The sequence below is a fragment of the Urocitellus parryii genome, chromosome 8 (genome assembly GCF_045843805.1).
Source record: "Urocitellus parryii isolate mUroPar1 chromosome 8, mUroPar1.hap1, whole genome shotgun sequence".
NCBI lineage: Eukaryota > Metazoa > Chordata > Mammalia > Rodentia > Sciuridae > Urocitellus > Urocitellus parryii.
Window position 1 is genome coordinate 97444872 of NC_135538.1, and position 144179 is coordinate 97589050.

The following is a 144179-nucleotide window of genomic DNA, read 5'->3' on the forward strand; positions in this document are numbered from 1 at the left end:
ATTTATATTTATATTGAAGTATAGATTTATATTTATATAGAAGTATTGTGATAAAGTCTATGGAAATAAGAAATTGACCTGAGCATAAGGGACTACTATGAATGGAGTTGTCAAGGAAAACTCTCTGAGGAAGTAACCTTTTGCTCAGACCTAAATAAATTTAAAATTTAATTTAGCACTTGATCAAAATTAAAATTATTTTTGTAAAGAGAAGGTTTTGAAAAAACAAAGTACATAAATGAGAGTCATAAAATTCAAAGGAAATGAAAGTAATTTAAAAGACACATCAAATGAAGGTTCAGGGTGTATTTTTTTTAAAGCAGACTTCATTATATTGATAAGAAAGTATTCACTGGACATGACTGAAACCTCAAGTGAGTGCAAAGAACACTCTGTACACATTAAAATGATAGAAGGAAGATAAAAAGCAGGAGTTAAATTAAAGATCACCTATCTATATTTTTCCAAGGATGGCCCATATTTTCTCTTTCAATCACCTCTATAGGAAAATAAGATTTTTCATGCTGGATTACAATATTGTTCTGTTATTTGTGCAATCATTCCAGCAAGAATCAAATATTTTTTGCATCAGACAAAAGCAGAAGCTTTCAAAACAGGGCTGTCATATTTGTGCTTTCAACTGTAACCAAATAGAACTACATGCATCCATCATTGAGCTCCCATTTCAGATAGAAGATTTTTATTCAAGAACTATAAGACCTTTTATTTTATAGAGGTTTATATACAGCTGAATATGATCACATTTTCTAGCCTAATTCTTCCTCTAAAATCTTTCTTTTTTAAAATCCAACATCTGTATTCCAGTTGGCTATCTTGAAAGATAGAGGAGCTACAAAAGTAAAGAGTCAGTTCTAGACCTGCAGTTGAGGAAAGTGCTACATTCATCTTTTAGGCTATACTGTAGTTTTTTTTTTTTTTTCCCTGCCTCAAAGAAACTTCATGATGTTTGCTTTACCCTGTTTTACAAAAGATACATAATGTGATTTGGGGTACATGAAGCCACAGGAATGGTTCTGTTTTACTCAGCTTTTTCACTGCTGTGACTAAAACTTTTGACCAGAACAATTTTAAAGGAGGAAAAGTTTATTTGAGGGCTCATGGTTTCAGAGGTCTTAGTCCATAGAAGGCCAGTTCCATTTCTCAAGGCTCAAGGTGAGACAGGAGAGTGTGGCAGATCAAGTAGTGAGTGAGTCTCCACTTGCCAGATACACATATAAACTTCAAAGCCACACCCAATTCCCACCTCCTCCAGCCACAGCCTACCACTTCATTACCACTCAGTTAATTTTTATCAGGGGATTAATTCCCTGATTTGGTTAAAGTTATAACCAATAATTTCTTCTCTAAACCGTCTTGCATTATTTCACATGTGAGTTTCAGGGGGACACCTCACATTCAAACCATAACAGGTTCCATTGCCATTGTCTAGGACCCATTCTGGTCATAGTTCAGTAAGAGCCAGTATGTACCCTACTCATATTAAGATATGATTAATTATGGTTTTAATTCTTTACTGTATAGTTCAGGGATAACATATATCTCTACATTCAAATCATATTTGCTTTAATATTAATATTTTCTTGTATAATATAGCTGTTAAATAAATGGCAAGCCATCAAATATGTTTGTTTATATTTAATGAAAGAGTTTAGGCCAATGAAATTAATTAGGATAACAGATATACTTGGGTTTGTTATACTAAATTATTTTTTATTATTTCTGAAGTGTATATACTTTAGCATTTTCTTTAGTGTGGATATGCAATAACATACTAACTTTTATTTCTCTAAAGTGTCTTTAACTCCATTTAAAAGTATTTTCCCCCTAGTTGTAGGACTCTAGCATTTGTAGGTTATAAGTTGTTTCTTCCACCATTGAAGTTTTTAGGCAACATTGTGTTTTTGTTTTCTGGGTTTTGTTGATGTTGTTGTTTTGTTTACTTATTTTTCATGTTTTGACTTAATGTGCATAGGGTGAAATATGTAGCTAATCGTGGAACTGTCAGATTGAAAGCCACATTGCAGGGAATTGGCAACTAAATATTTTGATATAGTAGAAACCATGAGTATAGATAATTTTTTTAAAAAAATTGATATAAACAAAAAGTGAGAAGAAAAAAAAGTAAATTGAAATGGACATGGGAACAATAAGTGTCACTACGTTTTAGAATGAAACATAGTTTAGCAAAATGAGTCTTTTTGCAAAGACAGCCTATTTTACACAGGTGAAATATTGGTCAGTGTTGTAACATTCAAATTATTAGTTTTAAAATGACAAACATTCTTCTAACAACAACTGTTATTTAATTGTTAAAATAATTTTATGGTGTGTTAATTTACATAATAAATATTTTTATATCAATTATGTGGGAGGACTATAAAAGAATCAAGGATGAATAGGACATTTGTTCTGTCTTCAAATAAGCTTATTATGAAAGAATATGGGATTTGGAAATATATATCAGGTGTCATAAAATAAGACAGGATAGGATTCAAGGTGATGCAAAGCAAAGGGGAAGGTTTCTTGTGAGCAATACTCAGGAAGGGCTTGCTGTGGGAAGCCTAGCCTAGTCTTGCAGGATAAGCAGATTTCACTAATAAAAATAGAAGGAAATCTGGTCAACGAAATTTTTAAAAAAGAAGAAGAAGATGACCTCACAAAGGTGAGAAAACACAAGGCATTTTTGAAAATAGCCAGCATACTATTGCCTGGACATATCTTCATAAATCTACTGTATTATATATCATGACAAAATTTTAATGTCATGTTTCTGGGCATGTCCACATAAAATGATTAAATAAATAATTTACCTTCAATGATTTTTTATAATAAGTTTTAGTAATTTAAATATCTTGACCCATATTTTTCTGTTAGGGAAATTAAATCCTTGTTTAAAAAAATCTAATTATAATTTTAGTTATAATGTTTTTTTCTAAAATATTATGTGGCTCACTATGGATGCTTCATGAATATTCAATCAGATGTGTCAAATCAGTATCTTTCCACTAGAGTCACATCCCTGACAGGCAAAGTATTCTCAAACCATGAAAGCTTTCGATTTCCTTATAAATGTGCTCAAATTAGAAGTATTTCAAAGAAAACAGCAATTTTCTCAAGGATAAATGAATATGAATTAAAATTTTATCCTCAAACTCCACAAACCAAATATTTATCTTGATTACCAAGAACCAACCACTGCAGCCAATTTTTATAGTAAAAATAAATATTCATATTATACTTTGATGCTAAAAGAAAATAAAACATCAGGAACCCAAAACTGAACATGAGCTGATTGAAATCTGAAGTCACTTTTTAATTCCTTCAGTATCCTCTGATGTTGTAAAGAACCTCTCTTCTTAGGACAAGGATGCAGCACTGGATCTCATCTGGGCCTGCCCCAGCTCTAGGTGCCTACTTTATTGTTAGATTTGTGAATCTGGGGCTCTCTCTGAAGACTCTATAGTCCCCACTCTATAGTCTGCCTTTTCTCTTTCTCAACAAGGAGAAACTTAATAATGAAAATTATTATTCAGCCACAGCTCTCTCAATAGGTCACTCATTCTAAATAAAAACACCATGGCATTTATTATTAAAAAGAAGAAATAAAACTAAATCACTTGATTTTGAGAAATCTATTGAACAGTAATCTAAGATTTTCCTCAGCTGCAATTTTCAGACTTTGTCCATTTTTCTAGTAATCTTTCAAACTTTATAATTATCCCTCATTTTTTCAGCTATATTCAAGTAATATGAGACATCTTTCCTTGAATAAAGTAAAGAAAAACAAATTGCATTATTTATTAGCAAAGCAAATGTTATCAAATCAATCCTATTGTAATCCAATCCATGGCATAACCATATATATTTTATTCTAAATTGTAAAGACAAGCTTGTTGTAGAGTTTATTGTAACTATAATTGTTCACCATTGGGAAAAAAAATGTATGGACAAATGATTCCAATGATTCATCTAATTGCCTTAAAATTATATCAGAGAAACATTGGAAGTTTCTTAGGACTTTTTAGTTTAAGAGGATTTAATTCTGTGAGTGAACTATGCTTTGATAATGTACTGACCAAAAGCCATCATTGTCTTTCAACATTCAATTTTAAATGGGACTCAGCCATTTTTCCTATTTCAGAGTTAGTGATTGCCAAAGTCATGGTGATTAGTACTTGTGGGCCTGATTGTGGTTTCTCTTGTCTACAGGGACTGCCTCCACTTTATCCTTTTGTGCTGAAGGTCTTATCAACTGTGTGGACCTTTTAGCTCCATATAAAGCCTGAGCCCTGTGAGAAATAGAGCTCCATCAAAGGGCAAACAGAATTGCATGCTGTTCTCCTTCCCCACATTTATGGGTAATCAATGTCCATTAAGTTTTGTTCTCTAATGGATAGTGTCTACCCAGTTACATAAAATGAAGAATATTTTTATGCATGTTAATAGCACTTATTGAACTGTTTCTGGTGTCTTAAAGTTAGAAAAGCAATTTTTAGGCAGGAAGAAATTTATAATTTCAAATGATGATAATCCATTTCATATCAAGAACACATAAAAAGCCTATATTCCTAAGTAAGTATAATTTAGGTGTACTGTGTTACCAAGAACTTTCTTTATTGGATTTTAAGTATAGAATATATGAGAGATGGGAAAGAAAGAGTATTTGGATAATAGATTAAAACCTCTGGAGGCAACAAGCTACTCCTTGTTAACAAGTATCTCAGTGGGGAGAAACTTCTGTGCATTTCTTTTGCCAACAGAAACAAGGTTGAATTTGGTTCTTTTCTAGCCCAATAGGTGTTGCTACATCCAATAAACATCTGGTGAAAGAGGAAGGATTCAAGAATACAGAGACCTGGAACAGGATTTGAGGGATCTACTATAAGGAATAGCAGAGGGAATTTGCCCAAGAACTAGACAGATGAGAAGGTGAGATGTACTATGGGCTCATATATCCTTTCAGATGTTCTGTTAAATATTTATGCCTTCATATTAACTGAAACATAGCGAATGGGAACAGGTGATATTACATTAACATGGGTAATCTTAGTGACCAGTAGAATTGTATCTGATAACATATATTTATGATGAAATATATCACAGTACAAGGTATGTCAGTAGATATGAACATTTTTATAAGAACAATGTAGTGGTTTTTGACAGAGTTCTTATCCACCCTATCCCTATAGGACCTAAAAAAGATGTACTTGAATATTTAGATGAGGTTCTTAGTGGCTAGGGAATGAGGAGAATTGATGAATTATGAAAAAGATTCACCTTCAAGTATTTGATCCTATAGTCTCCCCATGAATTTCAATAAATTGGCAAAAAATGTAGTCAAATCCTCCTAGATGCAAAAGCAAGAGGGTAGGTAGAGGCAGCCTGGGCAAAGATGAGCATAGATAAATAACTTGCCTGTTCTGGTAACTGTTCTTTGTGCCATGTTTTTCATTTGTTAGTTCCTCTTCGTTGCATTTCTGAGTGTAAAGAACTCCAACTTTTCAATCAATGTCTGTTTGCCTGTTCCCTCCATGGAGAGACTATTTTGATAAAACCTATGCTACCCTGAAAAATTAATGCTTCTTCCTTCATGGACAAAGAGAATTTTGTTCTGGACATTTATTTGTACAAAATTTGTGGTCAGCAGTGGTGTTTTGTCCATCTTCGCAATGAGTACTTAGCACAGTCATCAATAAATGGTTTTTGAATAGAATGAATAAAAAGCAATGAAAGGACTTGAGTCAGAGTACCGAAATTTTGATGAATTCCCCATTATCTTAATCACACACCTAAGCCTTTACCATTCTACTGGTATTAAGCTACATTTTCTTCACTTTTATCTTTTTCTTACTTCCGTTCTACAGTATCTTTCCTTTTCTTACCTTACCTCCTGTCATTTTCTTTTTTCTCTCTTTATTTAATGGAGATCTTAATTTTTAGAGACCTTAATTTTTAGGTATAATTTTAAAATTACTATTAATTCAACTTTATTTTTCATCTTTTTATTTATGTCACAGAGCTTTTCTTGTCCTTAAATTTTTAAGGAATGAATTTTTAAAAATTTCTTTCCATTTCCACTTTCCCTGATCCATCCAACATTCACAAGATTCATAATAGAGTATAACTGAAGTTACTTTAATTTGTTTATTTTTTTAAAGTATAGACAATTTTTTGATGCATCTATGAGGAAGTGACCATCAAAGGAAAATTGATTTCTCCTGCCTGGTGTGTGAGACTACTTATTGGGGTCTTGCTCTTGATTAATCCTGGGAGCTTCTCAGTCCTTAAAGATAAATTGTATCCATAAACAGGTAATGTCCCTGGAACCACATAAAAATAGGAAGATTTTAACTTTTTTTCTTTTTTTTGAGGAGTATTTTTTTAATTTGTTTTAATTAGTTGCACATGACAGTACAATGATCTTGACATATCATACATTTGAATCAAATGGAGTATAATTTCTCATTTTTTCTGAATGTACAGGTTGCAGAAGATTTTAATTCTTATGGCAGAAAAATAAATCAGCAAATAAAAGATTATCAATTATAATTTCTATTTTTTTTGTTTAAGAGGTCAAAACTGAAATTAACAGTAGAGGAATTTGTATGTATTCACCACAAGGAATGATCAAAGTTTATGGTTATGATATGATAATTTTCCTAGTTGATCACCACCACTACCCAACACGCACATGGATCAAAACATCACATTTTGCCCGCACAGTGCTGCTTGCTTTAAATCCCAGCAGCTCTGAGGCTGAGACAGGAAGATCTTGAGTTCAAAGCCAGCCTCAGTAAAAAAAAGCAAGGCGCCAAGAAACTCAGTGAGACCCTGTCTCTAAATAAATACAAAATAGGGCTGGGGATGTGGTTCAGTGGTCAAGTGCCCTGAGTTCAATCCCCAGTTCCCAGTACCACCGCAAAAAAAAAAAAAAAAAAAAAAAAAAAAAAAAAAAGTCACATTTTACCTCATATATACTTACAAATTTTATTTGTTAACCAAATATGTGTGTGTGTGTGTGTGTGTGTGTGTATTTTTTTTTAACTCCCTAGGCTTTTCTTTTTTGAGTTTTTGGTTTTCTCTTTTCCACATTGTTTTATTGGTACAGGGTTTTTTTTTTTTCCCTAATAACCTAAATGATCTTGTTCTAATCAATTCTTACATTCAAGTATATTTTCCAAATAATTTATATTTTTTATTGAGGTCAGATCATGTCCCTTCACCTTCAAAAATTATTTACATTTTAAAAGACAATATGGAATATTTGCCCTCAGTTTTCTAGCAATTCATTTCTTGTTTTAGTTTTGAAATAGAGACATTTGTTTTGTGGAAGATATTCTGCTCAAACACAAGGATAATTTATATTACTTTTTGATGCCAAATACTTTGAAAGCCAATTCTCATCAGAATGTCCCAATAGATAGAAAATAAATGAGTTATCATTCTTATTTTTATAGATGAGCACACTGAGTTCCAGTGAGTTTAAGTGACTCAACCAAAAGCATGAAGCAAGAATAAGATGGACATTTATAATTCCTAAACAAATATCTTATGAAATCTCATTTCTTTTTAACTTTCATGGTAATATTGAACCTATGCTATTATAATTATGGTTTATTTCCCCTTCTAGCATATTCTTTTGGATCCATATCTATGATAAAAATCAACATTAAAAGGTATCATACCAGTCCAACAGAAGAGGCAAATAAATACACAATATACAAGTCCTTGATAGAGCAGAGGTAAGTTCTTTAGAGTAGATTACATTGTAAAATACATGAATTACCTTGGCATCCCTGTTGATGTTCAGTTTTTAAGACCAATCCAATTAATCTCAACATACGCACTTACATAGCACTGGGGAAAATAAAAATCAATTATAATACAGTTAAATATGCAACCATCTGTCAGAATGTCTCACTTCTTCATATTGTTCTGACTTCTTAGTTTCTGTCAACAGTATACAACTTAGCTAGTTTAAGGTTCATGTAGAAAGGAATATATTAGTCCACATTGAAATCTCAGAGAATCACTGGACCTCAGACTCCAGTACTAGGAACAAATATCTCCTGCTACAGAACTGGATTGAGAAGATTCTTTATGACCCTTATAATTCCAGAAGAACTTTGGGCACCATACCATAATTGAGGGTCAGAATTTGAAATGCTGTCACATTTCAAACTGCCAGCTTGAGAAATTCCATACTGAACTGGCTCAATTAGGGATTTGTCACTGATATTCATTAAAAATCAAGTCTCAAGACAGTTTAAGTGCATTTTCCATGGTGGGCCTGTTCCATTATACAATGAAATTATAAATCAAAGTGTAGGAAGGTTGCGCCACATTGGAGGAAATTAAATCTTCTGTCTGATCTTAGTGAGAAGGGGCCTCCGTCTAGCATTCAATTAAGAGAGAATTCAAATACGGAGGCCTATCAAAATGTGGAGGAAATGTTCAAATTATTTGAAGCATATCTGAGTGATATGACATCATTACATCTGTGAAAAAATTATTTGTAAACATATATAGAAAATCTAGAAGAAAAAAATTAAATACTAATCATTCTCCAAGTTTTTGTTTGTTTTATTTTGTTTTTGTGCAAATGGCCCATAGCTCAATTATTCTCAGGTACTTCCCTAGAAAAAAGTTCTGAGGAAAGTTTATTTTTAAGTTGTAAAGTTTAAGTGTTCAAATATCTTAGTTGTAGTTGTTTGAGAGGTAATCAAAGCAGATTTCTAAACCTGTGATTTTAAAAGTTGAAGTATCATTGGGATTAGCTGAAGTGAATCTATCTGATGGTGAGATCATTAATGAGGTATACTGCTGTCTAGGCTTTCAAAACTCAATTTCCATGGATTTAAAATATAATACTAAACTTTATTTACCTTTAATATATACTTTTCAGCTTTCACTTTCTTTGTAAAACTTTATTGAATTCAATTAATTCTAGTAGCTTATTTTAGAAAATATTCTTCATCAATAAAGGCATACTATTTTACTGTTGCTAATTAATCCAGTCTGTGATCCATCTTCTTTTTCCTGCATAATTGTTTTTTTTTAATTTATCCATGTATTTTAAAGTTTCAAAAAAAGGAAATTTCATTTGATGGCAGCATCATTTAATAATTTAAATTTTACTTAAGAAATGTCCCATGAAAGTATATGGCATTATGGCCACATTTGATGCTGTAGGAAGAAAATATCCACACAACTTATATATAAAGATATTTTATTCCAAAGTAGTTTTTCAAATAGGTTTACCAATTTTACATGTCAAACTCTACAAAATATTCAGTAGTATAAAGTATTAGTTCACTGGTGATTGATGTCTTAAGAAATAGATACACATAATTATTTTGATTTACCATTAAAGTAATATTTAATTTCAACATATATTTTTTTCTCTGCTTCTCTATCTCAGTTTGGTTTTGAAGAGTTCATTAGCAGAGTTCAAATGGTAATAATGTAGGGACAGTAGTAGTATCTCACTTACTTATATACATTCCAGCACCCTATTTTGGAAGATGCCCATAATAAGGGGAGAATCTGTTATTTTTGGATATTTTCACTATCTGATTAACTAATTTTCAAGTGACTCCAATCACAGAAGTCTAGATTCATTTCCAGAAAGCAAGGTGGGAGGACATGGGAGAGTGGTGCAGAGAAGGGCAGAAGAATTTTGATGATCCTGCTAGTTAATTAACACAATAAGAATGCCTTCCTTGCATGAGTTCTCAATTCCCCCACAGAGCCAGAATCAAAGACTTTTCATCTTTTATTTTGCCCCCTTTTTAAGAATCTTTTCTTTACACTTCACTGAAAAGTCCTTCATTTCTCATTAATGCTTTAAGTACAAAGCTTGCTCTGGAGATGATATAATTTTTCCCAAGTCTAAATTAGATTTCATACAGAGCATTACAAAGTCAAAAGGCAGAGCTCATGCTGTTCTGCTATTTTACTTAGTGTGTATATAAACCAGGAAGCATGGCAGTTCAGAAGTTTATTTCCCCATTTCTTTTTTCAAAAAATCACACATTTGTAATTCATCATTTGTTAAACCCAAAATATCAAAAGTGTTCAGTTTTGATAGTACTCATCATTAGACATTTTATTCATGTCCAGATTTCAAAAGAATATATAGAGTGTCATCAACAAGAAGTATGTATGTAAGCCAGGAATGCGCTACCTAAATTTTTATTAAACAATCTCTATGTATTTGTATAGGGAACCATGGCCTGCGTCTCATTGTAGGGGGAGTTTCTTTCTGCCCAGGACGGTGTAAGCCACCTGAAGTCTAAAATAATTACTGAAGAACAAAAGACAAAGAGTCATATTTACAAAAAGCAGAGACCCTGATAGATCCATTTCACACAAGTGCTAGAACTAGACAAAGGAAAGATGGCTCTGGTGGTTTATTTAAGGGGGTACATTAAAGGCAGGGATAAGGTTTCAAGGGTGGAGTCTTGCTTCATGATCTCTTTCAGTCAGCAGGTTGATTGGCATCTTAGCAGGTTACACCCATCTCAGGTGCTGTGTGGGATGGGGCAGAGGGGCCTAGGAATTCATAATGTGTCAGGGTAGTTAACCAGAAGAGATGTCCACTGGTCATTCCCAGACACCAGATATTCCTATCCACTAGGCTCAATGTGTGGTGGCCCACGTGCAGCCCATGGATGGCTCACGACAAATTTTCATCATGTAAGGCTCTATAAAATTCCAGGAGCTATTAAAACTCAACTTTTATTTGTTTCCTTGGGATTAATCATGATTATCTCATTCTTCAGACATTACTTTTAAGGAAAAATTTTGACTAAATATTGGAATGCACACCAAAACTTTGCAACGGTTCATTTATATTATTTGAGCTTTAAAATATTGGATATTCATCAGAGAAACTATATTAAACATCTGCCTACAACAAAAACTACACTAAGAATTATTGAGGATATAAATCTCCTTTCTCAGGATTTCTATGAATAATGAAAGGAATATACATGGTAAACATAGTTTTTCTTTCTCTCTACTCTCTGTCTGCACATATATACATACATATGTGTGTGTGTGTGTATATATATATATATATATATATATATATATATATGCATTTGGCACTATGTTATGATGGAAGAAAGCTCTGTCATTAGTGGTGCTATAGTCTATGTGCTGATGAAACTATATCTTCTTCAGCTGCATGGAACACCTCCCAAATCAAGTGAGAAATTTTATGAACTGTATTTACCATGTCACTCAGTACATACCAAAAGCCAATAAATGTTAACACAATTAATGTATTAATTGAGTTGAACAATAAAATAAACAAGTCACAGAAGTTTAGTCACTTCCCTAAAATTCCAAAGCTACGTTTCCTGGTAATTAAATACACATAAGGAGTCTTATTGTATTTCACAGGTGCTTTTAACACTGGATTAGAATAGGAAAAATGCTAATCTTATTGCTTCACTCTGTCTACATCTAAATCATTCCATAATCCTTCTCAGCACTGTTCATATGCATGCAAATAAATGAAATATTCTGCCAAATAATCAAAATGTGGCCTGATCTACACATGGAGCTTCTCAAATCTAAACTAATATTTTTTCCAAAGAAATCTATCTCATGCCATGTTAAATCATGAACAAAAGCAAAAATTAGACAGAGTTCATTAAACACTAAAGAGATTGTAAATGGCAATTATATGCAATGATTGCAAAGTTAAGAATAAACTTACTTCCTTTGGCCAAATTTCCTTGTTCTGGAAACATAACTGAGAATTAACATAGCAAAATACTAAAATAGCTTCAAAAGAAATATAACATGCTGCAGAATCTGGAACAGTAAATGCCAAAGTCATTTACATTTCAGATGACTTTTTGCTATTCTTCTTCTTCTTTTGTCTCTGTGGGAACCTAGTTCGCTAAGGAAAAAAGTTTTTTAAAAAAGAAAAAAAAGACCTATATCTTACAGTTCTTAAAAAAGAGAACATTGGGACTGGGTTTGTAGCTCAAAGTAGAATGCCTGCCTGGCATGTATGAGGCACTGGGTTCAATTCTCAGCACTACATATAAACAAAAACAAACAAACAAACAAATAAATAAATAAATAAAGTCCATCAATAACTAATAAAAATAAAAGAGAGAGAGAACATTGTCACCTTAACTTCATAAACTACTATTCAACCATCTGGCCACAGATAGTGAACTACCCTTGGAAACATGGCTTTTCATGAGTAAACACATTCAAGAGCTATCCCACTGTGAATTTTCTAGTTTCAAATACATATCAGAGACTTAAATAAATAAAACAGGTTTCTTTCAGAGCAAAATACATCAATGAAGTTAAGTAATCAAATCACTGCTTTTTATGTTATTGAATTATTTTTACACTGTATTTGTAAACTTACTAAGAAGTATTATCTGAGGACTACATGAAATACATGGAGTTGTAGATCCAGGATGGTGGGCCAGAGGGAGGCTGCATTCTGTTGCTCCCTGACCTGGAATTTAAGTAGTGGGAATACTTTTTCTCTGAGAGTTATTAGAGGACCCCCAACAGCTGCTTCCACACAAGAATCCTAGCCACTGTGTCTGCGCAGGTCCCTAGATCTCAGCATCAGCGAAGGACCCCCAGCCACTCACCCTCACAGGCCCTCTGCCAAGCAGGACAACTGCCATCAGCTTGCACAGGATCCCTGGCTGCCCACACACACAGGAATCCTCGCCACTGCCCACTCACAGAACATCTGACCGCCACTCCTGTGTGCACCCTCATCTACCAATGTGGGGCTAGCACAATCGCCTCCATTTGGGGACACTGCAACCACTTCCATAGTCCCCTACATGCGGAAGCCTGTACCAGGAGACATCGGACAGGGTCTGGAGACAGCTTCCAGCCACAACATTGCACACCACAGAGCTGCATCTCTGAACATGCTGCCCAATGCCACCACCTGACCCCACCTGACCCAATACCCCATCTCTGAAAGCAGGAGCCTCCATCTTGGGACACCTTTGTCGCAATCTTTAGTTCAGACAAATCCCAGTTTAGGACACAGGCTGGGGCCTAGAAACAATATCAAAGTACCTATAGTCCCCAACTCTCCCCTCTCCCCTGCAGCCACTAACATGGCACAGTGTTTGCAGCCAGTCAATAGCTCTAAAAGCCTGGTCCTGAACTGCCCAATACAAAACAGCTCTCTGTGATAGGTTCACAGCCCCCAGAGCACAGTCCACAAGACTTCCAGAGAGAGAGGTTCCTGATTGGAAAGTAGAAAGGGATCGGGTGAGTGAGATACAGTTTAGAGACTGAATTAGAGACCAGGAATTGTGAGGTCTAGAGGCGATATAAGGAGATAAGACCAGGCACCCACGTCCTAAGAGCGGGACCCAAATGAGATCCTTGAGGTGCACTCTCCCTTTGGGACCTCTAGGAGCTCCGCCCCCAAGACCAACCTTCCCACTCTAATAACTTTCACCATCCTGAGGGTGGAGATACCAGCAAACAAATAAACCCACCTATTGGATGATAAGGGAAGCAGGGAAGATAATGAATTCCAACAACAACAACAACAAAAAAAAAAATCTTTGTATTTTTCTTTGAGATTTTTATTTTCCTCTCTCTCACTCACTTTTTTTTTCTTTTCTTTCTCTGAAGGGAAACACGAAACATACGAACTCCAACAAAAACAATCCTTGTATTTTCCTCCGAGATTTTCTTCTTTTCCCTCTCTCTATCTCTCTCTCTCTCTCTCTCTCTCTCTCTCTCTCTCTCTCTCTATCTATCTATCTCTATCTCTATCTCTTTCTTTTCTCTCTTTTTTCTCCTGCGGTCACATTCCCAACATTTGTGAAACAAAGTCCTTTTCATGGATTAGGCTACTGTAAACTGGGATGTCTGAATTTTATATTACAGTCGTACTGTGAATTCTTTTACCTCCTATTTTACATTTTTTATTTGTCCTAATTTTTATGTTTGTTTTTTGTACACTCTATTGTATTCCCACTTACTTGTCAGCCCCCAAACACTTTCTCTCTTTTTTCTTGCTACTAGCCAACTCCTTTAGATTTCTCTTTCACGTTTCCTAAGATCTAAAAACTCTATATCCTCACCTACTACCTCCTTAACATCTCATCCTACACCCCACCCCCAGTTTACTCCTTGTAACCACCATCAGACACTATAGACCCTTTTGCAAGTCTACTGTTTTTATTGTAGATAATAAGTGAAATCACCATTTCTGTATCTTGTGACAAAACCATAAACATCTTAATAGAAGCTTTTGGTTTAAGGCTGTATATTGTTTGTATTGGGATCTGTTAATATTGTTCTCGCCCTTAAAGGAGAGGCATTGGAACCCTGCAGAGACACTATGAGACTATAGGGCATAGACTCTAACACCTCAGATTTGCAGTACTAGAAGGGAAGACACATGAACAATATGAAAAAACAAGAGAAGAAAGTGCCCCAAACAAACAAGATACTACATTTTTAGAATCCATGGCCAGCACATGTCAGGGAAGAAATGTCAGGGAAGGAGTTCAGGATGTACATAATTAAAATGTTCTGTGAATTAAAGGATTATGTAAGAGAACAAATACAGGTAGCAAAAGATCATTTTGATAAAGAGCTACATAAGCAAATACAGGAAGCAAAGATTATTTCAATAAAGAAACGGAGGTTCTAAAAAAAAAAAAAACAAGACACAAATGGTGTGACTCTGTGTACAACTATATATATTCTGCTGTCATATATAACAAATAAGAATAAATAAATAAATTTTAAAAATTAAAATTAAAAAAAAAGAAATACATATAGTTGAATTGACACAACTTTTCTCCAGGTTTAATTGCTCAATTGTGCTTTTGAGAAAATTGACTAATTAAACTTTTAAACAGCCGAAAGATACAAAGATTATAGTGAAAAGTATCTTATACAGAGCACACTACATAAATGCCTAACTTAGAAAAAAAAGCTCAAGTTTAATGAATTGAGTCCAACTTAAGAAGCCAGGAATAAATTGTCAGAATAAGTGCAAAAAAAATTGAAAGAAAATAATCAAGATGGGAGCTGAAACAAAAGTCCATAAAGAGTATCAATAAAACCGTACCAATTTCTTTGAAAGAGAAAATGAATGGATAAGTATTTAATGAGCTTGTTCCAGAAAGTAACAAATATAGAGAGAATGCATAAAGAATAAATAATGTTAGAAGGAAAACTGAGAAATAAATTAAGAAAGATTGTACCAATATTAATAATACTATCTATACTAATACCATAGATAATAAGTGAATATATTTCTATATATGAATTACTTCAAAGTAATTCAGGAAAAATATAAATATACTCATTTAATGTTTACTTTTAGTACATATTGTACTATACTATTGACAAATAAATTATAATCTTATACCCTCTCTCCAAAATAATTGAACAAAAAAGGGGAAATTCTTCCAACTCAATGAAATCAGAATAGTCTTACTATTAAAATCTGTCAAGGATAGAATATAATAAAAAAAGAAATCTATAGGAGAATCTCATGCACTGAGATGTAGAAATCCTCAACACAATCAAAAAGGTGTTTTACAGATTTATAAAATTATATTCTATGTCCAAGTTGGCTTAATTCTGAAAAGGAAAGAGATTATCAACATAGAAAATGCAAGTATGATTTACCACATTAATAGAATAAAACAAAAATATGTAATTATCTCTTTCGATTTGAGAAAAGTTCACTTGATAAAAATTGGATCCCCATGAATGATCCAAAAACACATGAAGAAGAAAAAACTCCAGGCACATGATGACTGGTCTTAACACTTAACAATTAGTGCCATAAATATCTGGGGACTGAATTGGAGAAAACAGTGTTATATGCATTTATGAATATGTCAGAATGAACCCCAGGATTATTTGTAACTATAATATACTAAAATAGAAAAATAAAGGAAAGATCCCTCAAAGTGGTATGACTAATTTGATTGACTTCACTTCCCCAAACCTCCTCTTCATCAAATTATATTGCCTGAATGTATGAATATGAAACCCACTATTCTTTATATTTAGTATGTACCAATAAAGCTTTTAAAGTGATAAGACCATATAAATGAAATACATCATTATAGTTTGCATCAAAAATTGGCAAAGAAGCAGTCTTGAATATGTTGGGGATACATAAGGAAATTTAAACACAGACTGGGTATAAAAATTTATTGATATAGAAAGAGATTGATAAATGAAAATAGCAGATAACAAAACAGCATACATAGTAAGACCATCCAAAATAGTGCGCATTTTTTTCTCTCTCTCTTCCTACTACAAGCATAATGGTATATTATTTTATAGCTAAAATAATGGAAAACATTAGGAAATTGAAAATGCCATGTGTTGACAAGAATGAGGATTAATAGAAATTCATATATTGCTGGTAAGACTATGAATAAAGAGCAATCTGTCATTGTCTTACAAAGTTAACAATTAGATGTCTCAAACCTGATGGTTTTATAATATATACAATACCCACACACATACCCACCAAAGCAGTTATTCTCAAATATTAAAATGCATAAATGACCTGGCAGATTTATGAAAGTTTTCTGGACCACCCCCATCAAAGATTCTGATGCAGTAGTTTAGTGGGGGGACCTATGAATTTGCATTTTTATCAAGGGCATGGATGCTATTCCTCAATAAGTCCCAAGTTTTCAATTTTGCAAGCATAATAAATGTTCAAATGTCATTTCAAAGTTACCACAAGTGGTATATTGTTTATTTAATTTATATTTGTAAAGGTATTTCATATTTGGGATTATAGGATAAAATGTGTTAATTCTTCTGATCCCAGAACCATATTTTAGAACCACTGCACTCAAGAAATTAGTCACAAGCCACGAGCTATTATGATGATATTTTTCACTACAGCCAATAAATCTAGACTTATGCTAAATATTCACTGGCTTGGAACAGCATAATGAATTAATCACTGTTACACACAACAACATGGATAAATCTTGGAAGGCTGCAGAAAATTATATATAGTATGACTACAATTTTTAAAAAGTAAAAATCATACAATATTAGACAATATATTGTTTAAGTGTCATGAATATATAATAAAACTATCTAAACTGACAAACAAATCTCGGGATTGTGGTTCCCTCTGGGGCTGAAATAAGGCATTAAGAATAGTAAGTGGAGTGCCCAGGTAGATAAAATCATATTTTTAGTGTTTTTCTTTTATTTGTCAAACGTTCACTTTATTTTTATGTTTCAGTAGTTATGCACTTGTTGCAAATATTCTACTATATATCAAAAACATAATACATTTAGGAGACTGCTATAAAAGATAATATAAAATAATATTGGCTAATATGAAGTTTGCTAAGTTTAAAATGCTATAGGATTACTATACAATGGGTTTTTACAACTAAAGTGAATCTTTTCTTTTTGAAACTACTTTATTGAAGTATGATTCGAATACAAAACATTGTCTAACTTGATGAGTTTGGCAATAAGAATATCGGTCTCCCAACCATAAACCCATCTTTAAAAGTTTTCTCTGGCCTTCTCATTTCTAATACAAGGACATTGAGAAGCAATGAAAATGATTACTGTGGAACTGCAGCTGATATGCCCCTCCACAATGGCTCACTAAAACCTGGCAAGTCTAGGGTCTAAGATTTACAAAGAATAAATCCTTGAGGTAACTTATTTATATAAATGATTCCTGGGTCTAAATGGAAAATATTCTTTCACGAAACGAATACAGTTCTATCTGTAACCTTATACACCAGTGCATTGTCATAAGAAACTTTGTAGCAGCTCAGACCTAAGGTACTTTTATTTAAGGCTGTATTTTGATAGTGGCACCAAAGGTAATTTTTAGAAAATCATAAATGCTCCCTGCTATATTAAAACTCAGAGGTAAGAGTATTCCAGTGTCTCCCTAAATACTCATTAAGGAACTTTCTATTCTAACTGCATCTAGGCCAGTATCTCCCAAAATGTGTTTTAGAAAAGAGTAATTAGTGAGTAAGACTGGACAGGGACTGTCTTGGTAGTTGCCTGCTGTAGGCATAGCACCTGGCATGGTAGCTACCACACTGCAGAAATATTGTGAGGATAGCATGCTTAATGGAACTCTTCCACATAAAAGGGTCTGAGGTCATATGTGGAACTACTGTGTGTAACTGAACATATTGATCACCACAGAGTGCATGATTAAAGTGAGTGAGTGCAGAAAAACTGCGGGAGCTAAACTTTACTCCTGGATTCCTCAGCAGCCTAACTATGGAGTGTGGCTCTTTCCGGCAGATAAAGTATTAAAGGTATTATAGTCTCTACAACTTTTTCTTTAGAGTCTCAGAAGACAAGTCTTTCATGGACCACATCTTGGGAAAGATCGAACTAAACTGCTTACCTTAGAGGGTGTGGGAGATGGGGGCTGTAGACAGAGGGAATAATTATTGCTGTTCATTTCCTAACTAATGGGTCTTCTACTGGTGGTGAGAAATCCTACTTGGCTAAATTTACTTGTTAATGGATTTTTAAACATTTCCATTATATATTTTATTAAAATTGTGCACAATAATATTCACAGTTGAACATGTGAAGCTTTTCCCCATAATTTAATCACTCCATTCTTGATGGTGTTAGGCTGATTTCCCACACTTTCATTGACATATCTGGAGAGGATACTTCTGTAATCCTTTGTCAGTTCCCATTTTGGTACAATGGCACCTGAAAGAATGATGTTTTACTCTCCTGAAACATTTTATAAAATGGTTGCTATGACATTCTACTTTCTTTTTCTCCCTTTCATTATCTTTGGAAATGGAGCCAGGGATGGAATTGCACACCTGTAATCCCAGCTACCTGGGAGTCTGAGACAGGGAGGTCACAAGTACATGACTAGCCACAGTGACTGATCAAGACACTGTCCCCCAAATAAAAAAGGGTTGGAAATATAGCTCAGAGTAGAGCACTTGCCTACCATGAGGTAGGATGTAAACTCATCCCTAGTACCACAAAAGAAAAAAAAAATACAATCAACCTCCATCCAAAGAAAAATAAATGTCCTGAGATAGATGATCATAATCTTTCTGATAGGAAATGGTGGTAGACATCATATTAAGTCCTGTGAAACATTGGCAAAGAAAGTTGACTACAAAACTCTCCGTGTACAGATTATAATTTATTCCCCATATGTCAAGAGAATAAAATCGTGTAACAACAAGCATTACATTACTCAGGCATTACATTACTTAAGACACATGTATTAACTAAGGGACTGAATTCATAAACTGTCAACCACTGATAAGCTATTCCTTTATATAGCCTTAATTTCTAATATCTATATGAAATCAATCAACAGTTTGTTTTCCATGTTTACCCTGTGATTTATCTTGCCCTTGCTGTACTCTGTATCTGATAAAGTATGGGAGCCGACCCTGACTGCTTGGTTTCATAACCTCTTTTATGCTTGCCTTTCAATAGCTCAATGCAAGTTTTTGATGAGAGTTTAGAAAATGTGCAGTATGGAGAAGCCTCTATTTCTCCTCCATTTCTGTCTCAAGTGGCAAATTTGACAGCCCCATGTCATTCCATGGCTCCACCAGACCGAACTGTTCGGTCATGTTTACAGATACTGCTGTGAAAAACCCAGCCCACAGATTCCAGCAACTCACCTTTATCTTCATTTTGTCCTTCACTCTAGGAATGAAAGCAGCTTCCCACTGCTGCTCACCTCTGGGCTGATTGACCAACCCTGGTAACCAATTGCTTTCTCTATATTCCCTCTATTGGAAATACTGAGAAAAATTTCCTTTTTACTGGTTGTACCCCAACTAATGAACGTCATTCCAATTTATACATGATTAAAAGAATTTGTAAATGTGCATTTTAAAAACTGAAGAAACCTTTTTCATTGTTTAGAATCAAATGAGATAAGATGTAAATGCAGTGAAACCAGCATGCAGGATCCCCAACTTTAAGGTCTTTTCTATGTTTTCCTTTTGCATATTTCTTAGTGATTCCTGAAGAAAGAGTTATTATTTGTTCAGGGGAGTGGCTAATCATTAACTCAATGTCTTACAAGTGTAGTATTTCATCTTTCCCCAACAAAACCTTTATATAGTAACTAGTTTAAACTACACCCCATAAAAACATGTAACTGTCACATATTTCTGACTAAGCAGGAAGAAAACCAGGTCTTAATGTTCACAGTGTCATCCAATCTGAGACATGTTGTCCTGGATAATCAAATTATCTTTATGGATGGTGTTTCTCTCCAGTTCTCATGATGTGAAATGATAAAATCCCATTAATGTAAATTAAAGTAGAGACTGGAAATGACATACACCAAATGTATTGTTCCTTTCATTGCCTAGTCTAGACTGAAGTGAACAGGGACCACTTGCAGGCCCCCAAAGTCACAGCTCAGGAGAAGACCATATAGATATCTACCCATAGTTCTTTAGCTCCTAGGTTGGGTCAAGGAATATGCCAATGCCAACATCTGAAAGTTGTCTCAAGGTTCTTGCATGATAAATAGAACCAAACATGATCTTTAAAGTTACAAAAATTAAGCCATGTGGGGTGGTGTACACCTGTAATGTCAGCTATTCAGAAGGCTGAGGAGGGAGGATTTGAGGCAGTCTGGACAACATAGCAAGAAATACTTTTATAAAAGAGCTGGGTAGGGGCTGGGGATGTGGCTTAGTTGTAAAGTGCTTGCCTGGCATCTGTAAGGCTCTGGATTTTATCAGTACTTTAAAACAGAGAGAGAGAGACAGAGAGAAGGAGGGAGGGAGGGACAGATGGAGGGAAGAAGAGAGGAAGAAATAGAGAAAGAAAGAAAGTTGCAAAAATGAGAAGCGACATTATAGAAGGAAAGGCTCTGACTCAACAGACTTCAGGAATAACACTATTCTGATCCCACTGGTACACTCCTGGCCCAGTTAGTTTCAATATCTTTCAGTTCTTGTTCTGTAATTGCTGGATAAACACACGTCTGTGCTTTCCTATGAGGTTTACCATGGTGGAATTTGATTTATTTCTTTTTTCTTCTTTTTTGGGTACAGTTTTCTCCTTATTTGGAATCATTAGAAAGGTAGGGAATTTTAAAATGCATAATAAGGGCCCACAAGCCACAATGTAAAACTTGATTTTAATACCTTTATCCAGTTGAATAACAGACGGAAGTGGAGTCACTTAATCCCATAAGTGCTTTTAAAAGGAATGTTAGTCATCTGGTGATTTTGGTATTATAAATTTGTTACTTCCATGGTTTTCAACATCTGAAGAATATTTTTAAAGTGCTTTACTACCCATTCAAAGCCCTGCCTACTTGCCTCGCTTGTACTATTTCAGTGGACCTCAGTCTGACATTGTGCAAGGACCAGGACTTGCTTTTATTTGTTTGGTGTGTGTATGTGTGTGTGTGTGTGTGAGAGAGAGAGAGAGAGAGAGAGAGAGAGAGAGAGAGAGAGAGGAAGGAAGGAAGGAAGGAAGGAAGGAAGGAAGGAAGGAAGGAAGGAAGGAAGGAAGGAAGGAAGGGAGGGAGAGAGACTGGAATGTATTTTGCCATGCTTGAAAAGAGGAGAATTCATGAACCCCAGAACAGCCCTTTCCTTGGGTGGCATAGATCTATGAAATGTAATTAACAGTCCCCAGTGAGATCAGAATGAGTTGCCCAGGGTGGATTTTACCTGCGGATGCACCCTTTATCACTAACAATGACAGATAGTCACTCCCCACTGTCTTCTCTTCCAAACAAATTATTTGTACACAAAACCTATTTGTAGGGGCTGTTTCTACAGGAACCCAGACTGAGAAAAAACAAATTATTTCTCAGTCCTCTGGGGAATGTTGGCCAATGCTGACAAGGTGAATTGCCCTCCTGTAAGTTTTCTATGAGAGAACAGAGTGAATAGATACTTCTTCTGATAAAACTTCAATGATTAATGAAAAGAACAATTGCAACCATCACTTTTCTTCTCTGCTTCCTCCCATTTTCAGCATGTCTGGCTTATCTAATCAGGGTAACTTTGGACAAACAACATAAAAATCCCCACACTGAAAATTAAGATGATATAATGCTCAGAAATTCAGGTCTTGGTTGTACTGCCATTGACTACAAATGGCTGTGCTCACTTACAGACCAGCCTTACTTCTTTATTTACTAGTTTGCCATTTAGATGGCAGTGAATTATTAAGAGATTATATCCTTTCCTAACCATTATTATGTTTTTGTTTGTTGCTATTTTTGCTTGTCTAACTATAGAGAAATAAAATCACAATTAGATGCAAATTAGTGCCAATTTAGCTTACTTTTAAAAATCTCAAGCAGTGAACTGTGAAACACTTGTGATAAAAGTGTATTTATTTTTCTGAGTCATGGTATCATGTTGCTGTTTTCAGGGTAAATATGTTATCTTTCTAAATATAGTTTTACAGCTAATTTTAATAAGCTGCACAAAGTATACTTGCTTCCAAAAGTAAGGGTGTATGTGTGTCCACACTGTGCTTCTATTTCCTTACTCAATATCTTCTCTACCTTGGAGACCATTCCATAGGACTGAATAGTAGCTATTTTCTGTGCATGGTTGCTTTTCTCTTGTGACTAGATTGCACGTTTAGGTAAACGAAGAGAAACAAGATGTTAGCTTATTGAGAGAAACAAATAATAATCTATTTCCATTGCTTTCAGCAAAACATAATCAAGTTTGGATTAAGAAAGGCTTATTTAGTTGAAAAAAGGAAAGTCATAGATATGACATATTGATGAGTTTCCAATTTGCTTTTTGTTGTCTGAAATCTTCTTTGGTCCAGGAAAGCAGCCACATCGTCTTTGTAAATGAGTGCAATGACTTTTAAGATCTAGTCATCTTGCTTATAAAGACAAAGGGACATTATCATGAGAGAAGAACAAAGACAACGTAAGAACTTTAAAGGCAATTAGCCACGCTGCTGCCTTTATTAATGTTTTCATATACTCAGTAATATAAAGAAAGCAAAAGTATAGAGCCTGAGGTAAAGCAAGCAAACAGGCAAAATTATATATATATATATATATATATATATATATATATATATATATATATAGTGAAGACACAAAGTTCCACATTGTGAAACTTCAATTTAAGAAGTTACTTAAATGCATGGCCTTACGGAAATTTAATATGTTATGGTTCATCTGAACTTGTCAGTTGGCCCCAAGCTGCGATGATCAACTTTTCAATGTCAGATTCATTTACTCCACGAAGAATCCTAAAATAGCCATTCTCTCCCCATGACTTTCCCCAGGAATTGGCAGCAATCTAAAGAAAAACAAAAATTGAGAATGGTGAGTTTAATACCTTGGTTTCTTTAAATTCTATCTATAAAAACACAGGAAACTCATATGTATCTTTAACTGCCTTTGGCATTATAGATGATAATAGCTAAGAACCTAAATGTTGCCAAAATAATAATCAGTTTTATTACTTATGCTTTATCAATATGGGCATATGTGTGTAAGTTGACAGAATCTAGAGCTGGTGTGACTTAACACATGCTTGAGAGTTTGAAATGCTACATCAGAGGATGACACACAAACTACAGATACAGAAGTCTCCACAATCATGTTCTAGGCACTGGAAGACCAAAGAAATATGATTCTGTGTTCAGAGAGTTTATAATATAATAAAGGATGGGCAACATAAGGCTAGTGGTAAGGAAGAAATGAGCATTAAGTGCTATGGAAATCAGTGTAAATACATCTCAATTATTTAGATAGTTCAGAAAATCCTTGTGGAAGAATTGCCACGCAAGATGCACAGTAAAGCCTAAACATAAATTCACCAGACTGAAAAAGGAGAAAGGGAGGTTCTGGGGAAGGGAACCAATAAAAACACAAGTACAAAAGCATGAAGCAGCATGAAGTAGTGAATTGAGGTAATGAGCTTGTTATAATTAGATCCTAAGACGGAAGTCAGTTATGAGGCAGAAAGGGGAGGTAAGGACATTGATACTCAGAGACAGTGGTAAAGATGATGTGAAGTCATGAGTTCTCCCCAACAGAGGAGGAAGATGGGCAATTTATGTTTTTATTACATTGTCCTATATGATATGAGGTAGATGGATTTAAGAGAGAGACAGAGCAGGGAGACTAGCTTGCAAATGCCTATAATGCTTCAGATGGGTAAGCAAATTGGGGCAGGGAAAATAGAGAAGGTATTTGAGAAAACTTCAGAAGGTAAAATCAAAAGGAATTAGCATTTTTTTTCTTTTATTCTTTTTCTTTTTAAACTATGATGATGGTTAGAGAGTTGTTATAGGTCCAAAATATCTCGTGGATTTAAAGCTTGAGTGAATAAGTACATGTTGGAGCCAAGACATTATGGAGAATATCATGGAGGCCAAAGAAACGTACCAGAGGGAGTTAGCTGACCACAGCTTAATGAAACAGACAAGCCCAGTAAATCAGAGACTTTACAACAGCTGCCACACTGGCTCATATTCACTTTTCACTAGGCCTAAAATGGAATAATGGTCTAGGGCACAATCTACACTGATATTTTCAAGGCATATGCTGGTGCTTTGAGCTTTCTCTATTTCTTACCACACAAGAGAGGACAGATCCATTCAACTTCAAAAATTGTCATGACAACATTGCTTTAAGAAAGAGCAGATTACCATCAATATTTCTTTTTTAAGATTTGACTATTTGCCTCCTTAATCAGCCCTGACACCTTATGAAACACTTGCAAAGATGTGTCTAAAATTATGAATTCAATTTACCACTTCAAAGATGAAATGGACTTTGAATAGCTGGAAATGGGACAACATCAAAGTGTGTGAGAGCTTTAGCAACAATGAATTAAACTAAATTACAATTTCCATATTTTCTAGTCAGTACCAATATACATATTTCCAAAGGCCAGGAAGTAAAATAAAAATAGTCACAACCTAAGATAAAATTTTAAGAATATTAAGATTATTCAATTCTTGAAACTGGAGATTATTGACATCCAAAATTTATCATTACGTCTTTGGCGACTCTGGGAAGGGTATCAGAAGGTTTTTTTAAGCAATTTTGTGCTACTGAGAGCTAGCCATGGATTTGCAAAAAAAGTAAACATAATGATAAAGAATGTGACTTTGTAATTTAGCACTAATAAAAGGCATCTCAAGACATATATTTCATTTATTCATCTTATCCTTCATACTCTCATCTCTTCCCTTTACTTAACTGTTTTGTTCATTTCTTTCAAAAGCCTGAATTTGTATTTCATTATAAACACTTTTGCACTGAGTTGTAGTGTAGTCACATGTATGAAGTGCATTAATCTCGAGTGTACAGTTTAGTGAATTCATACCCATGTTCATGAAGTTTATGCCTGTGTAATCTCCACTCATGTCAAGATATAAATAGTTTATAGTGCCCAGGTCTACCATGTTACCTTCCTATCATCATCTACCCTCCTCCTTCCTATCACTTGTACCTCTCCTTGGTCTTTATAGTACTGAATAATGCAGTATGTACTCTTTCATGCCTCAAAAATGTCTCTGAGATTCATCCATATTTTGGAATGTCCACGCATTTCATTCATTTCATTGTTGTATATTTTCATTGTGTGACTGTATCACAGATTTCTTATCCTTTCTCCTGTTGATAAACAATAAATATAAATACACCATCTTCATATTCATCAATAGTATGTGAGTTCTTGTTATGCTCTACCCTCACACTTGTTATTATCAATCTTTTAAATTTTACCAATGTAGTGTTTGTATAGAGATATCTGTGTTTTTAATTGGCATTTCCCTGGTAATTAATAAAGTTGACCATCTTTTCATATGTTGGCCATTTGGATTTCCTCTTTTATAAAATTCCTGTTCAGAACTTTTGTCTAATTTCTATTTAATTCTTTTTGATCTTCCTACATACTTGTAAGAATTTCCATATATTCTATATATGAATTCTTGCTGCATATCTTTCTAGGTAGGTAGGTAAGTGGACATACAGATTTTCTCTTGTCTATGCTTACCTTTTCTATTTCAAAATTCTGTATTTGGAATAGGTGTTCTTATTTTGATAAAGTCTGATAACCCTTTTTTATAAAGTTAATTCATTTTGTGTCCAGTTTGTGAGAGGATTGTCTAATAAATACCATTAATGTATTTGCCTATGTTTCCTTTGAGAGACTTTATTAATTTTCAAAACCATTTAGGTAATATTATCCATCCCAAATTGTTTTTCAGTACATATTCTAAAGTAGGAAAACTGGTTAGTTTCTTTCACATATATAAAATTTCTGTAGAAAGGCATGGGTTAAGTTGGCTCATAGGTCAACCTGGCCAGTGGCCTGTTTCAGTATACCTCATGAGCTAAGAATAATTTTCATTTATTTATATTTTAAAGAGTTTATATATTTTTTAAAGTCAAATATGTGACAGAGACTATGTGTGACCTAAAAGCCTAATGTATTTACCAGCTGGCAAACTGTGTACCAACAAATATTTTGCAGATTCCTGTACCAGCATTATTTACTAAAAATTATCTCTTTTCTCATTTGAGATACAATGGTGTTTGTTGTTAAAGAAGTGACTATATTTTGTGCTTCAAATCTGCATTATTTATTTTATTACATCAGCCCGTTTCTCTACTATTGTATTGATAGAATGTCTTCTTAATTACTGAGGTTTTACATTAAACCTTGAATTCTGGTAGTCTAAATCTTCCAACTTTATTCATCTTCACTGAGGTCAACTTAGGTTAAGATTTCTTTAAATTTATAGATGACTTGGTGAAAAGGAACATGTTAATATAGAACTCTCAATTATGAACATGGTGTCTTCCTTCTATCTACCCTAGTCTTTTTTTAATTTCTCTCAACAGAGTAAAAATCTTAGACAAATTTCATTGGAGTATTTCCTAGAATTTTAAGTAGTTATGTAATTTTAGATAGTGTTTATTTTTTTTTTATTTTGATTTACAATTGTTTCTTGCTACTATAGAAAATTAAAATTTATTTTTATGTATTTACCTAATATCCAGAAACCTTTCTAAATATGCTTCTTATTCCCAATAATTCATTTCTATATTATTTTTGCATTTTTCACATATATAATCATATCATCTGCAAATAATGTCAGTTATATTTCTCATCAAACTTTTCCTTTATTTCTTTTCCTTGCTTAATTCCATTAGGTTGAAACTCCAGTGAAATACTGATGGAGGTGATAATAATGAATGTCCATACTTTACTTTGCAATGATAAAAGCATTTAGTGTTTTATAATTAATTGTGATATTAGTTTGTAGAGTTTTTATAGACTATAAGATAAAGGAAGTTCCATTCTATTTTCAATTGGCTAAAATTCTAAATGAATGGGTTCTGTAGTATACAGAATTTTAAGATGGGCCCCGAAATTCCTGTCCCTGGTGTAAATTACCAGTATGATCTCTTTCACTTTGGTGTGAACAGGATTTGTTTAATACAATGGAATGTACTTTTGTGATTATATTATGTTATTGCAAAGTTGAAGATATGATTCAAATGCCCCCCAAATTAACTGTGACTTAACCAAAAGGGAGATTATTCTGCACATGCCTAACCAAAATTTGGTAAGCCTTTGAAAAATCCAACTTGAAGTCAGAAACTACATTTTCCCTAATGTTCTAGAAGACTTAACCTGCTGCTTTGTGAGAGCACTTGTGAGAATATCTATAAAGGGACCACATGAAAGGAACTTCGATCATCCTCCAGGATCTGAGAGTAGTCTCAGCCAGCAAGTAAATGAGGTCTTGATCCCATTACCATAAGAACTGGATTCTACCTATAACGTGTAGCTTAGAAGTGGACCTCAAGCTCCAGATGGAAAAAGCCCCCAGTCAACACTCTGATTTTACCCTTGTAACACTCTGAGTACAGGACCCAGCTAAGTTGACTGGACTTCTGACCCATGGATCTCTGGGATGATAAATGCATGATATTGCAAGCTTCTATATCTGTGATCATTCTTTAAACAATAGAAAACTAATTAAAGTGCTGACTTTTATTATTAATTCATTGTATGCATCAATTATGATAAATATGTCTTTGCCCCTCTTTGTGATTATGTGGCAAAATATATAAATTTCAATATTTAAAGCTATCTTTGCATTCTAGAGATAAATCTCATTTGACAAAACATAGTATTCTTTTAATATTTTTCTCAGTGCAGTATTTTGTTTGCAATTCTGTGCTCCTAAGAAATATCAACTTGTAATTTTCCTCTTTTGTACTGTCCTTTTCAAGTTTGATATTGGTGTTATGCTGGTTCATAAAAAGAGTCAGGGACTCTTCCTTATTTTCTGTTGCTTTAGATATAAAATTGGTTTTATTTGTTTCCAGATGTATGGAAAAATTTGCCAGTAAAGTATGTTGAGTCTGAGTTTATTTACATGATTGTTAGATAGAATGGAGTCTTTTTTTACATCAACCCATAATTGTTAATGCTTTCTATTTTCATTTCGTAAAATTTTGATACGTTGTTTTCCAAAGAATTTAGTGAGCCATTTTATTTATATTTTCAAAGAGATCATCATAACTTTTTCATAATATCTTCTTATTATCTACTTACTATTTATGAGTATATAGTAGTACTTTTTTCCATCTCTGGGTTAATTTGATTTCTCTCTGTTTCTTTTTTAGTTTTCCTAAGAATTTAATCTTTTCAAAGAATCAACCCTATTTTGTTGATTTTCTGTATTACATGTCTGCTTTCTTTCTCATGAATGTCTATTCTTAACTTCATTATGTCTTTCATTCTATCTTGAATTTGTTTTAGCTTATAAAATCAATATTTAAATCTCTTTTTTTTAAATACACCAATGTGAATATTTCTTCTTTTCTAACACACACATATTTCTATTAAATTTCATAATGCTTTAGCTAAATAACAAAGTTTGACATGGCATGCTCTGTAAAATTTCAATATTTTAATTAATCAAACTTGCCTTATAGCCTAGCACATGGTCAATATTGGCAAATATTTCAAGTACACTTTAAGAGAAAAACTCTGTTGTGGTTTCTGGTTACATAAAATATCTAATTATTTTTCCAATCTTCTATATCTTTATTTAGATATTAGTTGCTTTTTCTATGAGAGACTGAGTGTGTTAAAATATTGTATCTATTTCACTTTTGTTCTGTAAGTTTTGATTTGTAATTTTTGAAACTGTTATTTCAGCTTTTGTTTCTAAATGTTTTAATTTTGATTTTATGTTGAAGAAAACTGTCACCAGATATAAAATTCTAGGAAGACAGGTATAACTTCATCATCATTATCATCATCATTGTCATTGATGTACTTCAGCCTGGTCATATTGGTTTTTTCTTTTTTTCCTGTTGAAATGTCCCTTATCAGTTCTAAGGTTTTGTTGTTGTTGTTGTTGTTGTTGTTGTTGTTGTTTAAGATTGAACTCAGGGCCATGGACCACTGAGCCACATCCTCAGCCCTATGTTGTATTTTATTTAGAGACAGGGTTTCACTGAGTCACTTAGGGCCTAGCTTTTGCTGAGGCTGGCTTTGAACTTGCAATCCTCCTGCTTCAGTTTCCCGAGCTGCTGGGATTACAGGCTAAGGTTGATTTTTGAAAGGTAAAGAATTATATTTTTTAAATTGGGATATTTTAAATTTTTACTCTTTATCTTTTATTTTGAAATATTTGAGACATTTTGGAGCCCAATTTTCTTTACTTCTTTGCTTGGAGTTTATGGAGCTTCTTGAATCCTTTGTGTGATATCTTTAGTTTTAAAAAAACTTTGCTAGTAGGGATTCAAATATTAATTCTGTCTCCTTTGTATTGTCCTATGCTATTTAACCCATACTATGGAACATGACATTCACAAATTCAAGAATTCATTTAAATTTAATTGATTAATTAATTAATTTTGGTACCAAGAATTGAACCCAGGAGTGCTTAACCTCTGAATCACAACCCCAGCCCTTTTTAACTTTTGAGACAGGATCACACTAAATTACTTAAGTCCTCCCTAATTGCTGAGGCTGGTTTTCAACTCGCAATCTTCCTACCTTAGCCCCCTGAGTCACTGTAGATTACTGTCATGCGCCACTGACAAAGAATTTATTTGATTTAATTTTTTAATATCATCTATTACTTTTGATAGTTTTTAATCTTCATTATTGGTCACATTTTTCTTCTTCATTTGTCTCATAATTTTAAAATTTATACTAGAATTTTTATGACAGCTTAAAGACTGCTTTAAAATTATTATTATTATTATTATTATTATTATTATTATTATTATTAATGAAAAGAAGGCTAGCACTTTCTTCCAGGTACATATTTCAAGGGATAAATCACCATATCTGTATCATCAGGAATTCAATGAGGTTAGGACAGGAGAGAAGCTTTTGTCCATAGTTGGTTTTAAATGTTTTATGAGTATGTTTTTTTCTAGGTTCTTCAGGTAAATCTGTTCCCAGGCTCTGTGATGCTGCAGGAGATTTCTCCCTGCCTTTCCATTCCTTCTCCTTAGCTCCTCACTCTATTCTCTCAGGAAATAGTCTATGGGAAGAAATGGCTGTGTGTTTGGGGTTCCTCTGGATTCCCATCCAGCTGGATTTTCTTTCTCTTAGAAGTTTTCTCAGCCTGTTACAAACCCAATTCTCAGCTTAAGCCCCGACCTACTAAACTCTCCCAAGACAGAAAAACTCCAGATTCATATCTCTCATTTCTTTTAAAACACAAGTTTGGAAAACTATGCTGTTATTATCTTCCTATTTAGTGGAATTTATAGCTTGTTGTTATTTATTATATTTTATTCAGCAATAGAAGCCATCCAATTATTGTATTATAATAAAAAGCCTATTTTGTAGGTCTATTTGTAAATATTTTGAAACATCTGTGTATAAGTGGGAAAATAAAACTTGCCTGAGTTTCTTAGTGCTCTTGCAAAAAGTCCTAGAATCATGACAAACAAAATGTATATAATATAAAAATAAGGAATGTTTGCTTTCACTTGTCTTAGAAATATTTACTCTCTGCATGCCAGGGGAATTAAATCTAGAGCCATTTGTCTAGTTAACTAATCTGATCTGAAGAGATATTGAAACTCCTTATCTCCTCTAGAGAGCTAAAGAGAGCACAAACAAGGTCCTAAATTAAGCCCCAAGGTGCCAGAAGTACTGGAACATTATCTCCCTCAGTATTTACATGTCAGAAGGGAGGAAACCCAGTATTTGCACACATTATCTGGAGTTTATCTAGCTCTCAGAAAGACATATTTATGTTTCTAAAGGTGAGGGTGAGAACACAGGATCCTTTCCATCACATCTTAATAGAATAAACGTTTTGTTCTTTTACTTTGGGAAAGGAGGAAACTATCTTTCTTCAGTATGCAACTGGAGATAATCCATTGTTCTCTGTCCCTCAGTTACAGGACACATACTGCTAGCTTCATATAGTACTTTCATCGGCTCTCATCACATCACTTACATGACTATTGTGTGGGTACCCACAGTGCAATGCTGTGATGCTCTTCTTCCTACTGATCTGGTTCTACTATCAATTACAAATGCTTTGCTTCTGATCCAGGTGTTCTGTGTGTGTGTGTGTGTGTGTGTGTGTGTGTGTACATGTGTAGGATAACATCTCAGACATTTTACAACTTTTTTATACAACAGTTCTATAAAACTTAAAGATTTCATATTTTCATTAAATCACTCTTAAGTTTTACAATAAATTAAGATTACGTTAATGAATGGACTAACTTTTCCCAAGTGCACAAAACTATTCACTCACTCAATGACTATTGTTCATATTCTCACTGTGTGTCACCCTAATTTTGCCCTTGGGACACATTGCTGAATTAGGCAAACATGCCCCTAATCCAAGAGGAGTATACATGCGTATACAGTGTAATAGAGGAAGAATCGAGCCAAAATGTGCGACGTAAAAACTTATTGCAAATTTCTGTCTGATTTTTATATTCCTGCAACTTACATTCAACAATTTATCCAAAAGAATCACACCAGAAAGAAATCCTGCTTTCACCCCATGAAGTAAAGTTTTCTTTGAAAAATGCTTGATAAATAGTACTTCAGAATTGATAGTAGCTACAAAAAAATGATTGAAAAGGGTGGTGTGTAGGTATGTAATAAATAAATCACAGTGAGCATGAGCACAGACGTGTAGTGGCGGGTGGGGTACATATACAACACCTATAGGCTCTGGTTAGAAATTGTCAGAAGATACATTAGTCAAATAATGTATCTTTTTTATAATCATTTATATTAACCATTAGACATTAATTGTTATCTACTAAAAGTTTTATTTTAGTGAGAAAAATATTTTTTAAAATCTCAGTTTTTGTTTAAAGATCTTTATACTTAAAACATAATAACTTTATATATCAACCAGACAATTGTAAGGTATGGTCACATACTTAAGGGATTAATTATAGGAATTACTTTATTATGAAATCTACCAAGTTATTCTGGTGAGTATGCATACTGATACCCAGTGTTTTGTAAGCTACAACACACTTTGTACTGTGTATTACAAGTTGTTAGAGAATTACACTTGCAGCTATTGACAGGTAACATTACTTAGACTTTATACTATTTCTGCAATGAAAGTAAATAAAGACTTGAGAAAATTGTCCAAATTCATAATTAAATGAATGCTTGCAGTATCACATTCCAATATTTTTCAAGTTACTTCTTACCTATATTTTATGCTATTTTTGAGGCTAGAGATTGGTTATTCCTTAATAAAAATCTAAGTGTGTGTTATAATTAGCAAAATATTTTTTTAACTTCTAGAAAATATATATGCATATATAGTACTATATACTATATATGATATAATATAAAAAGAAATCAAGTTGATTGGCATATGCACATGCATATATGAAAAAGCTTAAGCATTATTTTAACATATATTACAATGAACAAAGAATTGTCCTATTGATTTTCAATTTGAAAACAAAATATTGATTCTTCTTGTACGATTTGAAATAAGAAGACTTGAGGAAAACCCTCATTATAGTGTAGATGACTGCAGTGAACTTTGTGCTAGAGAAGACTCCAAAGTTATGAAAAACAGAACAGAGATTAGGATGTGACTATATAATACAAAGCAGAGAGCAGAGGGACCCAACAGTCTACACTTCACAGCAGAAATTCAATTAATAAAAGTTACATACCCAAAATTTTTCTTTCTTCTGTTGTGCTCCTCTCAGTATGCCCCATCTACAAATAATAATAATAGGCATTAGTGTTGTTATGAATGTTTTATTTGTATGCAGTTTATTGTCATTTAACTTTCATTTGCCCCACTCTGTTTTAAATGAAGATGTTATCATTGCCTTATGGAAAGTCTTTGTATAACTTTCCTCTTTATTCTAACATCATTTATGTGCACATAGAAGATTCATCTCTATCCAAATACTTTGAAATATAATTCATTGACCAAAAGAGAGATGTCCTAAGGCAATGGGGTACAGTGATTTTCAAGTACTTAAATATTGCCCCCTCTCTATCTAGCCCTCTGAAATGCTATCCTAAAAGAAATAAACAAAAAAATCTTCAACACTACTGATGAAAATCATAATGGAAATGTAGATAATTGTTGTAGATTAGGAACTTTATATAAAATATTTATATTCATGTATTCTTTAATTAACTGGTAATATGCCAAATTTATATATCCATCAGTATATATGTGTGACTATTGAAATTTATGTTTCCAGTATTAATTCATTTCCTTTTTGTTTTTTCCAGGTACTGGGAATTGAACTTGGGTGCTTTACCACTGATCCTTTTTATTTTGAAAAAGTGTTTTGCTAAGCTGGCTCAACTTGGGATCCTTCTGCATTAACTTCCCAAGTTACTGGGATGTACCTTCCCTTCATGCCTGACAGTACTGGTCCATTGTCAGTGTAGCATATAACAGTTCATAAGGAACCTAAACTTTTAATATTTAATTCTATTAACAGAGTTAATGGACATTTGTCCAAAATCACATAGTAGGAAATGTTGGGCCAGGAACCCAATGTTCTTGTTAACATATTATATTGCTCTTTTCCTTATATAATCTCCAACTGCAGTATGTCCTAAACAACACTGGTTTTAATAGAGAAAGCACATTGAGTACCACTTTCATGGAGTTTGAAGTATTGTGAGAATACAATTAATTCTGCCATTTGTCATCTCATTACCTATTCTTAATATCCCAAATCCCATCATCAGAGTTCCTTTGCACTAAACTATGACCCACCATTACACTACAACCATTCCTAGGGAAAATAAACAAGGAGAGAAATGAATTACAGTACATGGGGTAGAGAGAGAAGATGGGAGGGGAGGAGAGGGGGGATGGTAGAGGATAGGAAAGGTAGCAGAATACAACAGTTACTAATAGGGCATTATGTAAAAATGTGGATGTGTAACCGATGTGATTCTGCAATCTGTATTTGGGGTAAAATTTGGAGTTCATAACCAACTTGAATCTAATATATGAAATATGATATGTCAAGAGCTTTGTAATGTTTTGAACAACCAATAAAAAAAGAGATACACTGAAAAATGTATTTTTCAATATGTCAGTTTGCTGAAGTATGTCTTTGATGGAATTTGGAATAGAAAGATGGTATTATAGCAAAAAGTTACTTTCTAAAGATGACAAAAGGTCTTCTGAATCCTTTATCATAAAAGCAAAATAGACAAAAAAAGTGATAGGATGGGAAAACTCTAAAGACAAACTTTGCACAAATTTCTTTTGTCTTGTTTCTGATACAGAGTGGTAACTGTACTGATCACATTTCTTTTTGTGCTTTACTACACTGTTCAAAATGTTTGGGGCAGCTTGTGTAAGTCGGGTTTGGTTCAATTTTCAAAACCATTTCATAGTTTTATAAGTGATTTACATTTTTGCAACTTTTCTTTAAAAACTCATTACCACTGGAAAAAAATTGATCAATCATAATATAAGTGCCCCCAAATGTTCAAAGCCCATTGCCTATTTGAATTAATAGACCACATCTGAAATCTTCAATTACTTATTTTCTATTTATTTATAAAACAACTTTCAATATAATTTCCAAAATCTTTACTAGTCAAACTTTCTTTTCAGATGATCTGGATGATCTTTCCAGGTGATCTCATACAAAGCTATTTGCATAAAATATAAAATCCAAGGCTAAATCAGAACCATCTACAGAATCATTCAGTGCTGAGATTATACACACAGGGCAGAGACCTCATATTATCTGAGATTCCAACAAATAGGGTAAGAAGTTATGGAAAGTCCTGCTTAAACCACTACGAAGACTCCTACTAAGAAAGATCTCTCAATTAAGAAACAGCTATCCAAGCAAGACAAGCTTGGCCCAGTTATGAAGCCTTGGTCTAAAGGGAAGAATAGCAACTGAGACTCCAATTTCTTGTCTATCACTCAGAGCTGTCCAAGCTCAGCTCCCACATTGGACTTGACTAAGGTAGGACTTGGGAAGGGACTCAAAGACTTGTCATTAGAAACTAAAAGAGCTATTTCACTAAATACTGTATTTTGTGGAACACTTTTAATAACACTCAAATAAAGGATAAACCAAAAGTGATCAATGTTTCTTTCCCTCCTTGTAAGACTGTTCAAACTTCTTGAACTCTAGTGTACTGAGAGTGAAGTACAAGAGGACAAAATAGTATTTAATAGAGGAAAGAGGAAAAAAATGAACAAGAAAAATATACCATAGAATAAGTGCTGCATTTACAAATATAACCATTTGATATAATCCCAGGGACCCTAAAAAATATTGAGATAATAAGGGATGAAGAGTCACAATATCATATGGGCTTAAGATTCAGCAACATGAAAACCAGACATAATTCCTCTATCAACAAATTAAAGACACGGGAAACAAAACATTTCATCACAAAGGGGAAGAAGTATTTTGTAACATACTTGTGTAATTTTTTTTAATTTTAGGATTACTAAATAAATTCTATGTGAAATAAATTGTCTTAGTTCAGGGGCTTTTAAGAAATATGAACTTCTTTCCACATGCCAACATATTCATTATGTTTCCATATAATTCATTGTGATTATCTAAAAATATTTTTGATGATGTAAAATACTGCAATAATTCCTATCTTACAAATCTATCAACTCTTTTCCAGAAGCATGTTTATTATAACTTTAAAGTGCTTATAAAACTAATTTATTTTAAAAATAATTTTATTTTTAAAACTTTTTATTCATGCATATAATTCATGCAAAATAGTGAGTTTTGTTATGTCATATTTGTGCATGCCTATGACAATTTGGGCAATTCCATTCCCCAGTATTTCCCCCTTTCTCTCTCCTCCTGCCTCTCCAATTTTCTTGCTCTATTCTACTGGTTTTCCTTCTATTTTCACAAAATCCCTCCACATTTTTTTTCTCTCTAGCTTTCACCAACAAAAGAAAACATACAACACTTCTCTGAGTCTTGCTTATTTCCCTTAATATAATGCTCTCAAGTTCTGTCCATTTCCCTGAAAATCACATAATCTTGTTTTTTATGGCAGAATATTAATTCTTTTTTATACATACCACGTTTTCTTTAACCATTTAGCTGTTGATGAACACCTAGACTGGTTCCATAATTTGATTATTATAGATATTGGTGCTATAACATGGGAACGCATATATTTCAAAATAATTCTTCAGTTCTTTTGGATAGATTCTGAGGAGTGTATATCATACAGTACTTTCATTTTTTTTTTTTGGTTTTTAAAATAATCACCATACCACTTTCCATAGGAGCTGTAATAATTTACATCCCAATGACCATGTGGGTTCCCTTTTTCTTGTATTCTCACCAGCATTTATTGAACAATACACTCATTTTAAACTAAGAAAGAACATCAGGATTTAGATTATTATAAACCTTTTCAAAATGGACAACAAAATAAGTTAGTCAAGTATTCAAGTAGAAGTGAGAGAAGAAAAGGAAAGCAAGGCAGTTGAATGAATTTAATAGTTTTAGAGATTTGCTTGTAAAAGAAACATTTAAAAAAGAGTGTTAACCATTATGCAAAATTCAAATAGGAAAACATACCACAAACAGAAAAAAATATCACTATAGAAGACATTGTTCAGTTCACCTATGTTATAGTCTCTGGGTGAAATGACAAGCAAGATCCATTCATCACAGAGTTTAACATTTGCACTACGACCCTCGACTATCACTTCTGTTTCTCATCTTCTGAAGACAGTTCCCAAGATGGTAAGCAAGTATCTCAGAATTACATTGGGGTGTTGTAAAGAAATAAACCTGTGGATGGTTTTCTAAATATCCCATGCTCTGAAAGACTAGGAAAAGTCACTTTGTCCCAAATGATTTCCTTTTGGTATTATAGAAAAATTTATGTGGTTCAAACCTTTATTCAAATAAGGTTGACTAGTGCAAAACAAGATTGCTTATTCACTTTAGAAGAAAATTTATATTTTCTTAATCTGTGTAAAACATTTTTTCTCAATGTACTTATATATGTTTCTGAATTGTGGACTTTTACTGACATTTATACCATTGGGCTGAAAATTCTAGAAATACACATATATTTCCCCAATCTCCACTTTTAAATCAATGACTATCTTTGTGGACATAATGTTTTTTTGTTACATTTATATTCGATATAAAAAATAACTATTTCTTTTTATATATACCTACTAATTTTAAGAATTGTATACAAACGAGTTCAGATAGACTAGCACCTTATTTGGCTGAGATTATTTCCATAACCTTGCTAAATTGGTTCACCAGCTTGAGAGATCTTAACACTGACTTTTCTTGCCTGAAGGGAATCCAATTAATTTGAACTTTATACTATTTTTTTGAATGTTTTCTACCTCATCAAGTTCAATGTTTTCAACTATTCAAGATTTATTAATACATCCTTTCTCTCAAAATTGAGGAACGCTTTGGGAAATGCTGGTTTTGAAAAAATCTGGGCAGGTCTTAGCCCATGTACCACATTCCAGGAGTGTCTTCTGGCCCTCTTTTCCCCTTGCACTAAGATGCAGGTACATCACCTCAGTGCCTGTGTCCATCAGGTTTTATCTTGCTCCTCACTTTTGAATACCTAAAAAACAGAATTCTATTTTATAATATGAAAAGCCTTTAAGTTCCTCAAGTAAAGCCTTACAGTACCTAAAAAGAATGATATAAGATTTTGTATTTCTAAGGTTATTGATGTCTTTATGCCCATTCCCTTTAAAAGAGATAACAACATTAAGTGATACTAAACTTCTTAAAATCCCATTTTAAGCTATGTCTAGATAGTAAAATGATCAGAACAGAATAATTAATTGGGGTGAGATTTTAAAAGATAGATTTTTCTCCCCTTTGGTTTTTGTAGATTTTACCATCGAGGCCCATATACCCGGTGATAGTAAGATTAAACATAAGAGATAGCTGAAGATAAAATTTTATTGAAATAATATTTACATTCCCATACATATCCCTTAGAAGGGAACACAGAATGTCTTATGAATTTTATCCATTAATTTCTGCCTTTATTCAACAAAGTATAATTTATTCCAGAAAAGATACATATTTTGCCTTCAAGAAGCAGAGTATCTCATGAGAGTGATGCTGGGAAATAGAAAATAAACACAAGTACAAATAATTAGAATTCACACAAGCATGTTTTATAAATGTCCACAGGTGTAGATGAATACACAACTGTGCTGATGGCAAAGATAACTTCCTTCACAGATCTGAGTAGAAGCTTTTTGGATTGAAATGGGAGTGTAGAATTTGAGGAATGATAGGTGCAAAGTCATAAGAGAGGCATGCAAAACCCCATCTCAGAATGTTTTAGGAGCAGCACTTGGTCCTGTGTGGAGCAACAATGGCAGAAGCAGGAAGTGAAGTGAGAAGAGCTGTGTAACTCAACTGGAAAGAACATCCAGGGCCACCAAGCTCAGAGCTTACAATCTTGTGAGTAAGAGTCACCCAGCTATGGGATGGAACACAATCCAGAAGTGCTTTGAGAAGGGCAACTCTGGTATTAGTGTGAAGCATGGATTTGGGGAAGGGGAGAATAGAAGCAAAGGAGGAATATGTAGTTCAAGCAAAAAGTAAAGAAGTTCTGCTTAAGACTATAAAAGCCTTATAGCAAATATTGTTTATTCTTTTGACAGCTTTATTCCCAACACTAGAATAGTGACTCTCAACATTTGACTCTAAATAGATATTGAACTGGTAAATTAAAGTATGTTGGCAATGTGAATGAAGAAAAAGCCAAACATTTAAGAAATACTTAGGAAATAAAAGTGATGGAATTTGTTGATTAGTTTACATGGGCAAGAAAGGAGAAGAAAGCATCAAGGGCTACCCAAAGTTTCAAGGTGAAATTAGTAGGTCTGTCTAATGTGCAGTAGTTGAGGTGAACTTCGCCTTGCACAGAGACATGTTCCTGACAATCAGGATGTCTTAACATTGCCAAAGACTGAAATTAAAAATTTGCTTCACCTTCTGTTGGGTTCTTTCTAGTGGTGGTGGTTTTGCATATTAACCTTTAAATGAAGGCATTTCAGGATCACTGACAAGGAATTCAGCTAAGGGAATTCATCAAAGAACCAAGGAAAGTTGACTGTTAAAAGAAATTCAGAAAGAGCCATTCTGCACAGTGAAAAATTCTTTTGTAATGAGAATAATTATTTTTCCAACTTATGTATCAAAATCACATTGCTTAAGTATTGAGATCCTTACAGTAAATCTCACATCCAAGAATCTGAAGTTGTAAGAATAAGGAAAAAAAAGTTTTATTTTATTTCTACAGTAGGTATATCACTTTGTAGCAGAATCACCCAGACAAAACTGTTGCAATGTCTCTGAAAATATGCTATTTCTGGGGTCCTAGCACATGCCCAACAGACTTGAAAACAAGAATTTCAATTTATGTTTTCTTTGTAGGCCAATTCTGTATTAGAAAATATAGATCCAAACAGATAAACACAAAGTCTATAGATAATGTACACATAAAGAAAATCTATGTAGTAGAGTCTAACTGAACAGGAAATTTTGGAGTAAATAGGGAAGAAATACACCAGAGAGCTTGATGTGAAACTGCAACGCTTTTTATTAAGGAAATTAATGTTACATAGGAAATAAGTATAAAGAGACCACCAGACAGGCTTTGGGTCAATAACAATAATATAATACTCTGGATATAACATTTTGCTTTCAGAGGTAAGACTGAAGATAGAATCTCAGCTCCCTGTGCATAAAGATTTTAAAGATAACTGCAGTAAGAATGAGGCAGAGATATTCAGGCTTTTATTTCCTTATGAATATTCTACCAGAGATGCTTAGAAACTTCATTTTAAAAGCTGTTCATGCCTAGTGAGTGTGGCAGTGTTGAAAATGATAAGGAGCTATCAAAAAGTGCTAATTAATGCTAGATCAAAGATGAATGGAAATAGACTTCACAGGAAAGAAAAGAGAAATGAGAGCATTCCTTGCACCCCAAAATTTATTTTCTACTTAAGTAAAACATAAATCAAACCAAAGTTCACTAACTCTAAGATTGAGTTTAGTTATTGGTATGTTCTGCCAAGAAAATACAAATTCTATCATAGATTTGAGAAGCAGATGTAGATTTTGGAAAGATTGTTTTTGCATAAAATATTGCAAGTTATTATGTATATCTAATATTAATTAATCATCCAACCAACACTCTGGAGTGCCTACATATTAAATGTCCTGCCATATCTAATACATCAAGAAGCAAAAACCTCACGTTTCATATCATCTGTAATTTGTCCTATCAAAAGAAATATAGAGAAAATTGATGAAAGGTGATACCCAGTTTATAACCTGGCCAGAATGATTTGTTGTATGACAGAGATAACTATCCTTCTGCATTTAATATATTGACTGATGTGTGTCAAAAATGTGTCCAATTGAGGCTGCTCAGTGGTAGAGTGCTTACCTATCATTTTCTAGGCTTTGGGTTCAAACCCCCGTACTGAGAAAAAAACAAGAAAGAAAAAGAGGGGAAAAAAAAGTAAAAGATTATGTAAAATGTACAGGGTAAAAGAGAGAGAAAAACAAAACAAAACCATCCATTACTGTCCATGACAAGTAACTAAGTGGTACCTTATCAAGAGAATCATTAAAGAAGCACTTCAGCCTTTTGATGTTAGGAATATTAATTACGTTTTTTATATTCTTATAGAATTGTAGCACTGGAAGGAGACTCAGAGATCATGGTATACTCCAGGAAATGTTTAATAGAATAAATCACAATTAATGGTAATTAACTAGGGTATTGTCTTCTGAAGAGCTTCTGTAATGCAGAACTTTAGCCCGTTTATATTAGGACTAGACATGGATCAAAGAATCTTAGCACTAGAAGGAGGCTCAGAGGTTATAGTGTACTCTGTGATTTGGCTAACTATGGCTTACAGCCTATATCTGGCGCAATGTCTAGTTTCCTAAATAATATTTTATGGAATCTATCCTCATTCATTTAAAATATTATGTCTGATGATGGCATAATTGAATACAGTAAGACCATATAACCCACACAATTAATCTGACTGTAATCTAATATCTTTATTTCACAGAAGAGGGAATGAGGCCCCAAAAGAGTAGTACCATTCCAAGACTGTGTGGTCAAATGGCTAAATTCTCACAGGTGTCTGAGAAGCAAGTAATAGCACAGCAATCAAAAGTAGGAACTGAGGAAGGAAGGAAAGAGTGAAAACATTTCTGGCTATAATAAGGAAGAAAAGTACAATGGGTTTTCAATAATTTGTAGAAAATGACTCTGAGAAATGAGGACACATCTAATATGAGCATGAAATAGTGTAAGGAGTTGGCCTCATGAACTCATAGAGAAGTGATAAGAGTTTGGAAGGAAGAGGGTTGCAGTTGGTCATAGGAAGATAAAGCTGGTGATGTGGTGAGAGGCTGGGGCTACAAATAGAATCACATTATCTAAGATCATGAAAGAGACAGGTGTTGTGGCTCAGTGGTAGAGCACTTGCCTAGCATATGTGAGACACTGGGTTCAATCCTCAGCACCACATAAAAGTAAATAAATAAAATAAAGTTATATAAAAAAGATCATGAGAAATTACATCGAATTTCCCAAAGAAATAATTTCCTCCTATAGTCACATTTTTCTTTTCATTATTGTCCTTACCTATCTACCTACATTCTCATAGTAAGCTAGACAATAAATACATAAATAAATGATAAATTGAAAAAAATGTGTAAGAATATCATATCATAGATAAGTCCTCATTAATACAATAATTAAAATCACTTCTATTTTGTACTTTTTAAAATAATCTTGAATGAAAATAGGTTAGAAGTACTAAAGAAAAAACATGGAGAAAGCATGAATTCAAATTTTTTTAAGTGTATAATGAGCAGCCTATGATGTGACGGATTCACTATCCCATCTAATTCTCACCACAAGGCAGTGAGGAAAGCATTATGATACCAATGGAACTGCTGAGAAAACTGAGATGTAGAGAGTAAGTAACCTCCCAGGGATCACCCAGAGAGGACACAACTACATTTAAATCTGAGCTTGACTCCAGTTCCCTCCTATTTTCTGCTGTATAGCATTTCTTCACAATCAAGATTAGTCAGCTCTTAACCTGGAGCAAAAAGATCTCTCTCTCTCTCTCTCTCTCTCTCTCTCTCTCTCTCTCTCTCTCTCTCTCTCTCTCTCTCTCACACACACACACACAGACACAGTTTTGTAAACCATATTTTTCTAAGAATGACTTTTATAACACTCCTACCATACCTTTCCCTAAATTAAAATAAACCTTTTTCCTTTTGCAATGGTTGCTTTTTTGTTTAGTTGTGTTGTACTGTGTCAAAGACAGTTCATAGTAATAGGGGTGACAGAGTAGAACACAGCTGGTCCTTGTTAGAGATAACAAATCAGTGAAAGAACAAAGTCAAACAAGAGAAAACAAGTGGAACATAAACTGTCCTGTCAATTTGATTCAGTACTGACAGACAAGGGAGGATTCAATCAGCACTCAAATACAACAAAAATAAAACCCTATTTATCAGTTCAATGTCCCACTCCACATCTACTTTCATGTCAGTACCTTCACGTCAAAAGATCCCAGCAGCCCTAGGGGACCTCCCAATGACTTCTCTAGGTGACTGATTGATAGCTGCATCAAGTCAATGGGTCATAGTTTATTTTCTTTTATATTATTTATTAAGGCTCTTCATATTATTCACCTCTGTATTTCTAGCACCTAACAATACCTAACATCATTGCTCAATAAAATTTATTAAAAGTTTGAGTTGAAAATCAATGTGAGAAGTATCTACGTGAATTAAATGATCACATCTTTTTCACCCTCCACGAAGGTTCAAATATTTTTGGAAGCCATTCAACATAATAGCCAAAAAATTTTCTTAGCCTTTATATAATTATAACAATAGTTTTTTTTTCCTTCCCCTTCCATCAAGTAAGTTCAATACACACAATATGGAAATATGTGAGTGTCAAAAAAAAACATATAAAAATTGAATTTTTCAGGATTTAATGTATAAATAAAGTAATTTTCATATACAGTCATAACAACACATACAAATTCAAAGGTTTAGTAAGAAGAGCTGTCATTTTTCTTTATTTTTCTGCAGACTTCCATGTCAGCAGGCTCAAAGAACATTTTCCAGTTCCTTTTTTACTTGGCTTCTCAGTATGATTACACACTACTAACCGTTCCTACTTTTTCAGAACACTTTTTCTCCCAGGAGTGAGTAACATAAAATCATCTGGTTTTCTTCTTTCCCTGACTGGCCATTTCTCCTCAGTTCGCTTTGTCAGCTACATACACTTTCTTCACTTGACCTCTAGATGTAGGGTTTCTTCAAGCTTTGGTCCTGAACTCTCCCTTTATATTTCCATGTTCTTTCCCACTTCCACAACTTTACTGCCATTGAAATGCTGACCATTTTTCAACGGTTTGGCTTTGGTTGCTAAAAGTTCAAAGTTTTTTACTCCAAAGAATATACATAGTTGTTTACCTGATATTTTCATTTGAATACCTCCCCAAATCTCAAACTCAATATATCTAAATTAAACTCTTGGTTCTCCTTCTATATTTATGATCTCCATATCAATAAATGACACATCTGTTGTGCAACTTGCTGTGCATGAAGGATACTTGAGAAAAACAGAATTACATGCATACTTCTTGATTACTGTAAAGACAATCTATCTTGAATCAAGAATGAACACACAGTTGAGGATTAAACCTTGGAAACATCCAACTTAAAGGGGAAAAGAACAATTACTCTTCTATTCCAATTGGTGAGTTCTAGAAGTTTTGGGCAATTTAATAAGCCTAAAGAAAAGATTATTTTTAATGTTTTAACATGTACAATAGCATATTTCTGTACATAACAGTACTCAAATTTATTTTTCTTTTCTCAATTTACTCTCAATATGGTCTTTTGATTAGCTAAAACTAAAGGCTTTAAATTTTTCTTCTGTGAATCACTGCATGTGGGAAGATAAATAACCAAGCAAATGAAGAGAAATTGTGTTAGGTGACCTGCTTACAACCTGTTTGCCAACCCAAGAACTCATGATTCACATCTGAATCTTAGTAATATTGTATATTGCAAAAGTTCTTGAATTTATGGGACATCTTGTAAATTATGAAAATAAGAACTTTAAATTCAATAAAGTCAAAGATCGACTTTGTTACTTTTTTACATCAAACAATAATAATCATTATTTTAAATATATATATATATAATTTATATTTCATTTAATATACTATTTTATATAGGTTTCAAATGCATGATGCAAAAATACAAAACTTCAAATAAAACAAATATATTTCAAACCAGTTTTCTCTCATGAATGTTTAGTAAGGGAGCTTAATTAGCTATGCATACCTCCCATTAGGAAGAAAAGTGTAGGAAAGTACCAAGTATATGCAGTTGAAAGACACCATAGTACTCAAATTAAATGTTTTGCATTGTCTATACTAATCATCACACATTCATTTGCATTTGCTAAATAAGCATAGTAAAAGTGTTCATTCAGCTGTCTTAGACTTCCTTGTGCATCATAAACATCTAATTAAAACATCTGCTCAAAATTTACCGATTTGCCAGGGGTTAAACATAGCATAGCAAGGAAATGCAGGCTTAGTATTAAGTTATTATTCAAAAAGACAGAGGGGGAAAATGATGAATGGGGAAGAACAAGTGTTGGCCCTAATAAACTGTGTCAGATAATTGTGTAATCGCCCTTATTAATGCCTTCTGCTCCCTGAATCCTTGAGATTTATGTCTGTAGAAAATGTGGGGAAATACATCAGAACTTCAGTTATATAGTATTAGTTTGATGCTATTTTAGGGGGCAAGTATTTTTATAGATAGATACATGGATGATGACAGATGGATGATGAAGATAGATATGATCGATCAATCAATCAAAGGTTTATGGTAACAAAGTAGTATGACAACATGATTAGGAACCTAATGTAGACTATCATGGCTTTCAGTCACGCAATAAGGCCCTCTCCTTATCCTGTAAAATATTACTTACTTATTATTGCCTGATTATTTTTCTCATAAATATTTTTAAAACAACACCAATAAGAAAAGGATATTAAAGAATTATAAAATCAACAAGACTAGAATTACTACAGCCTCTAGCCCAATTATTTTTCTATTTTCTCTAAATCCCTAAATCCTCTCCTTTTATACCTTATTAAGCTTTCTGTCATTTTAGTAGCACATCAGCTTCTGTGTCCTAGCCACTTTTTTTTTTTTTCTGACTCTTTAAGGCAGCCAGCTAGAAAACCATCAGTATTGGATGAACTCAACTCCCTGTCTTTTCATGTCCAGCTGCACAGTTGGCCCCACTGCAGAAAGCACACACCAGAGGGCAGAGTGGCACTGCTGCCACTGCATGGCAGGCCTTGGGGTTCCTCTGGTCTCCTCTCTCTCCTGAACATCTAGATGGCCACTGAAAATCCTCTTTATCTTTCAGCAAAATTCTGACAAAGCATTCCTCTCACCACCACCTCTTCCTTCTACAGGTAACCTCAGTTTTTACTTCCTGGAGAGATAAATGACACAATGTGATAGGAATTTTCATCAATATACCTCATCCTAAATGCTAAGACTTTGTCATCTAACCTCACCTTCTATCCCAGTACAGAAGAGTCACCACATAGTCCCTTACAGGGTCCATTTCTACACATACTCTTTGAATTCCAACCCTTACAGCCTTGCAGATTTCAAAGAAATCTCACACTGACTACTTTTCTTTCTATTATTCTTTTCTGTTAACTTTCCTGGCCTCTGCTACTCTGTCTTCTGCACACATCATTTTGTGGTCCATCATTAAATACTGGATTTTCTCATGACTTGATCTCAACTATGATTCTGTTTAATCTCATCCATCTTTAAACATTATATCCCCTGGCCTTGAGATCAAATGTATCTATCTGCTTGTTCTGTCATTCACTTGTGTTTGGAATGGGGGTGCTGGGAATCTAAACCAAGACTTCATGCGTGCTAGGTAGGAGCTTTACCACTGAACTACATCCCCAGTACTCATCTCGTGTCTCAAAGTAATCCTCAAGTCATCAGGCCCAATAGTGCACTCCTTCCCTATCACCTTGTATGACACCACTCCTCAACCAATTTATGAAACTATGATTCTAAGAGTGAATCATCTTGGACTCTTCCCTTATCATGCTCCATTATAGCCCCACATGATGTCCACTAGCTTTTCTTCTTAACTATTTCGTGCTCTACCCTTATGTCCCAAACTTTTTCACCATTTTACTCAGCCCAAAATATTATTAGTTATTTAGGGTATCAAAAGTTGCCTCTTTTTATTACACTCTTTATAGTCGGAGTAATATTTTTTAAATGCAATAAAGTTCAAGCCACCTTCCTACTTAAAAAGTTTAATAACTTCCTGTTATTCCTTAGATTATTAATCAAATACTTAATATCCTTCGCTGAAATCTTTATAATGGCCTCCAAATTTTTGCCTCCTGAGATTCAGCAAACACAACCTTCTTGTTCACAAAATGTCTACATTGTAGTCTCAGGGCCTTGAAACAATCTGTTCCCTTTGTTTTTATGCAATTCATAAAATCTCAACTCAAACTTTATTTCTTTTTTTCTTTCCTTTATAAAAGGTCTCATAATTTCACATTTTTATGTCTTTTTATTTAATGTCTAGTACTCAGCATTGTACCAGGAACACTGTGGATTAGCTTTTAATATTTGTTGGGCATACAAAAAAGAATAACTTAGAAATCATTCTATTATGCCCAATTTGAAGTCATATAATGGATTTATATCAAAGTTTACATAAATTTCTGATTCACATTTTGATGATTCACTTAAACCAGATTTCTTCACAGTAATTATTGGAAACATAACCAATTTATATCATTTTGCAACAGTATTTTTTAATGTATTTTCTGGGGGTATTTGATTCAAATTTTTTTAAAACTGTAATCATTATCCAAATTATACTTGGAAATATTTCTTTGTTATTCTTAAATCTGTCATTCTTTGGCTATTCTAACATTTGTTTACCTTCTGGCCTACACTTCACAATAGTTGGTCTCCTTTCTCCTTGAGTAACTATTCAGTATTCATATGTAAAATAGATGAACATCAAAAAAAGTTAATATTTTAGAAATACACATAAATTTCAGTATAAGGACTTTGGCCATTATAAAATAACATAGTTTTCAAGTTACACATCTCGGAAAATTGGGAATGGAATCACCATTTGACCCAGGTATCTCTCTCCTCAGTTTATACGCAAAGGACTAAAAAACAGCATGCTACAGGGACACAGCCACATCAATGTTTATAGCAGCATAATTCACAACAGCTAAACTGTGGAACCAATCTAGATGCCCTTCAATAGATGAATAAATTTAAAAAATGTGGCATATATACACAGTGGAATATTACTCAGCAATAAAAGAGAATAAAATCATGGCATTTTCAGATAAATGAATGGAGTTAGAGAAGATAATGCTAAGTGAAGTTAGCCAATCCAAAAAAAAAAAAATGCCAAATGTTTTCTTTGATATAAGGAAGCTGATTCATAGTGGGATACAGAGCAGGAACATGGGAGGAATAGAGGAACTCTAGATAGGGCAGAGGAGTGGGAGGGGATCGGAGGGGGTATAAGGTTAGAAATGATGGTGGAATGTGATGATCATTATTACCCAAAGTACAGGTATGAAGACATTAATTGGTGTGAATATACTTTGTATACAACCAGAGATATGAAAAATTGTGGTCTACATGTGTAATAAGAATTGTAATGCATTTTGCTGACATCTACATGTGTAATAAGAATTGTAATGCATTTTGCTGTCATGTATAAATTTTTTAAAAATCAAAAAAATACACATCAATCAGTAGCATATAAATTTGATTACGACCAGGATGTTTGTCTATCTTATTCATGGACTTACTCCGGTCCCTAAAACAATACCTGACACACACATACATACTCAATACTTACTAAATAAAACATTATTTAACATGATGAAAATAGTCTTTAAATTATTTTATTTTTCTTTCTTAGTGACATGTGGAGTAATTTTCAATACAACTCTATTCCATGAGCAGGGATGACAATATAAAGAAAAGTCAATGGTTATCCCAATTACATCCCTTAATATTCTAAAATTTTGACCTGCTGAATTTACTCATTTGAATTCCAGCAGGGATTCTTGAGAATCATATGCAAAACAAAAGGAACTTATGCAATACTTTACCAACTTCAGACTTGGTGGTTAAGTAAAACTCAGAATGTTGGATGGACAGGAACACAGAATAGATTGTGATGGGCATAAAGATGTAGGATATGATCATAATATAGGGAATAGCAGTTTTGATGAGCTTTTCAAATGTTGATTATAAAACAAATTTTTTTCATGTCTTACAATTAAAACAGTTTAATAAATAATATTTTCTTCATATTAGTGTATAAAGTATAATGACAAGTCTCAAAATATGTGGGTTTTTATTCAATTAAATGCTTCTATAAATATAGCATCTATAATTAGGATGGAGAGAGGTTTTGGAGAAAAGAGAAAGGATGGCAATAAGGAGTAAAGCCAGGAATTACAAGTTTGCATCCTGTGCAATTTACCCCCATCCTGTGCTTTACATATGTGGGAATATATACACAGAGCATAAAGCTGTATCATCTTATGGTGGAATCAGTTGTGGATGTATCTGCCTCATTCTCTAAACTCCTTAAGATTAAGGCTAAATATTAATCCTCCTTGTGTTCCCCAGTGCTGGGCACTTGATAAAAGCTTAAATTCATTTCCTTTTTTCTTCCCAAGTTTAAACCTAATAGCTTTGTCTTCTACAGAAAGGGCAGAAAACAATTTGTTGAGATAAATTTGTCAGGCACTTCATAGGAGTATATTAAGTTCTTTGATAAGGAACATTAACCTCCTTGAGCTATTTGATTATGCTCTAATTCACTGATGCATTAATTTCCTGAATGTAGTAATTACCAAATAAGGAATTGTTAATGGGAAAATGAATGAAAATCTACTGCTCTGGAGCACCTAACAGTGCCCAGGTGACAAAAGAAATTTTGAAAAAAACTAGATATATCCCCCCCAAAGCAATTTCCCTACTGACAAGGATAGCCTCATTAATTGTCATGTTGTGAGGCAAATTTATAAAGATCCCAATTTTCTAGGAGTTTTTGAAAGTAAATGTAAAAAACACTACTACAACTGATACACTGGATATGAGGAATATAGAAACAATGGCAGAGAGATTAAATGCAAACAGATTTATATCATTTTCAAACTCAGCATTAATGAATATAAGAGTAGAATGAAGAAAATATGACTAGCATGACTACATAGGTGGTAGAGATGACCAAGGATCGGTTTGAATAAACCAAGAGAGGCTCCATGTCAGTGTTGTAATTTAGAGAATTCGTGGAATGATAGGAAAAATTATATCCATCACCTAATGTTTAGTGGAAATTATTTTCTAGATTAAGAACATTACTGAGAAAACAAAAATTAATTATGAAACATATATCAGGAGTTTGGAAAAATGCAACTTTCAGACTAATAAAAAATGAAATCAAAGTAGAGTTGAATTTTCAGGTACCAGTCACAGTATGAAGAAGTTTCATTCCATTTATCTTCCTGAAAAGTCACTGATCAATTAAGAGCCAAAAAATGAAGCAAGTTTCAAATCCTCAGTATCTTTTTTTCTATCTTTAATGAATCATGCAGCAGACATAATCATAAAACCTAACTTTGAGAAATAATAGAAAAACTCATTTTGTACTGTACCAAAAAATAAGAATTGGTGGTGAGAGATGGCACTCACCACTATCCTCTCCCTCTACCTCTGGACCTAAAGAGAAAAAAATTATCCCATTAAAATATGTAAGTCATTCCAGAAATTCTTTTCAAGCTATTCTCAAGGACCATTTTCAGGCTATGACAATGAGATGCCATAACCCATTTGCACTACCCATGTTAGCTAATTGAGAAAGAAATCACAGGGAAGCTGGTTGCACCAACAGAGTCCCAACCAGCCTTCCAGAGGTAATAACTGAAAGAGGGCACAGGGTGAAGTGAAAAGGAAGGCAAAGAATAGCACATGGCAGCATATTCCTGCAGGAGGGTTATTATAAGTCCCACCAAGCCTTCTGAGTTATAATGAAGGACCAAATATTTCCAGAACAAAAGCAAGGGTCAATCTGTTGAGTTTGGGTTCAACATATATAAACTTGAATCAAAGCTGAGGAGTTCATCAGCTCTTTCCAACTACTACCTACTCTACTTTTGAAGAAATAGTTACCCTACTTAAAGATGAATAAAAACAAAGGAGAACTATCACAAAATACAAGCTAAAAAATTAATTTGTTGAATAGAAAAAGCGTTAAGTATATTATGGTTTCCCCCATGCATTAGGTGATTTGGCAACATCTGTAAGTAAAAACATCTGCTCTTTGGAGCTTCATTCTAGTACTAGAGATAGATGGTAAATGATCAACGTTAAAAGATAATTAAATTATACACTGTGTTAGAAAGTGATGACTATGTGACCATTTAGAAAAATAGTGCAGGTGAGGGAGTTCAGGATTGCTGGAGCAGAGAACAAGTAGCAGATTAAATAGGAAATTCAGAGAGAGGGCTATACTGAGAAGTGAGATCTGAGCAGAGGTGAGATGGAGGCAGAGAAACTAAGGAATTGAATATATGGTAGGAGAGCATTTTAAGTAAGATCCCGAGTGAGGTGGGTGTTGCTGACAAGGTACAGAACTACTAAAGTAGGCAGAACAAGTTACAGGGGAGTAGAAGCTGAGATCATAAAGTTGATGCGGGTGGGAGTAGGTTCTCAGATCATGTAGACCATGGTAAAAATCTTGACTTTTACACTGAAGGAAATGGGAAATCATGTAGTGTTCTGAGCAAAGGAGTGACAAGACCTGAGTAAAGTTTTAACAGGAAAATCATTGTTTCTATGTCGAAAATAGACTGCCAGAGGGAAGAGGTAAATGAAAAAAGACCTGCTAGAAGTGACTTCAGAAATCCAGGTACAAAATATTGACTAATGGTGACTCAGGCACCGCAGTGGAGGTTCAGAGGGAAAAAATGGTTGGCTTCTGGAATCAAAAGTTAAAAGTTAGTTGTGAGGAAAAGAATAAAGGACAACTCCAGGGTTTCTCACCAGAGCATAGGGAAAGATGGAGTTGTCATCGACTAAAATGGAAAAAAATGATGCTATTTCACAAGGATAAAGGGAAAATTGGGAGTTCTGTTTTAGAAGTGCTAAGTTTGAAGCATCTCTTTCCCTAATAATGTGCATGCAGGTTTGAGATATTAAATAGACCTGGGAACATGCAAATTTGGAATTCAGGAGACAAGTCCTGGCTAGAAATATAATTCAGTTGGTGCTAGCTTCTATATGGTGCTTAAAGCCAGGATGAGTTTGGAACTGATAAATTCACCAGATTATATGAGTAAGGATAGAAAGGAGGGAAGGACAAAGACCCAAGACCAGGGCATCCTAGCACTGTGAAGCACAGATATATAGGAAAAGAAAGAAAAAATATTGCATTAGCAAAAGACACTGAGAAGTTGTAGACAACAAGGAAAAACCACATGGGGGAATGGGCAACTCTGGAACCTGTTAAAATCTGGATTTTTAACAAGGTGTAGGCCATTGAGAACCTTGAAATAATTGTTTGAGAAGAGGAAAATAAGGGATAGTGAGAAAGTAATTGGGAGGTTTAACAAAGAATTGGAGAAGTGTTAAAGAAAGTGAGTACAGGCAAATCTTGCAAGGTGTTTGCTGTAAGAAGAGAATAACTGAAGTACGGAAAAGGTGAAGTCAGAAGAAAAGGAGCTTTTTCTTCTTCTAATCTAAGAAACACCAGCACGTAATAACATAAATAAAACTGATTACAGAGAAGAAACAGGAGAAATTGTCTCTGCATAGCTGAGAGGGACTAGGGTACAATATGCAAAGAAAAATTCAGACTGGAGTGAGGATGGATCAATTATGTAAAAGGTAGAAGAATGATTATGAGGGAGTATGTTCTGGTAGTGGCACTTATGTTTCCAGGAAGTGTTTTCTGATTGCTTCAGTCTTTTCAAGGAAATAGAACACGAGGTTATCATGAAGAACAAGAGGCGGGGAGGTGTTGGGAGATTCAAGGAAAAAGAACAAGTTGTGAGATAATCACCTAAAGAGTAGGAGAATAAACAAAATAGTCATTCAGAACATGATTAACCGATAGTATTAGACATCTACTTGAAATGTGTCATTATAAATTAAAGTGAATCAACATAGTTGCAAGTTTTATCAAATATGATCAGATGCAGGTACAAAACAGATTGATTCAAATTGAATCCAGAATTGAAGTCTGGAAGCTAATTTATGTCAAACAAGGGACAAGAGTCCAGGGCATGTGTGGAAGGGGAGAGTGAAGATTCACTGTGGGATTTTAACCAAGTAAGGAAGACTATGTGGGCATGAAGGAGAAGAGAAACAAATAGCGCTGAAGGTAAATGGAATAATAACACATTGCAAGCATATGAAGAAATGTTGGGGTCACAGGAGAAGAGTGTTATGTGTAGAAAAATAGGAAGTGCTAGAGAATGATATGCACATATTTGTGATTAAATTTCTATAAAGAATGTAAGAGGGGATCCAACATGGCGGCCGGCGAGCAGGCAGCATTTTCTATACCTCCGCAGTAACGGGATCAGAGAGACACATAAATACACTTGCATGGGACATGCTGAGGAACTTCTAACAATTTTCCACTGAAAGGAGACCTGCCGATAACTAGTAAGTCTGTGGGAGGGGTCAATTGGTCCCAGGTGAGTGAATCTCCGCAACGCGGATCAGGGTCACAATCCCGCCGGCCGCCGCTGAACTGCAGCGAACATAGGAACCTACTGGGCCCCGCAGGCCTGAGTCCCTGAACTGACTCTAGCGGCTTGGTGCTAGGATCCACACTCCTAACACCCCACCCCACCCCCAGCCAGTTCGGAGCAAAGCGGACCAGGGACACAACCCCGCGGGCTGGCCACGGGCGGCGGCCAGACTGGGCCCCGCAGGCTTGAGTCTGTGAACGGCCTCTGGCGGTCCAGCGATAGGATCCACATTCCTACCACCCCACCCCCAGCCGGCTCGGTGCATCGCAGATCAGGGACACAATCCCGCCGGCCGCCGCTGAACTGCAGCGAACATAGGAACCTACTGGGCCCCGCAGGCCTGAGTCTGTGAACTGACTCTAGCGGCTTGGTGCTAGGATCCACACTCCTAACACCCCACCCCACCCCCAGCCAGTTCGGAGCAAAGCGGACCAGGGACACAACCCCGCGGGCTGGCCATGGGCGGCGGCCAGACTGGGCCCCGCAGGCTTGAGTCTGTGAAGGGCCTCTGGCGGTCCAGCGATAGGATCCACATTCCTACCACCCCACCCCCAGCCGGCTCGGTGCATCGCAGATCAGGGACACAATCCCGCCGGCCGCCGCTGAACTGCAGCGAACATAGGAACCTACTGGGCCCCGCAGGCCTGAATCTGTGAACTGACTCTAGTGGCTTGGTGCTAGGATCCACACTCCTAACACCCCACCCCACCCCCAGCCAGTTCGGAGCAAAGCGGACCAGGGACACAACCCCGCCGGCCGGCCACGGGCGGCGGCCAGACTGGGCCCCGCAGGCTTGAGTCTGTGAAGGGCCTCTGGCGGTCCAGTGATAGGATCCACATTCCTACCACCCCACCCCCAGCCGGCTCGGTGCAACGCAGATCAGGGACACAATCCCGCCGGCCGCCGCTGAACTGCAGCGAACATAGGAACCTACTGGGCCCCGCAGGCCTGAGTCTGTGAACTGACTCTAGCGGCTTGGTGCTAGGATCCACACTCCTAACACCCCACCCCACCCCCAGCCAGTTCGGAGCAAAGCGGACCAGGGACACAACCCCGGCAGCCAGACTGGGCCCCCCAGGCTTGAGTTTGTGAAGGGCCTCTGGCGGTCCAGCGATAGGATCCACATTCCTACCACCCCACCCCCAGCCGGCTCGGTGCATCGCAGATCAGGGACACAATCCCGCCGGCCGCCGCTGAACTGCAGCGAACATAGGAACCTACTGGGCCCCGCAGGCCTGAATCTGTGAACTGACTCTAGCGGCTTGGTGCTAGGATCCACACTCCTAACACCCCACCCCACCCCCAGCCAGTTCGGAGCAAAGCGGACCAGGGACACAACCCCGCCGGCTGGCCAGGGGCAGCGGCCAGACTGGGCCCCGCAGGCTTGAGTCTGTGAAGGGCCTCTGGCGGTCCAGCGATAGGATCCACATTCCTACCACCCCACCCCCAGCCGGCTCGGTGCAAGGCAGATCAGGGACACAATCCCGCCGGCCGCCGCTGAACTGCAGCGAACATAGGAACCTACTGGGCCCCGCAGGCCTGAGTCTGTGAACTGACTCTAGCGGCTTTGTGCTAGGATCCACACTCCTAACACCCCACCCCACCCCCAGCCAGTTCGGAGCAAGCGGACCAGGGACACAACCCCGCCGGCCGCGGGCGGAGGCCAGACTGGGCCCCACAGGCTTGAGTCTGTGAACGGCCTCCGGCGGTCCAGCAATAGGATCCACATTCCTACCACCCCACCCCACCCCCAGCCGGCTTGGAGGCGGCCAGACCAGGCTCCGCAGGCCTGAGTCTGTGAAGTGCCTCTAGCGGTTTGGCGCTAGGACTTTGGCAGCGCTTAGTGCTGAGTTCCAGCTTTCAGACAGAGGAGAGAAGCGGTCCAGTTGGGTTCCAGACACCGGTCGGACCACAGAGGAGGACAGCAGCCGCCATTTCGGAGAGATGATGTAATCATCCCCATGTTCTATTGATCTCAGCTCATCCAGCGACGGAACAGGTGATTTCAGGCTGGTAGTTGCCTGCGTCTAGCAGACAGATTTCTAGCTCAGGCTCGGGACTGGGGATCTTGTGGAGAATACTCCTAGAGGCTCATGCCTGGCAAGGCGTGTACCGGGCACTGAGCAGCTGGATTCTGGTTCCCGGGGCTAACCTGGCCCAGGTCTGAGGAAACTGCGGAGACTGCCGGTGGAGGCTAGCTCCAAGTGGAGCGTGCGCTGAGCTAGGGGCGACTGGGTTCTGACTCCCGGAACAGTTTTGGCCCGGGGCTAGGGAACCCGTGGGGGTCGCTCGCTGGAGCCAGCTCCCAGCGGAGAGTGTATCGAGATAGGAGAGGCGGGTTCTGGCTACCGAAGCTGCTTTGACCCAAGGCTAGGGAACCAGCGGTGTCTGCTTCTCAGTCAGGGTCCTGATGGGTGCTGTGGGGGCAGAGTGGAGCTTCCACCTGCACCCAGAGCAGGCCAAGTGACCCGCCGGCGTGGTAGCATGACACCCCAAACGCAGCTGGGTCTGAAGAGAGTAGCCGCCCACGCCTAGAATAGGACCAGCGGCCCCGCGAAGCGGTAGCCAAGTAACCTCATTTGGAGTAGGGGCTGTGCAGAGCGTGCAGGCAGACCTGCGGCCCACTGGCAAGACAGGCCAGGTAGCTTGCCAGAGTGGTGGACACGTAACACCGAGGCAGTTGCGTCACACTGGTTGGAGTGGGGGCGGAGCAGGGTCGCCGCCCGGGTCCGGAGGGGGCCCAGCGACCCGTTGGAGAGGTAGTCAGGTACTCCCATTGGGAGTGGGGGCTGTGCAGAACTGTGACCCACCGGCCTAGAAGTATGCCAGCGTGGTAGACTCGTCACACCAATTGGAGTGGGGACCCAGCAGAGCCGCCACCCACATCCAGATCAGGACCTACGACCCCAGGGCGTGGTAGTTACGTTACCACAATTGGAGTGGGGGCAGAGCAAAGCCGCCTCCTGTGCCCGCAGGGGGGGCAGACCTGTGACCGATCAGCGTGATAGATAGACCACCATAATTAGAGGAGGAGCACAGCCACTACCCACCCTGCAAGGGAGACTTTCCAACTATACAAGAGCAACATAAATAAATAGGGGGTAAATTTCAAAAACACAACAGTTGCACCAAGCAGAAAGAAACGCGAGCAGTATGAAAAGACAAGGAAAGAAAGGACCACAAGCAATGCAGGTCAACTCAACTTTAGAAGAGGTAATAGCTGCAACAGATGGAATATCAGATAAAGAGTTCAGGATATATATGCTTCAGATGATCTGGAGTCTCAAGGAAGACATGAGACAGCAAAATCAGACAATGAAAGATCACATTGACAAACAAATCCAGGAAGTAAAAGATCAATTTCACAGGGAGATAGAAGTAATAAAAAACAAACAAATAGAAATTCTAGAAATGCAGGAAACAATAAACCAACTTAAAAACTCAATTGAGAATACTACCAGCAGAGTAGATCACTTAGAAGAGAGAACATCAGACAATGAAGACAAAGTATTTCAGCTGGAAAAGAACATAGACAGCTCAGCAAGTCTGCTAAGAAACCATGAGCAGAACATCCAAGAATTATGGGACAATATCAAAAGACCAAATTTAAGAGTCATTGGGATACAGGAAGGCACAGAGCTCCATGCCAAAGGAATAAACAGTCTATTCAGTGAAATAATACGAGAAAACTTCCCAGAATTGAAGATTGAGACAGAATCCCAAATCCTAGAAGCCTACAGGACGCCGAATGTGCAAAATCATAAGAGATCCACACCTAGACACATTATAATGAAGATGTCCAACATACAGAATAAGGAGAGAATTTTAAAAGCTGCAAGAGAAAGAAAGCAGATTACATTTAGGGGTAAACCAATCAGGATAACAGCTGATCTCTCAACACAGACTCTGAAAGCTAGAAGATCCTGGAATAACATATTTCAAACACTGAAAGACAATGGGCTCCAACCAAGAATCATGTATCCGGCGAAATTAAGCTTCAGGTTAGAAGATGAAATTAAAACCTTCCACGATAAACAAAAGTTAAAAGAATTCGCAGCTAGAAAACCATCTCTTCAAAAAATCCTTGGCAAAACATTACAGGAAGAGGAAATGGAAACTAACATTGATAACCAACAATGGGAGGTAGGACAGTAAAGGGGGGAAAGTAGTCAAAGAGGATAACAAATCAGGTTTAGTAACATCAATAAACAATTATGGATAGAAGAACAAACCACATCTCAATAATAACCCTAAATGTTAATGGCTTAAACTCACCAATTAAGAGACACAGGCTAGTAGAATGGATCACAAAACAAGACCCAACAATATGCTGTCTACAGGAGACGCATTTGATAGGAAAAGATATACATAGACTGAAGGTGAAAGGTTGGGAAAAAGCATATCACTCATATGGACCGCGGAAACAAGCAGGAGTGTCCATACTCATATCTAATAAAATAGATTTCAAGCCAAAGACAATCAAAAGGGATAAAGAAGGACACTTCATACTGCTCAAGGGAACCATACACCAACAAGACATAACAATCATAAATATATATGCCCCAAATAATGGTGCAGCCGTGTTCATCAAGCAAACTCTTCTCAAGTTCAAGAGTCTAATAGACCACCATACAATAATCATGGGAGACTTCAACACACCTCTCTCACCACTGGACAGATCTTCCAAACAAAAGTTAAATAAGGAAACTATAGAACTCAATAACATAATTAACAACCTAGACTTAATTGACATATATAGACTATACCACCCAACTTCAAGTAGCTACACTTTTTTCTCAGCAGCACATGGAACCTTCTCAAAAATAGACCATATACTATGTCACAGGGCAACTCTTAGACAATACAAAGGGGTAGAGATAATACCATGCATCTTATCTGATCATAATGGAATGAAACTGAAAATCAATGATAAAAGAAGAAAGGAAAAATCAAGCATCACCTGGAGAATGAACAACAGGTTGCTGAGTGATCAATGGGTTTTAGAAGACATCAAGGAGGAAATTAAAAAATTCCTAGAGTTAAATGAAAACACAGACACAACATATCGGAATCTATGGGACACATTGAAAGCAGTTCTAAGAGGAAAATTCATTGCTTGGAGTTCATTCCTCAAAAAAAGAAAAAACCAACAAATAAATGATCTCATACTTCATCTCAAAATCCTAGAAAAAGAAGAGCAAAACAACAGCAAAAGAAGTAGAAGGCAAGAAATAATTAAAATCAGAGCTGAAATTAATGAAATTGAAACAAAAGAAACTATTGAAAAAATTGACAAAACTAAAAGCTGGTTCTTTGAAAAAATAAATAAAATTGACAGACCCTTAGCCATACTAACGAAGAGAAGAAGAGAGAGAACCCAAATTACTAGCATACGGGATGAAAAAGGCAATATCACAACAGACACTTCAGAAATACAGAAGATAATCAGAAATTACTTTGAATCCTTATACTCCAATAAAATAGAAGATAGTGAAGGCATAGATAAATTCCTTGAGTCTTATGATCTGCCCAGACTGAGCCAGGAGGATATAGACAACCTAAACAGACCAATAACAATAGAGGAAATAGAAGAAACCATCAAAAGACTACCAACTAAGAAAAGCCCAGGACCGGATGGGTATACAGCAGAGTTTTACAAAACCTTTAAAGAGGAACTAACACCAATACTTTTCAAGCTATTTCAGGAAATAGAAAAAGAGGGAGAACTTCCAAATTCATTCTACGAGGCCAACATCACCCTGATTCCGAAACCGGACAAAGATACTTCAAAGAAAGAAAACTACAGACCAATATCTCTAATGAACCTTGATGCAAAAATCCTCAATAAAATTCTGGCGAATCGGATTCAAATACATATCAAAAAAATTATACACCATGATCAAGTAGGATTCATCCCTGGTATGCAAGGTTGGTTCAATATACGGAAATCAATAAATGTTATCCACCACATCAATAGACTTAAAATTAAGAACCATATGATCATCTCGATAGATGCAGAAAAAGCATTCGACAAAGTACAACATCCCTTTATGTTCAAAACTCTGGAAAAATTAGGGATAACTGGATCATACCTCAACATTGTAAAAGCAATCTATGATAAGCCACAGGCCAGCATCATTCTGAATGGAGAAAAATTGAAGGCATTCCCTCTAAGATCTGGTACAAGACAGGGATGCCCTCTCTCACCACTTCTGTTCAACATAGTCCTCGAGACACTGGCCAGAGCAATTAGGCAGACGAAAGAAATTAAAGGCATAAAAATAGGAAAAGAAGAACTTAAATTATCACTATTTGCAGATGATATGATTCTATACCTAGCAGACCCAAAAGGGTCTACAAAGAAGCTATTAGAGCTAATAAATGAATTCAGCAAAGTGGCAGGATATAAGATCAACACGCATAAATCAAAGGCATTCCTGTATATCAGCGACAAATCCTATGAAACGGAAATGAGGACAACTACTCCATTCACAATATCCCCCCAAAAAATAAAATACTTGGGAATCAGCCTAACAAAAGAGGTAAAAGATTTATACAATGAAAATTACAGAACCCTAAAGAAAGACATAGAAGAAGACCTTAGAAGATGGAAAAATATACCCTGCTCATGGATAGGCAGAACCAACATCATCAAAATGGCGATATTACCAAAAGACCTATATAAGTTCAATGCAATGCCAATCAAAATCCCAACAGCATATCTTGTAGAAATCGATAAAAGAATCAGGAAATTCATATGGAATAATAAAAGACCCAGAATAGCAAAAACAATACTAAGCAGGAAGTGTGAATCAGGCGGTATAGCGATACCAGACTTCAAACTATACTACAGAGCAATAGTAACTAAAACAGCATGGTACTGGTACCAAAACAGGCGGGTGGACCAATGGTACAGAATAGAGGACACAGTAACCAATCCACAAAACTACAACTATCTTATTTTTGATAAAGGGGCTAAAAGCATGCAATGGAGGAAGGATAGCATCTTCAACAAATGGTGCTGGGAAAACTGGAAATCCATTTGCACCAAAATGAATCTGAATCCCTATCTCTCGCCATGCACAAAAGTTAACTCAAAATGGATCAAGGAGCTTGATATTAAACCAGAGACATGGCATCTGATAGAAGAAAAAGTTGGTTATGATCTGCACGCTGTGGGATCGGGCTCCAAATTCCTCAATAGGACACCCATAGCGCTAGAGTTAACAAACAGAATCAACAAATGGGACTTACTCAAACTAAAAAGTTTTTTCTCAGCAAAAGAAACAATAAGAGAGATAAACAGGGAGCCTACATCCTGGGAACAAATCTTTACTCCACACACTTCAGATAGAGCCCTAATTACCAGAATATACAAAGAACTCAAAAAATTAGACAATAAGATAACAAATAACCCAATCAATAAATGGGCCAAGGACCTGAACAGACACTTCTCAGAGGAGGACATACAATCAATCAACAAGTACATGAAAAAATGCTCACCATCACTAGCAGTCAGAGAAATGCAAATCAAAACTACCCTAAGATACCATCTCACTCCAGTAAGACTGGCAGCCATTAGGAAGTCAAACAACAGTAAGTGCTGGAGAGGATGCGGGGAAAAGGGCACTCTTGTTCATTGCTGGTGGGACTGCAAATTGGTGCAGCCAATTTGGAAAGCAGTATGGAGATTTCTCGGAAAGCTGGGAATGGAACCGCCATTCGACCCAGCTATTCCCCTTCTCGGTCTATTCCCTAAAGCCCTAACAAGAGCATGCTACAGGGACACTGCTACATCGATGTTCATAGCAGCTCAATTCACGATAGCAAGACTGTGGAACCAGCCTAGATGCCCTTCAATAGATGAATGGATAAAAAAAATGTGGCATTTATATACTATGGAGTATTATTCTGCATTAAAAAATGACAAAATCATAGAGTTTGGAGGGAAATGGATGGCATTAGAGCAGATTATGCTAAGTGAAGCTAGTCAATCTTTAAAAAACAAATACCAAATGACTCCTTTGATATAAGGGGAGTAAACAAGGACAGGGTAGGGACGAAGAGCTTGAGAAGAAGATTTACATTAAACAGGGATAAGAGGTGGGAGGGAAAGGGAGTGAGAAGGGAAATTGCATGGAAATGGAAGGCGATCCTCAGGGTTATACAAAATGTCATATAAGAGGAAAGGAGGGGTAAGACAAGATAATACAAATGGAAGAAAGGATGTACAGTAGAAGGGGTAGAGAGAGAAAAGGGGAGGGGAGGGGAGGGGAGGGGAGGGGAGGGGGGACAGTAGAGAATAGGACAGACAGCAGAATACATCAGGCACTAGAAAGGCAATATGTCAATTAATGGAAGGGAAACTGGTGTGATACAGCAATCTGTATATGGGGTAAAAGCGGGAGTTCATAATCCACTTGAATCAAACCGTGTAATATGATGTATTAAGAACCATGTAGTGTTATGAACGACCAATAAAAAAAAAAAAAAAATAAAATAAACAGGTAAAAAAAAGAAAGCAGAAAAATCAAGATACTGAGTCAGAGACAAAAGCAAAAAATAAGTTAATGTGACTGTAATAGTAAAAGGAACCACTTGCTTTCCCCAAGGTATTTCTGACTTTATTTTAGATAATGTGCCATTTGAGACATATATCTCAGTTCCCTAGAGACTTTTGAAATAATTACATTTAGCTTGCCCTTCTTTTATCAAGAGGCTGAAGATGCTATCAATCTATTCCTACTCCACAGAGCTTAGCAACCTTCAGTAAAATCTTGATGTTTTATAGCAAATATTGTGAAGAAAATACATACCATAAAATGTTTCTCTATTAATCTTTGGAGCATTTTGCTCTGGTTTGATCATAGCTCTTGCGGTGATATTACAGGGTGTTCATGGTTAGGATTCTATTTCTAAAAACTGAGCCACACTGTACCAAGGGATGTAGTAGTTCTATAGATTTAGAGCAAAATTAGGTCATGCAATATAAAGAAACATCCTGTGCAAACCCAGCTTACATACACAGGATAAAAGATCACCCCCCTTTTTAAAAAGGAAATCCAAGAAACCCTTTTATTTCTCTAGTAGAATAGGCTCCCTTCTTTTCGAGGATATTTATTTTCTAACCACAAAGTACAAAATTTGTAGAGCATGTATACAATATATCCTAATGATTAAATTGTTGGAAAGGATCTTAGAAGATATCTAGCCCAGTCTCCCTTAGAATAATATGATCCTGTCTCCAGGGTCTTTGGAAGACAGTGATCCTATTTACACAGTCACCCTTCTGCTGTTGAACAGTCCTAATTAAGACAAAGAATTCTGCAGTGAAGACAACTTAATCTTCCAACCTGAATTTTCTACTAGGCTATGCCAATCAAAGAAACAGGGAGAAGATCTACCTTCATGTTCATATGATAATCTTTAAAGATTTAAAAATAAAAATAGTAAATTTATCTCCCCTTATTCTTTAATTCCCTAAATATCTCTGATTTCCTCGTCTGTTTCTGTGATTATAGGCCTCTTTTCACCCTCAACTCCCTTCTCTGGGCAATATTCGACTTCAGTCTTCCCCTTTATTTATGATGCTTTGTTCTGTCTACCTAGCCTCCCTATGAAGAATTCTGCCTATTAGAACATACAAAATACACTGTGAGTATTCTGTATGCAACTAGAAATTCTAGGACTTTTCAAAGCATTGTTTAAAATTTTTTCAAGTTAAATTTCATATGGTTTTTGTGCTTGATTTTACCTAGCAACATTTTCAAAATACAGTTGGAGAACCTATCAGAAACATGCTATCTAGATTTGAATTTTAACTAAATTGGGAGTTATACTTTAGGAATCTGGTTTAATTTGCATCTTTGATCTGCATCTTTATTATCTTCATCTGAAACTTCTACAAAAAATATTGAAGAGAATAAAAATAAAGTACTTTTATGCAACTTTGACTATAAATATTTTAGAAAGATTTTCTCACCTTATGAAAAGGCTTAGCATGGCCATCAACAAGGTATAAATACACTGAAATATTTTCATCACTCTATATGATTACAATGTGTTTTTTGGGATGCCTTGCTGAAGTTCAAATGCGCATATACATGCAATTGCACTGACGTGCCAGTTTTGATAGTCTGCCAGACTTGTGCTAGACATGACTTGCTTATCCTGAACCTATGTTGGCTTACCCTTTTCAGTTTTTGTTTGTATAAATGTAAAACAATTATATTTAATGATTTATAATTTTCCTAGGATTAATGTTGAGCTTCTTTGTTGATATTGATTCAAAATGTAACTTCCTTGCCCCAGGGCAAGCAGGCCATTTCTGATTATACAGTGCTGTATTAATTTCAATGCTTCATACTAAAGTGGTTATGCAGAGCCTATATTTCTATGCAACATCTTCTTATGCAAAAGTATGAAAACTGAATGACATTTGAGTAATGTGACTATAATAAAAATTAACTGAAAAAAAAAAAAAAAAAAAAAAAAAAAAAAAAAGAATGTAAGAAGAAGATATATTCCATGCTTGTATAAATATCTCAAAATATATTCTACTGTCATGTATAACTAAAGACAACCCTCCCTTCAAAAAATGCAGAAAGAGACAAGTGAAGAATCTAAAGCTCAACATGAATTATTCAAGGAAACTGGAGAAGTCAGATAAAGAAAAATTACAAACATGATTTCTCTAAATACGACTCAAATAAGACCTTAAATGACAACGAGATGAGAGGAAAGGAAAAAAAAATAAGAAGATTTCAAAAGAAAGAGCCATTTGGAGAATGAATAGCAAATACAATAAACTTTGGGAATAGGCAGATCACAGTAGAGAAATCATATACAATAAAATGCTAAAGAACTATAAGATAAATATCATTATAAGAAAAATAATAGGAGATGTAGAAAATCTGGCATAAATAAAAATGTGTTAAATTCAAGTATTACAAAAATTAATGAGTGAACTGGGCGCAGAGGGGCACACCTGCAATCCCAGAAGCTAAGGAGGCTGAGACAGGAGGATCACGAGTTCAAAGCCAGCCTCAACAAAGGCGCTAAGCAACTTAATGAGACCCTGTCACTAAATAAAATACAAAATAGGATGGGGATGTGGTTCAGTGGTCTAGTGCTCCTGAGTTCTATTTCAGGTACAAAAAAAGAAATTAATGAGTGTTCAAATAGAAAGAGTCAGGTCATTTTTTATGAAAAGGAAAAAAAAAATCTGGTATCCTCAGACTTTCTTCAGGAAAACTGAATGTTGCAGACCCTAGAGCAACATCTGCAAAATTCCAGGATTTTATACCAGTTATGTTATTCATCAATATAACTATTTTTTTGAAAATACAAGAAATTAGGTAATCAAGCCTTATGAGCTCTTCTTAATAAAAAAAAATTACTAGAAAATAAAATTCAGTAACAAAATAATTAGTAAAAGTTAAACTAAAGGATAGAAGAACCACTGTCAAAAAGTACTCACTTATTATTGACTCCACAATGCATTGTATAGAATAATGTGTAAACTCTGTGTACTTTAAAGTTTCACTATAGAATGCAGATATCTTTTAATTGTTTGATGTGCATAAATAGTAGCATAACTAACCAATATCAGAAGTATGATAGAAGGAGATGTGGGAAGAAGTATAAGAGTGACAAATTTACTCATTTCATCTGTTGACAACAAATTGATAAATATTAAAATATGTAGCTAGGGCAGGGGTTGTGGCTCAGTGGTGGAGTGCTTGCCTCATCTGTGTGAGGCATTGGGTTCAATTCTCAGCACCACATATAAATAAATGAATAAAATAAAGGTCCATAAACTAAGAAAATATTAAAAATATATATATGTAGCTAAAGTGAGCTATTATATCAATCACTAATTCTTTTAATATACATCTTAATTTCCATAATATTATACTAAACATTATTATATTCAAGTAAAATTAATCTAAATAAGAATATTTTAATATGCTATATCCTATTTTTTTCCTATTTTAGTTTGTCTCCCTAACTTTTCATCAACAGAAAGTGAGAAAAATTTTCTGATTTTTTTTCAAAAATTGTTATGCTAATAATTATTTATTTTTAAGGTTTGGTTTGGGATAATTTCTTTTTTAAGCTTAGTGGTAAGCATATGTATGTATATATATATATATATATATATATATATATATATATATATATATATATATATATTAGTTAAATGCACTTGTTCCATTCTACTTAAGAAAGCTAGGCACCAGGAACTGCCATAGGACTTTAAAGTGGTGTGACTATGCAGAATAGACCTAATAAAATGAAAAATGGAAACACCCATCACTTGAAAGAATGTTGAAAAGCTACCATTTTTATATACTGCTAATGAAAACATTAGCAAAAATTTCCTTCTTATAAAATGTTAATACTCTAGTACCCTATTTTCACATGAAAATTTTTTCTTTTTCTTTCTTTGTTTCTTTTTTCCTTTCTTTCTTTCTGTTGTCTTTATTTTCCTTATTGTTATCTATCTAGGATATAGATAAAAGTATTACAAATTTTCAATAGAGGTTATCTCTAGATGGCAAAATCATATATCACATATCTTTTCTCCTAGCTGTTGTTTTTCAAATCAATATCCTACATTAACATGAAGTACTGTATTTTTCAATTCTAAGACATATAGTTTCACATTCCTGAATCAAGACAAGTCATAGATTTTTGGATCCTTGATTAAAGACATATGATAATTCTGTAATTGAAAGACTGGAGTATTTTAAGTAAGTGAGAACTGAGGGTTAACGAGACACCTGACAGATAGATTGTCAATATACCTTAGAATTATACTCAGGTTTCCAAAATCAGTAGAAGATAACAATTTTGTTGTAGGTGAGGTTGTTTTCTGCAGGCTTAGTAAATTTTTTGGGAATGACAAGCTCAACTAAGAATGAAGTTATTTACAAAAAAGGAAAGATGAAGAGAGAGAGAGTTTTGGATGGAAACAAAAGCAAAACTTTTCTGTAATATTTTCTTCTAATTAGAGTGAGATATTTTGAGAACAAATTTGCAAACTGAGACACAATCAGAATGAGACTGAGAAGGTTCAGTGGGGAAGTGGTTTTTTTGGGGGGTGGGGTGAATTGGTTTTATAATGGTCTGTCTTTCAGGCCCTATTTGTGAAATAATTTATCCCTGAGACCCAACCACCAAACAAAATTATAAACTTTGTTTCTTGCCCTTGCATAGGTGAATATATTTTACTTTCAAATTTGATCAGTGAAATTTCCTCAATTCTCATATAAATATTTTTAAAAACCTTATATCAAGCTAAAGATGACCTTACCCTCTCTTGCTACTTAATAACTAACATTTGTAACTCCATTAAAAATTTTCTCCCTTGATTATAATACACTTCAGAATTGCACCTTCTCCTTGATTATGTCAGATATAAGAATTTACTCCAATAATATATTTCAAAGGGAAATACATTCCCTTATCCTTAGAACAGATTCTTAAGAACATATTCATAAGTGGGAAGCAGGAGATGATCATCTTTCCTAGAATATTGAGTTAGGCTTTCATGCTCTTCTTTTTTAATTTGTTCTTAGATATACATGATAGTAGAGTGTATTTTCTTGACATTATATATACACAGGGAGAATAACCTATTCTAATTAGGATCCCATTCTTTTGGTTGTACATAATGTGGAATTTCACTGGTCATGTATTCACATTTGAACATAGGAAAATTATGTCTGATTTATTCCACTCTTTTTAAAATAATAACAAAATAATGGCCAGGTTTGGATACTTTTTCAATTGGTAAAATAATCCCTCTCACAAAAGGGAATTCCAGTATCTAAATACCTTAAGTATTATTATGTTCAGTTTCATTTTCCATAAATGTACCAATAGCTTCTAAATAACAAAGCTTTTAAGAATTTAAGAAGACTTTAAGTAATTAGAGAAATGCAAATCAAAATTACTCTAAGATTTCACCTCACTCCAGTCAGAATGGCAGCTATTATGCATACAAATAACAATAAGTGCTGGCAAGGATGTGAGGGAAAAGGTCCATTCATACACTGCTTGTGGGCCTGCAAATTGGGGCAGTCAATACAGAAAGCAGTATGGAGATTTCTTGGAAATTGGGAATGGAACCACCATTTGACCCAGCTATCTCTCTCCTCGGTCTACACCCAAAGGACTTAAAAACAACATACTACAGGGACACAGCCACATCAATGTTTATAGCAGCACAATTCACAATAGCTAAACTGTGGAACCAACCTAGATGCCCTTCAATGGATGAATGGATAAAAAAAATAATGTGGCATATATACACAATGGAATATTACTCAGCAATAAAAGAGGACAAAATCATGGCATTTGCAGGTAAATGAATGGAGTTAGAGAAGATAATGCTAAGTGAATTTAGCCAATCCCCCAAAAACAAATGAGGAATGTTTTCTCTGATATAAGTAGGCTGATTCATAGTTGGGTAGAATGGGGAAGCATGGAAGGAATAGATAAAATCTAGATAAGGCAGAGGGGTTGGAGGCGAAGGGAGGGGGTATGGGGTTAGAAATGATAGTGGAATGGGATGGACATTATTATCCAAAGTACATGTATGAAGACACAAATGGTGTGAATATACTTTGTATAAAACCAGAGATATGAAAAAATGTGCTGTATATATGTAATAAGGATTGTAATGCATTACACTGCCATCTATAAATTTTTAAAAATTAATTTAAAAAAGAAAAAGGAACTGCCTTACCCAGTAAGTTTGACTGCATGTGTCCGAAATTTTCGATATTTTTCTGATTCTTCATTTTTGCTGGTAACATGTCTATATATCCCTGTCTTATAGTGAAAGAAATCCTCATGGACTTGCATTATGGCTAAAATAAAACCCAACAGGAGAATGGCAGAGTTTTAAAAAATCATCTTTAAAAGTCTCCAGAAATTCTACCAAAACAATGAATGAATAAATTGCAAGGAGCTAAATCTATGAAGAGATTGTTTAATTCCCTCATAATTTTCTTGTATACTTAATTGATTGATTATAATACTTTCCTATTCTCTTATAAACAAGTTTTACTTACTTAGAACATTATTTGACTACACATTATACCTTTAAATCCCACTCAAGCCTTATTCAACAAAGGCACTGTTACCAGGAATGGAGCCCCTTGCAGGGAAGGGCCACTGCAGTAGATCAATGATTGCTATTTCTGGACTAATGTTGTACTTCACCACAACCTTCTCAAAATCCCAATTAAGCTAGCAGAGAAAGGTGAGTATAGCAAATTGGGCTTAAAGCAATTTTCCTTAACCCTTATAAATAAATACAAACCTTTCCTTGCAGAGTTTGAACAAAAAGCAAAACCCTGGCAGAAGAATACTCTGACAGGATTTCATTCTCTCTGCTCTACAGAGCTAAGCCAGTGTTGTATTATTTAAAAAGTAGAGCTGATGCTTCCTAAAACTCTCCTTCATGCCCTCACCTGCACTATTTCTTTTCTATATTGTATGCCACTTTGTAGAAGGAATTGGACAGTTCAGGGTGAGCACTTTAAAGTTCTTTTCCAAAGGATGTGAATTGAAGATTTTCTAATTGGGACTAAATGTATATAGTCTGATAATGATAAACAGTGCTAGTCTATCTTAGTTTGACATGGATTATATTTAAAAAAAAGGGCTAATTTCACTAGCACTTGGTAGATACTAAAATTAAATTCATATTCCAAAGTCAAATATAACTTTTTAAGTTTTCCACTTTTTATTTCATTTTTTAAAGTTCCATTTTTTTTTTTCCTGATGCTGTTCAAATAGTCTCAAAAGAGGTTAGGCCTTTTTTATCTACTATAAAACACATTCCCATAGGATTTAAAGAATTTATATAACTGTACTCCATGCAGATTTCTACTTTTGTTCTCTTTTCATCACCTATACTTATTTTCAATTGTACAATTTCAGAAGCATGCACAGTTTTATTTATTCAACATTCTATTCTTTTGACATTCTTTTGTACAGAGATGGGGGAAATGCTGAATGTTAAACCAGGCAACAATGAGCACACAATCACATTGCATCTACAGCAAGAGCCAAACAGCTTTCTATCCATTCATAAAAATGTGAAGATATTGCTAGTGATTTTTCTTCTCCATAGAACCATCGATTCCTTTAATTCTTATGATTTAGTTCTGCCATAAGCATTATGAATAAAATATATCCTCCATTGCTGAAAAACACTGCTAACTAAAGAACAAGGTGAGAAACCATCATAATCAATGCAAAGATGACATTGCCTTCAATTTCTGACACCAAACCAGATTTGATGAATCCACAAACACATAAATATATAAACTACTGCAGTGCAGTTCTAATCTTGGAAAGCTGCAGTAAACTCATTGTACAAAACTATAACATTCATGCATGAGGAGAAGAAGGAGCTGTCTTGATTACTGCTGTCTTGCCCCTGGCTTGAGTTGGCAAGAAACAAGTTCTCAACAACCATTTTCTGTGTTCAATAATTCACATTTTTATTTTATTGGTTTGAATTTTTTATCTTTATTTTTGATTGATTATGTGAAATTTATGCATATGGTAATAAAGCAAGCCTAAAGTGTTCTCAACTTTAAATAATTATGATTCAAATTTCTCTTGAGTCATTAAAAATAGAGAAATAAACCCTTCAAACAATAAAACCATGATTTGAATACTTAAAAGGGTTAGGTAAATGACCAAAAATAATTTAAGTGGCAAATAGCAAAGTTTGACCTTTAAAAGTTAATCTAGTGTTCAAAAGTCTTGGATCCTTAAGTTTCCCACTCTTACAACAGCCAACAATTTATACAGCTGTAAAGGAGAAAGAAGCTTCTCATTTTTTTTTTCAGATTTTGTGTAAGGTTCCAGGATTTCTTAAATTCACAACATATTTAGTGTGTTTTGTTTTCTCCGTAAAACATAATTTCAGCACAATTAGAAACATCCATGATCTTTTTCTGTATGTTGAACTAATCAAATCAGCATTCAGGCAAAAAAGAAAAACTTCCCAACAGTTTATTAAGTATATATCAAATATTTTAAATTTAATTTTTAATTTTTTTATCCCAATGCACTGATAAATAATTGGGCTTTTTGGTGTTCACAACCTGAATTCCACTTTATGCCTCATTGAATTTTTTTCTTCCATGCACTTCAAGGCTATGTTTGTTTAGAGAGGGAATATATCCTGTGCATTTTTCCTTCTCCACGTCAATGTTACAAAATAAAATTCAACAAATAAGCAAAAGTAACTATTATCAGAGATGATATTCTGAAAATCAAAGTCAATATACAGTAAGTCATTACATAATTTTGTTATTGACTGTTAGTTTATCTCAAAGAACACATTTACAAAATTGTCAAGTTTGAGGCCTTTTGTAAGGCACAAAAATCATATTGGCTTACTTGATTTCCCTTGAACTAATACAGAAGAAATGTATCTAGTTTTGTTTCTATTACTAATTCTCATTTTTTCCAATCTGTTACCTAAGGTGAAGGTGACAATATCTAACATTATGTATGACTCTTACATATGATTAAAGGGAAGAAAGTGAGCTTGTTGTGAATTAGTCACTTGGCATTTCATGTTTGAATGTCTGTTAGTCCATGATCACTTGAAAATACTCAGCACTTTTATGAAATTAATCACTAATATTTAAGAGTCCAATATAGAAGTGAGTCTATCTCTTATAGTAAAATGGCAGATAATTAAGTGATTAGCTAAGCAAATCTCATAACTGAACTGATTTTAGAATTATTAAATGCTTATGAAGATCCTTAAAGCAATTTTTATTAAATATCATGCAAGCTTACCTTGAACTGGTCCATTTTGCATGATTTCCCTCATTATCTCAGTTTCCTGGAATGGGAAATATCAATAAGTATCATCATCATTATCAAAAATACTACACCTACAGTTTGACAGCTGTAGTACAATTTAGGTGTTATATAATCCGAAATGATTTGATCACTTGCAGTTTATTTACTCTTAATCATAGTTTGCAATACTCACACATGAAATACAACATTGATGAAATTGCTAAAGATGTGCTCATTTTTTGTTGAGTTTTATCACTAAATAATAATTTTGGAGTGGAGAGAAAGTGTATTAACTTTTTATTGTGACAAACAAAAAATATCAAAGCTAAGTTAAAGCCATGATTAATCAGTGGAGATCACAACAGCTATCTCAGATGTTTAGTGAGGTCCCTCTACAGCTTCAGTACAAATATTTCTGTGTTGCCACCCAATGTACCCTCAGTAGGGAGGCAGGGAATTTCCTCCCTCCCTGTCTCCGTCCCTCCCTCCCTCCCTCCCTTCTGTATATATTGAGTACAAATTACAGTCTAGAAACTATGATAGAAACAAACACTGACTATGCACCCATCCTCAAGGTATTTATATCTCAGTGGTGTAAACAGACATTCATACAACTAATTTCATTATTATATAATAAGTGATATTATCGAGAGAAGCATAGATTGTTATGGCGACAAACCACAAAAGGAAATTAATCCCACTTAGAAGGCCAGTAAAACTTAAAAAATGATGAAATTTTGCTCTAGACTTTGACATTTGTGTAACATTTCACCAGATGGAACAGTGGGTTGACACCTTGGGTCACAGAAATTATCACCTAGCTAATTACATATGCATGGATGAATGTGATGTATCTGGAGAAAAGAGACAGATACATCAGAAGCATTGTGTGCAGGTGCACAGGGAAAATGCTGGCAGGACATGAATCTATAAAAATAGTAGAATAGACTCAGTTCATAGAAAACCTGTTTACCATGGTAAAAATACTGGACTGTATTTTGGAGATTACTGTGAGTCACTGAGGAGTCAGATATTTTGGAGTCAAGAAGGCTAGGTGATACTGCTATCATGGAATAAAACTTGCCTAGGATTTTAACATGACAAACTGGAATCTAAGACTATTTCCTATTGTGACTATGCTCACTTCCATTATCTTGGGGAGTAAAGGATTGATAAATTTAGCACCACCACAAAAAATTCAATGAAAGCAGGTTTGACTTAGCTTTACTTATCAAGTTTGTATACATACACACACACACACACTATAAAACATAATTTAAGAACTTTATTTTCCTGGTCATATTGTAAATTAAGCCCATTTTGACACTAATATTAGGAAAAAACAGAAACTGTACTCAAAGTCTTTAATGGACACTGTAAGAAAAAAATCTGAAAATATAATATTTCATTTTTAATAGTTTTAAAGTTTTTAAATAATATTAACAACAGAGCTATATATGTTTGAGGATGTCAGCCATTATTAGTTCTTGCTATTTAGACTTACATTGGAAGAGACTCTGTATGCAGGAGAGCATTGGTAAATCCTGTTAGACTTCTCTATGCTGTTGGGACATGGCTTGGTGGCATGCCTTTTTCCCCGCCCATCAGACCTGCTAGCCATGGCACAGATATTATTGGTGCTATTTTGGTCCTTAAAAAGTGGATAGCAGGCATGAGATACCAGTCTATGAGAAATAAGCAAAAAACAAAGGTAGTATTTAGGGAAATGCCATAATATTCTGTCTATGTTCAATTTTGCTTAACTAAACATTCATAAATTTTGCTGGTTACCTACATGCATAATTTTAAAAATATCAACTGACTCCAACATAGCAGCTCAATGACACTGCATTGCTCTCTACCCCTGTATTATTTCTTTATTATTATTTTTGAAATTTTACTTCAATCCATTTTAATAAATAATTCTATCTTCAATATAGGATTACCTGAGGATGAAAAGTAGCCATTAATAAATGGTAATATTAAAATATACATTATAATTATGTATAATAATGTATAAGAGTCTAATTAGATATAAAAAGACAATCACTTTGGTTATTTACAGAAAAATTATGTACATTTAAGGGTTTTTAATGATTTGTTGATATTTTATGTAAGTTACAGATACTATTTTTCATAAGACTTTAATGATTATATGTCTGTAGTTCATGATACTTTGGGGAAATAGTATGACAATTATATAACATTTAAAGTAGAAACTTATGAGATAAACACAATGCACAAAAATTTTTTTAAATATTTTGATTTCTGATTTTGAAAGTAAACTTAGCAAAGTGCAAATTATTTGATTCCAAATATAATATAATCCTATTGAATACAAAGGTTGATAATAAGGAAACTGAAACTACATAATTGATTTTATATATATTTAGTGCTGAAAGGACCGTTAAAAAATCCACTAAAATTGGTTCAAAAAAAATGTGACAGTGTCCAACAGAGTATGAAAATCTCAGCAAGAAACATGATGAAAACAAAGCATAAAATATGCCACATTTACATTTATATTAAATGCTGAGTGGTATAGACTGAATTGTGTGAATCTAAAATTCACACATTGAAGTTGTAAGGCCCTTGTGATGGCATTTGGTGTGGCCCCTTTGAGCATAATTAATTCAAATGAGAGCCTAAGTGTGGGACCCTCATGGATGGGATTCTGTGCCCTTATAAGAAAAAGGAAATAACCAAAGCTCTTTCACCACCATGTAAGGACACTTCAAGAAGGTAAACACCTGCAAGCCAGGAAGAGAATCTCTGCCTCCTACTGAATAATCCAGCACTTTGACCTTGGACCTTGCAGTCTCTGAGACAAAATAATCCCTGTTTAAGTCACCCAGACTCTGACATGTGGTTATGAGGGCACAAGCAGACTAATACAATGAGATTTAATTTGATATCAATAATAATTTATATTTTGAAACTCCCGAAAATCTTTTATCTTTATCATAGCATAAAACAGAAGCCAGTCAAACTCTACCAGGAAAATCTCAGCCCAAGCTGCCCATTCAAATCACCATTTTATTAGGCAAATTACATGAAAAAAAATGTTAACAATTTAATGCTACCTATCAATATCTGAAACTTTCCCTCTTTCATAACATTTAACTGTTGTATGACAAGTTAAGGCCACTGACTGGATGATGAAAAATGGGAGTCACTCCGCATTCTACTAGTTGTCAGGTGCTGTCCTTAGCCAAATAATCAGCTCTGAAGCAGATCAGCTCTCCAGTAGCCACATGGTGCTGTGCTGGTGTCAGCTGTGAGAGTAAGGATTTGCAACCTGAGAATTTTCACCAGCTAGGATGAACACAGTAATGGCACTGATGAGCTGAAGCAACTCGAAGTTACTTTTTTTGTGTTATTCTTCTGAGATTTTTAATCTAATTTTTCCTCCAATTTTATCTCTATTCATTGACCTAGCTAACTAAAAGGCACAATTGAGGAATCAGCAACATTGATTACTGCATTCCCTCTGAAGGAACTCACTGGAACCACTTGGTGCAGAACAGCAAGAAGAAAATGCTTGTTTGAGTCGTCAAAAGAAAAATTTATGTTAATTTAGATAAAAATGTACACATTCTTTAATAACTATTTCCAATGACTTCTTATCTCAGAAAATACCACATACAGTATATATCTAAAAGTAAAATTTATTTGTATTTATATATATATGTGTGTGTCATACTTTTAGATTTTTCTTCTTTTTTGTGTTTTGTAAAAAAAAAAAAAAAAAAAAAAAAAAAACCTCAAAACATTTTCCTTATTGTCACTTGAGACAACGTTCATAAAAATCCTAGAAACACGTGTTGGGCAGCTATTTACCCACGTTTTCTCAGGTACCACCAGGCCCTGTCAATGCTTCCACTGTTGCATCCATGACGGTTCTTAGGACAGCAGGAGATCAAATTCTGAGGGGACAGATTGGCTGTGTATCGACCCTTAGACTGAATTGCTATTCGGTCAGCTGCCACACCTGTTTCAAATAGAATACTGATTAATACTCAAAGGGTACACAACATGATGCTTCTAGTAATTCACATATCCTTTTCTGCTGGAACCTTAGTTTTCAAAATTGTACATTATTTGAGATTAAGAACAAATGTCATTTATAGATCTATGTATTTCAGTCAGTTCAACAACAACATAATTTCAGTCATGATGTTTGTATTCTATTGATATTACTCCTTTAACTTAGGAAACTGAAAGCTTTGCTAACTTGTTCCTTTCATGTTCTGTATACTTTTGAACCTGTCATTAAGGACTCTGTCAAGTGGCAGTTTTCTTGAGGCCAATATGTTACTTATACTTCTATCTCTGACATGGTATCTTGCATGTAATTATGGTTAAATACATTTTTAAATGAATGCAAGTAAATTGGAGAAATTAAGAAAATGGATTGTAAAAATATTAACTGAAAATTCACCCATGTTAATTTGATATATTGGAGTAAATTGAATCCTTTATTTTTAAATTGGTATCTAATTTAACTACCCAGGAGAACATACTTCAGCTAATTCAAACTATTATAAATTTATCTAATACCTTAAAGCTACATAGCACACTTTTATGCTTGTAATATGTTGAAAATAATTATCTTAATCTTATTTCAGTAAACATAGACGCCACTTTTATATACAAAGTGAGTATGTTTTTAGCTAAATATACTTAAAACTACCATTAACTGTTATAATTAATTAATATTACTAGTCAGTGACACACAATGATATAGTTACAGTAATTATGAATATTATATATTATACTACATTGCTGGGACCTCTGCTGACCACGGAAGTGCAATTGCTGGGGAAAGAAATCCCCAGTCTTATGATTCTGATTTTGTGATTCTCCATGTATGTGACAGAGCTTGAGAAATGGCTTCCATGTACGTGCCTGAACGGCCCCAAGATATGGCTTCTGCAAACACAAAGAATAACTCCCCAGCAAAGGGGCACACATACCTAATGGGGTACTGTTTCTGTAACTAGGGTAACGGGGCTCTGTTTCTGTAACTGGGGTGCCTAGGCTACCGCAACCTGGGGGACTCTCTGATCTTTGATTGGCCCCTGCCTTTGCCCCCACCTCCTTCTCCTCTCTATATATAAGTCTTCTCCCTCCACAATAAACTGAGTTGCTGTGCCATCTCAGCTGACTCAACTCCTGACTCGGTGTGATTTTTGCCAGGCTGGGTGGCGGGTGGAGGGTCGCGACACTTACCCTCTCGCTCAGCCTGGAGACACTCACTAGCTAGTCTAGTGATTCCCCTCAACCTCTGTCAGAGGGCGGTCCGACACTACATATGCTTAGTGATATGTATTATACAATTTATAATACAGTTTTAACTATTATTAATATCATGGCTATTAATTAATGTTACTAGTTATATTGAGAAATACAGTGATCATTTATGATTGACTATTCTGTTTGAATAATTCCTTGGCATTGTAGTAGCCATAAGTTCATTCCCTCCCTCAATACACTTACTGAGCACTACTAGGTCAAAAGCATGGTAGCCTTAAAAATTACAATGAGCAAGAATTAAAAATATATATATAATTCTGCCTTCATAGAATAATAGACTAGAAAAACTAACCTACTAGTAGCAGAAATCTACATGTCATCATTTTGAACATGATTTCATGATATTGTAAATGATGAGACCATGAAAAAATTAGGGTGAGTAGTATTTTAAAAACAGATTTTTTGTTGTTGGATAACTATAACAGTATCATTTTTGATGTTTACTATCAGGCTAACCCTTACTCACTTTTAGTTAAAGCCAACAGATAGCTTTTTTCTTTTTTTTTTTGTATTCATTCTTTTTTTCAGGGGAAGTCAATTTTCTTCCCATCAGAATTATATGTGGGGGCTGTGATTGTGGCTCAGTGGTAGAGTGCTCGCCTAGCACGAGCATGACCCAGGTTCGATTCTCAGCACCACATAAAAATAAAAAAGGCATTGTGTTGTGTCCATCTACAAAATAAATAAGGAAAGAAAGAAAGAAAGAAAGAAAGAAAGAAAGAAAGAAAGAAAGAAAGAAAGAAAGAAAGAAAGAAAGAAAGATTCTCTCTTTCTCTTTCTAAAAAAAATTATGTGTGCACTGGAACCCCTCAAAATACTCATTTAAGTTTTTTTTCTAAATTAATTCATTTTAAATAATGCATTTACAAAAGTGTCTCTGTATATGAATTTTATGTAACTACAGCATGTGTACCATTCCATAGTGCAATTGCTAATACAGTTTATATGCTTAATAAGTATTAAATCTATAACCTCCACTTCCTTCTCAATTTCTGTCTATTGAGGATGCTAGGATACATTTCATTAGGAGTAAATGGCACTATACTAATATTTCTGAAATCCTCAAGGGAATGATTCCTTGTATCATAAAAGAAAATAGAAATCCTTTGATGCTTTGACATTCACTACAAGGATTCAGAATCAAATATAAATTTTTAAATATTAGTGAAATTTAATTTGTTCAAAATACACTTTCATGGTGTCAATAGTAGTCGTGTCTCCTGTTTTGGCTCTAAGTGAGTCACCTAACCTACTGGGCTCTCTTTATAAGATGTGAGGATTGAAAAGGAGGACCTCTAAAATTTCCTTAAGCCCCATCAGTCTAGATTTCCACTAAAAGGTAAGTGTGTTCAATCATAATGTTATGCAATATGTTGCTCTATGTTATATAGACATTTCTGGATCTCACTGAAAGTTTCATCCAAATTTACCTGAAATGCTTGGAAAAGGTCAGAAAATTTATGAATAGCTCAGTTTAATCTATTGTTTTCTGCTCTCTTTTTGAAAATTTTATTGACTGTTACCTCTGAGACACACTATTATTTTCCCTGTTTGTTTTATTCTGTCTCCACATTTACTCTGTGGCACATATAACTCCTACCATTCCAACACCTTTACCTCTTCAGCTTCTGTCAAATGCTTGGATTTTATTTGGTTACATAACTTTTTCTATATATGTACATACTTTAAGTTTTTCTTCTATTCCATGTTATAGTTTTTAGTTTCTCTTTAAAATATTTGTCTTATTTCAACTTCTACCTCCGGATACAATTTTCTGTATATCTTTAGAACTTAGTTCATTTTTTTTAAATTTAACACACACATACAAATATAATAGATCCAATTTACCATACGTACTACATGAAATACAAAACTGAGTCCTCTGAAACCACAAAATAATTTCAAATAGTCTTTGTGGGAACTATTTGAATTAGGTGGGAGGACAATCTAGACTTGGCTCTGTGCTAAGGCTATCTGTGAAGCTGTGACCTAGAGATACCAAGACAGCCTCCAAATCAGCCTAGCAAGTCTCTCTCAGTTTTCACTGCTAATAACTTTCCTTAAATGTCCAGAAATACTAATCTAGCTTAAATTTAAGGCATAGTTGTTATATATCACCTTGGAGGTGTAAGTCATTAACCACATGAATATAAGTGGGCAAATGATGTAAATGATTAAATCTCTCCCAACCCATCTGAAACAGGTCTTAGAAAAGTCCGTAACTTGGTAAATACAAACAATAGAGCTCCAGAGAGCATTTACACAGGAGGTCTGGGCAGCAATGTTAAATTAACAGATGCAGCCATTCCAGAGGTGAGCGTGGCCAACACTCCAGTTCTGCTAAAGGCATCTCTGGAGTAACTCACTGATACCATGAAGCAATGACATATAGACAAAGATGTCAGCCTACTTCACAGCTCGCTGCTCCAAGAGCCTATGCATTTACTTTGTAATGTTTTCAGTGCTTTAAATTGTTTTTGAGCACTCTTTTGAAATTATCTATAAAGCCTAGAACTCAAGATCTTTGATAGTGTCCAGTTCTCATCATGTCAATTTTTTTTTTGAATTGCTGAAATACAATCTGTACTTTTTTGAGGATAATTTTGGACATAAAATCTTAGGGTGAGCCTGAGTAATTTATTTAGTGGACTTATGAACTTCTATTAAAGTAGCTATAAAAGAAGCATTCTTTACATTTTTGGATCAACATTAATATAAAACTGTAAGTTAATTTTATGTAAACATCAGTTATATCACTTTAGAGTCAGAATTATTTTTATTTCAGATGAGACAAAACATATTTGATAATTTAATTCTAAGCTTTACTTCAGAATAGTCTAATAGCTAAATATATATATGTATATATGCACATTTATACATACATATATGGTGAACTTACTAAAAAATATGTAATAATTATGTGAGGGTGTGTATATTCATGTCAGGAGTACAGATAATTCTATGGGTGCAGAGGAACCTTAATACTCTTCTTATTATCTGGCTTTAACTCTCAAAAATTGAACAAATTCTGGCAACTTTACTTTGTTAAACTTTGAATTCGTTCTGTATCTAAAATTAGATGTTAATGATCAATTTTTAGACTAAAACTTATATTCCTCAGATAGTTTTCTCTTGCCAGAGTATGGTTTTATTTTAATTGACCATATGTTAATATTTAAATATTTTAATTTAAAAACCTTTTTAATTACCCTCTTAGGCTCTAGAGTGAAAAGGGAGTTTATGAGGAAGTAATTAAAATGACTATTACTTGCGGTGGAAAATGCCCAGGATGCAGCACAATTTTTTTGATCCAATGGCCCATGAGTCCATCCAGGCCACTTATAAGAAGCAATAAAAAACTCTGGAAGATCTGTCTTGGCAGGTAAAGAAGCCTAGAGTAAAGAAAGTCAGATAAATCAGATTTTCTCAAATGTATCCCAACAGCCATTATAAGAAGATATCATGCCTTTTAATAAAGCTTATAATTGTCTTTCGATTTTCTTGTATATTCAAGTTTCTGAATAAAGTATAATTATATAGAATTTTTACTTCACTCTGTGTTTAAAAATGGCAATTCAGTGTGTGGAATTATAATACAAAATCACAAGAACAATACATAGAATTCTTTTTCTGAGTTACCATGCAGTGCAAAATTTCAGCCAAAGTTTCTGTCATCTTGAATCAGAGTTTGTTCATCCATGTGAAAGACCACATGAGGTTATTTAAATTTGTCCTCATAAAGAATGTTTTCTTTTCTGTCTCTCCCATTTTGGAGAGTAAGTGTGATTCTGAGGTGAAATTGGCTTTGAGATGATGCACTTATAGCAACTACCTATTAACACACTTGGAGCCCCAAGGAACACATCAATTCTACACCAGTTATTGGGAAACTAAACCAAAATGAACTGGTTGATGTGTATTAAATTTTTGGAGATTAATTTGTTTATATCTCAAACAAAATCTGTAGCACCATACCATATTCTCTTCTAAACTGTACTAGAGAGTGATGACTTTCACTTCCCAAAAAATCAGAAATCAAACCAAATGAGGATTTGTTTATTAAATTTTCTTCTTAGGTTACATGTCCACACCCATACACACACACATGCTTGCTCATAAATTTTTGAGAGTATTTTAAAATTTTTCAAAGTCTTTTAATATTCATTATGTTTTTAAATATTCTTAGCCGCCCTGTGTGGCATAATTAGAGCAAATATTGTTGACTCTTTTTTGTGGATAAGGTAACTGATTTCTGAAAGCTAAGCCATGCTAAGGACTCTAAGCTAAATAAGATTTACTCCTGGAACTATATCCAGGTTTTAGAGTTCTTAAAATCATTCTCCATTTCTATAATTTTTCTACTTTATCAGAAATACAGAGATATACTACCTTGTAGCAGAAGTAAAATGTCTGTAAAAGATAAAATTTTACCTGTTTAAAAGTTTTCTGATTATAAATTGAACAAGTGAAGCTACTGATCTGATATCTTCCAAGGAATTATTTCTGACAAGTACATAATAGCTTCTAAGTCTAAAGCCAGGAAGATTTAGAATTTACATATCTCTTTAAAAGGTATCCATCCAAAATAATTTATAAATTTGAACATTAACAGGAGCACTCAGTTTTGATTTAGAGAACTATTACAACCTGATAAGAAAGTTATTAAATCTTGCATCCATTAATAAAAACACTGCTACTTAGATAATGGAATAAAGTGCCAAGAACATCATCGGATCACAGTACAGTCCCTGCATGATAACTTAAAGAGTAGTTTTATAAAAAGAAACGTGACTTGGGATTCTAATGCCATTAGATGGGCGATAACATAGAACTTCAAAGTTGGAGGAGAACAAATTTATTGCTCTGAGTAGAGTAGTTTCAGAGATAAAAACTCTGTCTCCAAGGTATCTTTCTAAATGGGGTAGAAATACACATACCTTCACATTTTTTTAAAATTATCAACCAATCAGTGTGCATTTAGGCATTTATCATGAAGTTGCCTCAAGTTTCCAGAAAAATAAGTGGAGCGTCAGTTATTATTTTATTACTTTAGAATTCCAATTTAATAACACCTAGGATATATCCCTTCTGCTCTGCTGAAGCAATAAAGATATAACTATTACTCTATACACATTTCAGTGGCATTAAATTCTTCAGAATGTGACTTCCACAAAGACTACCACAGTGCTTTGCACATGGGAGACAATCAATCTGATAATAATAATAGGATATATATATCAGGTAAATTTCATCTCTTAAAAATGTATTTTCCCTGAAGGCACTTTAAGTTAAATTATTATATCAGCATGCATTTGTTGCTTTTATGATTTATTCCTTAAAAATAAAAAGTATGACTGGGTAATCCTTCTTAATAAAATAAGGCATAGAGAAACAACACTCAAAATGACATTTTTATTGAAAACATATTTATGAATCCACTAATCCAGATGAATTCATAAAGTTCATATATTGAATTTTTAAAGATTTTTACTAATCATTTAATATTGCGTTTTCTAAAAATAAGCCTCTGGGACTTAAGTGGATCAGGCACATATTATCTTGAGATTCTTTTTCTTTCATGATATCAGATAATCTAATATACTAAATGCAGAGAACATTTTATATTCCATTATTCCATACATATTGTAATCCTCTAAAAAATAAGATTGCTTTTATAACTCACAAATTAAGGTAAGCCTTACAAAATAACAACTTTTAGGAACTGGTAATAGAACTCTGGTTTCAATGAATGATAGATTTTTTTTAAAGTTTACACAATTTGTATTTTTGTCAAATGATAATTTAATAAAGGAAAAGAATCAAAAGAACCATCTAAGAGTGAAAGAAATTCCAAAATTGGTGTTTCAAATAAAATATCAATTTAATTTTAAGTATAATTTCCACTCTTCTATGTGAGAAATTTTAATTCTTTATATTGTCACGTTGAAAAAAGTTCAATCATAATTTAATTATATTTTCAAGTATGTATTAGCCAAATTTGTGGTTAAACTTAATGTTTACTTTTCTTTAATGTTTTTATTTAAAAATTAGAATTTAAAGATATTATGGACAAATATGAGAATTAAGCACAGTGATAAACAATCTCCAATAACTCCCACATCTTATTAAAGTAAAATCTCTGAAGGAGTAATGAGAATGCAATCAGAGAGCAGCTTGAGACAAACTGATCAATTTTATCAACCACCTCAGAATATACTCTGTACATCCTTACTGTTGAGCCTACACCTACACACAATCCATTATGTGGATTGCCCCCTCCAGCTCTAATTGTACTTTTGTCCCACTTTTATTGGATAATCAGAGACATCTGAGACTCAAATAAAGCAACAGAAAATATAATTCTGTTCTGATTACAGTCTGAGGTCAGTGGCTATGAATATCAAGAATTTTTTTCTAAACTATTTGATATTAAGAAAGAAAGGGCTAATTTTCTGGTTGCTAGTGGCTAAATGAAACTCTCATCTTCAATGATATCTGCCTTCATGCCTTAACATTTAAAGACTTATCCTTTGATATTTCTCTGGTTTCTAAATATAGAGTAATTTTCAATGATCTTGTAAATATCAATACTCAGTGATTGTTCTATGGCAGGTCCTAGCCCCTCTTCTAAAGACAGCAAAATGACTGTTTCCCACACCTCTCTGCTATTATTACCATTTTCAGGCTTATGAAAAAGCCATACGAAGTTTCTTTAAGAGACGACTGGCTCTTGACTTTCACTGTTTTTTTCTGGGTATTTTGATTTTTGTTACTGGCAGGAATTTGGGCAGTAGAGATGGACATGGAGCAATTTTGTTGAACCCTCATATGACCTTGGAAATAAAGGCAATGGAGCAAAAAGAAGAAAGAAGTCTGGACATTCAGCCCCATTGTACGATTCCATTGCAGGACAACCCACTTCTAGATTTGCTAGTGAGACATCAATGTCTGCATTGTTTACGTCACTGTCACTTTCAGTTTCTGTGCCTCACAGCTAAGCCCAGTCATGACCAAAACAGCACACAGAATTATTAAAGCTACTAGGGTAATGCCATCTTTCATTGACCCCATCACATGATCAAATGTTAAGAAAGCGTTCCAATTTCAGAGGTGTTAAAAAGTGAAGAACGCATATATCTGAAAATGGATGAGCCACATTTCCTAAAATGAGTTTCTTAGAACACTAGCCCTGAGGGATTTTAACAGGTAATTAAAAATGAAGAAGCTGATTAACCAAACAGTTCTAAGGAACAATTGTTTTTGAAAATTAAATAGATATTTGTCTTCTCTGCAATGTGGTTTTACAAAATGCCAAATTATGTGAGGCTCTAAAAAGTGAAAATAATGTTCATGATTTTTTCCAATACAAAATACTTTATTTCTTTTCACTTCCTATCATTTCTATTATGAAGCGGATCAAAGCCTCAAGTGTTTTGTGTAATAGACTTTGGGAAGAAACAGTATATATGGAAAAGACAGACCCAGGCATGGGAAAGCCAGAGTAGGTAACTGTTAAATCAACACAGGAGATCACCTCAGGAATCTACTTTTTATCAGCCCAAGGTATTTGTTCATACAGACGAAAAAATAAATTTTCACATTTCTTTTTGAAGATTTGTCCTGCAGTGATCAATTTAGTCCCACTGTGTTGGTCAAGTCGTGTTCAATTATATCACAGTGCTACTCATCTGACTGTGACTAGTATAGAAAGACAAAACTGAAAGCTAGAAAACCGATTTGAGACACAAGACAATCATTCTGCCACAAGAGCAAGTGAACAAGGAGTGAAGTGGCATGTGTCTTTTCTAAAGGTTACGAAGGTTTTGGGGTTCCACTCTGAGAAGGGGCGTAACAGAAAAGAGACTGGAGAGACATAAGTAAATGTTTTGATGATAGAGACATAAGTAAATGTTTTGATGATTTTTTAATTTTAAAATCCTTAATTCCATGTCAGTTAAAATAACTGTCATCCTCCTCTGTCCTTGGCTTTTCTCTCTACTACATGAGAAGATTATGAGGTGAGCTAAGTGAACATATATGTAAATAAGGACTCTATCAAATCTGCCCATGTCCTCCACCAATGCCACTGTATTTTGGAACTCTGAGCCCATATGCCTTATATGCATGTATGTGGGAGCCAAAGATCAATTTTATGGGAAAATATGGTTGTTTTTGTCCAATGTTATGTAAAATACATAATTACAGAACTGTATTTTTTACTTTTGTAGTCAATGTTTTGGTTTCTATAGAGGCTTCTATTTACATAGGGTTCATATTCTTGGAGTTAAGTTGAAGATATTCATTTGGTCAGTTATTCATAATTAAAATTTGTTTTCAATAACCTAGGATTAGTCAAAACCTAAACTTGGAAAGATTTGACTTTTCCAAAGGTATTTCTCAAGTCTTAGTACTTGCCATCATTGAAATATTTCATAGAGGTAAGGAAAGGAAAAAATAAATAAATTTCTCCTATTTTAACTAATGACTAGAGAAATAAATCCAATTAATCAACTATGTGTTATCTAGGTAATGATAAATTATCCAAATAATTCAATGATTTTTAAAAAAATTTCTCACCTAAAAATTGGTGGTGATTTTTAAAGTTTATAATAGTTATATATTATATAAATATTATATATTTATTTATTATAAAGTTATTTCATCTTAATTTCTAACCACAGAAAAATTATAACATGTTTCTTTATTAATTTATCCAACTAAACTCATTCATACTGAGTGACTGAGAAAACATGTTTTGCTAGTTAACTTAAAAAAATTATAATATTTTTACCTACACCAGTCACATGACATAGTATAGGTCTATAGGCTTAAAATATCATGCTAGTCTTAATTTTTAATCATTCCACCTTAGATATAATACCTAATTATTCTTTCTGAGGAGTCAGCAATAATAATAAAAAAAACCCTATTATATTTTTTAAACTGAGCCACATATAAAAGTAACCTTTTAATTTCCACATTTCTGGGTGAAAATAGTCTTTTTTCATTCAAAATATTTTCAATATTTATAATGAAATACAACACAGGGAGGCTTTTCAGAGCTATCTTCCAAATTCAAAAGTACTTGTTTGCTAGTCTGGAAAACAATCATATGCAGAGTTGATTTGATTTGATCTGAGAGCATAACAGAAAAATTTTCAGGTTCATCAGAAATATGTAATCTCCATCAGAACCAATGAATCAATGCCTACACTTCTCTATGTGAAATAAAATGCTACAAATGATGAAGGTTTGGATACTTAAATTCTGGAAGAATTGACCTGTTTCAGAATCCTATTTTTCTCTAGAAGTTAATAATACAAGGGAGAGAAACAATGCTTATTTCTAAATAATGCCTAACTGTATCCTAAGTACTTTGATAAGCACTGCTCACCCAGAATTTCATGGAACTCATACAACCCTAAGAGCTAGGTAATACCACAGTCACCATTTTATGAAGGAAGAGAGAGGCAACAAGTGGAGCAGCCAGAATGAGAACCAAGCATGCTGGCTGCCCTGAATACACTGTCTCTAAGGAGCTTTGTTTTTGCAGTGCTGAGGCTCAAACCCAGCGCCTCACACATGCTAGAGGAGGACAAGTTTATTTTGGCTCATGGTTTCAGAGGTTCAATCTATCCAATGACTTCATAGCTCCAGGTGGAAGATGAGACAGAACATCATTGAAAAAGGGTATGGTGGATGACAGCAGCTCAGGACATGGCAAACAAGAAGCAAAGAGAGAAAGCTCTGTTCACCAGGGACAGAGTATAAACACCATAGAAATGTCCTTAGTGACCTACTTCCTCCAGCTGTACCCTACCTGTCTATTAATTAATAGTTATCAGCCATTTAATCCACATCAGTAGATTAGTCCACTGATACAACTAGGGTACAACTCTCATAATCTAATCATCTTACCTCTGAACATTCTTGCATTGTCTCACAGATGAGCTTTTGGAGGATACCTCATATCTAAACCAAACAATTATCCAGAAAGGCCTCTCCAAAGTCTCCAAGTTACCTTGTCATATTTCTGGGAATTTATTTTACTTGACCAGTTATTAGGACAACTCCATCACTCAGAAACAGTCCATAAGCCACCATGCCCTAGAAATAAGAAGCTGTTTTCTTGCCTCACATCATTAGCAGTTAATGGAACTCCCCATAGGCCAGGAATTTCCTTATTGCTTTCCTGGAATTACTTGGCAACCTTATGCATTAATTTATACCACTAACAATTTTAAATTTTCTTAAAGTATTAATCATTAAGAATTTTCACTTATATATCAACACAGAACCTTTTATGCAAATAAATCCCTAGGAGCCAATAAATGATTTAGAATTAGATTTTTTTCTGCTACGATGAATGGCAACTTGAGAAAGAAATATACTTCATTTTCTCTAGACTATAAATACTTCCAAGCTACAAAAATTAAAATTTAGAAGGGAAATGTTATGAATAATACTGAGGAAACTCCTAAATAAATGTTTAGTCCAACATGGCCCTCAAAACAAAGAAAGTGGAAGAACAGACCTTATAATGGGTAAGTATTTTCTTTAACAATGCTGCTTCTTTTTTTCCCAAATGGGGACAAAAAAGAGAAAATAAAACTGTTATAATAAAAATGACTCTTTTCCAACTGATCTTTTAATTAGGTCACTAAAAGATCATGAATCTGAACTATTACGCCAAAGATTTTATCTTACTGATTGTAGCAAAGGTCCAAAAATATCTTTAAACTGATCATTTCAGAAAATTATCTCTGGTTAGAGGTGAAAAGGCTTTTTTTTTTTTCTTTTTTCTTTTGCTGCTTTGAATCTGAATCGGCCAAAGCTAACTGACTCTACTGGAATGCTAAGGACTATTTTGGGGAACAGATCCTTGTAGATGTCCTAGATCTGCAATTTAATTCTGTGATGGCTCTTAGCCTCTCTGACTATCATTGTGACTTAACCTCTCTACATCTTAATTTGCTTGTCTTTAAAATGTGGGTAATGATAGTACTGATGACATCAAGTGGCTGAGGAAATTAAATGAGATAAGAATAAAAGAGCTTAACACACCACTCAGTAAAAGTCAGTTATTATTATCTTCTTTGAGATTAATTATAATTTAACAGATCTTGCTACTAGAATTTGAATTAGAACAATAATTCAGGTGATCAAAGCTCTGTAAATTCAGTGAAATTAAGTTCAGGTGAAATGTTTAATGAGTCACCAGTGGGTTTACAACTCATCCAGCTGCAAACAAAAACCCTGCTGTCTCCAGATGCTGAGAGCATCTAGGCAGCCAGAGCCTGATTTCTTCATTGCAGACTAGAGAAGTTGCACTCAGTGGCCTGAAGTCCCACCCCGCCCTGGGCATCAGTGACAGCGTTGCATAGAATCAACATCTCAACTAGAAAGTGCATGTAATGGGTAACACCACACACTGGGGTGGAAAGCTGCAGCTCTCTGAGTGAGAAGTTTACCTAGAGAAATAGAAATTTCTTTATGCAGCTTCTCCATTAGCAGATAATAATACATCTTACAAAGGAAAACAAAAACCAATACAAAGAACAAAGCGTAAGTCTATTGGACACTCAGGCAATTTTACAAAGAAGTTTTCCAGGTCACTCTGAAAAAATGAAGGTATTTTCTTAATGGAAATTTTGAAGATTTTGAAGATTTTGTTAATCATCGTAACAAGCATGTTTAAAGTTGCCAGCATTTATTTCAATCTTATATGATACTGAGTAGTCCAACAGGCATCAAAACAGAGTTTAGATAAACTCACAGAATAACTCTGTAGTTAAAAATAAAATAAGAGTGAGGACTTGAGAAAGCACTGACAAGCTGAACAACCTGTCATAAAAAAAATATGCTTTTCTGTGAAACTATAGGCAACCCCCCTTCATTATTAAAGGACATTATGTGTAATTGAACTTTCAAAGTTCACATGAGACTTTTGTATGATAAAACAACCATTTTGGGAAAATATTTTCAAATTGATATAAAGAAATTGTATTTTTGTAACTTCAAAGGCTTACAACTCAATATTTTAGTTACTTTGAATTGCTTTGGACATACATATGAAATACCCCTATGCAAACACATGCACAAATGTGAATCAGGAAAAGCACTTACTGTCATCTCATTCATGCTCAGAAGCATGGGGCTGGGTGGCAAGGTGCCAAGGCGAAATTTGAAACCTTCTTCTAAAGTCATTCCCCAGAATTGGCTGTAGTTCTGCGCTGTCCATCTGCCTTACAAACGAAAATATATACACACATACACTCAAATGCACTTGCTGATTAAGTAGGTATCTGTTTTCTTTATAATTTAGATTTGAAAAGAAATTTGCTAATAAAAAGAAGTGCCATGAAAAATTGCAAGCAAAATGGTTGCTTTTTTAAAAAAAATACATCTGTGATAATTAATTAGATGTTGAAATGGTCTACCTTTTGTTAAATGAGTTAATTTGTGTAAAGTCCTTAATACTATTAATTACTACTAATAATATAAAATAAACTGATGTGAAGTTTGGTAACAAAACGTAGATTTCTTTCTAGATATATGTTGTGTTCTTAGAAAAAATAAATGTACTGTTTCCAAATTTAATATTGACATTTGAAAGCAAAATTTCTTTAAAAGATGACAGTAGATGAAAAATGAGAAAGTTAAAAGTAATTTATTCATTGCTTATTTGAATCATTTACAACTCAAGGGCAAGATAGTTTTACTACTTAAGTCAAGTATAAATTTTATCCTGTTTTGTTTATAATCAAAATTATGTACAATGTGATAGGTTCTTACAAATGATTATAAATGCCACTCAAGTTTTAATAATGTGCCTGGCAAGTTAATGCTCTTCTTTCATAAGGCCCATTAAGTCATAAATTTTAAACCACCTTATAGCTATGATTTTAAAGTAAAATCTTCATCCACCTAAGGAATTTCAATAAGAAAACCCCTGAATATATTAGATACTGTGGAATTATTTGAGAGACTAACAGGATCCACCTTGGAAAAAATTGTGAAATCAGTAAAGTATGTTTTCATTGTTCTACACTAACAGCTTGCAGGTATCAGGCCAGAGACATCTGTGGGTCACTTCATTAAGCACTCAATTGAGTGAGTAGGAATAAGCATTTTAAAAAATAAAATAAAAATAGAAGGCAGCTGGAGAGGTAGCTCAATGGCAGAGCTCTCAGTGGTAGAACACTGGCCTAACATACACAAGGCCCTGAATTCAATCCCCAGGGCCACAAAAACTAAATAAATATAGGAAAATAATAGGAAATATTAGATCTCATTAAAAATAGGGAGGAGCTGGGTGCAGTGGTGCATGCCTGTAACACTGGGGGTTGGGGAGGCTGAGGCAGGAGGATTTCAAGTTCAAAGCCAGCCTCAGCAAAAAGCGAGGCTTTTTATGCTAAGCAACTCAGTGAGACTCTGTCTCTAAATTAAAAAAAAAAAAATAGGGCTGAGTATATGGCTCAGTGGTTGGGTGGCCCTGAGTTCAATCCCCAGTGCCCCCCACAAAAAGGGAGGAACTCTACTTTACGAACCTATTTTTAAGAACCGTTTTATGTTCCTGTATGTGTATGTATACTAGATCACAAAATAAAATGTGTGATTTACTGTGATATAGTTTCAAAAAACTGTTAAAGGCCCTATTAACCTGCATTGTTCTCCTTGATCTGGACTTATCACTTTTCCTTAATCCAATTTAGCTTTTATAGAACCTTCTTAACTTATCTGTCATCTCATCTGGTAAATACCAGAAACACAAAAATGAAAAACTTTCTCTACCCTCGAGGTGCTCGTACCCTGACAAAGACTAGAAAGAAAGAAATGATTTCAATATGGCAACTTCATTAGCAGTAGGTCAAAATGTGATCAGAACAGAGGATTCAAACATAACTCTGCCTGAAGGAGTTGGCACATTTTCATAGAAAGTGAATTTAATGCTTAGCCTGGAAGGATGAGAATGAATTTGGAGGCCAAATGTGAAGAAAAGCGAACATTTATTCTACACAGAGGTAACTCTTGAGCAAAGCATGAAGATTTGGAATTAGTTTGCACACATAGGGAGTGGAAGATAAGTTAAATGATAAGAGGGGATGGGGGGGTGGCTAGAAAGGGTATAAAAGGTGTGATAGTGAAAAACCTTTACATCTAGACAGTCATTCATGCTAAGAATAATTGTTTTTCAGAAGGAATGAAATGAAGGATTTTTAAGAACATAAGTGGCAGAATCAAGGCTTTATTTTGGAAGGATGGCTATGAAAATATGAAGAATAGACTGGAATTTAGTCAAACTGAACACAGAAAGACAATCAGGTCATTTCAAATGATATGTGATAAGGAAATGCACTAAAATAGAACCTAGAGAAATGTTGTATGTGGGAATTAGTAGGATGTGGTGACATAGTTAAAAAAAAAAAAAGGTGAGGGGGAATTGAGCTAACCTCAAATATTTTGGTTGGCCAGATGGAGGCAGATGACAGTCACCAAGGATATGTCAAGGTTGATCCCTTCAGTTTGGCATACGTTGATTTTGAGAAACAAATGCAAAATCTAGGCCAAATTGTCCTCTATACTAGATTTTGAATTCATTAAAAAAAATCAGGTTTAGACACTTGACAGATTCAAAATGGCCACAAATTATTTGTAGCTCTCTCCATCAAGAGAGAATCTACTTGCCTAGTCTTTAGATGTGGATTGGCCTACTCACTTGTTTTGCCCAAAGAAAACAATGGAATTGATGTTGTGTAGCTGTCAAGCTTAAGCTTCAAGACAGAGCTTGCACAGATTCCATCCACACCCTGTTGGAACAATGCCCTCATGTGAAGAAGCCAAAGCAAGCCAGCTGGAGACAGATGGCAACCAGCACCAGCAGGCAAAAACAGAAGTAAGGCCATCTTTGAGAGTTCAGCCTCAATTCCCAAAGAAGTCAATAGATATATGAGCAAGCCCAGAAGAGACCAGCAAGAGCCTCAGTTGAGTCCATTCCAAATTACTGACATGAACAAATGAAAAGCTTGTGGCTTTTAAAGTGCTAAGTTCCAGAAGAGTTTCGTGCACCGAGCAAATAACAAAAACAGTTGTGGGTCTCCCTTTATTCTACTAATTTGCAGATTATGATTTGTGCCATTGATTTGGTCCTACATTCTGCCCTATCATTAGAAATCCTTTTACAAGAGCTTGACATGTTGGCGCCTCAGCCAAATTCACTGCTCCAAGACAGAAATTATTGCATCCTCATCAATACCACAAATGAACACATTTTATTAATGTTAATTGATTGTCTTGAAAAATAATGCAGGGACTAAATAAGCACTGATAGACATTATGTGGAATCAATAAAGGCTGGAATCTAAAATACTGCCAAGATTCGGGAAAGAAATATTTTAAAGCAAAGGTTTATATTTGTTTACAAGTTATTTTAAAAAGCACTAATAAATATTGAATAATATATTATAATAATATTTTTTCACACAAAACCAATTTGAGCTTCCTGAACAGAGAACAACAAACAGCAGAAAATTAGAACTTTCTTTTAAATATAAGAAATTTTCCACTTTTGTTTCCCAGTGAATGATTTTACTTTTATTCCCTTTCTTCATATCTTGTTTCTTTTAACTTTTTCTTTTTGGTCTGTGCATGTTTCCTTTTCCTCAAATATCCTTCCCTTATTACTCTTTTTAAGTCATGTACTCTTTGGAAATCATTGAGACCCTGTCTCTCACTAAAATACAAAATAGGGCTTGGGATGTGGCTCAGTGGTTAAGTACCCCTGAATTCAATCTCTGGTACCAAACACGAAACAAAACAAAAACAAAAACAAAACAAAACAAAAAACCCTAAAACATGCTCAAAATAAACAAATAATGGGGGAAAAAGTTCCTTCTCCCAAGGAAGGCAACATTCCCAATAAATTCTCAACTTCTGTGCTCCTAATTATACTTTTTTTCTACTGTGGATTCTTATGTACTCTATAACAATGGGCTTATCTACCACAGTTTCTTGGAAGCATGTGCTAGTTAGGTCCAGCATTTAAATCCTCTTAGGAACCTTTTCAATTCATTTGTCAAGACCATGTTCCTTGAAAATTTATATGTCACCTAGCCACAGAAAACCGTAATTGGTTTTTCCTAGAAATACTTAACAGTAATCAAGTTATCACCTAAAATATTAACCACAAACACAGAGAAGAATGGAGAATGATTTTTTAAATGTTAATATCAACAAAAGTGACTTTCTATATTTTGTCTTCCACGAAAATACTTTGGGCACATTGAACTTCAGTGTCCCCATTGTGCTGGGAAACAAAGTGTTTTACGTGTAGAAGAGAATGAGATTTCTATTTTTAAAAACAAACATCTCAGAATGACTTCACTTTTATAGCAGCTGGACAATGGATCTTTTTATATGAAGCCTTGTACAGAGTGTGGAAGATGTTATCAAGGGATACATAGAGATATATAGAGATTTGATCAATGGTAGTGGAGAAATTTTGAGACAGGTATTGGCCAGCCTATCCCTCTCTCAGTTCTGTATTGTGCTGGTGCCTACATCTTCATTCTCTCTATGTAAGTGGTGAAGCCACCTAATTTTTAATCTATGGAAGAGCATCAAACAATTTTTCCAATGTTTAAGTGTAAGTCATTCCTATCTTTATATTACTAGCAAAGTGGTTCAGTCTGTCTTTTGAATGAGCTATAAGTGAATTGGCTAAATATCAGTCACTTTAGAGAGACTGTCTAAATTAACTTGTTATTTGAGGTATCATCCAGATAGAATACTGTCCTATGAAGGTTGTATCCTATCTTGGATAGCTGAGCACAGGATTAGCTTGGTGATACAGCAGCAGAAAGAAAATGATGAGTGTGATAAATCAATATTGCCAATATCCTAATTTTGCCTATATACTTATTCAGTGTAATACTTCCTCTACTCCCCACACCCACACCATGACACTTCTCTTTCCTAAATGATTCAATACTAGATTGTACCATTCTTTTTTATTTGTTAATTTTAATTTAATTATTTATTATTCACCTCGTGCATTCTAAGTGTACACACCTTTTATCTCCATTCCCAATTTCCCCACTCTTTCTTTTGAATAATGACCATTTTTAGGAGTAAGTAAAAAAATTGTTTGAGATCTGAGGAGTAATTAGGAGGGCCAAGAAACTGGTAATGCAAGATTCAGCTCACCCATAGTCTCCTTTATTGACATGTTCAATTAACTCTGGACGAACAAGGCACGTGTGCTGGGAACATCTCCACTGCTGTCCTGAGCATGTGCTATAAAGATACAAGAATTACAAATGTGGCCTGGCCTTTATAGAGTACGTTTCAGAATTAACATCAAGAGTTGTACATTGTAAAGATATAAAACATAATTTCATGATTAATGTTAACCATATGGCTGTTTGATTATTGGCTAAATACATCATAAAGCAGGTATTAGCAACCACTCAATGGGCTCTTAACCTCTACTTCAGCAAATAATAAATGATATGACAACATAGATACTAAAGTTTTAAAACAGGATCATTTGGCAAGTAGATTTCATTTCCTTGTATGGAGAAATTTTCTCTATAGTCTAAGCCTTATAAAGTAGCGTGTTTTTCTATATAGTCATGCTAAAAACACAGCTTGTCTGTAGTATATTAAAATCTGAAGTGTATTAAAATTTTTGTTGTTAAGATGCATACCTAATGCAAAACTGCTGTACGATCAAGGCTCATTATCAAAAACAAAACATCAAGCTCAGGTATTAAAAGATACATGCATGGTTATATTTTCAACATTCAATAAATAGGCCTATAAAATTTACAAGTGTATGATGCCTTATGGAATATGACTTTGTGTATACATACTTAATTTTGTCTATTTGTATTTAAATATATGTTTTGTTTCAAAAAATCTTCCTTTTATTTGAAGAAAAAAATACATAGACAGTACAATTCTGTTCTGTGTCACTTAAATTCATTACCAGGAGTTGCAATTTTCCTTAATTACTGATCCTTCTTCATAATGTTGACCATCTCTGAAGCAACCTGTCAATGTAACATGTAAACAAATTAAAATTCTAATCTGGATAAAGTGCATTAGCATTACAATTAATGTAAGACTGTGGTTAGTTTTTCAAACATGAGAAAGCATTTAGTGCCAATCTAATCCACATCTTGTTCATGTCAAGGTTGATAAATCAAATTCTTCTGGCCTTGTTTATCTTTAAACAGTGTATTATGTTCAACAGAGAGGATTTATAAAGCATGAAAACTCAATTAACAAGGAATTAATCACTAACTATGCTGCAAAAATAATGTGTTTAAATAGGTAAGCAATATAAATATTTGAGTGCAACTATTGAATCAGTTTATAGTACTTATTTTAAAATTTATTCAAGTCTCATAATTGAGTATAATTAATTAAATATGACTAGAGCAAGTAATTAGTAGTGTGGCCCAAAATACAAAAAAAAAAATTCATTGAATTTACCTTACAAAGATAAATTCTATGTTTTTCGTCTTCAGGATTTGGATCAGGAGAAAAATTTATGAAATCAGTAAGACTGTAGCCATTTGTCTTCAAAGTCCAAATATTTCTTAAATATTAACTGAAATTAATTGATAACTGTTTTATAGAATTGAATATTCAAGAGACCTATGGTGAATCATCATCATATGAAAACTGAGTAAATTGCTGTGAAACTAGTACCCCAGTTACAAGTTAAATAATTTTTGAAAATATTTTTGATGAATTAGAAAAAGAAACTTTAAAAAAAGTTGTTTTTAACAAAAACATGTAATCTACGTACCATATAAATAATCCCTGACTTATTTATAACATCATAGTGAAAAGTAAGTACTTCAAAAATTCTCCAAGGGAACTATGCCACGAGTCACATTATGCCATGAGTCACATCACTAGTCCAATTTTGTATTTTTTTTTAGAGACAAGGTTTCACAGACTAGTGCCTTGATTTTTTAAAAATATTTTTTAAAATTAAAAAAAATTAGTTGTAGATGAACACAATATCTTTATTTTATTTATTTTTTTTATGTGGTGCTGAGGATTGAACCCAATGCCTCATGCATGTGAAGCAAGGGCTCAGCCACTGAGCTACAACCCCAGGTCAGTGCCTTGATTTTTCTGAGGCTGGTTTTGAACTCCCAATCTTCTCACCTCAGCATCCTGAGCCTACATCTCGTGGCTCCTTTGATTTTTTTTTTCAAAAAATTTTTCATGGGAAACTTTTTACAACTTCTCCCTGCTTAGCTCATATTACATTTCACCTTTTAATATTCTGCTTAGTGAATCTAAGCCTTTAATATTTGCATCTGTTGGCCCTTTCCCATTGAGTTTGATATTCCACAATCATGAAGAAAGAGAGAGACCACATTTCTTAATGCAGCAAACTAAGGTGATGGGGAAGAATTAGCTTTCATTCAAGTTTAAAATTTTAATTGCTACATAGTAGCAATAAATTAGATATTTTTAATAACTGGCACCATGTATATGGAGACTCTAGAAGTTTTTACTACCTAGGAGCAATAAAGAATTTTAGAACAATCGAAGTTTGGGTGTAAATCTAAGGGATGAACTTCCCTAACTATTTGTAAAGGAGAATGGGGCCAAAACCAGAAGATTTTTAATCATAACCTCATGAATCTTTGAGTATTAGGCATACTGGTTGCAAAGATAAAGGGAACCAAAATTACAAAAGGCGTAAGGGAAGAAGACTGTCCCTTCTCTGACTTGTACTCTAGCTAATAACGTGGAAGTCAAAAGAAGTCCACCATGAGGTCTGCCCCACATCATTAGCACTAAACCTAGTGTAAACCAAAGCATTTCTTGTTCATCCCTTCTTAATGTCAAGCCAGAAGTACCATGTGAAACTACATTCACTTTCCTCTCACAGAGTATTGGTTTTTCTAACAAAATCCATAACCAGCTACCTCTGACCTTAGTCAAACTGCTGACACAGGCTTCTGCTCAATACAGACATGGTCCTCTCCATCCTTTGCTATATTCCTTCTCAGTGTGTTTCTCATTCCCCCTACAGACTGAGAAGAATGTTTTAAAGTTCATATCATGTTACCTCCTGCTTAAAATCCTCAAGTTGTTTCTCATCAAATTTAGAATAAAGTCAAATTTTACCGTGTGTGTGTGTGTGTGTGTGTGTGTGTGTGTGTGTGAGAGAGAGAGAGAGAGAGAGAGAGAGAGAGAGAGAGAGACACCTAGGGAGAATTATAAGTGATGAACTTGAGAAGATGGGATTCAGATATTCTGGTTTTACCCAAAATATCTCTGCCCTAAATCTTTGCCCTATTCACTCCCATTGTGCTGGCTGGGATGGGGTTTCCTAGAAGAATGAAGGGTTACCATGACAACAGTAAGGAGAGAAAGAAATTGGTGAATATAATTTGGAGCAAAAGCAAATGGAACTCACTCATGGATTGATCTTGGGGAATGAGGAAAAAGACGAATTAAAATGCTTCATTAGGATTTTGGCTTGAGCAATAGAAGGACTGTGAAGTTATTACTGAAAAAAAATGAAGTCTTGTGAGAGGAAATCCAGAGTTCTACTTTGGGTATTTTAGACTTAGATTAAATCTAAGTTAGATATCTTAATGGAAATGTCAAGTTGACAGTAGTTGTTAGAAGTACAGAGGTAAGACATAACTGAGCATGAACTTGATGGATACTAAAATCTGGGACTGAGTCAGTATCTACTGGAGGAAGTAAATACAGGAAAGAAAAGGTTCTCTAGGACTGAGCTCAAAACACTGTAGCTGACAGACACTCAGAAGAAGAAACCAGGAAAGACTGTGCACAAGTATCAAATTCATGAGAAGATGGTGTCATGGAAACCAGGAGAAGGAAGTATTTCACACAAGCAATATGGTCATCTCTGTTCAGTACTGATGAGACATCAAGAACAAGTAAACGGACATCTGATTATTGCATTTAATTATATGTAGTTTGTCAATAACCCCACCAAGAGAGGTTTCAGTAGAGTAACTGAGAGTGGCATGCTGTAGGGATAAGTTCATAAGAGGCTACAAAGTAAGGAAGCAAACTTTCAGATATTCCCATTAAAGGGCTGAAGGAAATAGGAAATGGGATGGCCAGCAGAAAAGGGAAAAAAGTTTATATAGAAAGGAAAGAGGGTGTGTATGTGTGTGTGTGTGTGTGTGTGTGTGTGTGTGAGAGAGAGAGAGAGAGAGAGAGAGAGAGAGAGAGAGAGGTACAGAGACCTAGGGAGAATTATAAGTGATGAACTTGAGAAGACTAGAGAAGATGGGATTCAGAGCCCAAGAGGGGAGATCAGTTCACTATAAGCAGCAACTGGGATGGAAGGAGGTAGGTTGAAAACTAAATGGTGGGTTGAGAGAATTCCAGTCTGATAGATTTATTTTTTTCAGTAAAATATATATGAAGCATCTTCAGAGTGAGTTAGTCACATTGATTGCACACCTAGCATCTTGACTGAAAAGTGAAACAAAATATTAAACTAATGACTATTGAAATTGAGGGAGTTTTGCAACTTTAAAAGCCTTTAAGACAAAATTAGGTAAATTAATATTTGGAGAGTGAAATAGTTGGTCGTTGGTCTTGTAGGTTTGAGGAAAGATGATAACATGGTGGTACAATATATTTTGAAATACTTCATCAGAGTGTGTTATAATTATCTTTGCTGGTCTAAACTGCACTGTAGGGAAGCAGTCACTTGCCCTAATCAGAAGTGCTCACCCCACAGTCGGTCAGTGACATTCATTCTGAAAGACCAGACTTCAGGGTAGCTGCTGCAAGAGCTTCCATTATCCTTATTTTCATCAGCACTACAGTTAGTTAATGAATGTCGGAAACGGGCTCTCATTGGCAGACATCAGTGGGCTTGTTAGTCAGCATAACAGTTGTTAAGTAATCGGCTCTCATTGGTTAAATGGATAATATTCATTTATGTGGATTAGTTAAATAATTATATCATAGTCCATCTTTGTGCACACAGTTTATATATATATATATATATATATATATATATATATATATATATATATATATTAAGGTCAAGGTCAAAGTCTTGAACCTTTAGTCCTGGTGCCTATGAATTGATCTTGTGCAGTGTCCTGTGTCAGCCACTAAGAAGAAGAATTTCTCCTTCCCTGATACCCACCATGAGGTAACAGTCCTATCTCTGTCATAATATTACAGGTATCTCCAAGAAATTTTTTTTCATGCAATATAGATGTGGGAACACCTAAAAGGAGAAAAAGTGGAGTTTTCATGGAGCTTACAGAGGATCTATGAATTAGATATTTCTCTTTACCAAAGTGTATTTTTGCAATGGTCAATATGTGTAGCAGAATTTGAACTGTGATTTATCTTCATTATAATATGCTTAAGGATGTTGCAAAGGAGTGAATCAAATGTGTCACCAGCTTACATTCTTTTTATCACCTACACAAACACAGAACTGCACATCATCAAATGAGCTTAGGTCTGTTGGTGACAGATGGTACACCAGCTATTTCTTAAGATCTGCTACTCCAAAAGGTTATGCCTAGAATGTCTCCTCTGTCTCTGTTTTAAATTCTATGAGAAGAAGATTAACATTAAACTGGGATGAGAGGTGGGAGGGAAAGTGAGAGAGAAGGGAAATTGCATTGAAATGGAAGGAGACCCTCAGGGTTATACAAAATTATATACAAGAGGAAGTGAGGGGAAAGGGAAAAATAATACAAGGGGGAGAAATGAATTACAGTAGAGGGGGTAGAGAGAGAAGAGGGGAAGGGAGGGGAGGGGAGGGGGGATAGTAGAGGATAGGAAAGGCAGCAGAATACAACAGACACTAGTATGGCAATATGTAAATCAATGGAAGTATAACTGATGTGATTCTGCAATCTGTATACGGGGTAAAAATGGGAGTTCATAACCCACTTGAATCAAAGTGTGAAATATGATATGTCAAGAACTATGTAATGTTTTGAACAACCAACAATAAAAAAAATTTAAAAATAATAAATAAATAAATAAATGAAATTTTTTTAAAAATTACCCTGAAAACATCTCTGATGGAAGAACTTTTTTACTGGAAACCTTTTAATATAGTAAATCCTCTGGGAATAAACATTTCAAATATTAAAAAAATAAAAAAATAAATTCTATCACAGGTTTTCTGTATCTGGCATTTGAATATTCAATTACTGGAAACCATCATCAGATATGGGTGACACAGAAGTAAGATATTTATTGATATGTTTGTTCTACTTTCAGCTATGGAGAATTGATACATTTATTTTTTAATCATTAAGAAAATGTATAGTTTGAACTTGTTGACTTAAAGAGTTCTTAGGGCAGGCATAAGAAAAATAATTAGAAAGTGGTACCTAAGAAAATCACTGAAAATAATCTCTAATAGATTATAAATGATCAACATAGCATCTCAGAGAACAGTTCTTCATAAATTGCAGAAAAAACTGTATAAATAATATACCTCTGTCTTTTATTTTAATTTTGCACTTTTCTTTCAGTTTTGTGTAGTATTCTTTTTCTTTCCAACTAATTACTTCTCAAAGCATGATAAAACAAAAGGAAAAATTGCCTTCGTGAGAGTCAATTATAGTCTCATGTGAACTTTTTACCACTCAATAAAATGATTAATTGCTTACCTCTGTAATGAATGGAGCAAGAACTTTACCTGGTACATAAGTTCTACCTAAAATGTGAACCTAAACTGCAATCTTCACAAAATTCTAGCTCTTAAGCAAAATTGGATGCTGAAGAAGTGCTAACTGCTCTTCTGAATGGACCATATGCCTTAAATAAGAAAAGCTTAAATATATTTTAGTACATCAAAAGCACTACAGCTTGTACAATGATACCGAGACTCCAGATTGAAGCCAGGTATGGTAGCTACTCAGGAGGCTGAGGTAGGGGGATCACTTGAGCTTAAGAGCTCCAGTCTGGCCTGAGCCACATAGTGAGAATACCAGCTCAAAGGGGCAATAAAAAAAAGATATTAAAAATTGAAATAATCATTTAAGTTAAAATGCAATCATCTAGATAGCCATTGTTTTTAGAGAACTATACATTCTTAATTTGGCACACAGCCTGCTGTGGTTGTTCTCATTATCATTCTTTACTATTTTTAATCCTGTAGCAGACCCCATTGTAGGGAGGCACATTGCCACACAGCAAAATAAAACGAGCTTTGGTATCCAGCCTCTCTTGATAGTTGGCATGGCCATGTCACTACATTCTGGCAAAAGAGATAGGAATGCAGATGTTCTTCTGTGCTCTAGAATACTCCTTATAATGTGGTGACCACACCCTTTTTCTCAGTTTCATCTACTGGGACTTAACTGTGATGTATGGAGTACGAGGAACCACACAACATGGGGGCCATGTTGTAGTGCTGTGTGGGAAAAGAAAGCTCAATGGAGCCTGGTGCTTCAATGACATGAAAAGTCCAGACTAAAACAACCTCATGTGTTAAAATATGTATGTTAATTAATGTTGTCAGCAATCTGATATAATCTTCTCTAGTATATGGTATTTATTAAGTACTAACTATTTTAATATACTCTACTTCCCAGGGGAGATTGTTGGATTATATTATCATCCACAATGAACACAAATGGGACATTTGATTGTTATTAAATTTCAATGATGGCTAATTGTGTCACATACCTAAATTTTCTTATCCACATAAAGAATATGTTTCTCAAAATCCCAGGCTTTATAATATTCTTTTCTTATCCCCCCAATGCTTAATTCAATGATAGATGCATAACTAATTTAAATATAAATTATTCTTGTAAAGATGCCAAATTCCAAATGATGGTAAGATTGACGACTGAAACATTGGATAAACAATACTTTACAAATATATTTTAACACTACTTCTTGTATGAAAAAAATCATACTTTTGAAAATATTCTTTAAAATTACATAGAAATAAATTATTTATTATTTATAAATCATCTATGTATTAACTTAGCAAACACTGAACTTCAGAAAATAAAAATACTCTAGATATCAATTCAATCCAAATCAATCAATGTTTACTAAAATTCTCCCATCTCATGGCACTGTAACTAGTGCACAATAATTAAATCATCATACTTCCCCTCTAATCAGCTTTCTATATAGTTGATATAAAAAAACTAATCCTTTTCAACAAAGTAGAATAAAATAATGAATGAAGGCACCAGAAGGGTGCTTGAAACAGTTGTTCGATCCATAATAAGTGCTCATTAAATTTTAAGTTAGGAAGATGAATAGTAGGTTCAATAAGGTGATAAAAAAAATGCTACTTAGGTGTGGTAAAGAGACATCTGTTAATTGTCTGCTATTTGCAAGGTGATCTAAGAGGTGAATTTACCTTGATCAAGGAACCTGATTCTGTCACTAATAGAAATCATTCTTACATAAGAATATGATCCCCAAGTAATAACATGATGATAAGACATGGAAATACATATATACAGAACACAATGACATGTAATATTACATTATTAGCATACAACATATTATTTAAGTTCACCAATTATTTCAATGATTATACCAATGTGATAAAATACATAAATTCAACAAACACACATGAGCATTACTCAAACTTATCACTCTCTTTAAACCCAAAATACATACAATAGTAGTGATCTAGGGTTTTCATGTACATTTGTGTAAGCTGGGTAATGAATAACAGTCAAGACTCTACTGACAGAAATTACAGATATACGAATGTTTTCCTTGATATAAAGAAGCTGATTCATAGTGGGATATGAAGAGGAAGCAGGAGAGGAATAGACAAACTCTAGCTAGGGCAGAGGGGTTGGAGGGGAAGGAAGGGGCATGGGGTAAATAATGATGGTGGAATGTAAGGATCATTATTATCCAAAGTATCTTCAGATACAAATTGGTGTGAATATACTTTGTATACAACCAAAGATATGAAAAATTGTTCTCTATATGTGTAATAAGAATTGTAATGCATTTTGCTGTCATATATAAATAAAAAAAGAAAGAAATCTTAGATGTATTGATATTGGCAAAAAATGAAAGAAGTGGGCCAGGAAAGGAATAGCAAATGGTGGGTAAATAGCCAAATGGAAAGTATATGTGTTACCAAAAGTGACATCAACAACTCATCTCCAACTGATGGCTGTCATGCATGACAATGGGTCCATAATTGTCACATCTAGCAACTTCCAAAAGGGACTAGAAATTTGGATTTTAAAATGAAAACTCCTGAATTTTAAATGCTTCTAACACATATTATGCTATATTCTGTTGTTCTATTTTCCATATATCTGTGAATCAATAATGAGATTTATCTCTTTCCTTCAGATTATATTATATCATTTTTTTCTTAAAGTATTAACAAGGACCTTCTTGTTAAACAGTAGCAAAGATAGTTAACATCGATATTTTGTTCTTAATTTTAAAGGAAACACATAAGCAAACTTGTCATTATGCATACTGTTTATTTTAGGATTTTGATATGAAAATATGTACTGTGACAATGAAATGTATTAATATTTCTAATAAGAGAATTGAGAAAGTTTTCCAGATAGTATATGACCTTTCATGAATAAGTAGCATTTATCTACAATAGCAATAACCAAATATAATATATATTTGTTAAATTATATAATTCAAAACAAATCTTAAAATGATCCAAAACTAATGGAACAGTTAAGGCCACTAAGGAGAAAAAAAATTAATTCCATTTGAAGACATTTTAATGATAAGAATAAGGGAAGAGATATTCTACACTCTTGGATGAGATGTATTTTTAAGACTAAGATGATAGAGTTCAGTTGTCTTCAAATAAAGTTTTAAATTCTTGTGCTTACCAGAAGTTTCAGAGAATAGAGGGGGGTGGAGAATGAGAAAAAGTTGATCAATGGGCACTAAGTTTCACTTAGACAGGAGCAAGAATTTCAATGTTGCAGCACAGAATGTCCATAGAGAATGTGGATTGCAAAAAGGTGGAAGAAAGCATGTTGAAAGCTTTTGCCAAAAAGAAATGATAAATATTTGAGGAGATAAATATGTTTAACTTGATTTAAGCATTCTACAATATATGCATGCATGAAAACATCATGTCACCCCATTAATACATTTTTATGCTTTTATGCATAAATTAAGATAAATTTAAGTAAAATTATAAATTTATGAAATATTGCTCAAAATTTAGCTTAAGTTTTGAGGGACTAGATAAACTCTTTAAAAAAACACACAACTGGCCATTAGGTGGAATCCCGCCAGCCAAGCCCACACTGATCCTTGGGCCGAGCACGGGATCTCAGAAGGGGAAGGAAGCAGTACAGTCCCATCCCCCACAGCGGACACTCCACCGAGGCAGTCAGCGGCCACCATCCGGTAAAGCTGAAGGATACACCGCCACTCTCCCACAGAGTGCAGCATCAAAACAGGTTTGTGTCAATCAGCTCACCCCCCAGACAGCGGGAATTCGCATAAAATCTCTCCTAGGCTTGCCGGGAGAGGGAGTATCAAGCTGAGCCTCCATAAAGACTAGGGGGAAACTAGAGACACCTGACCTCCAACCCCTCCTCCCAGTAGCAGCCAAAACGAAACCTGGCTAGCCAGCGCTGGGAGAGGGGCAAGCAGAAAAAATCAAAGTGATCCTCCTTCCTGTGGAGCACAGATAACTCAAGGAGAATAGGAAGGTGGCAGCGAAGGGAGTGCATCACCCCAGGGCGCCGCGTCACTAAGTGGGAGAAAGACGATGCAAAAAGGCTGAAGGCTATCTTTGGGAAGTTCCAGTGAAATTGAGGTGCTCCAGAATCTAGTGGACAGATTTCCATCGTGAGAAGTTCGGCTCTGAGAGCTCCATTTCCCCGCACGGAGGGTCGCATAGCCTGACAGGCGATTGCCCCGCGGCTGGAGTCTCTGGTGCGTGCCGGGGAGCGGCAGGGTGCCAGAGCGGGGGATCAGCGATACGGATCCGGGGGCCTCCCGCCTGTGGTACATTGGAGCCCTTAGTGCTGAGTTCCGGCTTTGAAACAGAGGAGAGAAGCGGCCCAGTTTGGTTCCAGACACCGGTCGGACCACAGTGGAGGACAGCAGCCGCCATTTCGGAGAGATGATGTAATCATCCCCGTGTTCTACTGATCTCAGCCCATTCAACTACGGAACAGGTGATATCAGGCTGGTATTTGCCTGCGTCTAGCAGACAGATTTCTTGCTCAGGCTCGGGGCGGGGGTTCTTGTGGAAAATACTCCTAGAGGCGCGTGCTGGGCAAGGCATGCGCCGGGCACTGAGCAGTTGGATTCTGGTTCCCGGGGCTAACCTGGCCCAGGTCTGAGGAAACTGCAGAGACTGCCGGTGGAGGCCAGCTCCAAGTGGAGCGTGCGCTGAGCTTGGGGCGACTGGGTTCTGACTCCCGGAACAGTTTTGGCCTGGGGCTGGGGAACCCGTGGGGGTTGCTTCCTGGAGCCAGCTCCCAGCGGAGAGTGTATCGGGATCGGAGAGGCGGGGTTCCGGCTACCTAAGCTGCTTTGGCACAAGGCTAGGGAACCGGCGGTGACTGCTTCTCAATCAGGGTCCGGCGGGGTGCTATAGGGGCAGAGTGGAACTTTCACCTGCGCCCAGAGCAGGCCAAGTGACCCGCCAGCGTGGTACCATGACACCCCAAACGCAGCTGGGGCTGAAGAGAGCAGCCGCCCACGCCTAGAATAGGACCAGCGATTCCGCGGCTTGGTAGCCAAGTAACCTCATTTGGACTAGGGGCTGTGCAGAGCTGACATCCAAGCAAGCAGGGCAGGCAGACCTGCCACCAACTGGCAAGACAGGCCAGGTAGCTTGCCAGCGTGGTGGACTCGTAACACCGAGGCAGTCGCGTCACACTGGTTGGAGTGGGGGTGGAGCAGGGTCGCCGCCCGGGTCCGGAGGGGGCTCAGTGACCCGTTGGAGAGGTAGTCAGGTATCCCCATTGGGAGTGGGGGCTGTGCAGAACTTCGACCCACCAGCCTAGAGGTCTGCCAGCGCGGTAGACTCGTCACACCAATTGGAGTGGGGGCCCAGCAGAGCCGCCACCCACATCCAGATCAGGACCAACGACCCCAGGGCGTGGTAGTTACATTACCACAATTGGAGTGGGGGCAGAGCAAAGCCACCACCCGTGCCCGCAGCGGGGGCAGACCTGCGACCGATCAGTGGGGTAGACAGACCACCATAATTAGAGGAGGAGCACAGCCAATACCCGCCCTGCAAGGGAGACTTCCCAACTATACAAGAGCAACATAAATAAATAGGGGGTAAATTTCAAAAACACAACAGTTGCACCAAGCAGAAAGAAACGCGAGCAGTATGAAAAGACAAGGAAAGAAAGGACCACAAGCAATGCAGGTCAACTCAACTTTAGAAGAGGTAATAGCTGCAACAGATGGAATGTCTGATAAAGAGATCAGGATTTATATGCTTCAGATGATCTGGAGTCTCAAGGAAGACATGAGACAGCAAAATCAGACAATGAAAGATCACATTGACAAACAAATCCAGCAAGTAAAAGATCAATTTCAGAGGGAGATAGAGGTAATAAAAAACAAACAAATAGAAATTCTAGAAATGCAGGAAACAATAAACCAAATTAAAAACTCAATTGAGAATACTACCAGCAGAGTAGATCACTTAGAAGAGAGAACATCAGACAATGAAGACAAAGTATTTCAACTGGAAAAGAACATAGACAGCTCAGCAAGTCTGCTAAGAAACCATGAGCAGAACATCCAAGAATTATGGGACAATATCAAAAGACCAAATTTAAGAGTCATTGGGATACAGGAAGGCACAGAGCTCCAAACCAAAGGAATAAAAAGTCTATTCAGTGAAATAATACGAGAAAACTTCCCAGACTTGAAGAATGAGACAGATTCCCAAATCCTAGAAGCCTACAGGACGCCGAATGTGCAAAATCATAAGAGATCCACACCTAGACACATTATAATGAAAATGTCCAACATACAGAATAAGGAGAGAATTTTAAAAGCTGCAAGAGAAAGAAAGCAGATTACATTTAGGGGTAAACCAATCAGGATAACAGCTGATCTCTCAACACAGACTCTGAAAGCTAGAAGATCCTGGAATAACATATTTCAAACACTGAAAGAAAATGGCTTCCAACCAAGAATCGTGTATCCGACGAAATTAAGCTTCAGATTAGAAGATGAAATTAAAACCTTCCACAATAAACAAAAGTTAAAAGAATTCGCAGCTAGAAAACCATCTCTTCAAAAAATCCTTGGCAAAACATTACAGGAAGAGGAAATGGAAAATAACATTGAAAACCAACAATGGGAGATAGGACAGTAAAGGGGGGAAAGTAGTCAAAGAGGATAACAAATCAGGGTTAGTAACATCAATAAACAAATATGGATAGAAGAACAAACCATATCTCAATAATAACCCTAAATGTTAATGGCTTAAACTCACCAATTAAGAGACACAGGCTAGTAGAATGGATCACAAAACAAGACCCAACAATATGCTGTCTACAGGAGACGCATCTGATAGGAAAAGATATTCATAGACTGAAGGTGAAAGGTTGGGAAAAATCATACCACTCATATGGACTGCGGAAACAAGCAGGAGTGTCCATACTCATATCTAATAAAATAGATTTCAAGCCAAAGTTAATCAAAAGGGACAAAGAAGGACACTTCATACTGCTCAAGGGAACCATACACCAACAAGACATAACAATCATAAATATATATGCCCCAAATAATGGTGCAGCTGTGTTCATCAAGCAAACTCTTCTCAAGTTCAAGAGTCTAATAGACCACCATACAATAATCATGGGAGACTTCAACACACCTCTCTCACCACTGGACAGATCTTCCAAACAAAAGTTAAATAAGGAAACTATAGAACTCAATAACACAATTAACAACCTAGACTTAATTGACATATATAGACTATACCACCCAACATCAAGTAGTTACACTTTTTTCTCAGCAGCACATGGAACCTTCTCAAAAATAGACCATATATTATGTCACAGGGCAACTCTTAGACAATATAAAGGGGTAGAGATAATACCATGCATCTTATCTGATCATAATGGAATGAAACTGAAAATCAATGATAAAAGAAGAAAGGAAAAATCAAGCATCACCTGGAGAATGAACAATAGGTTGCTGAGTGATCAATGGGTTTTAGAAGACATCAAGGAGGAAATTAAAAAATTCCTAGAGTTAAATGAAAACACAGACACAACATATCGGAATCTATGGGACACATTGAAAGCAGTTCTAAGAGGAAAATTCATTGCTTGGAGTTCATTCCTCAAAAAAAGAAAAAACTAACAAATAAATGATCTCATACTTCATCTCAAAATCCTAGAAAAAGAAGAGCAAAACAACAGCAAAAGAAGTAGAAGGCAAGAAATAATTAAAATCAGAGCTGAAATTAATGAAATTGAAACAAAAGAAACAATTGAAAAAATTGACAAAACTAAAAGCTGGTTCTTTGAAAAAATAAATAAAATTGACAGACCCTTAGCCATGCTAACGAAGAGAAGAAGAGAGAGAACCCAAATTACTAGCATACGGGATGAAAAAGGCAATATCACAACAGACACTTCAGAAATACAGAAGATAATCAGAAATTACTTTGAATCCTTATACTCCAATAAAATAGAAGATAGTGAAGGCATAGATAAATTCCTTAAGTCTTATGATCTGCCCAGATTGAGTCAGGAGGATATTGACAAACTAAACAGATCAATAACAATAGAGGAAATAGAAGAAACCATCAAAAGACTACCAACTAAGAAAAGCCCAGGACCGGATGGGTATACAGCAGAGTTTTACAAAACCTTTAAAGAGGAACTAACACCAATACTTTTCAAGCTATTTCAGGAAATAGAAAAAGAGGGAGAACTTCCAAATTCATTCTACGAGGCCAAAATCACCCTGATTCCGAAACCAGACAAAGACACTTCAAAGAAAGAAAACTACAGACCAATATCTCTAATGAACTTTGAAGCAAAAATCCTCAATAAAATTCTGGCGAATCGGATTCAAATACATATCAAAAAAAAATATACACCATGATCAAGTAGGATTCATCCCTGGTATGCAAGGTTGGTTCAATATATGGAAATCAATAAATGTTATCCACCACATCAATAGACTTAAAAATAAGAACCATATGATCATCTCGATAGATGCAGAAAAAGCTTTGGACAAAGTACAGCATCCCTTTATGTTCAAAACTCTAGAAAAATTAGGGATAACTGGATCATACCTCAACATTGTAAAAGCAATCTATGATAAGCCACAGGCCAGCATCATTCTGAATGGAGAAAAATTGAAGGCATTCCCTCTAAGATCTGGTACAAGACAGGGATGCCCTCTCTCACCACTTCTGTTCAACATAGTCCTCGAAACACTGGCCAGAGCAATTAGACAGACGAAAGAAATTAAAGGCATAAAAATAGGAAAAGAAGAACTTAAATTATCACTATTTACAGATGATATGATTCTATACCTAGCAGACCCAAAAGGGTCTACAAAGAAGCTATTAGAGCTAATAAATGAATTCAGCAAAGTGGCCGGATATAAGATCAACACGCATAAATCAAAGGCATTCCTGTATATCAGCGACAAATCCTCTGAAACGGAAATGAGGAAAACTACTCCGTTCACAATATCCCCCCAAAAAATAAAATACTTGGGAATCAACCTAACAAAAGAGGTGAAAGATTTATACAATGAAAATTACAGAACACTAAAGAAAGATATAGAAGAAGACCTTAGAAGATGGAAAAATATACCCTGCTCATGGATAGGCAGAACCAACATCATCAAAATGGCGATATTACCAAAAGTTCTCTATAAGTTCAATGCAATGCCAATCAAAATCCCAACAGCATTTCTTGTAGAAATAGATAAAAGAATCATGAAATTCATATGGAATAATAAAAGACCCAGAATAGCAAAAACAATGCTAAGCAGGAAGTGTGAATCAGGTGGTATAGCGATTCCAGACTTCAAACTATACTACAGAGCAATAGTTACAAAAACAGCATGGTACTGGTACCAAAACAGGCGGGTGGACCAATGGTACAGAATAGAGGACACAGTAACCAATCCACAAAACTACAACTATCTTATATTTGATAAAGGGGCTAAAAGCATGCAATGGAGGAAGGATAGCATCTTCAACAAATGGTGCTGGGAAAACTGGAAATCCATTTGCTTCAAAAAGAAGCTGAATCCCTATCTCTCGCCATGCACAAAAGTTAACTCAAAATGGATCAAGGAGCTTGATATTAAATCAGAGACACGGCATCTGATAGAAAAAAAAGTTGGTTATGATCTACATACTGTGGGATCGGGCCCCAAATTCCTCAATAGGACACCCATAGCGCAAGAGTTAACAACTAGAATCAACAAATGGGACTTACTCAAACTAAAAAGTTTTTTCTCAGCAAAAGAAACAATAAGAGAGATAAACAGGGAGCCTACATCCTGGGAACAAATCTTTACTCCACACACTTCAGATAGAGCCCTAATAACCATAATATACAAAGAACTCAAAAAATTAGACAATAAGATAACAAATAACCCAATCAATAAATGGGCCAAGGACCTGAACAGACACTTCTCAGAGGAGGACATGCAATCAATCAATAAGTACATGAAAAAATGCTCACCATCTCTAGCAGTCAGAGAAATGCAAATCAAAACTACCCTAAGATACCATCTCACTCCAGTAAGATTGGCAGCCATTAGGAAGTCAAACCACAATAAGTGCTGGAGAGGATGCGGGGAAAAGGGCACTCTTGTTCATTGCTGGTGGGACTGCAAAATGGTGCAGCCAATTTGGAAAGCAGTATGGAGATTTCTTGGAAAGCTGGGAATGGAACCACCATTTGACCCAGCTATTCCCCTTCTCGGTCTATTCCCTAAAGACCTAATAAGAGCATGCTACAGGGACACTGCTACATCAATGTTCATAGCAGCACAATTCACGATAGCAAGATTGTGGAATCAGCCTAGATGCCCTTCAATAGATGAATGGATAAAAAAAATGTGGCATTTATACACAATGGAGTATTACTCTGCATTAAAAAATGACAAAATCATAGAATTTGGAGGGAAATGGATGGCATTAGAGCAGATTATGCTAAGCGAAGCTAGTCAATCTTTAAAAAACAAATACCAAATGACCCCTTTGATATAAGGGGAGTAAACAAGGACAGAGTAGGCACGAAGAGCTTCAGAAGAAGATGTACATTAAACAGGGATGAGAGGTGGGAGGGAAAGGGAGTGAGAAGGGAAATCGCATGGAAATGGAAGGCGATCCTCAGGGTTATACATAAGGACATATAAGAGGAAAGGAGGGGTAAGACAAGATAATACAAATCGAAGAAATGATTTACAGTAGAAGGAGTAGAGAGAGAAAAGAGGAGGGGAGGAGAGGGGAGGGGAGGGGGGATAGTAGAGAATAGGACAGACAGCAGAATACATCAGACACTAGAAAGGCAATTTGTCAATCAATGGAAGGGTAACTGATGTGATTAAGCAATCTGTATACGGGGTATAATTGGGAGTTCATAACCCACTTGAATCAAATTGTGAAATATGATGTATTAAGAACTATGTAATGTTTTGAACGACCAACAATAAAAAAAAAACACACAACTATTTATGGAGCCAAGCTCTGTATGAATGCCTATAATTCCAGCTGCTTGGGAGGCTGACACAGGTGGATCACAAGTTTGAAGCTATAATTGAGACTGTCTTAATTAGAATATGATATACTCCATATTTGCACAAATATGTCAAAATAGAGTCTACTGTAATGTATAACTGAAAAGAACAAATATAAATAAATCAATAAATAAATATTTCTGAGGATGTAGCTCAGTGGTATAGTGTGTATCCAGTATATGCAGGATCCTGGATTCAATCCCCAGAAGCAGAAAAGAAAAGAGAGTAAAAAGTGTTTATGCAAGATTAAATGTCTACATGCCCTAAGTCACCCTATAACAAGGTGCAAATAAGTAGATTTGCTCTGCTAAATATTAAGATATATTTCTGTATGTGCATGGCTCAAGATGAAATCCCAGTATTTATGAGACTGAGAAGTTCAAATCTATTAGTAATCAGAGAAATGCACATTAAAATAGCAATGAGAAATCAAGGTTTCCTGATCATAGAAATAAAGATTACAAAGCCAGATGGTGCCAAGTACTAAAGATGTGGGGTAGACAAGGCCTTATAGTCCCGGGGGAGTTTGGACTAATGCAGCCACTCCTGAGAGCCATGCGGCAGGACTTAGATTAAAGGAATATATATCCCAAGCCCAGAAATCCCAGTGTTATCTTTGGCACACAGATCCATAAGAAGACATGTATGAAGTCGTCCATTATGGACTTCTTTATGGTACCAGAGAGCTGTAGGTAATTGAGTTGCTCATCCATCATGAAAAAAAGCAGGTTGGTAAATGACAGGGAGGAACATCACAGAAAACTAGGCATCAGCCCAAAGCAACAGACTAGGTATATATTTTGGAAACAGAGAGCTCCCTCAACAGGGTGCTGGCTGGAAAAGGCCAGAAGCAGAATTTAGTCTCTAATATAGTAGAGCTTATATGAATTATTAATTCAAGCACACAGAATAAAAGTACACATAAAAGCCAAAGAAGGGCAAATTGGTTGTGGAGGAAGATGGGAATGAGTCATAGATATAAAAAAAAATGGGGGTGGGATGGGGTGGGGGGAAGAAGTGAAGAAAGACAGAGAGGAAGTTAGAAAAGGAGGGGGCTGGGGGAAGAAAAGAAATCCATTCAAAAATAAGATATAAAGCTTCATGGACCAAAGATGATACTGTGCTCTAATAAAGTTTAGCTAACTCAACTTTCTAGTCCAGAGGGTATAAAGCATCAGCCTTATATAATACCTTTAATTTTGTTTTAATACTGTCTGTGTGGGTCAAACAAACTATATCTTTCAGCTGGAATGCCACGTGAGACCTCTTGCACAATCACTAGTGTTGGCATTTAAGAATATTCTTATTGAATCCTTCTTAACTTCTTTTATTTTCCTACCTAATGACTGACTCTGCAGTTTCTTATAAACTCACGATGCACCTACTACATTCTTAAACCTATCCCCCCTCACTCTAGTCCCTAGCTGACATCCACTCATGCTTCGTGACTCAGTTCTAATGTCCTGGGTCCCATTGGTTTCAGAACTTTGCTCCTGTAGCAATCCCTCCAATGTGTCTTTATATTTAGTAAGGTCTCTAGGGGAAGACCACAACTTATGAAGTTTCCACTTTAGTGCCATCTGAGTCTATAATTGCTACAAAACTAGTCCACACCACTTCATTTTCTCCTCCTCAACAATATTGCTCAAAATGCAATATAGATGTAATATGTGGGGACAAGTGAAAAAGTAAAATTTGGACTCTTATCCAAAAATTATTAAGAATTTTAAGATGGTTACTTCAGAGAATTAGACCCAGCATAGGTTGCCTGTGAGCACAGGTGTCTTCTGTGATTGCATGTTATACATCTAAGAAGGCAACCCTATTCTGGCTTAACATCTTTCAAAGATTTCTCACAACCAAATAAAACCTCTAATCCCTAACATGGTCAGAAAGTCCTGTCACAGTATGACCTCTACTCACTTCTCAAACCTCACCTCGGTTCACCTCTCCTCCTCATTACTCTCTGGAAACAATGGATGTTGTCCAGTTCCAAGACCATGAGAAGTTCCTCTCTCTCAGATCTGCAACACTCTTATCAACTGTTCTCCTGTTCACCTCATTCCTATTCCTCGCCTGTCAGCTTAAATGTTTTCCCTCGGTGACTCCCCAGTCAGGTAAATGTTATACATTATGTTACATCTTAATGTTATATTGTGTTATACCTTCTCAGAACACCCTAAATATTTTCTTCAGGGAATTTATCACAACTGGCAGTTGTACAGCAAATTTAATAAGTATCTTACACATGCCCCCAACTTGACTGTGACTTCCATGAGACTAAGATTTTTGTCTCTTTTCATTATTATTATTTCCTGCTTGGTGTCACCAGCACCAAGCACATTGCCTACCACAGCACAGATACTGAATGAATAATTGTTGATGAAGGACTAGTTCTCCCATTCTTAGTAGAGTATCTGCCTCTTTATAGGATGAAATAAATGTTTGCTGAGCTGCTGTCTACTGATAAAATGCAAAGCCTAAGACAAAGGCAACTCTATGGAAAATTTTAAGCACAAAAATATGGTTTAAAGAAGGAGTTTTTTGTTTTTTGTTTTTTTTTTTCAATTTGACATTACTGAAAATAAAGTAATTGCATTTGGATTTTTAAAATGAGATCTGGGTTTTGAAGTAAGGATATCAAATCCCTGATTTATATATGTTATGTTCCAACTAAACTTTGTCATCATGAGCACCCACTTAGTAGTATGACAGAATTCTAATTAACCCTGATCTTCTGCTGAGGAGATCTGATACAACAAGAGACAGAGAGAGAGGCTCGGATCTAAGTATATATGTAGTATTTTTGTCCCAGAGCTTAATTATATCAATTACTCAAAATCACTAGCTATTCTCATATAATTAGAGTAGTACAGTAAATTCCACTATTCTCTTTGTGGGTCATGTGCACTTATCCATTCAATATTATGCATTCACTACTCTATATGAAGCTCTCTTTTCTTTTAATGATCTAAAAAGCCCCACACTGGCAAAACAAAAATACATATAAAGAATTTACTTGGTATTACTTAGGTAAGGAGAGTGACTGACTTTATTTTGCTTTTTTCCTGGTTTTGACAGCATTTCTAATACCACAGATTCTAATGCTAAGGATCCGTTTGGTCCAGGAAATAATAAGAAAAATGTTACATGAATCTGTGGGTGACCAGGTATGTGAGAGTCTCCTGGAGGTTATGCTCAATAAAGCTTGAGAGTTCTAACGTCAGCACATTTTATAAAGAAAGAAAGAAGAGTACCAAAACTGGAGACAGGTCAGCGCTCACTTCCCTCGGACCAGAACTTTCCTGAAAGTGCCAGTATGATGCAGATGTCCTGCGACTGAATCAAAGCACTTTAATAATCCAAAGAAATATATCATGGCATTCATAATGTTTATGTTTACTTAATTGAAGGAAAGAAAAGGGAAGAATGGAAAGGAAGGAGGAAAAGAAAGAGGAGGGTAAGAGGGAAGGAGGGGAGAGAAAGGGGGGAAAAAAGGAAAGGAAGAAAGAAAAGATTGTCAAATCTTGTCATGCACTAAGACAATGCGTAATCACATCCCCAAAACCTACCTTCTGGGTACCAAGGCTGTGTGTGAGGAGGCCATTCTTTCTCTTCCTGGCAAAAGGACTTGTAATCAGGACAGCAATCAGAATTTTCCCTTTCACAGAATTTATCACAGTAACACAATGCATTTGCTTCATAGAACTCAGTAACACAGCCATCATCTCTGTCTTCACAACAACCAAAAGTTCTACAGTACTTCCCCTGGAAAATGGCCCTTTTGAATCGAGTACTTTCCAAAATGCTGTGATTCCTTGTGAAATAGGCTCCTAGGTCCACTTCTCTTCGAGATAAATAACGATTTTCCATCCAGATTTCTGTAGTCAGGTAAGAAAAGATTAAGATCTTATATCCGGTCCACATTCTCTGGAGGTTGAGGAGCACTTCCTCTTTCAGTTATATCCAATACTGTTGGTCTTGGGGGCTTCTCCTTGGAGTATGAACTCTGATTATCAAGACACCTCAGCCTAACACCTGAAACTGAGTCTTCATGTGAACCAAGTATACTTCCTATAGTTAAACATTAATCAGGAATTTCAATGTTTGCCCAAGATAATACAAATGTTAGACATAGACTATTATAATTATAACAAAGTTAAAAATTTATATTTCATATAATGTCAAAGATTGATATTATCCTCAAAATAAAACCTAAATTCTTATGCATAAATGGTACATTGAAGATTGCTTGCCCCTAATAAGTCTAGAGTCTTAAATCAAAACCTCTATGGTATGTCCATGGCCCAAATTATGGCTGTAATGCTACTGGCAAGGTGTAAGAATTTCAAAAGTCAAAAATGCAATTATTCATTTCACCTATTTGCACTGTATCTAAAATCCAGGCTCTCATGAAGTTGCCTGCTAGGATCTGTCATATCAGTTACAGTTGCTCTAAATCATGCCTAGTCCCACACTGGCTTGATTTTCCATCTGCACACCATTTACACCAAAAGCATTTTGATTTCAAGGCTTAGTGGAGCCTGATTCATCTAGAAATTGCCTGAGGGTGACCTTATTTCTTCTCACCGGTATCCCTACTTAGCATTAAGGGAAACTTGCAGTATCTTAAGGCAATTCATAACCAAGAAAATTTAGTATTCTCTGCTAGACAGCTGTGGAGGAGGGGAGTTGTAAAAGAAGCTCAAAGGTCACGATGTCTTTAGTCTTTCTGTAGAGCTGTGCATTTAGAGTGGATTTTGCTAAACTGTATTTATTCATTAACTATAATAACTTGGCTTTGGGATAAGTAACCAGGAGACGATGATTCAGCAAGAATGGCTGGGTGGACTCATGGAAAGGAGCTGTCTTGGCAATGAGAAACCTGGACGCTGGTCCCCAAGCTACTGTTTAATTGGCTCTATGACCTTGGGATAACTGCTTACCTCTTTGGCCCTCAGTTATTTTTCTATAAAACAAGGGTCTCCCTCTCTGAGGCTATTTCATAATTCTAATCCTTCAAATTTCTGGCTTCACATTTTATTCAGCTCACTTTTATAATCCTCAATGTGCCACTTTTTTTTCTGATACTTCCTTCTCAGAATATAAACAAGTGTCTTTTTTTTTTTTTAGCTCTGTATCTTGCTGTCACTATCCATTATTCCCCTATCTCTTCAACCCAAGAAATGCTGCTTCTACCCCCTTGCCACTCAGGAAGCCACTAAATTACTGCAAAGTATTATATTGCCAAATACTTCCACTAATGATGTCTTAATACCCAATTCCTATTGCCCCACATCATCTTCATGATGCATGAATCTTTTACAGCATTCTAAAAGTTTACATCTTAAGTGTACACCTAAAGAAAAAGAAAGAAGGAGAGAAGGAGAAAAGGAGGAAGGGAGAAAGAAAGGGGGGTAAGGAGAAAAGGAGAGGAGAGACGAGACTGGGAGGGAGAAAAATAGTAATTGTGTGAGGTGATGGATGTTCATTACCTTAATCATGGTGATGATTTTACAATGTCCATCAAAACACAAAGTTGTGCACTTTAAATACATACTATTTTTATTTGTTGATTACACCTCAATCTGGGGGACCAAAACAGGTTGCCTAAGTGTTATCCTAAAGGAATTCAAATTCTTTCATTCAAGTCTTTCCACCTACTGGCAGCATGTCTTTGGTGACAACTACCCCAATGGGTCAGTTTCCTCATTGGTAAAATTAGAGTAATAATATCATTTGGACAATATTGTAGGTACGGTGCATGGGAAATTTAAATGAAATAATATAAAATACTTCACACATCACATGTCGAGTGTCAGTTGTAATCAGTCATTATTGTCCATCTTTCACGTGGAAACTTTCCTCCTTTGTTTTCTTTGATTTCATTCTCTCCTGATTCTCATCTAGTTCTTCATAAGGCTCTCAATTGACCAGCTTGCTCTTGGGTCCATTTCCTTCCATTCTCAATGATCATTAGAAATATGCTTTAAGTAAACACCTCAACCCTCCCTGCCCCACCAGCCCCCACACTTTATATTCCCTCAAACTTCTAGCACTGGATCCATTTAAAAGCCACGGGCCACAAGACCCTGTGCAAGACGAGTCCTCAACCTGATTTCCTGACTTCCACTCATACCACTTTACCACTTCCTTATATTGGTTTCATCTTCATATTAGGGTTCTTGCCATTCCCCCAACATGCCTGGCACTCTCCTATCTTAGGACCTTTACACTTGCCTACTGAATGCCTTCCCAGGTACTCAGATAGTTCCACAGCTCACCTCTCTCAAATCATTTTGAAAATGGCACCTTCTCAGAGAGGACTCACCCACACTCCTTATAGAAAAGGACAACCATTTTTCTGACCCAGTGCTCCCATTTCCAGTTTTCTATTTACCACCGATATATTATAATTTTATTTGTTGGTTTTATTATTTTCTGCATTTCCTCTCCAGATAGTAAGATCTGAATGTTATAAAATTTTGTCTATTCTGTTAATTCCTTTAACTCTAGCATCTACAACTGTGCCTGGTACTCAATAGGTGTTCAATAAATATTTATTTAATAAGCAAATAAATCTCACAATTTCTATTTTTTACCCTGTAATCTCAGATAACCAATCTATTGAGTACCATTGAAAATGATTTACTAGACCACAGAACTGCCACCATTACAATTTTTTTTTTGGGGGGGTAGTTATATCTAATCTGAGTTCTTAAATGTTGCTCACATTTCTTTAATATGTCTAACCTTTCTTTTTTTACTGTTTCTTTTTAGTTATACATGACAGTGGATTCCATTTTGATAAAATTATACAAACATAGGTTATATCTTACTCTAATGAAAACCCCATTCTTGTGGATCTATATGATGGTGGGATTCACTTAGGTATTTTTTCTATATGTACATAGGAAAATTATATCAGATCCATTGCATTGTCTTACCTTACCTATTCCTATCTTTCTCCCATTCCCTCCATTCTTCTTTGTCTAATCAACTGAACTTGTTTTATTCACCCTGATTCTTTTTTGTTGTTCAATTTCCACAGAAAACATTCAACCTTTTGTTTTTTGGGATTGTCTTATTTTAGTCAATATGTTAGTCTCCAGATCCATCCATTTACTGGCAAATGGCAAAAAGTCATTCGTAATGGCTGAGATATGTATATATACATATATATATATATATATATATATATATATATATATATATATATACATATACACACATATATTATATATATTACTATATAATATATAAGATATAATATATGAAGATGAAACCTATATAGTAATATATATATTATAAATTACTATATTGGTTTCATCTTCATATATTATATCTTAATGGCTGAGTAATATATTATGACTTTATGACATTCTTAATGGCTGAGTAATATATTATATATATATATATATATATATATATATCACAGTTTCTTTATCCACTCATCTGTGTAAGGGCACCTATGTTGTCTCCATGACTTAACTATTGTGAATTGTACTGCTATAAACTTTCTCTCCTTTTTCTTAGCAACTATTATTGAATCTACTTGATTTTCTAACCCACTCCCTCATTTTCTAGAGATGTGCTTCTCTCAGAAGTTATAAAGAAAACAAAGAAAAGTTAGTCCCACACCTTCCTATCATCAAACTCATAAGCCTATCTACTTTGTAGCCATCCTTCCCATCTTCTTTCCAGACTCAGAAGGTTAAGGTGATATCCACGTGCCAGATAATTCCTCCATCTATGACTTTAGTCTAACACCATTTATCTGATTCTTTCCCTTACCTCCTAGTTCCCACATGTCTTCAATCTCTCTCCTTTTCCTTTGTGTGCTTGGATTATTTTAATACAATATCTTCAGTATAAAGCAGGTTGTCACAAATAACAAAACTTCCTTCTTTACAAAGGCTGTATAGTAGTCCACTGTGTATGTATGCAATATTTTCTTTATCTTTTCATCTTTTGATGGCACTTGGGTGGATTCTTGTATGTTGGCTATTGTGAATAGTGCTGCAATAAACATGGGAGTGCAGATTTCTCCTGAACATAGTGACTTCGTATTCTTTGAAGTACATATGCCAGGCAGCTCCTGTCTTAGAACCTTTGCACTTGCTGTCCTCTTCACCTATGAATATAAACACACCACACACACACACACACACATTCTTCAAAGTGGGATCAGTAGACCATCTGATAATTGTATTTTTAATTTTTTAAGAAGCCTCCACACTGTTTTCCATAATGGCTGTTCTAACTTACAATCCCACAGCATGTGTCTGAGGGTTCCCTTGTCCCCATACCCCAACCAACACTTGTTTTCTCTTGTCCATTTGATTACCCCATCCTAACAGATTTGATGTGATTATTCATTGGAATTTTTATGAGTATTTTCCTGATGGTTTGTGAGGTTGAACATTTTCTCATATACTTGTTGGTCACTTGTTTGTCTTCTATTGAGAGATGTCTATTTAAATGGGGTTAATTGTTTTCTTGTTACTGAATTATTTGAATTTTTATATAATTAAATATTAACCCCTTCTCAGATTTATAGTTTACAAATATTTTCGCCTGTTCTATAGGTTGTGTTTTCTCTCTGTCACTTATTTCTTCTGATATGCAGAAGCTTTTCAGTGTAATATACTCCAGTTTGTCAAGTTTTGCTTTTGCTGCCTGTGTTTTTGCATAGGCAAAAAAAAAAAAAAAAAGAAAGAAAAAAAGAATTGCTGAGACCAGTGTCAATATCATGGAGCTTTTCAGAAGTAGCCTTTATAAACAATGCCTTAAAAGTTGGCATATAGCTACCAAACTTCCCCTGCCCTTGGATGGGTTGTCTCCGACACACACATCTATATAGCACATATCCTGTGGTAATAGTGAGGGTTCTATAGTGAGAGAGATGACAGTGCCATCCTACTCACTTGTTTATAGCACCTAGCTAATACTTCCATTCCCCAGTGTCCCGTGAGTTGTATGTAGTGATTACCATACCTTGCTTTATCTATTTTGCCCTCTCAAAACTGAAAGATAAAAAAAAAAGCTTTTAAAATCCCCCTGTAAAGAAATTTCACATTAAAAGTGACATATTTGACACAAGTTTTACATCTTCTGGATTCCCTTAGACCAGTGGTTCTCCATGGGGTGGTTTTGTCCCCCTTCAGGATTTTACAGTTTTATTACTCCTACTGGGGACACGCTACTGGTATTCAGTGAGCAGAGGAAAGGGAGGCTGCTCACCATTCTGGAATGTGCAGGAAATAACCTTAACAACAACAACAACAAAATTATCTGACCTCAAATGGTAATAATGTTATTGCTGATAAATCCTGACTTTTACAAGTCAAAAAGTACTAAAGAACTAATCATTCTTCTTGGATGAGCCACATTTCAGATGATAAGAAAAGAGCTGCTATGCTTCTTCTTTTATTTTTTTACTATCTTCATTGCACAAGGAACCATAGAGGTGATCAGTAGCCTCCTGATTTTACCTGGAGAAGAATAAAGTTAATGCAATGATCTCCTACCACAAGGTCTTAGCTAGATGCCATGAAAACAAAATGGACAGTGGAAATTCTAATTTTGTCTTCAACTGTCAGCTTTTAGATATATTTAAACCTATATGATATGAACTCAAAAGGGATTATATTGTATTCTACCAAAACCACTCTCCCTAATCTGTGTTTTTGCTCGGAAATGGAATTGTCCCTTTTATCAATGTAGAACAAAGTCTTAGAAGAGAAGAGAGAGACAGAATAAGAAGGTAGGCTTGTTAAAAATAATTTATTTGGTTGTCTTAAATTCTGTCATTAAAGATGAATTACTTTGAATTATAGAGAAGGCAAAAATTCTGTTTGGTAGGTAAGTGCTCTTTGTTGAGGAAATTTGAGTAACAGTAACTCACTCTTAGAATTAAGGGCCCAATCCTTTCACTTCGAGAGGTCTAGGATGGTCTCATAAGGTGGTGGGGGCCAATGGGGACAGCAGGGAAAGAGTAAGTTTAGAGAAGACTTGAAAAAGCACAGGGATCTTTCCTTATACATCCAGCTGTCAATTTTTATTTGAAGCTGTCATCTTATTTCAATTCCACTGGGTTAATTCAAATTTTAGATTAAAAGATTTCAATGGGATTAAAGAAAGCTTTTTAGCTGTAAGATGTATTTGTCTTTGGATTAAGCTGCTGACGGATCCTAAGGGAGTATATGCATTATAATTTCAAGATGTATCTACATATATACATATATATGTCTATATCACAAACAATGTACATTGTATATTAATGTATGTGTGTAGGTGTGTGTGCATGCACGTGTGTTTAATCTCATGTGATCCTTGACCAGCATGTGACAGCAGAGATTATAAGTATTATCCCTGTTTTTTTTTTTTTTAACAGATGAAGGACTCATGTTCCAGTGACTAAGCAAGGTCACACAGAGTGTTCAGCACCATGCTGAATGAGCATTTCCCTGCCTCATCCTGCCTGTGTCACATATTCACTTGGATTTCTTGTCTGAAGCTTGGCCTCAACCCATGACTTGGAAAATAATTCCACGAAACTTTCTCAACCTGATAATTCCTGAGGTGAAGGGAGCATAGGAAGGGTGGGGGGAAGAGGTAGAGATCTAGGGATCTTCACTGGACATGAAAACGGGGTATTCACTAATTGGTTGTGTATTGTAAAAATACACAAGTAAAACTGCTCTCTTCTGTGGAAGTTTACCAGTTATTGCTGATTTTGTCTCTAATTATACATTGCCAAGAAGATTGAACAAAAATTAAAAACTTAACAGATCCATGAAATGGAAAAGAGGATCTTGCTATAGATCTCCAACTGACAATACTTCAGGATGCTGACCAAGGTCAAGACTTTTAGAAATTGCTCCAGGCCTTCTAACCTCTAATCATAATTAAATGGGTACTTTGTATTACACTTTCCTCTTGCTTTGTAAGCATTTTTCCCCATTTATTTCCCAACACAGAACTGCATGATATGGTGATGTGTGCATTTACAGACTAACACAGCCTGCAAAAGATATTTGGTCTAGACCATCAACGAAAACCTTAATAGAACAAGAAGATGCATCCATTTGAGCCTAGAAAAGAGGAAGCCCTAACAAAAGCCTTATTTCACTTCATATCCAGGCTACACTCTGGCTCAAGGACCTCTCATAGAATTTAGGTTGCCAATTTTTTTGCCTCAATGTGGGCTGGTAAGGAGTGACTCAAACTTCATCATGACAAAAGCCAAAAATAAACAAAAAAAATAAAAAGAGAAAGAAAACAACAAAGAGTAACAAAAGATTATGATGGATGAATAACGATTAGGGAAATGTTATTAGCGGGAAAATTTGCACATAGATTAAAAATAAAGGTTTTTTTACATCAAAATTATAATCCAATGTATTTAAGCAAGTAACATTAGAGAATACAAAAGCATTACTTCTATAGCTAATAAAAATTGTAATTAGTACTTTATTTCAGAAGAGGCACTTGAAAATAAGAAACAGGCCTGCTATCTCATGCTCAGCACACTTCTTGTTGTATAATTCTTTGAGGAAAAAACAGTTTTAGTCACCCACTTTCTCAAAAAAAAAATGTTGAACTCTAAATATATTCCAGTCATTGAGCTGTGTTGAGCAGACATATAGATCATTTAAACCTGACCCTAATCTTTAAAGATCAAGCCCATGTATCCATGGAAACCAATTTGTAAGGAAATTGTTGCAATGTACTTAATAAGTCTTATTATAAGAACATGTAAAGGGGACAAGGGGGAGTAGTCAGCCTTTCCTGGTGGAATTAGAGAAGACAACACTGAAGTAAGTAGGACACTTGTCATGTAAAGTACATGTAATTAGTAGCCTGAGAAATATAGTACTATCAGCACATTGGAAAGATGGTAGGGGCCAGATGATTTGGGACTTTTAAGGATGCTTTTCACTTTAAAATTTAAAAGAGAGAGTCAATTGCTGTGGTGTGGGGTTTTTTGTTTTGCTTTTGATTATTTGTGTCCTGTGACAGCACTTATTTTTCTTTGGGGATTTCCTCTCCTCCCATTCTATGACATCCTGATGAGATCATCAGTCTTGGACCTGCTCCTTCACCAGTTCCTGGAGTTTCACATGTCATAAGCGGAACTAGTTACTCTATCCTGACAGAGTGAGTGGAGTGACTGGTGTATAGAACAGAGAGAACTGAATTATTTAGATACCAGAGGTCCTAAAATTGAGCTTGAGGTACAGACCAAGATCCCTAATCACATAGTTTTTTCTTAGTTCTGTGAATACCAACATTCTTCTAACAAATTCATTTCTGTTGTTTGTAACCAAAGAATTCTTCAGACAGAAGTTACTCCAAATTCATAACAAGACAAGGATATAATCAGAATGGCATTTTAAATAGATCATTGTATTAGCCAGTACAGAATGGTTTGGATGTGACACTGGAGGTTGGGAAATGAGTCAACAAACTATTGCAGTAGCTTGGGCAAAAGTTGATGAAATCTTGCTCTTGAGAAATGGTCCTGGAATAAAGAGTTCTAGAGGAGATATTTAGAGATAATACTCAGAAAGCATCAATTTGATGTGAGGGTAAAAAAGACGTTGCCTAGGGTGAGTTTCAATGTTACTAGATAATAACACTGGCATACGAGAAAAATTTAGGGCAAAGATGAACTCAGTTTGGAACCTATTAAAGTTGATTTTCTGGTGGATTAACCAGATGGAGATGTCTAATGAGAGACTGACTTCCATCCTTGCTAGAGTGTAATTTGGAAGCCATCAGCACGTTGATGGTAAAAGCTGTGGAAGTAAATCGCATTAAACACCATCAGTCAGGACTGAAGTATGATTCTGTCATTAAGATACTTAAACAATCTAACTATGTTTGTAAAATCCTCTGCAAAGGATTTTATGTTAGAACCTCATTGGCTGTACTGTTGGTGCTTTTTTTAAAATAACTTCTTTCATACACAACGTGAAAATTCCAAATGTCCTTCCTGTATTTGTTTTATGAAAAATGTGGTATAACAAAATGATTCTTTGCTTTGGACTTAAATCAGAATCTGACTGGAATTCTTTAGTAGCTATGTGATATTGGTCAAATTAATTATTTTCTTATGGACTTGGCTAACTCAAATATCAAAATAGGAATTATAATATCTAACAGAGTTGCTTTGAGAATAAAATTATGCATGCAAATGTACTGGAACCATTTATGTACAGAAGCTCCTTTATTTTCAAAGAATAAGTTTGCCCAAGGATGATCTAAAGTAGATGTGTTTTGAAGTTCAAAGTGACTTGAAAGTTTCTACCATATGACCCCTAGATTCATTTCCACTAAAATGACTTAAAATTTAGAATAATCTTCTCCTCTTTCCTGATATATGTTCAACTGGAAATCTCTTGAAAACAAGATCCACCACTTTCTCTACACCTCTGTAAGGGAACTTCTCAGCAATGGATTCAGCATTTTCTGCATAGTCACTGATGGTTTTTTATATTAAATTAAAGCCCCCTTTTTTTGATACAATATCTTTATTTGTTTATTTTTATGTGGTGCTGAGGATCAAACCCAGTGCCTCATGCATGCGAGGCAAGCTCTCTACCACTAAGCTATAAGCCCAGCCCCCTAGTCACTGATTTTAATGTCCCATTGAAGGAGCTTTAAACCTGTGGAATCATCACTAGTTTGAGGGAATCCTCCCAAACTTACTTCACTAGCACATTCTCAATGATAAAAGCCCTTTCAGTTACAAATCCGCAGTCTCACTTTAAGACTCCCAATTCAGTGTTTTTACACTGGCTGTGAATACAATCACCTGGGAACAAATTTATAAAAAATGAAAATTAATTTAATTTCCAAATCTCATCCCTACACATTATTCTTTTAGTTGTATGTAATGAGATGGAGCCAGTTAAAAACAACTACAGGAGTAACTCAAAAACTCTTTCATTTTTCAGTCACTTTTTTACTACTTCTTTTTTTTTTTGCCTATTAATTTCAACAGTATAGATTTGGAGCCTCCTTGTATTTCATAATGTGAAATGTCATTTGAATCCATTCTTATCGAGCAATGATTCATCCCATATACTTATGTATAGTTATCTTCTTGCTCATCATTTTTGTTTCATAAAAATTATCTACAACCCAGTCTACTGTGCCTTTCATTTTTGGTACCTATTTTGCACTTATCAGTTGTAATGCAGTTAATCATAATCAGAAATTACTTCAAAACTAGCACATGGATGGCAGACTTCCTGTATGACTCAGGAAATAAATGACTAAAAAGAACTAACATGACTACTAACTCCATCCATGGGCAGTGGGTGCTTTTTTGTTGCAGTATAAATTTGTTCACAAAGTCCACAAATTGAAAACGTACCAGTTGAAAAGCTTTTGTATCAGATACATAATAGGTCATCAATAAATATTAGTTTCTGCCTTCAATTATTTTGTTGTTCTGCCCCTCCCTTTCCCATCATTCACGTTCAGATAATAAATACATTGGATGATCTTGTCTAATCTTAGTTTTTAATCTCTAATGGGTTATTAACATTCAACAGTCATATTTCTCTTCTGTGTAGAACAGAAGAGAGTTTGTATTTATGGATGAGGATCCTCAGGGTATTCATATTCCATTTACTCATGGAGATGATGACAATAATCCATTCAAAAATGATGATATTCCATGAGAACAGAACAAGGAAAATGAGATGAAACACTGGCTGGGACGGATGTGTGTGGGTCAGGGGATGTATGACGTTTCCCTATAGTAACAGAGCTCCTGTTTCATCAGAATGAGACCTCTTGGTATTCTATCAAGGAGATGTTACATTGTGAGTCCTTTCCTCCCCCAAATTAAGTTGGAAACATGGCTCACCAGAAAGACTGAATCATTTTGAGCAAATACTCCAGTGAAACTCAGAAAAGTGAAAAGGGAATCATTTTCATTATCACAAAAAAGGAGGGGGGAAAATAAATGAAGACTAATAATTCTTTCTAAAATGTTTCAAATTTCCAAGTCTGAAGTCAAAGAATGAATACATAATGTGGAGGAAAATAAATGACAAACTTTAAATAATTTCCTTTTAAACTGTGGTCAAAAGACAGCATAATCCAAGCCAGGTGTGTTGGCACACACCTGCAATCCCAGCGACTCAGAAGGCTGAGACAGGAGGAGCACAAGTTCATGGTCAGCCTCACCAATTTAGCAAGGCCCTAAGCAACTTAGCAAGACTCCATCTCAAAATAAAAAATAAAAAGGGTTGGGGATGTGGCTCAGTGGTTAAGCATCCCTGGGTTTAATCCCTGGAAGAAAGAAAGAGAGAAAGAAAGAATGAAAGAGGAGGTAGGGAGGAAAAGAAAGGCAGACTACACTCCAATAAATTGGAAAAACTAGAAGAAATGGATACATTTCTAGAAAAACACAATCTCCCAAATTGAATCAAGAGGACCTAGAAAACATAAACAGACCACTAACTTGTAAAGAGATACAAGCAGTAATAAAAAGCCTTTCAATAAATAAAAGCCCAGGATGAGATGAATTCTCAGCTGAATTCTATCAAACCTTTAAAGAAGAACTAATGCCAATACTCCTCAAATTATTTCATGACATACAAAGTCATGGAACACTTCTTAATCCATCCTATGAAGCTAGTATCACACTAATACCAAAGTCAGATAAGGACTCATTAAGGAAAGAAAACTATAGACCAACAGCCCCCATGAATTTAGGTACAAAAATACTTAATAAAATATTAGCAAATCATATTCAACAACATATTAGAAATATTGTATACCACAACCAGGTTATTTTACTCCAGAGATTCAAAGATAGTTTAATATATGCAAATTAATAAATGTAATTCTTCACATTAACAGAATTAGGACAAAATCACTTAGTGATCTCAATAGATGCCAAGAAGGCCTTTGACACAATTCAATACCCATTCATGATAAAAACACTGAAGGCACTATGGATAGAGGGAATCTACCTCAACATCATCATATGAAAAACCCAAAGTCCACCTCATAGTAAATGGAGAAAAACCAAAAGCATTTCCTTTAAAATCTGGGACAAGAAAAGGATGTCCACTCTGATCACTGCTATTTAATATGCCTCTAGAAATTCTATCCAGAGCAATTAGGCAAGAAAAGGAAATAAAAGGGATAAAAATAGGAAAGGAAAAAGTCAAATTGTCATTGTTTGCAGATGATATGATCCTATACCTAGAAGATTCAAACACTCAACAAAAAGGCTATTAGTGCTAATAAACAAATTTGGCAAAATAGCAGTTTAAAAAATCAATATACAAAAAATCAATAGGTTTACTATATACCAACAATGAATCTGCTGAGAAATAAATCAGGAAAACAATCACCTCAAAAACATAAAATAAATATCTAGGAACAAATCTATCCTAAGTGAAAAGTCCGTACGATGAAAATTATAGAACATTGAAGAAATTGAAGAAGACCTCTGTGTTTGTGAATAGGCAGAATTAATATTGTTAAAATTGCCATACTACTAAAAGCAATATATAGATTCAAAGCAATACCTATAAAAACACTAATGACATTCCTCATAGAACTAAAAAAATAGTCCTAAAATTCTTTGGGAAGAATAAAAGACCCAGAATAGTCAAAGCAATTTTAAACCAAAAAAGTAATGCTGGCCGTTTCACAATACTTGACTTCAAATTATATTTTGAAGTAACAAAAACTATAGTAACAAAAACTGCATGGTACTGGCATAAAAACCAGACACACAGACCAATGGTTGAGAATAGAAGACAGAGACAAATCCATACAGATTCAGCCATCTGATCCTTGACAAAGATGCCAAAAACATACATTGGAGAAAAGACACCCTTTTGAACAACTGGTTTTCCATATGTAGAAGAATGAAACTAGACCCTTATCTCTTACCCTGCACAAAAATCAATGCAAAATGGATCAAAGACCTCAGAAATATACCAGAAACTGTGCAATCCCTAGAAGAAAATGTAGGGTCAACACTCTAGCTTTTAGGCACAGGCAATGACTTTCTCAATAGCATGTCTAAATCTCAGGAAATAATGCCAAGAGTTAACAAATGGAACAGCATCAAATTTAAAAGCTACTACACAGCAATGGAAATAATTAGGAATGTGAAAAGAGAACCCACAGAATGGGAGAAAGTCTTTGCTAGCTACTCTTCTGAGGGTCATATATTTTCTCTCATGTGCAAAAGCTAGAGAGGAAAAGGAAAACAAGGATAAAGGCGGATCTCCTAAAAATCAAAGGGAGATCAGTAGAAGAAAGGGACAAGAGATAGGAGGTGGGGAGGGAGGTAGAAAGTGCTAGGGAGTAATATTGTCTAAATTATATTATTTATTATGTGCATGTAGAAATATGTAACCACAAATTCCATTAGTATAGTATGTGTAACTATAATGCACCAAAAAAATGTGGAAAAAAAGAGCATATGGGATTTGGAATCAAAATCAAATATGTGCTCTGGTGTTGGTTCTATTTTTCAAAGTCTTCCTTTTAGAGGTCACCTGGGCCTTTTGCAACTCACTTTATGGGTGAAATAATCAATATATCAGTTCAGTATGTTTTCTGGGATTTAGGTTTTTTTGTGTGAAGGACATCAGTAGTTTGGACAACATTACACTGATGCATGCCCATAGTACTTCCTAGTTTCTGGCCTTTCTGCAACCAGATACAGACCTCATGCCTGTATGTTTTGCTACTGAATTCAGAGTCTCAGTTTAGGGATCCGATAACAAACTGATAAGTAGAAACACACACATACATCAGATCAAAATAAGAGATAGTTAAAGCCCAGTGCAGGCGGAATTTTTACCAGATTCTGTGTATTTATGTCCACAAAAGGTAACCAAATTTTCAGCATTAAAAAGTTCAATTATCTAAAATTTATGTTACTAAATAGCTAGCAGAGCTTAAATAAAGATGTTTGGATGACTTCATACACATCAACAATAATGTGTATTTTACATTTGCATAACTCAAAAGGACTCCTTAGATAATTTTTCAAAATAACTCCTAATTTTAGTTTGAGACATCACATCAAGAGGGATAGAAGCTAGTTGCAGACTTTTCCTGATAATTGTTTAGTTTATTCTATGAGTTGGAAACTGGGTCATCTAATTTTTAAGCAGGGCACTCCAAAGCCTTATAGGAGGTAGGCAATAATGAAAATAGCTTCATAATATAAAATGATATTGAGATTGACTTTTATAGTATGTGAGATTTTAAAAGAAAAGCGTAAAGCTAACTGGAATCGGACTGCTTTCTAGATTCCAGAAAAAAAGAATATTCTCAGACCATTCTATAACAGATTGCTTAGGAATCATCCTTATCCCTCACCTGGTCTCATTTAGTAGCTATGATACCTTTCAAAGTCTATATCCTCAATCTCAATTTAGCTTTAAATTCCTCACCTGTTTTTTTTTTTTTTAACTCTCTACTACACATACCTTTTTGGATATCTTCCAGGTATCACAAACTCAACATATCTGAAATAGAATTCACACCTTTCCTTTTCAGTCCCTTCTCCTTTTGTCCCCAATCACACACATGTACAAGGACATCTGTTCCTGCATTTGTCAGAATAGTCTAGCCTTATTCTGTAGCAACAACGAGCACCAGAATCTCAAAAACATGACATATAAAGTTTGTTTCTAGTTCTTATAAAGGTCCTCTCTTGATTGGGCAACAATCCAAAGCAGCTGTCCTCTGGGAGGTGACTCAGTCTTCCCAGCTGCCTTGGCTCTGTGGCTCTCCATCTCCACATACAGTCTCCCTCTCTCCTGCCAAAGAGGAAGCCAAAGACAAGAAATTGGCACAGTGTCTCCTAGGGCTTCATCTCAGGAGGAGCATGCATCATTTCCACTCACCCTTCATCAGCCAGAGATGGTTCTGTGGTTCCTCCCGACTGAAAAGGTATTGCCAAGTAGAGTGTTCTATGTGCCAGAAGGGAAATGTAGGAAATGAAAAACACATAACATTGTCTTTGACCAGATTTTCTATTTCAAATTTTCAGGTCAGAAACTGGCTTTGTTCATCTTTCTCTTTCAACCCACATCCCATTCGTTGATAAGTTATGTGACTAATTCTAAGTTCTCTATATCTCCTTAATCAGTTCACTCTTCTTCATTCCCACCTCCACTCAAGAAATCCAAACTGTCATCATTTCTTTTTGGTGCCTGAAACAACTTAATGGTCTCCCTGACTCCAGTATTCACGCCCTCAAATTAATTCTCTATATAACAGTCACTGTGATGTTTTAAAAACACAAACATGATCATATTGATTTGACCCTGTCAGTAACTCGCCATTGCTTTAAAGTAAATACCCAAACCTGTAAATATTATTTACAAGGCCCTGTATTACCTACATGTACTTAGTTCTTTAACTTCATCTAGTGCAAATTTATTCCTTATAGGGAATGCTGTGCTCATCCAAGATGACTCCTTCATCTCTAAACTATTACCTAAAGACAATGGAGGATAAAGAGGCCTGCCCTTTGCCTTAATTGAGAAAATCTAAAGGGCCAGAACTCACTGCAGGTTTATCAAATGAGATCTCTGTTACAATTGTATCACAGACAAATTTCTCTAGCTGCCAATTCTATCTCCTTCACTCCCTAGTGGCTATTGTCATTGAAAGACTTCCAGGTAATTTCTTCCACTACAATATCCATCCTGGCTCTGTGTCCTGGGAAGATAAAACATAACTTCAACTTCAATGTGCTGCAGCTGTTTGAAATACATCACGCAGAACATGTTCTTCCCTTTTCCCAGATGTCTCATATGTGTGTGAAAGAACTGGAGGGCCAATCTCACCTCCCTAATTTCACCTGAGTAATCCCTACTGACCCATTAGGACTAAAGCCTAGACATCACATCACAAAGAAACCCTCCCCTCCACTCCCTAGTAGGCACTACATATATATAAAATCTCCCTTCCCAAGATTCCTAACCAAACTGAGCAATTAATTCTTTGAGTCAAGCTGGCTTTACATCCTCTGCACAGTGGAATCAGAAGGACCCGTGGAAATGCAATAAAAATGTGTTTGAGGGGACACATCACACCCTGCATTAAAATCGGTGATCCTAGTCATTTGACTAGTCCTAGTCATTAGTATGTTTATTATGAGTATAGACCTCTGCTTGTTCTCTGCTCTCAGGAGTATCTCTGACTGACTTGAGAATAACTGGGTTACCTAAATTCTGAATGTGGAAGCCAGAGGGCTACATGGCTTCCTCCTGCTGTATCTCCACCCAACCATTCAGAAACCACTGGGATGTGAAAACAAGCCAAAGACTAGAATTCTTTCAGGAGTCTTGGTCTTCTCCTTATGTTACATCTTTTTTCCTATCACCAACCTCAAGGGTGGTGGCTGGTTTGCCACGTACTCCCCCTTTATCCTGAGATCTCCCTACCCCTGGAATAGAGACTACCTCTTCAATCTGGTTTTTTAAAATGCTAAAGGAAGATAAAATAATTTAGAAAATTATTTCATTTATTATGACCCCTTTCAGAGTTACCAACTTCCAACAAAGGTCAGGAAGGCTAAGTGGTAGCCTGTTTTCTAAACAATACTCTCCTTCCTCCTGGGAAAAGGAGGCTGGAGGATCATCCTGGGAGAGAGTTTCAAGCAAACACATTTAGGAAGGATATGAAAGTATATGGGTTTCATATTTGTGAAAAATGGTCCCCCATTCGTCATTGCAGCTTTTTATGTCTGTCACTTAAGAGCCTAAGTTTTCTCTCAGTCGTGTTTTTTTTTTTTTTTATTATTTTTTATTTTTTAGTTCTCGGCGGACACAACATCTTTGTTGGTAGGTGGTGCTGAGGATGGAACCCGGGCCGCACGCATGCCAGGCGAGCGCGCTACCGCTTGAGCCACATCCCCAGCCCCTCAGTCGTGTTTTTATTTGTCTTGGAAACTTCAGTGACTAAGCACAAAACACGTGGCAGGTGCTCAACTATTATTTGTTGAAAGACACTCAGAATAGCTCTTCCTCCTACTCTAGGTCTGCTAAGATGCCGCTCTTCTCCTGAAGAGCACCATCTGCTTCATTTCTGTAAACTGACCTCCATTCGCTTTTAATTTGACTTGCAGTATATAAGCTAATTACTTGGTTTTGATGTTTATTCATTATTTTTCATCTTCTTCCACAGTTGCCTCAGATCTTCCATTAGACTCCAAACTTCTAAAGGTAGGAAATCATTTTTTTGTTTCTTTTTCTATTACCTGTCTTTGCCTGGTATAAAAAATTTTGCATATGATTGAAAAATAATGTTAGCTAGTATGAAGATATATATAAGCTGTCAGATTTGAGAATTATAAATAACTTCAGAATATTGGTTCCAAACAGGTATTTAGACACAAAAGAATTTTAAGATGAACTAAGGTTACTATCTATAAAATAAAAATAATAACATACATTAAGCTGTTACTCTGAGTCAGAAAAATTATTAGGCATCTTACACGAAGTATTTAATTTATCCTCACAGCATCTTAGAAGGTTGCTACTAATTTTGTTCCCTTTTTACAGATTTGAGACTGAGTCAAGGAGTATATTTGAAACAAGAAATTTGTTCAAAGTCACAGAGTTGATAAGTGTTGGAATCATGATTCAAACTGAGTTTAATCTAGAACTCAACAAGTTGACTTACACTCCTACTTTCCACATACCTGAACGATAGTTTGACTATTACTATGAAACACTCTTCCTATAATACACATTAGCTTTAGGAGATATTTTTTCATGCTGCTGAGGACTGAACTCAAGGCCTCATGCATGCTAAGCAAGTGCTTTACCACTCACATCCCCCTCCCCATATTAGTTATCTAATATGCTAAAAGAGTATGGTTTTCATACAGGGAAGTTGCTGAAATTGATCCTAAGAGCTCAGTGCTTGAACCCATCAGAATTTCTCTGCCTTAAAGCCAGCCCAACTCTTCTTGCAACAAGCCTCAACAGAAATTGTCACAAAATGTTCCAATTTATTCTAAATGGAAAGTGAGTTGGAAATTTTATATCTGAACATTATTAGAACACAGACATGCTTATTAGGAGTAATGAATGCTGAAGGAAACATTCATACACACACACACACACACACAATGAAAAAAAAAGTGGTTTTGTTTTTTTTTTCCAAGTACCACACTGCAGTCCCTACCCCCAGATTATCAAGCTGGGAATTTTAATATCACTACCAGCCAATTAAACAACTTCTTGTTACAAGTAACAAAATCCAACTTGAACTAACTTGCGCAAGAATGGGAACCTTCATTGGAAGGGTGCATGTCTGGAGAGCTTATGAAGGCAGGGAGGCAGATGTTTGTAAAGAATAATAATAATAAAGAGGAGACAAACAAGGTACAGAGGCAGGGAAGGTGACAGAATGGCTCTTTGCCCCAGCAGCTGTGTTTTTTTTTTAATACCAATAAGCTACATTAGGTCATTAGTACCATAACCACATTATTGTTTAGAGTATCAGTAAGGTTGCTTATTCTGCAGTTACATTTCACAGTTATAATAAGCAATAGTCAGGAGCTTTGTGCAGTTCTCAAGAAAGTCCATTGTCTGAAGTTACTGTTAGGCCAGAAGCTCCTGGAGCATTGGAGCTTGATGAAACATTGTAGTTATCTAGCAAACAAGTTCTTCTATTCCCTGGAGCTATGTGCCTGCAATCAAGGTGGAGGATTGATGAGGCTCTAGCACAGAGGCATCTCAGGGCATTGCCAAACCAGCTAGACATAGTATATATATTAGCTATATTATTAGATTCTAATAGAGATTATAGGGCATTCTAAGGGTGGGAAACAGGGTGCCTGTTACCCCCCCCCCAGGAGTTTTCACACCAGGGGAACACTTCCCTGTACATTTCCATGGTCAGAATCCCTATAAGATGTCCCTTTGGGAACAATGATTAAGCTTCCTCATCACTATTTTCCACCATGCATTTTTTCTATTTATCTTACTAATTGCAAACCACATTACTCAAACCTCAAGCTCAGAAGAATTTTAGTAGCAAAATATAAAATATAAATAATATGGTAAGTTGTATCAGTGAAGAATATGTTATTAATATCAAGGCAAAGAAAAAATAGGGAAAGCTCTAGATAATAAAGCTTATGAACATGAAAGGCAAAAGCAAGATTTCCCACATAGGCAACTATGTGCAATGATGGAATCTATGAGACACGTTTTCACAGTTGAGAAATTCCATTGCCTGTTGCCTAGGAGAATAATAATCACATCACTCAGGTCTTGGAGTTCTTGGTTAATGAATTGTTTGTTCGTGAACTTTGAAGCTCTGATCAAAATCCTCTGGACCTACAAGTTAGGGTTAATAGCCTCCCTCAATATTTAAGCTTAATGAAACATTGGTTGGTACATTTTAATCAGAGAATCTCATTGTGTAGATGTCCTGAGGGCTCTGAGGTATCACTGGCTGGAAGGTGAGGGGAAATCCTCATTTCACATAGGAGGAATCTGAGGCCCAAGGAGGGGAAGTGACTGTGAGAGAAGAGAAACCTGTCAGATAGTGGGTGATGAGCCCCAGCCAGAGTCAGGGCTGAAGCAGTGTGTCTCAAATTGAGGCCACACCTGTGCCAGCAGCAAGGGGATGCTGGACTTTGTGCCTTCCTAGGATCAGAGGGGACTTTTCTTAAATGAGCTGTTCTGAGGTTAAAGCTAGTTATGAAAATAGAGCTGGAAGACTTGGGTTGTACTTAGACCTAATGAAACAGTCAAGCTCATCTGTTGTTCAGTTTTGAGAATAATCCAACGTTTGTATTTTAAGGAAAAAATGGTTACAATAAAACTTTGAGTTCATCAAGGCTGATTTTCTCCAAAACAAGGATTATTGCCATAAAATGGTATCATTTCTCAAACCCTCTTTGTGATGGAAACTTGATACTTCCATTTTCTAAAACTTTTAATAATGCTATAAAACATGATGCTGTGAACTCCCTTACACTGGGGCTGATTCAGCCCTCTAGTTCCACACTGAACAAGCCTGAATGTAATTTGAGTTTAGTTGAAGTAGGTTCAGAGCCATATGTACTCTTTTCTCTAAATTTATCAATAAATGAGAAGAAGAAAGGGAAAGAGAAGAACTGGAAGGAGGGAGGAAGGAAAGAGAATTTTTCATTTGTAATAATTTCAGTTTATTCTGGGTTCACTTTGGATGCAAATGTTTGGATTTAGATTTGTTTAGGCTTGGTTTGGTTTTCCTATTGTTACTACTATATAGAATCAATCTGTATGGGTGGAGATAAGGTTTAAGTACTAGGAAAGCTCAAAAAACATTTCCACATTCCTGGAATGTACCCTCCTCATCTGTGTACCCCCAAACTCACACACCTGCAGTTCCTGTCTGCTAATACTTCCATCCTCAGTCTGTTAAACTATCCTTCACCCTGGTCTCAAATTAAACTTCCACTCAATGAAACCATGCCTATCTATCTGCTGAACCCTTTTGCAGTACCTGCTGTCTGTAGCAATCTGAAAGCCACAGGAGATGTCTGACAGTGATGACCCCACATGCCACTATGATCCTGCCCCTGACACACAGCAAATGCTCAACAACTACAATATTAATGATTGAATGAAACAATTAATTAATAAGTCCAAAATGTGTTTTCCACACCGTTCTCCTTGAAAAACACTTTTACTACCTCAGTCAGCCAGAAGTCTTTCTTATATGAAAATCTTCTACTCCAAGGGTCTTAGTAACTGGGTAAACTTAGTCATGTTTCCTAAAATCTTTGTCCCTCAGCTTTCTCACCTGCAAAATGGAAATAATAATAATAAATAATGGATTAATACAAGATGATGAATACCTCAGGGGGATGCTTCACACATAATAATAATAAAATTAATTTTAACTATTATTATTATTTTGGAGGGTAGTAGGGTGTTATGATTAACAACATGTGATATATTTAAGAATTACAAATATATGCTGAGTATTTTCTCTTTGTTCCTCATTTTATTAAATTTTTATAAGGTGCATGTACTTAAACACCCAGGTCAAAAAGCAGAGCTTTACTGACCCCACTAGAATCCCCTCCAGACATCCCATCCCAATCATAGCATCCTCTCTCCCTCCAAGAGTAACTGGACCTCCACAGTCATTGCTTTTTGTGTGTGTTTCTTCATGATTTAGCATATGTGTTATCATCCCCAGGCCCTCTTCTTGTTTTTTTTCTTCTTCGAAATATTTTTAAGTCTATTTCTTTTAGTCTATAGGCTCTTCCTTCATAGGTTTCCTTGTTTTTTGTTTGTTTGCTTTTGTTTTTAGAATATATCTTCTGAAGAGCTTTATCAACTGCATCTTCATGGGACCATTCAACATGTTCCTCCATCTTCTGCATGGTCTGGAAATTGCAGCTGGATACAATGGCTTGATCAGACCCAGATTCACTCCATTCAAAAAGATCCTAAGGTTGAGGTGTGTTCTTTAATCAGGAGGAACATAATGTCCAGGTTTTCTCTGTGATGTCTATAGTCAATGATTCTCAATTCCTAGGTCCATTAATATACTGCAGATACAAAATGATACTATTCTAATATTTTATTTATTAACTAGGATAATTTTATAAGATTTTTCCCTTTATCTACTCATTCTACAATTCCTATAAGAAAGCCAGAAGAAAAAAATTCTTCCTTTTTATTTATCCAGTTTTCAGAGTAAGAGTTGGTTACCTATCATCTTCTGAAATTATGAATTGACTTTTTAATATATTATAGATGCATGGATTTCAATCCATTTCCATTTCATATTTATTGAAACTTAAATGGTTCCATCTTTGGCCAGTGGGAGTCTCTTCAAGTTGGCTCCTGAGTCCTATCAGCCTCTAAACTACTCTGGTAGTCTATCTCAATAGCTTCTTTGCTTATTTTATATATTTTCTGTCCCAGAATTCAGAGCATTCAATTGTGCCAAAATCTCTGGTTTCTTTTGATGGGAATTAGTATTTGGAAACCATAATCAGGATGCTAGAGATGTTTGTTGATATTGAGGTCAGTCATTATTTACAGGCATCTTCAGTGAACAGAGATTGGAATCTGAACAAATTTTCAATTTAAACTGAGGATTGCAGTGTGTTTGATTTTCTGTATTACATTTGTGTATCCATTCTTCTGTACTGAGAACCTGATTCTATAAGATAACAGGAATAATAGAATATTCCACATTTACTCTTTTGTTTTATCCTACATTGCACATACACACAACAGTTTCAGAATAGCAGTACCATTAATAGTAATAATATCATCACTAAAAATAGTGTTTATTTTTTTTTCTTTTTGTACTGAGGACTTTTTGTACAGGGATGCTCTACCACTGAGCTATGTCCTCAGCCCTTTTTATTATATTTGATTTTATTTGATTTGATTTCTCTTTCAACTTATTCATCATTGGTGTATAGGAATACAATTGATTTATGGATATAAATTTTACATCCTGCTACTTTGCTGAATTCATTCATGAATTCAAGAAGCTTTCTGATAGAGGTTTTTTGGGGAGGGGTCTTCTAAATATAGAATCATATCATCAGCAAATAGGGATTGTTAGTATTAATTCTACAATTAACTATATATGTAATACCACTCCCTTCTGTGTAAGTTTCACATTCCATTTTCAAACAGACTTTAGTAGTAATTGTCTTCTGAGTTCCTGAATGTTGACCAGTTAGTGAGCATCATTTATACTTGGAGAACAGTTTTGCTGAACATTAATTTTTTGTCTCATTTTCTTTCCTTGAATGTGCTTTATATGGTACTCCATTTTCGTGAATTCTCCTGGAATTTTCTACATTAATGCTAGAAACTCAGAGGGTAATCTAATTTTCATTTCCTCTGATACCACATGCTTTTCTTGCCCAAAGGGATTTTTGGTGAGCACTTTCCCTTCAGTTGTTTTTATTTCCTCAGTCTTTAAATTGTGCCTTTATTAACATGTAATTTACATACCATAAAAGTCCCTTTAAAGTATATATGACTGAGTGGTTTCATAAAGTTGTACAAATATTATTACTACCTTACATTTTATGTATTTTAATCACTCCAAAAGAAATCCAAGACCCACTAACTGTCACTCCCCTCCTTTAAATCCCTTGAAACTATTAATCTTCTTTCTATTTACATGGATTTTCCTATTCTGCAGATTTTAAATAAGTATAATTAAACAATATTGGCAGTATTATTGACTTCTTTCATGAAACAAAGCATTCTCAAAGTTTATCCATGCTGTAGCATGTAAGAATAGATTGTATCTTTTTATAGCCAAAAACATTCTATCCCGGATATACTACATTTTGTTACTTCATACATCAGTTGATGGACATTGGAGTTATTTCCATCTTTTGACTATTAGAATATTATAATACTGTTACTATTAACTTAAATAATAGCTACTATTACTACTAATAAAAGTTAATATTAGCCCAATATAATTATGTAATATGATTTTGTACAGTTATAATCTATTAATAGTGTTACTATTAACATTCATGTACAAGTTTTCATGTAGACACATGTTGATTGTTTCTTTGCTGTGCAGATTTTTATTTTGATCTAGTCCCATTTGTCTAGCTTTGCTTTTTGTGACCTCTAATTTTAGTGTCAGGTAAGAAATTATTGCCAAGACACTGTCATAAAGTTGTTCTAATATTTTTTTTCTAGGATTTTTACAATTTCAGTTTCTATGTTTAAATCTTTAATCCCTGTAGATTGGTTTTCATAGATGGTGTAAGGTAAGAGTTTAATTTCTTCTTTTACATACCAGTTTTTCTCAACACAATTTATGTAAAAGACTCTCCTTTTTCTTATGTGTTCTTGGCACAGCTGTGGAGGACCAATTGACTATATATGCATGGTTTTATTTCTGGACTCTTTTTATTTATTTATATTTTTTAGGAAATCATGTTTTTTAATCATACAATCAAAAACCTATAGAGTAATAAAAAAAAATCAGTCAAGTAAGTCAACTAAAACTATGTACATTCACACTTATGAACTCCAAGACCATAAAATGTAAATGATAAAAGAGTAAGTTATTATTTATAAAAATTTCAATATTCAAAGCAAGAATATATATATGATAAGTCAATATGATGTGGACTCTTTCTTTTGTCTCATTTGTATATAAGTCTGGACATTTACCACAAAGACAGGACATTTACCACAAAATGCATTCTGCTGTTGGTAGAAGGTCCAGTTTCATACTGGTTTTATTACAGTAGCTTTGTTCCTCTTTCTCAAGATTGCTTTGGCTTTCCAAGGTCCTTTGTGATTCCATATGAATTTTTAAATTATTTTTGTATTTCTTTCAAAATGATTATTGTATTTTTGATAAGGATTGGATCTGTCAAACTCTTTAAGTAGTATAGACATTTTAGAATATGAAGTTTTCTTATCCATGAATATGTGGTATCTTTCTATTAACTGGTTTCTTTTAAAATTCATTTTGCATTCTTTTTTAATTCATTTTTATAGTTTTCAGGGAACAAGTCTTTTACCTCTTTTTAAAAATGTATTCCTAAAGAGTTTTGGTGCTATTGTAGATATGATCTTACTCTAAATATTATTTTCAGATTATTTTGTTAGTCTATAGAAATACAACTGATTTTTATGTCAATTGTGTATTCTGTAAATAATGAACATTTTATTCTTAGATTTTTGCTAATTGGTTTAATTTTTTTTAGATTTAAAGCATTTTTACTACTTTTATAATTATATTTTTATATAGTTGGATTTGAATGTATTAAAACAAGATAAAGTCAGAGAAGTTTAGGGATTTTTTTTTAATCTTTAGACTTTTCTACATATAAGACCATGTCACATGCTAACAGAGTAACAGAGATAATTTTACTATAGGATGGCTTTATTTTTTATTTTTTATTTATTTATTTTTTGCCAAATTGCTCTGTCTAGGACTTCCAGTAATATTTTGAATGACAGTGGCATCAGTGGATATCCTTGACTTAATCTAAGAGGAAAACACTTTCTTCTGATCTAAAGGGAATGACTTTTTAAAAAAACCATTCAGTATGATGTTAACAATGGCCTTTTCAAATCTGGCCCTTATTATGCTGGGACAATTTTCTTCCATTCCTAGTTTGTTAAGTATTTTTATCATAAAAGGTGTTAGATTTTATCAAATAGTTTTTGTATATCTATTGAGATCATTATGTGATTTTTATGCTTCCTTCTGTTAGTGTAGGGTGCCACATTGATTGAATTTTATATCTTGAAACATTCTTGCAATCCAGAGATAAATTTAACTTGGTCATGGTGTATGATACTTTTATTGCGCCACTGAATTTGGTTTGATAACATTTTGTTGAGTATTTTTGTATCTGTATTAACCAAGGATATTGGCCTTACCTTTCTTTTCTTATAAGTATCTTTTTCTTGCTTTGGCATCAAGGTAATGCCAACCTCATAAAATGAGTTTGGAAGAATTCCTTCACTTTAATTATTTGCTATAGCTTGAGAAGGATTCTTCTTTAAATATTTGGTAAACTTCCCCAGTTTCACCATCTGGTCCTGGGCTTTTCTTTGTTGAGAGATTTTTGATTACTATTTCAGGCTCTTTACTAGCTATGGATCTCTTCAGACTTTATATTACTCTCTGATTCAGTCTTGGAGGTGTGTATGTTTTTAGGAATTTATCTATTTCCTTTAGGTTATCCAATTTGGGGCACATAAATTTTCATAGTAATCTCTTTCTATCCTTTATATTTGTGTGGTATAATGTCCCCTCTTTGTTTCTGACTTTACTTGAGCCATCTTTCTTTGTTCTTAATATAGCTAAAGTTTGACAATGTTGTTCATCTTTTCAAATAACCAAATCTTACTTTCACTTTTTTTCTATATTCTATTTCTCTTTTTTATACTCTAATATTTATTACTATTTCTTCTGCTAATTTTATACTGATTTTGTTACTTTTTTCCTCCTTGAGATATAGAGTGAGGTCATTCATTTGAGATATTTCTTTTCTTTTTTAATATAGGTCTTTATCACTATAAACTTTCCTGATACTTTTGCTATTTTGTCTAAGTTTTAGTATATTGTGCTTTTTATTTTTCTCAAAATATTTTCTAATGTTATTTTAAAATTTATTCTTTGGTTCATTGGTTTTTTAAGAGTTTGGGCATCTTTGTTTTTACATATTTGTGAATTTTCTACTTTTCTGTCTGCTGTTGAATTCTTGGTAAATTAATTTTTGTTAAAAAAATGTATTTGGTATTATTTTAATATCTTAAATTTGTTAAGGCTTGTTCTGTGACTTAACATGTGAACCATCCTGGGAAATGTTCTGTGTGCACGGAAGAAGAATATATATTCTGTACATCGATGAATATAATATTTGGCTGTTTGAAAAGATAAACAACATTGTCAAACATTAGCTATATTAATAACAAAGAGAAAAGACACAAAAAAATAAAATCAGAAGAAAAAGAGAGGACATTTACCACAAAATGTATTCTGCCGTTGGTAGAAGGTCCTGTATATATCTGTTAGTTCTATTTGGTCCATAGTATTTTCTGTTTCCTGATGGAGCTTCTGTATTTTTTTATCCATTACTAAAGATAAAGTATTGGAATCTCCCAATATCCTTGTGTATCTTGTCATCTGTTTCTCCCTTCAGTTCTGTCACTGTTAGCTTTATCTATTTAGGTTCTCTGATATTGGGAGCTTCTGTAATTATAATTGTTTTTATCTTTCTGATGAGTCTATCATTTTATCCTTATTTAACATTCTTCTCTGTATTTTATGACAGCTTTTTCTTTAACATTTATTTTGCCTGATACAAATATTGCCACTCCTGCTGTCTTTTACTTGCCATTTGAGTTTAATTTTTTGTACTTTTATCTTCAAATATTGTACTTTTGTCTTTAAATCAAAACAAGTCTGTTTATAGATAACACATAGCTAGATCTTATGTTTGAATTTTGTTGTTTTTACCAAGTCAGCCATTCTATTCCGTTCCATTAGAGAGTTTAACTCATTTATATTTAAAACAATTATTGACAGATAAGTACTTAGTATCTCAATCCTGGTAATGGTATTCCATCTTTCTTTTAGATCTTTTGTTCCTCTCTCTTTTGCTCTCTTCCTTTGTGTTTCATTGATTTTTTTTTGTTGTAACTTTCTTTGGTTCTTTCTCATTTTTCCTATTGTATAATCTATAGGTATTTTCTAGGTAGTTACCATGGGACCTACACAAAACAGAATTTTGTTTTTTCCTCCTCTAACAAGATAATTTCAAATGATTACCCTTATTGGGGTCACCATCTTTTTCATCATGAAATCCTTGATTGAATCTAGTAAATTTTTTTGTTTATTGAATTTTTAGCTCCAAACTGCTCTTCAGTTTTTTTATATTTTATACCTTTTTGTTTACTAATTGTTATCTCTTGCCTTTTAATTTTGTCTATGTATCATTCTCCTGAGCTGATTGGAGATCTTTATTATGCTAATTTTCAATTACTTTTGGGGTAATTCATATGCTCCTTTTCTTAAAAATATCAGTTTCTGAACATTAACTTTGTTCCTTTTATTGAGTCACTTGCCCCATTTCTTTGTGTTCTTCATGGCTTTGTGTTGGTATACAGATATTTGAAGAGAGAGAGAGAAAAAAAAGCCACCTGTTCCAGTCCTTACATAGCAGCTTTTATAAGAAAAGAACTTCACCAACAGGCTGGTTAGAGATTGTGGGGGGTCTCTCAAACTTCTTCTGTAGATATGTCTTCTCTTAATTTGTATGACTAGGTTCCTAATTAGAGGGGTTTGTGTTTCATTTTTTTTTTTTTCAGGAGCTCATATATCTTGTTTCCTTTGGTGTTTGTGTGCTATATCACAGGTTCTCTAAAGTAGCTGCACACTATCCAGCATTTATTGTTCTCGTGTCCTCCATCCAAGCATCTAAATTTTGCCAAGTCCCATTTTGACTCCAACACAAGCAGAAACCAGATCCTTGGACAGCCTTCTGAAGAGCTGGAATGTCAGATGTGCATGCCATTCTTCCCTTTTCTCCTGAAGGTGAGTTCACCGAGCTATATCAGCTCTGAGTGCTCTATCAGGTCTCTGGGAGTAGCAGCATGCTACCCAGCTCTTTGTTGTTTGCACTGGTGCCAAGATATCTAGATTTTGTTAAGTATCATCAGTGCTTTAAGACGATGTCAGACACCTAAGAAGACTTTTTTTATTATTATTTGTTCAAATCAGTTATATGTAACAGCAGAACGCTGTTTGATTCATGGTACACAAATGAAGTACAATTTTTCACTTCTATGTACATGAAGTAGGGTCACACCATTTGTGCAGTCATACATGTACTCAGGGTAATGATGTCTGTCTCATTCCACCATCTTTCCTATCTACATACACCCAACTCCCCTCCCTTCCCTTTGCACAATCCAAAGTTATTCCACTCCTCTCATACTTTCCCCATTATGGATTAGCATTCAATTATTAGAGGAAATATTTGGCCTTTGGTTTGTTGGGATTTCTTTGCTTACCATGATATTCTCCAACCCCATCCATTTACTTGCAAATGCCATAATTTTATTCTCTTTTATCGATGAGTAATATTCCATTGTGTAAATATACCATAGTTTCTTTATCCATTCATCTATTGAAGGGCATCTAGTTTGGTTCCACAGTTTGGCTATTGTGAATTGTGCTGCTAGAAACATTGATGTGGCTGTGTTACGGTAATATGCTCTTTT

The 144179-nt window shown here is 35.2% G+C and overlaps 1 protein-coding gene across 1 annotated transcript; it reads right to left on the reverse strand.

Moving 5' to 3' along the window:
* Window positions 1-23198: 23198 nt before the first annotated feature.
* Window positions 23199-115332, reverse strand: Tinag (tubulointerstitial nephritis antigen). The gene is made up of 11 exons (XM_077802109.1): window positions 114978-115332; window positions 94640-94703; window positions 93856-93945; window positions 88777-88891; window positions 79919-80042; window positions 75175-75325; window positions 72839-73019; window positions 71329-71374; window positions 68243-68366; window positions 33215-33260; window positions 23199-23333 (listed from the first exon to the last, which is right to left on the reverse strand). Exons 1-11 carry the CDS (start codon window positions 115330-115332, stop codon window positions 23199-23201), a joined length of 1431 nt encoding a protein of 476 aa, XP_077658235.1.
* Window positions 115333-144179: the final 28847 nt, after the last annotated feature.

Bases quoted from the DNA above. Each gene is read 5' to 3' on its own strand.
- Tinag (XM_077802109.1), bottom strand. From the start codon at position 115,332: ATGTGGACCGGATATAAGATCTTAATCTTTTCTTACCTGACTACAGAA. The intron at 73,020-75,174 runs GTAAATAGCTGC...TATTTCTCATAG, and splicing joins TGGTACCTGAGAAAACGTGG to ACTGGTATCTCATGCCTGCT. The intron at 68,367-71,328 runs GTAAGCTTGCAT...GTTTTATTTTAG, and splicing joins GCAAAATGGACCAGTTCAAG to CCATAATGCAAGTCCATGAG.